Source organism: Pangasianodon hypophthalmus, chromosome 3 (genome assembly GCF_027358585.1).
Source record: "Pangasianodon hypophthalmus isolate fPanHyp1 chromosome 3, fPanHyp1.pri, whole genome shotgun sequence".
In the NCBI taxonomy this organism is placed as follows: domain Eukaryota; kingdom Metazoa; phylum Chordata; class Actinopteri; order Siluriformes; family Pangasiidae; genus Pangasianodon; species Pangasianodon hypophthalmus.
The window spans coordinates 23,536,469-23,680,647 of NC_069712.1; the positions used below are offsets into that span (position 1 = coordinate 23,536,469).

At 39.7% G+C, this 144,179-nt stretch overlaps 1 protein-coding gene and 2 long non-coding RNA genes across 6 annotated transcripts; 2 read left to right on the top strand and 1 right to left on the bottom strand.

Moving 5' to 3' along the window:
- Nucleotides 1–39,369: 39,369 nt before the first annotated feature.
- LOC113539667 (uncharacterized) lies at nucleotides 39,370–42,308 on the bottom strand. Its single transcript, XR_003403951.3, has 2 exons — nucleotides 41,899–42,308; nucleotides 39,370–41,709 (listed from the first exon to the last, which is right to left on the bottom strand). It is a non-coding gene; the product is annotated as an uncharacterized LOC113539667 (long non-coding RNA).
- Nucleotides 42,309–43,690: 1,382 nt separating this feature from the next.
- meis1b (Meis homeobox 1 b) lies at nucleotides 43,691–99,846 on the top strand. 2 transcript variants are annotated; one of them, XM_026935614.3, is made up of 12 exons: nucleotides 43,691–44,429; nucleotides 45,847–46,070; nucleotides 47,062–47,203; nucleotides 47,357–47,407; nucleotides 47,860–47,910; nucleotides 48,591–48,737; nucleotides 55,732–55,843; nucleotides 69,256–69,401; nucleotides 85,145–85,221; nucleotides 93,649–93,707; nucleotides 94,600–94,689; nucleotides 99,050–99,846. In XM_026935614.3, the coding sequence occupies exons 1-12, from the start codon at nucleotides 44,418–44,420 to the stop codon at nucleotides 99,322–99,324; spliced, it is 1,386 nt and encodes a 461-aa protein (XP_026791415.1). In that variant the 5' UTR covers nucleotides 43,691–44,417; the 3' UTR covers nucleotides 99,325–99,846. The 2 variants fall into 2 exon arrangements, with proteins under 2 accessions (XP_026791415.1, XP_026791411.1); XM_026935610.3 differs by lacking the exon at nucleotides 99,050–99,846 and adding an exon at nucleotides 95,228–95,327 and having other exon boundaries at nucleotides 43,696–44,429.
- Nucleotides 99,847–118,335: 18,489 nt separating this feature from the next.
- On the top strand, nucleotides 118,336–123,499 carry LOC128317995 (uncharacterized). 3 transcript variants are annotated; one of them, XR_008301393.1, is made up of 4 exons: nucleotides 118,336–118,572; nucleotides 119,207–119,326; nucleotides 121,921–121,974; nucleotides 122,394–123,499. It is a non-coding gene; the product is annotated as an uncharacterized LOC128317995 (long non-coding RNA). The 3 variants fall into 3 exon arrangements; XR_008301394.1 differs by having other exon boundaries at nucleotides 119,239–119,326; XR_008301392.1 differs by lacking the exon at nucleotides 121,921–121,974.
- The last annotated feature ends 20,680 nt before the right edge of the window (nucleotides 123,500–144,179 follow it).

Consider the following 144,179-nt stretch of genomic DNA (forward strand, 5'->3'; position numbering starts at 1 on the left):
GCCACAGTTGCTGATCATAAAGGCTTGCATAAACTGCTTTTGAGCCATTATTTCTCAATGAACCACCAGTACAGGCCTCTGAAATCTCTGTAGATAGTCTTAAGTTCTACCCCTCCAGTATTATTATCTACTTGGAATGGCTGGAATAAATGACTTGAATGGAATAAGTACAATTTTGTAACCACGGAAGCTTTCTGGAGCTGTTCTAGGGATGTTGGTTATAACAGCAAGGCAGCAGTAGTTCACTGTGATTCTGTGGAGCTATTGGCAGTTTGTGCAGAGGTGTAATCTCCCATCTTCATACTCCACAGAGGAAAAAACAATAGAAGCTGGAAAAATAAATGATCTGATAAACTGCATTTCCTCTGTGATGTACAGTACTCCTAATGTATGCTGCATCAACATATTAAAAAAAACAACCCTAACATAGTATCTTAGGAATGGGCCACCAACAGCTGCAAAGTCTGTACTGGAAGGATGAACACCATTCATCCAAAAGATATTCCCTCATTTTATGTTTTGATGATGGTATTGGAAAGTGCTGTCTAACTTCTGTCAGTCCAAATCTCCCATAGGCCTTGAATTGGGTTGAGATCTGGTGACTGTCAAGGTCATAGCATACGATTTACGGTCAGGTCCACAAGTACTTGAACAGAGACACAATTTTCATAAATTTGCCTACGTACACCACCACAATGGATTTGAAATGAAGCAATCAAGAAACAATTGAAGTATAGACTTTCAGCTTTAATTCAAGGTGTTTAACAAAAATATTGCAATAGCCATTAAGCCATTTTTTTTAGAGTCCCTCCATTTTCACAGGCTCAAAAGTAATTGGACAAACTAGCAATGATAAATATTAGGATTATTGTTTAATTGAAATATTGTTTAATACTTGGATACAAATCCTTTGCAGTCAATTACTGCCTGAAGTCTGGAACCCATGGACATCATCAAATGCTGAGTTTCCTCCCTTGAGGTGCTTTGCCAGGCCTTTACTGCAGCCGCCTTCAGCTGCTGCTTGTTTGTGGGTCTTTCTGCCTTTACATTTACATTTACATTTATGGCATTTGGCAGACGCCCTTATCCAGAGCGACTTACAATAGTGCTTTGAAGTCTATTAAAATATATTCTGATATTGCCTCGCTAGGTCACAAACTAGGAATACCATCAGTCCAAAACTCTGTTGGGGAGGTGCTTTTTTTTTTTTTTTTTTTTTTTTTTTTTTTGTGAAAGTGCTAATTTAAGTATTTTATGAAGAGGTAAGTCTTTAGATGTCGTTTGAAGTTTTGTCTTTAGTTTTGTCTTCAGTAAGTGAAAAGAATGCTCCGTTGGGTTGAGGTCATCAGACATTTAAGAACATTTTATTTCTTTGCCTTAAGAAGCTCATGGGTTGCTTTCAATGGTATGTTTTGGGTCATTATCTATCTGTACCGTGAAGCACTGTCCTATCAGTTTTGCAGCATTTGAATGAATCTGAGCAGAAAGTATAGCTCTGTACACTTCAGAATTCATCCTGCTACTTCTATCAGCAGTCATATCATCAATAAACACCAGTGACCCAGTTCCTTTGGCAGCATACATGCTCATGCCATAACACTGCCTCCATCATGTTTGATAGATGATGTGGTATGCTTTGGATCATGAGCCGTTCCTTTCCTTCTCCATAGTCTTCTCTTCCCATCATTCTGATACAAGTCAATCTTGCATCAGAACTGATCAGGCTTTTTTTAGAGTTTTTTTAGAGGCTTTTTTCTAATCTGGCCTTTCTGTTCTTGACTGATACCCGTAGTTTGCATGTTGAGGGAAACCATCTGTATTTACATTCATCAGGTTGATGCATCAGGTTGATAATTGACTTATGCTAATATAATACCTTGCCAGGGTCAGATGGACAGTCTTGGATTATTGACATTATTTAATTGTACTAAATGGCAAACAGGAGTATAATATTCTGGTGATGCAGCAGGTGCAGAAATGGGCAAGTGACAGATACTGATGGTCTGATGGTTTTTCCATTTTAGTAGATGAAGAGTAACTTTCTCACTTTTTGTCCTCAACCAAAGTGGAACCAAGGAAGTACTACTTCCACTCCTGTACTCATTGATAAAATGTTTCTTCTTCTTCTTTAATAATTTATTGTTTTTTTCATTGGAGAACTCCCAATGGCACGCAGTGAGATTTGCATCGTGATTTATTTGTCATATATCCTTTATATCTCTAAATTCTTTATACATCTCCAGTGGCATCATGCATCTTTCATGACTTCCTCAACCGTATTCTCAGCCGGATCCAAACACATTTTACACATCATGGTGCTGCCCTACCTCACTTATTTCACCTTGAGTGTGTGAGAGAGATGAAAAATGCAAAAGGCAGTGTTAATTTCTTTCCTTACCACTCAGTAACAGTCAGGGTCGATTCCTTTACATGTCGCTGTTCTTTAGCAAGTGCCACAGAAAAGAAGGATGGACAGTGGGGCACAAAAAAAGAAAGAAAAAGAGCTGTAGATAAAATGAGCACCAGCTCAATTCTTTAAATGGCAATTGTGAATTTCCAGACAGGAAAAGGAATAAAAAGCATCAGCACATAAGAATTCACAAAGAGAAGCGACATTTTCACACTTCATACTTTTACTTTTATTTTCAAAGACTTTTCTTCCAGTTAAATTTGGGATACTGTCAGACAATCAAAAGAAATCTTCTCGGATAAAGTTATTGAATGGTGAATGTTACAGTGCTTTGAACTTAGGTCACAGAGAATTAAGCCATAAGCAGGAACTGAGGGATTTAGATAAACATGTTTGTAATGGTATATATTTAATATCCAACCATTGCCAAAGTCTTTTTTCCACTCTTTTTCTATGTTCAAGCTTGCGAGGGTAGGAAGTAGCATTCCTGGGTTACTCTCCAATATTCCTCCTTTTTTGTTGCCATACCGTCAGTCTCTAAAAATGTTCCAGTAATTTTAATTTCACTGACATAGGCACAAGCTAAGGCACTACATATGTGCTGCAATGTGCACAAGATGCAGCTTTTCTTCAGATTTGATCAGGGGCTCGCTGAGACAGATTGCAGTGCCGGAATGTGCCATTGAGCCTTACAAAGCCCATCTGTTTGAGCGACCCAGCGGAGGGGGGAAAGGAGCGGGCGGTGGGCAGGATGATGGAGTGCCTATTAAAAATAAAGCAGGCTGTGGTGGTGCACCTTACTGGGCTGTTATTCGGGTTTGGAGATGGGGCTATACTATCAGCATTCACTCCCTGCTCTTTCACCTTTTTCTTTTTCTTTGTTCATTTAAGCCCTATCCATTTTTCCTCTTTCTTTTTTATCATGGTGTGATTGCACAGATGTTTTTTTTTCTTTTCACTGGAGCCCCTTTAGAATGGATGAAAGAGTCATATCACAGGTTTAAATATGAGCCTGTGTGTGTGTGTGTGTGTGTGTGTCAGTTGCTTTGGAATTTTACCACTCACACATTGTGCTCAGCACATGTGAATTGGTGCTGTGTGATCCTGATGCTAATTCCACCTCTTCTCCAGCAAAGCTTCAGTGCCTTTCAGCTCGGTGACAGCTTGATAACTAGACTCGGCAGAGGTGTCTCTGCTACATTTCCCATTTGCTGTCTAATTCACACATCAGAAACATATACTCACAAAAGTGAGACTTTAACAGAGTAAAGACATCACCAGTGTGGATTCACAAGCAGCACACATTAAGGAGAGAGAGAGAGAGAGTGCTAGGTGAGGTAGGTAGATGTGATTAGTGAGAGAGATAAGAAGTGAGAGAGCTCTGTCGTAGAACTGCATGCCAGGCAGAAGCAGGGCCTGACTGGAAAGTCATGTTGTGTTATTTTTAATTCATGCACTACCACCTGGCAAATGGGATTTTTGGATCTTCCAACTCTTCCAAGCTGAAATCAGAAGCATTAAAATAGTCAGTACTGGTTGCATTAACAGCCATTGATCATATGATGTAGAAATGTAAAAACAGAAAATGTTACTGAATTGTTTGAAGAGAATAAAATTTGCAAGCTGTTGGAAAAAAGTAATCTTAACTGAGTACAAACAGTTATATAAACCATTTCCCTGCAGAGTGCATAGTTCTTGCTGTCCTCATTTCCCATTTGTGCTGTAAAAGTTGGTAAAAAAAAAAAAAAAGGCATTCTAGATAAATGAGTTTTAGTTGCTCTGTGCCTCCTTTACTAATTTGCTCTTTGATGAAGGGCTCAACTAAAGGTTCAGAGTATTAAGCACATCAATGTAAGTTTGAATGATCCTATCAAATTAGACTTTCATGGAAGCATAATAAATAAAATATTAGGCTTTATCTTTTAAAATATCTGTAGTGTAGTCTGCATCAAATTGAAATAAATCAAATGGCACATTAATAGGTGCTGTCTGATATCAATTGGCAGGTTCTGGATGGCTTACTGGGCTGAGATCAGAGATGGCAGAGAATCTAATCATTAGGGAAACCAAATTAAAGATTTTAATATTGATAGAGCACATAGGCACCATCCCTTTACCTCACTACTTCAGTTTGACACAAGTGAATTTCAGTACATTATTCCTGGATGAATGGGGTAACGAATCGATCTATTTAACTAAGATGTAGCGTTATCTTGATCAAGGCATATTAAGCAATATCCGAGCCCTGTGGGATAAAGTTATTAGCCTAAGCAATTAAAAACCAATCTAAGTTTGGTCAATGCGTCTCAGCCCTTAATGAGAATAAAAAATAGGATTAAAGATACCACAGCTTTTCAGGAACAAAAGACACAGCTCTTTTTAACAAGGACATGCTATCAGATTTGTTTTTTGAAGAGTGTAAAAGTGGTTACAGAGATTAAACACATACACAAGAATTTTTCCAGCATTAAACCTCTTTTTTGATGAGCCACTTTTGGATTTGTTTACTCAAATATAAAAAGTGTGTTTTATGTTATCAGTCATATGGAAGACATGTTCAGTTCAAAAACAGCAAGGTTGATATGGGTATTTACCAATAAAAGTCTGAGGTTTAGTGTCAAATAGTTATAAGAGGATTAGAGGACTTTAGTCACTGCTCTGACAGGGTTCAAGGCTCTTGGCTTTGGGTCTAATTGTCATTGTTCCTCGTTCACAAGCTAAAATCCCTCTGTTCCTTGGAGCAGCTCAGCACTCAGCTAAATGTGCTAAAAGGATGCCCTTTTGTAGGATTCACATTGCTTATGCATTATTTGACCTTTGACCTGCGTTTTCAAGTATCATATCCCTGTGATTTTTTGATGGTTCTGGTTTACATTAAAATAATTTATGTAGCTACAGTATAACATTTGTTTTATGTAGCAGTAGTATTATTGTAACCTTGTGAATTTCACGAGAGACTTCTCCATCACATTATCCTCTTGTGTAATACAATTATTATTTTGCTAATAAATCAAGCTACATTTTGTCAGACTCTCCGATTTTTTGTGTAAGTAAACCAAGCCGTATGCAATGGAATCTCCATCGTCAATCTCAATCCAAGCAAATTTTGCATACATTTCAACACAATGCCTGAATATAATGCTGTATTCTGAGTTGAGTTAATTGTAATGTGGAATTAATACTAAAATTGCACGCACTGGTATTTAGACCCCTATAGAATTAAGCACTGTTCATGGGAGTTTTGCAGATGGGGTGGAGTTTGAGTAGGACAGAGGCGTGTCTCAGTTATGCGTGATTCTCACCCTCGACTTATGTCCATATTGGCGTGATATTGGCTCGAGTGAGGAGCAGTATAAAATCCAACGCCACTGTCTGACAGTTTGATGTATCCACAATGTATCATGGTATAAATTTATGTTTTGGGCTGTAAATACAGTCAAAAAACTATGGAATGCAATTTGAGGCCAATATAAATACTTAAATATGACACTATTAATTAAATAAAAGTATTGTCCATTTAAAGCCCACAGAAAGAAGGACAGCATCCTAATCGGAGGTGTTGCTTAGCTCATGGACTGAATTTTGTATGAATAAAAATTATGAACACTTAAAGTGAACTCTAAGCATAGTAGATGAATGCTCTGCCAGCTTGTCCTTCAGACCATCAGCATGTCTGAATGTTTTCTTCACAGGAATGCACATTTAATTAACAAAGCCATTATTCATCATTATTTCAATATTTCAATGTTTCAAATCAAAATAGTGAATTAAAAGTGTGATACAAATAGCCTACATTGTGCACATACATTATGATTTCATAACTTCCATTTACTGTATCTTGGATTCATTAAGCTGTTTGCACAAGTAATGGTTGGAGCATAATGTAAAAAAATAAAATGCTAAATAATAGGCTGTGGTTAATCAAGTCCATCCTGAATAATGAGGATTGAAACCATGTTATTACATTAAACAAATTTACATTGATTAATATAAGTACAACTAGGGCTATTCATGCAGCAGTATACTGGCAATATACTGACTCCTAATAGTTGTTTATTTCAATGCATGCCATCTTCTCATTCATATATAATCTTTTTTATTTTCATTTTTAAATTGCCTCTTGTTTTTAATCATAAATCATATTACATTTAACATCAAGAAAAAATGCTATTTCCTTCTTCAATCTGCATTTTCTATCCCTTATTTTTTTAAGACAAACAGCAAATGTTTGTGGTTTAAGGCTTTGCTCTAGATGCTATTGAAAAACCCTGTCTCGGACACTTTTACTCAAGAAAAATCTGGCAACCTCTGAGGTGTGAGGTACATGCAGGTAATTTGCATAATCTAAGTGAGGTGTCCAGAAAATCAATTTAAGCATGTGCTTAGTCCATCTGTGAACACAAGTAAATGTTGTCTCAAAAATATTGACATAACTTTTGGACTTAAGTCACCAACACTAAATACAGACCAAAATGAATATCACATCTTATGCTTATGTGTTTCAGTTTGGTCTATGTATAAAGAGAAAGTCTGATAAAGGGCAAAGCAAACAGAATAAACAGTGATGGCAGCAGGCCTACTTCAACTTATTGCTCCATTTTCAGAATAATAGTTGATGGAAACACAACAATTTGTATTTTATTTTGGTGACTACATTTTTACTCAAAATTGGCTAAACCTTTGGATGAAACATCATCCTTATGAGCCACATTGTACAGCATATTTGCAACGATGTTAAGATGTTTGTGCTCCTTTTAGCAGGAGTCACACTAGCGGTGAAGGAGGAGGCAAGGTGGCTGGAGATGGCAGATTTTTCACCTGAAGGCAAATGCAGGCAGAGGAAGCTGTGAGTTCAGTAGGGAGCCTCACCAATTCAGGAAGCACATCTCCTCCGTTATTCATTATTCATCCAGCCTCAGAATTAGCTACTATAATTCACACATCTGAAGATTTGTTGTGCTATAAAAGAATATGCAAATTCTTCCATTTATGTATTTATTTCCAAGTTAAATGTGCTCAATTGGTGTTTATTTATTCAATTTGTTAAGTCTGTAGGGAGAGTGAAGGATTCTGCGTATTGTGAGCTCTAATCGTCCTAAATGGGATGTCTGAAGCTACTGGAATTTATGGAATGAAAGCCTGAACATGGTTACAAAGACAGCATAAAAATACTGTCATATTTGACCTACTTGTGTCAATGCTATGCTAAGAAAGCCTTTTTGAAAACATTTGCAAAACATATTGACTTTGTAAGTTAGGGAACACTTTCTTTGTGGTTCTGATGTGATCCACTTTATCAGTGTGCTGATGCATTTAAAAAACATGACACCTCAAAAACAACTAAATTCTTTATTGTTTCCCATCACTGTTGTAATTCTTTTCTCACACAATATCAGACGTAGGCAATCACGTCAAATATGAAAATATCATTTTAAATGTAATTTCCTTTCAATGCAGGCCATTTGGTTTTGGTTTTATAATACTTTGATCATGCAGATCTTAAGCACACTGAGCTGAAACCTGTGCAAGCTCTGTGTGTCAGAAGCACGGAACAAGAAGTGTAAAGCAAAAGGAAGAGCATCTGTTTCAGATGGAGGCTGGCACACAGCCTGCTCTGCATGCGCAATGTGTACGGGGTTATGTACTGGAACCCCAACATATAGCTACACACAACTCTTACTATAATCACACATCCATACACACACATGCACACACACTCTTATCTCTTTAAGAGTCTAGATATTTCAACATACTTCATTTATGACATAATCCTCCATTTTCCTCAGTGCTCATAAAATGTCTCGTAATGATAGTAGCTGATGAAATGGCTCAGGCAACTGACATATTTTGTGAAGAAATTTCTCAGAATGGCACTATACTCTACACTATACTATACTCTAAGAAACATAAATGTATTTGTACAAACAAATTTGTACATTATTTAATTGCCACATGACTACTGTACACACACACCTCCTCCTTCTTCAATGTCACCATCAGTACCGCACCTTTGGACTAAAATTATTCTTTCTTTGAATAGCTTTCTTTGTCTTTGTGCTCCAAAGACAGTTTTCTGCCTGGATGGATACAGAAGATTATAGTTTTGTTCTTATCCAGGCATCATTTATTTTAATGCATTTTAATATAATGAAATAGCAATGTAGTTCCCATATTTATGATCTTCTTTGATATCCAGGATATCTGGCAGCTATCTAGATTTCTTTCTAGATATAATGAGATGCAAATTCTCTGACTTCTTGTAGTCAAAGCTATCTATTTTCAGTAAATCTTATAACTCTTAGGAGTGTGTTCTATTGTACTTTCTGGAGTTTAGTCAGTGAAAGGCATTTTAAATGATGGACTGGAATACGCCCAGTCATCTTTTCATCCTTCATGGACATCCTCTGTCATTCTTACTGCATGAGCAAGTTTTTCATTTAGGCCCATTGTACAAGAACACATTACTGTATTCAACTTGTTTTGACAAATCTGATATAAAGTCTGACTGCTAGGATTTAAACTCTATCTATATCTTTACAAATGTGTAGGATTCTCAAGGTGTGAGGTTGAGAGGCTGCTCTTTAAGATGTATCTTGTTAACTGTTGCCTACAGGCTCGGCTCATGCAGGCTTGCCTTTGATTGGGGTGTGTGTTGGGTTATTAGCCTTAGCAGCCCCCCTTGTGTTGACTTGGATTTGAAAGCAGTTGCTAAAGGGCTAATAGGTCAATTCTCTGTTTTTGTTTTTTTTTTTTGCTTCTGTTTTCCTTCTGTTTCTGATAAACTAATTTTCTTATACTAAATCTCTGCTTGGGGAAGTTTGCCTGAGAACTTTGTTTTTCCGTTAATTAAAAGTTTTGTGTGTGTTGCTAACTTGAAGAAATTATCACCTTTCTGGCACTGTAGTAAAGCTCTTCTCAAGGATTTGTAATCCTGGTCCATTCTCAGACAGGCTGTCTCTCTCTTTATTCTCTCCCCATTGACTTGACATATGTGGTTGTGATTGTTTCAAAAACTCCAAAGACAAAAGAGAAGCTGCCATTGTTCCATCCTGGAAATAAGTGTGAGGGACAAAAAGAAAAAGGCCCATTTCAAGAGAGAAATCTTTATGAAGATGAAACAACAATTGAAACTCAGTCCGTTGTCAGCTGAAACAAAAGAGGCGTTCATTGCCCACTGTCGAGCCGTGCGACTTTGATTGTGCTGAAGGACAGCTGTGTGTGTGTGTTTATAGAGACAGAGGGATCGTCTCGCTATATCTTGACTTATGAATTTGGAGGATAAAGGCCTGTTATCCTCAGTCACCTTCATCTGTGTCAAACACATAAATAGGCGTTTAAAATAGCTTTACATTTACAATAAAAAGAAAAAAGTTGTCACTTTGAACCAGTGTTTTTCAGAGAAAATGCCACACAGCCAGTGCCATGTTGGCAAGAAATGACAGTGTTCCTTCTTTCTACTTCTTTTCCAGATGAAGTTTTCTATTTCTTATGTTTTATTTTAGTTGTTATCTGTCATCACATTTGAACTTTATGGTTATCTTTGCTTTCAATCAGGTGCTTTCATGACTTCCCACTATGTAGAGCCTTCTTTCCAGCATGTATGAAATACAGTCAAAAGTTTGTATTCAAAAGTCTACCCTCTGCAGCGAGTAGTTTTACTTTGTTGGACCAACAGTGCCCTGCGTATATCAGATGGATTCACTAGTTTTTTCTGTTTCATCTTTGCTGCCGACATCACACTGCTGGTGTGTGTATATGTGTGTCCAAGCTAACCCATATGTGCTAACATCTGGGCAGTGTGGTTTATGCATGCTCTTTGCTCTCTCCTATTTCAGCATGACTGTCTGATGGGCAGCAACAAGCAAGAGAACAATCTAGTATTTCTGTTGTATCTCTTGCCCCCTGTGTGGCTGATGAACGTAATCCTATTTTCCCTCTTTACCTTTCCTTGTTTATCTAATTTAACATTCTTAAAATGCTTCTTAGAGAGGTTCAGTTATTTCTTTTGCAAGATTAATGCACCAAATTCCAGTGCAGTTCATACTTATTCCCTTATTGCAAAATATGCCATTAAGAATGATATGATAGATTACTTTTTTCCAAAGGGATATGCAAATTTATCTCAGCCCTGATTGACTTTGCTGTGGTTAAGTGCTCAAGGACATAAAATTTTCTGTGGAGGTTCCAGTAGCAATACCTGCTCCAGCTCTTGGTGAGCTAACATGTAGTTTCTGAGCCCCTCTGGCAGCAGCAGCTGTGCCCATGTCCTTCAGCTCAGGGCTAATGATGGAGCCAACTGAGGTGATTATTATCGGCTCTCTGTCTCCAGCTCTCAGCACGGGCCAAACGGGCCAGACACAGCCAGGCTACATTAATAAAGTGCAAAACTGATAATGACTTTAAGATTGGATAATTAGCCCAAATGTGTCTAATTGGGGATTTCTCTCCAGATTTGCCGTGGTCGTTAGTGTAGTGCTACTTGTCACTGGTGGTACAAGGCTGTTAATGTGCGTGAGTGTATGTGTGTGATCATCACCTTCAGCTTCTGGGTATTTAAATCACCCATAGTAGATCATGCAGACATGTTCCTGAATGGCTTAATGTAGATGTTTGTCCTGATTGTTTTGCATCAATATTCAACATAAGAATTATCAAGAAACACAATCATCTATCTATGTCTATTATATGTAGGTAGATGACTGTTCGAGTAAAGCTAGGAGAAATAAGGGGTTTATGCTACAGGAGGAGATACTGTTTGTGCAGTGCAGTCAGTTCTTTTCAATATTTTATTGTAAATCTCCATACAACTGATAAAAGCTTGAAAATATTTCTTCATTATGTACACAAACTGACAAAACATTGAAAGGACAGGTGTACATTCAAAGCATTCAGTATCAAATTAACAGCACCATTAAAGCATTATTGTGTAACACATCCACACCACACTAACAATTAACTAGCCTGATAATAAATAGCCCGAAAGATAAAAGTTAAATGAATGTAATATTTTCTATCCTGCTGAAAGTGACGTGCTTTAATTTTTTGATTATTTCCCTGAAGAAGTCATTCCAGCTGCCCACCCTGCTGCTTTTAAAATGCTTTTTAATCCTTTTGAAAATTACTCTCAAGCTAACGAGTTCTCCTCAAACCAACTCCAGACATCATTAAGGGTTGGCTCTAGCCCGCGGCTGTACACGAACCTTTTCTTTACACTTTATCCATAATTCAGCTATCTTTCTTGAATTATTCAAGCAAATAGTAGCAGAAAATAATGGACTTCACTGAATCTTACTTACACATAAAACAATTTTAATGGTGATTTCAATGTGCAAGACTAAAAAAAACCAGCACAGGCTCTCTCCTGTTCTGACCGCAGCCTGAAAAGCCTAAAAGTACCCATAAACACGTCATCAAATAACCCAGGCTCGTGTCTGTGTGTTTCTTAGTCTCAGAAAGAGAGGGGTGAGAGTGATGTTAGGTATTTAACTACAGCATTAATTATATCAAAGGTTGATAACAGTTACTTCATTGAATTGAATGAAACTTTATTGTAAAGTGCTTTTGTGTAATTCACTTACAACATACTTTAGTATTCTAAGTGATTAGATTTGGTGTTACTCATTGGTAAGTACCAGCTGACTGCTTGAAATTTGTAGTACACCCAGTAGAAGTAGACTGATATTGCATAGTTTGCTTCCTGTTGGCGTGAAAATAAACCAACAGTGGGTGTGCTGTAATTCCAAATATATTACGCGTGTGCTTCATACCTCTTTAATTGCACAACTGCTATTACATTTTCCTTTCTTCACATATAGTAGGCAATTACCAACTCATTATTTCTTGGTAGCTATGTAAAGGAAAGTATTTGTACAATGCAACAACTGTACCAATTTCCATATACAAACAGGAGAGAAATGAACATAAAAATCGATAGCTCTGTTATGCTGTGGGGGCATTTTGCTGGCATGGTTTAGGTTGACTTGTTCTCTCAGAGGAAAGAGTCAGTGCACATCAATACAAAGTTATTCTGACTGATCACTTTTATTCTATGATGAAACAAATGCTATCCTGATAGGAGTGAAATCCACAGCACACGAGGGCTCACTGAATGGTTGGAGGAGTATTAAATAATGTAAATCATATGCTATGGCCTTCATATTGGCCAGATCTCAAATCACCTGAAGGTCTGTGGGAGATTTTGAACCATGTTAGACAGTGCTCTCTACTACCATCATCAAAACACCAAATGAGAGAGTGTTTTTTGGAAGAATGGTGCTTATCTCACCAGCACATTTCCATAGACTAGTAGAATCTATGCCAAGGCACAGCAGAAACATGGTTAGTGGTAGCTCAGTGGTTAAGCTGTTGGCCACCTGATCAGAAGGTTGAGAGTTCAAATCCCAGCACCACCAAGCTGCCACTGCTGGGCCCTTGAGCAAGGCCCTTAACTGCTTGGTTGCATAAATGAGATAATCATAAGTCCTTCTGGATAAGGTTGTCTGCCAAATGCCATAAATGTAATGTGAATGTAACATTAAAGCTGGTCTGGCAGCTCATGGTGGCCAACCATCTTACTAAGATAGTCTTTTTTTTCCTCTAATTTGTCACCAGTCTGTATGTAGGAATTAAACTGTATTAAGACTCTTAGATAAGTACAATAACACTCAGAGCATCTCCTTTTGGATGGATGATTCTGACTGCTGTTTGGGTCAAATTTGTTAACACAGCACAAAAGTCACTTACTAACCATCAGCACAAGTAGCTACACCTGTGTCTCCTTACCTTAGAGTATCTGTTAAACCTTTATGAAGTCAATCAACTGTTCAAATGTGCAACTCCATACATTATCCATGTTTTTGATGTTCTCTCCATTAACACAAGTATAGAAAATTATCTGACCTTTTGAAGAGTGCAAGAAGCAGTGCCAGAAATGCCATGAGCAAGAGCACTAACGGTGCCACAATTCCACTGGAAATGACTAAACCAATAAAAAGAAGAAATAGTGCTTTTTTTTTTCGTTGTCTCTCTCTAGCATTTCTTCATGAAGGTCACACACATTATTGTGTATAAGTGGTGCATATTTTGTCACTTTAAGATTTCTGAAATTACTTCCTTCATGTGTTTGCCCAAAGTTTTGCATGGTTACATCTCAGGTTTTACGAATTACAACCTCTGTTTATAATTCAGAGGAATGGATGGAGCCATATGGCTTTAATAAAAGGAGTTCCATCTGCATAAAAGTGAGTGCACCCTTCCTGTGCGTTGTGTACACTGTTATCTGACAATAGCTCATGTCATATTAGTGTGGAGGAGCGGCTGTGGTTCTGGCAGGCTGAAAGGCAGCGAGGCGCTGCAGACATTGTGAGTAATATTTCTCAGTAGGACTAAGACAGCCTGTGTCTGAACGAGGCAGCTTCTAACTAATGGCCATCTGTGTGCAGCAATAATGAAAAATCTCGCTCATGTATGGCCATACCAGCTCGTTAAGAAGCCTCAGCGGTGAGCAAAAAATAAAACAGATGATGGGCTCCAGCATGTGAGAGCTTTCCTGCTAATCTCTCCCTGAAGGACCTACTGCAGATCATCCTGAGAGGGAAAAAACAATTGCTCCGAATTATTCTCAGAGATATATATGAAGGCTCCAACTAATATGTGCTTATATCATTCTAAGCCATAAATGATATAAGCACATATTGCTGAGTCCTAAAAATGGCCTATGTAAAGTCACTTTCATCAGGGTCCTCTAGTGTTGCCATTCTTTGTCTATCCAAATCTGTAAAATGCTTTTTTTTTTTTTTTTTGAAATGTTGGGCGGTTTCTCACTCTGTTAGCTGCACTGTGCTGTTTTGCCCTATCATAACATCTCACACATGACTCCAGCTGCAAAGGAACTGTGGGTCGCTCTTTTGGTCCCCATGCATAGGTGAAGGAAGTGAGGAGAACATTCGGAGATAAGTGTAGCCCCTGAACGCCATGACTAATTTGACACATCTCTCTGTGCGTCCTCTCTGACTGTCTGCCACCATCAACACTTTCTGGCTCACCAGCCTGCCACAGACATCATCCCTCCGTGGCCTGACGTTCTGCTGGAGTTGCTGGTTCAGCCTCTGGCCCTAATAGATGAGACCAAAACTAATCTGAAATTCAATTTTATGTGTACTGCGAAAACTGGATCTCCATCCTTCTCCATCTAATACTGTAGTATTCAAACTTTTTAATCCTAATACAAAATATAGGTTCATTTTTATAAAGCACTACACATCATAAAGAGTAAAATCACACAATATAACTAAAACTGTATACTAATATAACTATGTGCTAACTTCTGAAAACTACAGACTTTCCTGAATATATTTGTATAAATTAATATGATATAATGGACCTGAAATATATTTGTCTTTTACATTTATCTAAACCACACATAAAGTTATAGCATTTTACATTCTGGTTGCAACCAAAAGTGAAAAGGGAGAGAAATTCATTTAAAGATTGTATTCTGACTGTGGTGCAGGAGCATCACATTTTGACATTTTGACAGCCCACAACAAACTGAATTGATTAGGCTTCTGTTTGATTCACTGTGTCACATAGCTATACAGCAGCTTGATCAAAGCATGATTTTCACTGTATGAAGAAATCACATTCAGCTAGCAAGGGTTTAGGCATCCTTTGGCATACTGATTATTTTACCATCATATTAAATTGTTAAATTGGCTCATAGTTTAACAGGTGAGAGCCAACTTGCACATCCAATCAAGTCTTGTGGCAGTAGCGCAATGCATAACATCATGTGGAAACAGGTCAAGAGCTTCAGTTAATGTTAACATTAAACATTGGAATGTGATCTTGGTGACTTTGACTGTGGCATAGTTGTTGGTGCTAGATGGGTTGGTTGAGTATTTCAGAAACTGCTGATCTGCTAGGAGCGAAAAAACTACAGACAGAGAGTTTCATGTTGATGAGAGAGGTCATAGGAGAACAAGGCAAGTGAGTTGTGTACAGATACTACTAATAAAATGGACAGTGAGTGTATGTTGTAGGGAAATAAATACAATTTTGGCCAAACTTTATGTTTTTAACTGATGGATTTTCCCAGACCAACACACATATGTCTCATATGAGTAATACTAATTATGTATACGTTGGTTTTAGATAGTTTAAAAATATCAAAATATTTATTCTGCTTCTCCAAATCCCCCAAATGCTTGCAATTAGAAAATTATATGACACATAAACACACATGTACATATTGGGCACTTAAGCACACAGAAAAAAGAGGGTACTGGTGTTTTGGAGGGAACAGTATTTGGTTGAGTATATTGTATGCTTTCAGGATATTTTATTTCAGGATATTTTACATGCATTTACAAAATACATTTCATTTTAAATTTAAGAGGCAACTAGCTTTTTAAAATTGATTTAGTAAATGAGAAATGTCTCTTTACAATAAATTAAAATATTAGATTACTCAGGTTTATTTCAGGGGTAAACAATTTTAGCCATGTAAATATTTGTGACAGTTACCAAAAAGTATGAAAACTCTATACTCGACAAAAATATTCTAGCTTTCAACTGTATCTGCTGCACACACTTTCTTTACAGAGCTGACTGGACTCCTATCTCAAGCCTTCTGTTCAGAGCAGCTCCCACCTTTTGAAATGTCTTTACACAGCTTTGAGTTTTTAGAGTAAAATGGTGAAAAAAAATGGTGGTGCATCCCAAGAGGCAGACTCAGATTTCAGAACATACTCCTGTCATGGTTATTTTCACATGCATAATAAAGCAATGAATCATTGCAAGCTGCCTTTTATGCTTCCATTCTTCAAATCTGACTAGGTATATCTGACTAGGTGGAAACTAAACAAAGACCCTCACAGTCCCACCACAAATACCCAATACGTCGGGAAAAAAACACTTAACGGTTTGCATTATATTTGATAGATGATAGTTATATCATACCCTGTTAAAATTTTAATTTCTTTCACTCTGTCCGGCAATAAAACAGGCCTTGTCTTCTTTAATGAGATGTTCTGTGAAATGTTAATTACACACCAGGCTGAGAGTGTGAGCTGTTTCCTCGAATGATCCCATTTTTATTCTTGTAATAACAATTACTCCAGTTAAAATTGGGTTGGGGGAAAGCGAAGCCACATTGAGACTTCTCTCACTCACACAAAGAAAGCACACAGAACATGCTTATAACACCTGACTTTACTAAGTAGCTGATACTAGATTTCAACAGTTGTGAAGTTTCGCATGCTATCTTGGAATGACACTTTCCTTATTTTCCCTTTTTTCATAAATATTAATGAATGCAATGCAATAATTAGCTTTCTGGAGACAACACGTATGGATTGGTTCTTACACGCCAACGCTCTCTCCATGTGTATTAATAACAGACGTGGATTGACAGGTGATTAAAAGCATTTCTCTAGTTTGGATATGTCTAAATGCAGAGTTCTTGCATGGATCTGTCCCTGCGTGTGCAGAGGCTCTCAAGCACCAGCTCTGTTATGAATGCCTGTAATTGTTCGGTCGCTCTCTTGCTTTGTGCCGCCGCCAGCTGGCACCTGCTCCCCCACGCATCACATGACACTCCAGCTGTGTCCACATGTTCCCTGGGTCAGCACGTCGGCTTGGATAATGCACACTTTTGATCAACCCCCTCTGACTTTTTTTTCCCAGTGAACTCATCATATTACCACAGATTGCTACCTATTACAGAGAGATACTTATTTAGCGATTTAGCTACAAAAAATGCCCAGCTCTGGGGCTAATTTCAGCGGTGACATTTTGCCATACTGCTGCAGAACAGCCAGAGGACGAGCAAGGAGTAATTAATGCTAAATGGAGCCCTCCACTTGGTTTGTGTGGGTGGGTGTGAACGTATGTGCGCATCTGTGTGTGGGTGTCCTTTATTCTGATGCTGTCCTCTGAGAGAAACAGTTATGTTTGTGTCTCATTGACCCAGGTGCTCTTGATCCCTCATTTATACAAAAGAGAACAAAACAGTGAGTTTAGCAAACACAGGAATTGTGGCGCATAGCACTGCTGTTTGGTAGGAAATGAGGTAATTGCTCTGTCTTGTATGTGTCTCTTGCACAGCCTGATACCTCGCATATATACAAAGAGCCTTCATTCCCACAGAAAACTGCAACACATGCATTTATTGTGTATTGTCATTTACAGAAGTTTGTTTTTGCAGGCATACACTGTGCATTGTTGTGTTATAAAAGGCTTTGACACTTAACGACTGTATTAGCACGATTGCACAGGCAAGCAAAAGAAAGAGTAACACACCATTTTCCTTGTATTGCATGACACCACTGCAAGGAGAAGGAGAAAGCAAAAATGGCCCAAGGTAGTATTACTCTTCTCTCAGCAGCATGAAGTAGCACCTTTTCCCTTTGCCAAACTCAATTACACTGTTGAATGAATGATCTAAAAGCATGATTGATGTTATTGTTTCATTTGTACTATTTGTTCCCCTGTTTTCATTTCTTGTTGAAGACCACGTTGCTATGCTGACAAAGTTTGATGTCTAGATTTCGTGGACAATACGGAATAGTATTCAGCCAAGACAAAGAAGGCTTTATTCCTAATACTCCCCCTTCTCTGTAAGAGGTGTTTATACTTCTACAGGGCCCAAAACCAAAGTGCAAACAGCGCACACAGAGTTATGAACTTATCTGCATTATGGACTGACTTCAAGATTTATGGAAAAGGAAGTCTAGGAGAGGTAGTAAAAATGAAATCATGACATTTAAATATGGTGCCTATTAAATATATGAAAACAGAAGCATTCCCTGCCAGAAATAACTCAATGTAGCCTGGTGTCCAAGACAAAAATATGCTCCATCGATTAGGCCAATGGATATTTTGCCATATATCTCTCATGCTGTGGAAAAATTGGAGAATGTCTTATATATTCTGAATATTATCTATTAGAGGAGATGAAAACTATGAAATATCTGTCATGTAAAAAGTCCAGACGGTCAGAAAGAATTGTGTGGTTGCAGTCACAGGCTGTTGCTGGTCTGGGGAAAGAGGCAGGCAGGAATGCCATTATTAGATATAACTCTGCATTAGTGAAAGAAAGGCACGGGAATGATTGCTTAATGATGGCACTCCTACAGGACCCAGCTGTGGTTAGGGCCAGAGGATTGGCCTTTGATGAGCTAAAGCCAGACCACTTATTGGCCTGCACTCTGCAGTGGAAACCAGCCACCAAAACATATATGTATAATGGAAATATAATGGAATTTATAATAATTTGTTTAGCCAGAGAGAGAAACAGAGGAAATTAGAGAAGCTTGGCGCTGCTGCCTGCAGAATACATGCACCTCTGCCATAACAAGATTAGAATTTAAACTATGGGGCGAGTGGGTCTTTTCTCCCCGGCTAGATGAAATATTAAAATAGGCCATGGCTCTGCATTGGATGTCTCCCTCCCTCTCTTGCTCTCTATCTGTGCCACTCTGTCTCTGACATATGCCTGTCACTCAAAGTGACTGACACTGAACATGACTGGATCAAAGCATTCTATTTCAGCAGTTTGTTTTGCATTGTGCTGTGTTAAACATGAGCAGGTAGGATCTTGCCATCAGATTTGGTTCTTTTCTTTGCCACTTTATAAATGTTACACGGTGCAATAGAGCTGCTGTCTTTCCTGCTCATGCAATGTCAGGGTGTGGCGTAAAACACTTTCCACCCACTTCTGCATGCATAATCCCTTGATTGGCTATGGCACTGATGGCTGTGGCATCATTGTAATTTGTACTCACGATCGCCGGATGATAGGGTGAACACTTTTCTGTTGCACCACTCAGGAGCTTGGTGTTTGGTATTTCTTTCTGGATTCTTATTCTCCTGAAGTAAGAAGCCAAAAAAATTGTTAATGGTAGTAGAGCTGGCAGTCATGAAGATTAAAAATATTAAGTGTGTCAAAATCACCTGTTTGCTACATTGTTGACATACCCCTGAAAGTGGCATTTTAAGCCATTGAAACACACAGCTTCACGCTTTCTCCTGAATACCCTTGTAATGCTACGCTATTACTTTTACACTTATCCATTTAGCAGACACTCTAATTACCTGTGGCATACTACACTATTACAAAATGACAAGTGGCTGTATTGGAGAAATATCTTAATCTCAGACTAAAGAAATATTTGCTGAACAAAATCATTTGTTGGTGTATCCAAATGGTAAGTTCACTTATTGACTTGAATTCACTGATGTTGCTCACCGCTTCTGTACTCTAGGTAAAGTTAGCACATACACCATATGGCCAAAGGTTTGTGGACACCTGACCATCACACCCATATATGCTTTTTGAACATCCTATTCCAGAATAAGTCCTCTGTTATAAGAACCTCCACTCTTCTGGGAGGACTTTCCACTAGATTTTGGAGTGTGGCTGTGGGTATTTGCTCTTGCAGCCACAAGAGCATTCGTGAGGTCAGGCACTGATGTCAGGCAAGAAGGCCTGGGGCACAGTTAGCATTCCAGTTCATCCCAAAGGTGTTCAGTGGGGTTGAGGTCAGGGCTCTCTACAGGCCACTTGAGTTCTTCTACTCCAACGTTGGCAAACCATGTCTTTATGGACCTTTTTCACAGGCACTGTCATGCTGGTACAGGTTTGGGCCCCTTAGTTCAGTACAGGGAAACTGTAATTCCACAGCATACAAAGATACATATAATCCAATTGTGTGCTTCCACAAAATTGTTGGAACAGGTTTGGGAAGGCCCACATATGTGTGTGATGGTCAGGTGTCCAAAATCATTTGGCCATATAGTATAGCTAGCCAGTTAGTTAACTGCTAGTGAGCTAGCTTGCATTGGTCACAAGTAGACATCACTGATATTTCAGTGTTTTATATATTCTCTTTTAAATAACAGTAGGCAAGATTTGACAATTCACAATTTGACAATTTCACACTTGACAAATTATCTGTATCTGCACTTCATGTAGTTTTGCATACTATACCACTGTACAGTTATTTGTTGCACCATGGCCCAATGTATACATATTACATAGAGGAATGACAATTAAAAACTATATGAACTAAGTTAAGCTAGCTTAGTCCTCCAGTTCTGTTGCTGAAAGTTTCTACTTACAATGTTGTTATCCTTCAGTTAGCATAATAGGCCATGAGAGGTTCAAGAGAAGGCATCCATAGTTTAAAAAATCACAATGAGTATAGGGCATCTTTACAAACCAGCCTCCATTGTTAAAAGCACTAGACAAATAAAATTGAATTGAATTGGTTAAGCCTCAACAGAAGATCTTCATTACAGTATTTAAAAAGAATGAGCCATATGGACAAATGAACAGTCTCTTCTTCTGTGTTTGTGTTTTAATTCAATTCAAGTCATTTCAATTCAATTTTACTTGTATAGTGCTTTTAACAGTGGACATTGTCACAAAGCAGCTTTACAGGAATATATAAATTCAGGATATAAACTTTAAATTTATAAATGTATCCCTAATGATCATACCAGAAGCAATGGTGGCAAGGAAAAACTCCCTGAGATAATATGAAGAAGAAACCTTGAGAGTAACCAGACTCAAAAGGGAACCCATCCTCATCTGGATGACAAAGGATAGTGCAACTATAAATAATTCCCTTCTATAACTGTGCACTACATAGTTAACAAGTGCAATTGTGTAACCAGGAAATTCATTATAGTTTTCACATGAAGTCTATTTTGTTGTATTTACCTTTCTATATATAATATACACATATTGATGTATAGTATCTTTTATATGCTCTGTGTATATTGCTTACAGATGCCCATAGTCTTTGTATATGAATGTATTTTATCATGAATAATACAGCGCAGACTTGACTGGGCTGGCTGCTCTGTGTGTATATGTGTGTGTGTGTGAGTGTTGCAGGGAAAGGGGTTAAAAGGTTGTCAGAGTCTTCTCCTGGGCTTCATACTGACAGTGAACATGTGTTTCCTCTGTGTGATCTGCTTGCCCCTAGCCCGGGCACTGTGCGGCTTGCTCAGGGGCCAGTCACAAGGCATTTCGATCTGGAGAGTCTGAATGATTCAGGCGGTGTGTGTGTGTGTGAGTGTGTATGTGTGTGTGGCTGGAGGCTGAAACCTGATGGTGCCTTTAGAACTTCCCTGTGTCAGCTCCCTCAGCATCTTTATGCTTCTGCATGAGGAGGGCGAGAGAGTGGTCAGCTATAATGCAGGACCAGACTGTTCACTTTCTGTCAAGTAATGTTAGGTAATGTCTACATGACTCACTCAAGGTCATCCATGTACAGTCTTGAACATACTGACTCTGCAAATTTACAGAACTTGGCCAAGCTTTAGTTATTATGCTAGATATTTGATTTGGTTTAATTGTTATATTAGATAATTGATTCAGTTATTTTACTGCATCACATCAGCAATGAGTTTTTGTCAGGTGGTGTCTTAAAGTGGAGTCCAGGGCTATAAATCCTTCCTGACTGTAGTAGCCACCAGAGGGAGCTAGGATGGAAGCTTTGAGAGAACATTTTCCCTGTTCAGAGCAAAAGAACACTACAGGAGCACAGTAATGTGCCAATGGCCGTGACCTAAGAGATGCAATTTTCAGAAAAAATCCTCAGTAGCTGCTAATCTTCAGTAGCCACTTCATCCTGGTCAAGGTCCAGAGCCTATGCCAGGAACACTGGCTACATGACCAATTCCTTAGGCTGCAAGTAGTAGTTTTGCTTTACTTTGATACATTATGTAAGGAATAAAACATGATGGGGGTGGGCTTTTATAGGATAATAATCAGTGACGGGGTGGTGTGGTGTTGATTATTTGAAGCTGATTATTTTTCAGTAACTGCACATTCCAACATGTTTTATTGTTTTTATACCACAGCAGTTTGCCAACTGTTATCATTTTTATTTATTAACGAACAACACCTCATGCTTTTTATAGTATAGTATATAGAACATCCACGAAAAAGTTATGTTATAACAGCTGTTCCCTCACCAGCCTCTCTTTTTTCTCTCTCTTGAAGTTATTAAGACAAGGAAGCATTTTTGTCCTGAGGACTGTCCCATATCAGAAAGCTTAAAGTTATAGATTTACCTCTATTACAAAGCGCTGACACTAAAGACTCCTTCCAAAAATGCTAATTAATTGTTTCCCCACAGAAAACACACATTTAGCCTGTTTATGTGGATTATCTGCCATAAGTCCCTGTATTAGTTGTTAATATATAAAGAACAGCATATTTCAACAAGTGCATTAATATAAACCTTGCAGCCAGAACTACTGTCAGAGCTGTGCTGTTATAGAGAATTAGTCAACATCTTCTGACTGATCAGAATCAAGCAATTAACAATACTGTGGTAGGAACATAAATAATAAATGATAATAGAAAATGATGATCTGTTTATAATGTTACATGTATAAATGTCATTACAAATTAAGGTTTAAGAAAATTTGCTTTATTGTCAAGCATAGTTAACGTGCTGTTCATGCTATAAAAGAAACAATGATTTACCTTAATTTCTTTTCCCTAATCTCACCTTGTATGTGCCATTACACCAGGAAGGCAAGTCATCAGTGGAGATAGCCAGGCTACTTGCATTTGCAGTATGTTGAATTCCCATCTAGTGCATTCCATGTGCAGGCATGAAGGAAGCAGAGCTTCTCTTTTTCATCTGATTTCAATTTTCCAAAGTGTAGCCTGATGTCATGCCCTAGCTTCTTGTTCATGTGTAATCAAAGAGGAATCTGTGCTGACTTTTCCAGAAAGCTGTATAGCAGGTGCATGACACTGCGGACCAATAAAGATATCACTGTATCTCTGATAAAGATGTGTAGCACACAAACACACACAAACATACCTGAAATTGACACTTTCCAGCTGCCAGCTTTTGCTCTTCTGTTGCACCATGGATTGGGTGTAATCCTCAATTTGGCCATTACATCTGCTGGCCGAGCTGAGGATTTCCACCACTTGGGGTTCATTAAAGCCAAATTTATTTACTCTGATAATCAATAATTTAACCTGCAAGTGTTCCCTCTCATTAGTTAACTTGAGGCTTTTTGATTTGCAATTCCCCTCTCTTCCTCCTTGGTGGGTGAGGTCAGCAGTACTTGGCTTAGGGGAGTGGTACAGATCGGTGGTGGAATCAGAGGGCCGGTAATCCCCCATTCAGCATGCATCGCACTGGGATTTAATGAATAGTCTCTAATGGAACCTCTGTGTATGCATTTCATCCCCGTGGGGAGGAGATTAACACCAGTGTCATATTCCAAAATTAAACCAATGGGCTCCTGCCATTGGGAGAAAAAAGCATTTGGAAATATCTGGACTGATGCATGAATGACTGCTAAAATATGATCTCTTAAAATTGCCATATTTTTATTAAAGAGTATTTAAACAATCAGCAATTCAATCCACTAGGATAATACGGTACATAGACTCAGATTTTCCAAGCTTATGACTTGACCAGAACTTCTATATAAAATGGTTGCTTGTGCTTTATGGCAGCTCTTTTTGAAATATGCTCTGCTCAAAAATTATTTCAGAGGACCTCAGAATAAAGGTTGTGGAAGCTCCTTGTAACTGCACAGGGTTACAATGGAATTTCTTGAGCCTTGGGCTTCTATAAGTCCACAATCAGTCAGATTATCCCAAAACAGTTCCTCAAACAAATGACACAGAATCTTAAGTAGACAGTCAAGTATGTGCCAAAATTGTGTTTGTATTATAAAAAGAACAACAAAGAACAACAAAGAACTTAGAGGTTAATACAAAAAAAGGAGAGCAGTTGTGGATGTATAATGGTTTGGGGGAAAAGCAGTGTGCCATCACTAAGGGGCTAATGAATTTGAAGTCTTCTTGGATCCTACCACATAATATTAGCATGTATGTGTGTCATTTAAAAAATCAGAAAAGACTATATCTTACAAATTGACAAATGATCTAAAGCAAATGAGTAAATCAACTACAGAGCATCTTATACATAAGGAAGTGTATTTTAGAATGCATACAACAGAGGCTTGGCCATAGATAATGTATGCTATGTGTGAATTGAAAGAGATTTCTGTGATTTCTCAGCAGCTATAATACACACTTGTCTGAGAAGCCAGGGTTGTTTGGCTTGCCAGGGTTTAAGTAATAGAATTACTTTAAAGAGTTACACACTTTTTTCCAGGAATGACATGTTTAATAAAAATGTGCCATTTCAAAATAAAGGATATTGTTTATTATACTTTGGACAAAAATCAGATAACAGCACCATTTAGGCAGAAATACAATACAATTCACATACTTTTTCTTGTAGCTGTATATTCATTCCACAACTTGATATAGACAGCATCTTTTTCTACAGTTGTACTGTAGCTCGTCAGTTAGCAGTAATTATTATGTTGATTTGTTTTAATGGGTTTTCTATTATTTTTTGTTCACATCATTTTATGCACAAGTTTACAATAATTCACTGTATTTGCATGTTGAGTTCACTGTGTGTGCATTAATTTGTGTGTGTGTGTGTGTGTGTGTGAAAAAATGAGCAAGAAAGAGACTGAGAGACAGAAAGAGATGGAGCGTACAAGAGCAGGAGAAAGAGAAAGAGCGACATGCAGAGTTAATGAAAGCGGGATGATTCTTTCAGGCACTGCTCTTTTTCTCATACCCCTCCTCTCCCTCCTTCTGTTGCTCCATTCTGTTTGGCGCCAAACAGTCAAGATGTGGTGTATCGTTTCCTGCAGAGAGATGACATCCACTGAGAGAGGAGGAAAAAAGAACAACAGTAAAAGAAAACAGTGGAGAGAAAAAGACTGCTACCAAAGGGAGGCTTAGTGGTGTCAAACCCAGGATACAAGAGTTTTCAGATTTGAGGGGTTAGTCTGAATATGTGATGAAGAAGGACCAGAGCGACCATGAAGGGTGTGTGCGTGTGTGAGGTCGGGATTTGGCAGCTGATGTGGCAGAGCGAGACTAGGCAGGCTCCTCGGCCCCTGGGAAGCGCCATGCTGCCAAAATGCCCTGGCAGAGGCCTATGATCCACAGGAACAGAAGAGCCTTTTTGTGCTCACCTAGCCAAAAAACCCTTGCTCTGCCTCCTCTCATCTACTCTTCTGCTCTCTTTTTGTTCTGTTTCAGCTTATCTCCCATTACACTGCACTAGTTAAAGTCTTCTGCTAGCAACGTGCTAGCCCGCTAACCCTTTAAACACATCAGAGCCAGAATCCTGCTGGGAGAAAGACACTTACTGTTCTCTGGAGACAGTTTCCATTTACCAATATGAGAATGAATGTCTCTAACATATGCATTCCTATGCTTGTCTGCCTAGTGGATTTAGGCTTTGCTGCCTTACCCATGGCTAGGAAAACACATGCTCTTGCCTTGATGCATTCTGCATCTCGCCCCCACACATACATGTATGTGTGTGTAAGTGTGTCTGGGAGGGCCTCTGAGGTAGGGGATGTCTGCTCGCATCTTTCTCAGTGGATGACAGAGGAGTCAGCTGTCTTCCCGTGCTTCTCAGCTCATTAAATGAAATCCCATGGCCCGCATGGAGGAATTTAAATTAGAGCTTGTGTTTGATGTTCTGGGCTTCCCCCTTCCTGGCCCAATGAATGCGGCACTGCCCACAGTGAGGCTGGGTGGCAAACACCCTCTTTAAGGCACTGATGGGTGAAGGTCTCTCAAACTGACCTTGGGGAACTTAGCTGAAACTGTATATGTGTAAATCCACTGCAAATCCCTAGCACTCCCTCTTTTCCTTCTTCCTTTACAGCTCTGCTCCCTGTAGAAAGTGGATCACAGGACTGTTTACAAGACCCCATGATTCTTTTGGGATAAGGGCACTTGACAAGGCAGGCCTTGGGTCACTGTTTGAAAAGTTGGTAACCCGAGCTTAAGAAGAACAAGAAAAAAGAGCCACCTCTGAGTGCTTTAATGAGGATATGAGGTAAACAGTATGAAATAATTGGATTTTAGTCCCTTTATTTACCTCCTTTTTGACTAGGCTATAGAGAGGGAGAGAGGAGACAGAAAGGAGAGGGAGAGGGAGAGGGAGAGAGGCGAAAGAGATGGATAGTTGGCTGAAGTGATTTTTCCGGTGTTTCTTCCAAAGGATGACAGAAGTGAAATAAATAAGGTGAAAATGTCCAAGTCCCAGAACTCTCCAAACCAACCATTAATAATCTGGTAAACATTTTTGAGCAAGACATAAGCAACATTTTTCATAGAATGTTACTGTCCTATTACAGACAGATGTAGCATACAAATTTTGTTATAGACCATTACAGACCTCTGGAGCAAATTTCCTCAACATATTACATCCTTAAGATAGGGTTACACAAATGACACTCTTTAGCATCTTACAATGATCCAAGCATTATGATCCTTTTAGAATATTTACCTTTGGTATTAGCTCTTTCTTAAAAATCAGTTAGATGTTTATATTTATTATTATTATTATTATTAGTAGTAGTAGTAGTAGTAGTAGAAGTAGTAGTAGTAGTAGTAGTTCCAAAAAACTGCATTACTAATGCTCTGAAGACCTAATCAAAAACACTGAATTCTCTAAAACTGATTTGTACTTACCTGTTTGTTTCCAATTATATCTTTGAAAGCTAGATCAATCCAAAATTTAATTTTTATCTGGGGAAATAAAGAAATTATGTCTACTTGGCAGTTGTATATGTTGGTTTATGTCCAAATGAGTGAGCACACCTCAAGTGAGCATCTTAACTCAGCTCAAGTCCAGTTACACGCTTTACTCTCCTTCCAGTGTTTTCAATCTTTGTATCAGGTTTTGTGAGGGATTTGCTTCCTGAATCCCTCAAATCAACAGTGGCTAGATGCCTATTGTGTTTAATCAAAGCACTTCCTCCCCATAATCCCTCAATTTGAACAGGAAGAAAAGGGACATGTTGGGGAAAGCTATGAATGAAGCCCATCAAGGACGATATTATAGAGTCTTTTTCTGAATTTGCCAGCAGCATTGTGAAAGCTGAGGGTTTCAATTCTTCTTGTTTGAGGATGTTTTATTTACCTGTTTTTATGCTGTTGTTAACATATTTGTCATAAGTATGTGTGAGCTCCTCAAGTCTCCTCCATTTACAGTTGGGGAAAATAATTGACTTGTCACCTGAAGAACCCTGCTTATAGGTTTAAGTCTGAGAAACCCTGTTGGCAGAGATGCTTGGCAATGCACATGCATACTGCTGCATTTCTACATCAGTCAGATGAATGCAGTAAACAGTAAAGCAGTCACTCTGTTGTAATCCTGTACAGCTAAGAAATCAGACTAATCCTCATGGACTTGCCCTCTTTACATTTTTCTGTCATAATCCCTTAGGGCAGACAACCCACTCCACCTGCACATTAGCCAGTGTATATGTATTCCTTCAGCACTGATCAGCATTGGTGAAGACTGGGGCAAATAGTAGCAGGATTTCTTCTGGTTTTATAAAGATCATCATGTCCATCCAGTGAACTGCTGTAAATTAAATTTTGATTTATTCTGTTTCCTCATCACCAACTGTTTATACATTAAGCTTTGGTCTGGAATGAATTAAATTATATCTGGTAGACATGAGGGGAAGGAACAAGGAAGAGAGAGGAGTGGATTGTGTGGAAGTGTTAGACCCCACTTCTGCACTCTGGCTCCTGGTGTTACAGCAACTGAGACTCTTCCATGTGCTGGAGGGGAGTAAAAAAAATAACATTGTTGGAGACAGAAGTGCATAAACTAAGCAAAGGTCTAAGGTCTATATCATTCTCCTTTTACATTTTTACTTTTAAGGGTAAAAATTGCTTTCAGTAGAATTATATTCAGTTCAGTTGAATTCAGTTCAGTTCCGTTCAATTCAATTTCATTTATATACAACGTTTATATAACAACAGACATTTACAAAATCCAGACATAGAATTAGATTTAGATCCCTAATCAGCAACTCAGAAACCTTGAGAGGAAGCAGACTCAAACAGGAACCCATGCTCACGGGTGACACCAGATTTTACAATTATGAATCATTAACATTTACTATTCATCTTTGTTGGTAATTTATAGGTGTTGATTTTAATCCACTATAAACAACAATATTTACTACTGCTCACAACAACTGTGAATTAATATTCAACAATATTATTACAAATTATTACAAATAAATGTATTGACCTAGAGATGCTAAACGTTTTCTACAAGACCTCAGATTCCACTGAAGAATGCTATGAAGGTTTGTAAGTTGATCCCATGGTGTGTACATTTATTACATTTATATTGATGATCAAAGGAAACAATTGCCCATTCATGCCAGCTCCTGAAATGAGCATTTAGAGCAGAGAAAGCCAGCACTAATTAATGGAGTTAAGTGTTAAATCCCGAGAGCTTCATTAAGGAGCTATAGAAAATCCAGCAGCTGCTGCTCTGTCTTCCCTTTCCTCTGTTTTCCTCTTAGCCCCTTCAAAATATCTGGCTCTTTTTACACACCAGTTAGTCCACTTAAATATGGCCAATCAAGATTCAAGATTCAAAGCTTTTTTTGTCACATGTGCATTTGTAGCTAGTACAAAGGTGCAGTTTACGAGATGCAGCAACTCTGAAGACTGTGTGTAACAAGAACAATAAATAGAATATACAGACAATATACAATGGGTATAAGGTAAGATTGCAAGAGCATGCATATAATACACATCTGAAAAGCTATATATGTGTGGATTTTATGTAGTATATACGTATGTATATACACTAAAGTGTCCAGTGCGAGTGCAAGTGTGCCATATGTGATATGTGACACTCAACTGTGGCTTTAATGGCATGTTCTCTGAGTTTAACAGTGTGTTATGTTGGATGTTTAGGGGCCAATAACCAATCAAATGACACATATATATACAAATAATTCATCAAATTATGTGTTTATAACTGTGTCAGGAAGAGTCAAGCATCCTTTTTGGAGAAGGCATATTAATATATATATATATATATATATATATATATATATATATATATATATTTAACAGAGGAACAGCTTTTGATGGAGTATCATTAGATATGCTCAGAGTTGGGTATTCTTAGGGATCATGAATTGTGGAAAGGGGGAAATCTTAATCAATTATGTTACATTGTGATCTTATAGAGTCTCAGAAAAGAAGGCACAGATTAAAATGTTCAAAGAAAATAATTTCAAAAAATCAGCTGTGCAAGAAATTGTTACAGGGGATTCGTGTTTAATGACACATCACTGTGTAAGTCTTAGGCGCCCTAGCATTTTTTTAAATTGCTTATTTTAACTTTCTGTATTCTTGTGTCAGTCAAAAAGTGTATATATTAAGTAAAAGACAACTGATTCAGATAGAAAACAAGACTGTACTACAAGTTTGGGATATGTAGTAACTGAAGCAAGTGAGAGTCAAAGTCTGGAGAACTGTGGCAATTTCTCAAGATGCGTGAAGCTTGACAATTTCTCTATAAAACTGTACGACAGTTTTATAAGCAAAGGGTTGTCACACCAAATACTAGTTTTTGACTATTATTTGATTTAATTTTAGTTTACACTTTGTTGAACTCTATAGTAAAGACATCTCAAGTTATTATTTTGAAAGCATCATCACCTTTATGTGTATATATATATATATATATATATATATATATATATATATATATATATATATATATTGCCTAGCACTTTGCGCAGTATTATATCAGTAAAATCGATGGCATAAATATATTAATTAACAATGTACTGTTAAGGATTAATCAGTCATGAGTCAGATGAGTGAAAACACTGTGGTGATGTTTGCTATATTTTACCTATGTGTTATTTAAAAATGCAGTTTACTATGTACAATTTTACATGGAAAAGAAAATTATAAGTTAAATTAGCTTAATTAACTGTCCATGTTTCTGGCATTATTATGTTTGGGCACATTGTTCCTGTGTCTTTTTCTAAAGAGAACAGAATTATCAAATTGTTATTAACATAGCGTGTCTCTCTTCTTCTTGCATGACATTCTGTCAGTTCACCTTTTTTCTCCAGCACTGGTATCAGATGTAAATATAGAGTGCTTCTCTTGGTGGCACGGTGGGAACTCACCATTTTTCTCTCTCTTCTCTGTAGGCCCTGGAAATGGCCCAATCCCTTTCTCAGCCATTGGTTCCTAACCCAGATCAAATGTTAGGGTTTAAAAAGCTAAAGTTTGATGTGGATGAGCAACTGCCTATAAAACACTTTAATCCCTAATGCTCTAATGTATTTAATTTCACACTCTCTGATGGTGTTGCCCCCTCTTAGGATTATGCGTGCGTGTGTGTGTGTGTGTGTGTGTGTGTGTGTGTGTGTGTGTGTGTACGTGTGTTTGTGTTTGTGTTTATGAAGAGGGGGAGGGCACTGGAGTGAGCAGAGAGAGAGCATGCTGTTCTAAAGCTCTCTGCAGAGCTGGAGCCAAACAAAAAGGAAGAATGTGACTTTAGCATTCAGATGCCTATATGTAGATTGGAAGTGGGGACTTTAGAGGCTAGAAGAATGCAATGATATCTGCACTGTCATAACCCCTGCCGGAGAGACCTAGGCAAATCCCATTGAGTGCTTGTGAATATAGAGCTTCATAAAGTTGAGGACCAATATAGTTCTGCCTTTATTAGATGAGGCTGTGCTCAGGCGGATGGGATATTGGATGCAATAATTCCTTGCTAGAAGTGCACACATAGCCCCTTTTATATCTTCCTCTAATATCCAATTTACGGGCACAAGGACTTCAGCCAGCCAAGCTCACTAAAGTTAAAAAGTCTTCAGCGTGAGATGGAATTAAGGCCAACTTCTCTATTGCCAAAAGTTTGTGGATTCAAGAAATATGCATCTATCCACCCCAAAACCAATTCAGCTAATCCATGAAATATGCTCAGTGAAATGCAACAACTAATTTTATTTGAAACTAACAACTTTAAGGTTTTGTTGAGTGTTTGCTGAAGAGTTCTGTCAGTTCCGGAAAAGTCTTGTTTAGAATGAATGGGCGTTAAAAAAGCCTTGTCTGTATGTTAAAGAAATCATAAAAGGATGTTGACTTGATGTAGTTGTAATGATGCATGTTTTACACTGTCAAATCTTATTAGAAACATATAAATACATCTATAAATTACTTAATTAAAGAAATTATTTGTTTTTAAAACAGTATGAATCAGGTCTCCCTGTTTATACAACTGCTTAAGAGGCATTGTATTCAAGTCCTCTTGTTCCCCAGATCTTTCCTCCAAGGGGGTTACGCACACACACATACACACACACACACACACACACACGCAAACAAACAAACGCCATACTTTCCACCGTCCTTAGTCTCCCCTGAAGCCAGATGCAATCACTGCTGCTGCAGTGATTTGATGTATTTACTCATAACAAGGGCTTAGTCATAGTCTCCTAAAATAAGAATATATGGTGATTTATACGCTAAGCACCAGGGATTGTGTTGCCCTAGTGGTTTAAGCATTTTACACTTTGCTAAACTCTACCGAGGCTCACTGCCACTACAACAGCTAAAACCCCCAACTCAGCCCTGCTGCTCCTTATTAAAAAATGAAATACATGCACCATCCACTACTATTGTGGAAAGAGATGGCTAACAATGGCTCACGTTTTTGTCTCTGACTAATATTTGTTTTTACTTTTATTTTTACTTATGCTTAATTTTGTATGACAGATAATTTGCACAGGACTGCTGTTGTATTGGTTGTTTTGAAAGTTTCCCTAGAGTATCATCATCAATACATCTATGTTCGGTCTCAATATGAAGAGGTTGCAATCGTTGTCTTTATTATATATTTTAGTTAGCTGAAAGGTCAATGGGAGAGAGTGGAAGTCATAAATAGTCCCAGCATCTCATTATTTGAGTGTTTGTGCTTTCTTGGTCATCATCATGCAGCCAGGGAAATGGAATGAAATATCAGACCTGCTCAATAGTCGATCTATAATGCCTGTGTTGTCAGGCTTTCACTTTAGAATAATTTATATATGTTCTAATCAATAACTAATCTCGGGTATAGTCAGATGAGATGAAATAAAGTGGTAAATGATGAGAAGGAGAAATGTGGACTGACACAAGTCTAATGTTTCCTGGATAAAACATTAGTATACTAGACTCTTAAATGAGATCCTTCAGGTTCAGCATTCTTTGACTTGCCCCTAATGCTTTTTTGGTGTTAGAAATATCTATTAATGAGCTGAAAGGTTTTTACAGCTGAAGCGTGTAAATGTTTTCTTTTTGCATTTAAATGGCAGACTGTTTTAGAATACGTTATTTTTGGCTGATATGTCAACTGATACCTGCCCAAAGGATAAGAGAAAGGATGAGAGGGAAAGAGAAAGACAGAAAGGCGGAGGAGGCCAGTGGAGGGGGCACTGTTAATTCTTCCATATCTAAGCCTCTTTGCTGAAACTCCCTTTGTCTTCAAAGTCCAAGTCATTGAAGAGTAATCCTATCACTCGGCCTAATCTGAAGTCGGGAAGCCAGAGTCCGGCTTTCTCTAAAATGGCCTTTTTGGTTCCGAATAGGTATGGCTAAGAGAGTCTAAAAGAGCTCTTCTCATCTGTTCTTAGCCCTCCCTTCAGTGCTCATGCTCCTGTCCAGGTCAGTAATAAAGAGCTATTAATAAATATTTATCTTCCTTCCTTATTGGCCCCCAGCTCTTCTTCCTGTTGTCCAATCTCCTGAAACCTGCACAGTATTGTTGCCTGACCATCATTAAATGGACACTCTGGCAAAAACAAACAAAAAAAAATCCATAAACACATTTCTGGCAAACATGCTGCCTTACTTCTCAAAGTGGTGAGTCATCAGTAGCAGTGTCCAGAGCAAGACTCTGAGAGAATGACTACAAACACTTTGGAGGGTGGATATTTGTGCATGGGCTGTTTGAATGCTAATTTTTTGCTAACTGCCTCATTAGCTAATACAGAAGGAAGCCACTGATTAATAACATAATCACTGTTTAATAATTAGTATTCAGTAAGATTGTTTTAGCGGAGGATATTGAAGACGTACTGTGTCACAGAGCATGACTTGGCAAGGAGAGTTCAAATTCAGACTTTACTAGATCTGAAGAATAGCAGGAAAACATCATCATTACAAGCAGTTTTATTGAAATTGAAAGCCAAGTAACTAGATGAATCATGTTTTAGTCAGATACACTATATTTGCAATAACAAAGCTACAGTTAACTAGCTAGATACAGTCACGTTGGCTAGCTACGTTATTTCAGTATTGGCTCCTGTTGAGAGCTGAGACATGTGTCTGGTGTCAATAACTTTTTTCTTTGTGTCAAATCTTTCTCTAGAAAGCAGAGCAGTTTAGCAGTTTAGCTTTTGCCTTTTGTATTTACTACACTGGGTACCCTGAACTCCACAGACATTCCTTATTTGCCTTTTTTTTTCACCCACTTGTATTCTGACAAATCCCACCTGCTGCGCTACGATTGGCTAGTAGTTCTTACTTACATCCACAAGTGCTATATCACTAAAAACTGGTTGCATGTGATGAGGATTCACTGATGGTTGTATAATTTTTTGGGGGTAATTCATGCTCAGTATTTAGCGACCAAACACTGATGAATGCAAATGAGGCTGAGAGATGCAATACCGTCCTACACAACATCACAAATAACATATTAAACACTGTTTTTAAATTTGGTTTGCCCCTGTCAGGTATGTTTAGGGTAATCTATGACCATATTTTTAGATGAAAGTCAATTCAAAATGACATGCCTGAGAAAAGGTTCTCATGTCACAAGGGCCGTGAACGTTGGGGCTAAGTAATGTTGTTCAACAGGCCTTGCTATTTTAATTTGGAGGGTAGTCACAGGCCCTCTCAGATTTCCAGGCTTGTTAGTAGTGTCTGTCCACAGACATAGTAGCCTATGTGTCTCTTTTCTGGTGGATTCTTTTATTCCAGATGTGTATTTCACTATGACACAGTGACTAACCTAGACACAGCTGTAACCATGTAGAAGCAGACAACAAAATTAGGTATAAGATTTCTAATGAGTAAAAGTGGTTTCATATTAATTAAGTCTTAAGTAATGCCAAGATTGCTAAAGCAGACTCTTGTTCTAAACTTAAACATTTGTAACTTTTTGTATGAGTTGAGCTGATTGTGAGACTATGTTGAATCAGAAGATAATTTATACATCCTTTATCTACGGTCAACTAAAGTGCAGGAGGGATAAGTGTAAGCTGACACTGTTACTGTGCAGTGACTGAAAGTACCGCAAGACTTTACTTGAGTTAGATATCTTATGCTGATGAAGTGTCATTACCATTTGCTCAGTAATTCTTTTCCAAATGTCCTAAAGCCTACATTAAGACAGTTCTAAATGCTTATCATACATAATTCTCAAGAGAGGGATTTATTCATAATACTCTGGCATTATGCTCTGTGCTTATTCTCAGTAACCTTGTCTATCTAGGCCAGTTTAATGTTATTGTTATAATAGTTAACTTTGCAAATAGAAAATAAATACAACACTTGGTTGTATCTGTTTAGATAAGAATAGCTTTTTTTTTTCAACCTCCATGGAGCATGTGTCTACATGATTATATGTCATTTTACTGTGGGCTATGTTTTTGTAAGAAAAATCTTTTTGGGGCTTTAGTTGAAATGTACTACAACTATGTAAATTGGAGATAATTTAGTGCAGTTACAATCAGATTTTCTCTTATAAAATGGGCAAAAGTGCAAGTGATGGACAAAGACAGAAACATTGTAAAGTATTTACTTTTCACCACTGCCTTCCCATAAATGTATTTTTTGCTTCCGTGTGATTTCAGAAAAACAAAGAAACAAACATTTCAAATTAATCTTTATTAAGTTTCAATATCAATGCAATGCAATACTGCTATATAATGCTATAATAATCTACTTTTAACACTGACACACACACACACACACACACACACACATTTAATAACATCTCTGACATGTACCCACCTATAGCATCTCCCGACTATAAACACAAGCCTAACATGTCTTTCCTTTCATGTTTGCTGGGTAACCAAATGAAAAGCATGTGCAATTCAAGTGCAATCATGTTGCAGTAAATTGGTAGAACAACAGAAGTGTAGTTAAACATAAATTCAGGTAAGAATCTCAGGTTGCACTGATGTTGACCTACAGACCAAAACAAAGAACTGCACTGAGCCTCTGACTCACCGTCCAATCTAGGCATTATGCCAGTATTCAGAGGTCAAGGGTCAATCGCTAAAATGTTTATGCACCATCCTGTGACATGAACCCCCCAACTATTTGGGACCGAGCCATGGATTTCAAAACGACTCCAAATGTGTATTTTTGTTGTCAAGGCTTCAACTCCAAGGGAGCGCCCGGGTGTGTTTATGAAACACTGTCTCTGACGGTCAAGATCAACTCCTGCTGCAGCTGCAGACAAGCAAGCAGTTATGACTCAATCACTTTACCTAAAATGACTGAGAATATGGGCAGAAATGAGATCATTACAAGATCACAGATGGCATTATTGCTTTTCTCTGGCATGAATAGAATTATTATAGTAATAATTTAGATGTAATACATATGATAGTCTTAGGTTCATGTAGAAATATGTAGTGTATTTGCTCTGGATGGTTACTTTCTGAGGGGTTTAACGAAACTATCTACACAATTGTAAGTATGGCCCATTTTTACTGTAAGTAATATATAATAATTGTTTCCAGTTTCTTGGGATCTTTTCTGTAATGCTACAATACGAAAATGAACTTTCACACTCTATGGAACAATATTGTAGATGTAAACATGGCCTTTTTATTTGTAATTCTTCATGTAGTCTTGACAGGGGTGTAAAACTGTGATAGCCTGTTATCTTTAAAAGACAGGCCTTAAATCAAGCCAGCCTCACTTTCACAATGTAAATCAGTGATGAGAACTAAGCAAGCAGTGAGAGACAGAGGTGCTTTTTGTTGCAGTGTGCAGATTAATATCTTAAGCATGTACCATTGTTCAGAGTTATGTCACCAGTGGCCATAATGATATCTTAAATTAATGAAGTGGTGAAAGCATTGAGGGAGAAGGCCTGTGATTTACAGGATGGCTTTTAGCTGATGCGCATAGCCATCCCTGCCGATAAATCAGCTGCTGGGAGCCAGGGCCAAATGAACAGAGAGGCGCGCATGAGTTTACAGTTCAATTAGCCAAACGCAAGGACACCAGTGCATTGTGCTTCTGGAGACCAGGTGTTAGGATGAAAGCAAGAAATAAGCCAGGAAAAAATGGCTCATTTTAATTATGGCAGCCTGTTTGAATAGTGGGTGTTAAAAACTAAATGCTGTTGATTTGTATGTGGAGGCATTTATGTTATCTTACAGCATATGTATTTTCAGGCAGTGTTGCATTTGCTTTGTGACCAGGTAGTCTGCTGGCAAAGATAGAAATCTGAGCCACAACATATACTCAACACAGAGTCCATTAAGAGAACTGATAATCCAGAGGTTTGTCCTGCACTCTGTTTATTACTGCCAAGAGAGGGATGGGGGATCTGTGTAATGCCAAATGACCTCCAGATGCCCTCAGCCTTTCCTGACTCTGCTGAGGAGATAAGCAGTGCTTGAGTAACCAATGCTACTTCTTGGAGAAACCAATAATTAAATTCAGTCATACATGCCCTTCAAATGAACTGCCGCTGATTTTTCCCTCCACTTTTCTCAAAAGAGATATAGCATGCGCTCTAGATCACTTTATGCAACATCATATAACTTCATGCTTTGAGCAGTGAAAAAACCAAAGGGCTGGTCTTTGTTTGTCATTACAGCTCAGCTATCAAGAGGACCTCAGCCTCTTTGCTGAGTGTGTTTGTGTGTTTTGGGGTGGCATGGCATTACCATATCTTTGTTATCACCTGATCATTGCATTGTTAACTGATTTAACAAGAGTTCAACTGGTGCTTGTGGTGACCTCACTCACATGGCAACTGCTTCAGTGCAAGGTGTTGCTTCTTTGTCATGAACTTTCCCACTTTCACACAGAATGGAGCATGTCTACTAGAGGGTGTAAATTCCATTACTGTTTTTTTTTTTTTTTTAAATGATTTTACCTTATGGTGTAATAGTGTGATCTGCTGTGCTTTAGAACTTTAGTGGCCAGTGCATTTCTATTATATGCTATTTTTATAATAGCAATTTACTATTTAAGGATATAGTTTCTTAATTACATACATGGAATGCTTTACCTTTGAGATGACTGAAAGTTCACACTACAATAGGGATCAAGAAAAGTAGGTCTGACTGTGGATGTAAGATCTAGCAGAGGTGTGTGAGGGGAGTCATGACTGAATGCATCACATTGGCCAACTTCTCTATTAGAAGCCCATCTCTGTTCTTTTTGGGTTTGGTTTCCTTTAGGGACTGAAAGAGACCCTTTGCATCAGATCTCATTCAGACCATTGTTAGTCGAGAGGGTCTGCAATCAAAGCGTGGAGTGGTTGGGTCAGGAGCCTCTGTGAGTGTGGCCTACCCCAGGGCAGGAGTGTGGCCCCCAAGGGACTTTAACACTTGTGGCTGCTTCAACATTACACTCAAAGGAACTTCTGTATTCAAATAATAATAATCTTTATTTATATAGCACTTTTCATTTTGAGTTCAAAATCTTAAAGTCTACCTTACATAAAAGTTTAAAAATTAGACAAAGAATAAAACAATCCACAGTTATATAAAATTTATAGTTATAAAACAACTTGAAGATAAGATATTAAAACAAACAAACAAACAAATAAATGAAGTATTTATGCATATACACATTGAGATAAATTGGTATTATTTGGTAAATAAAACAAAAAAACATGAATGCCAATTATCTTAATCTTTATTAATATTTGATTAATATTGGAACATCTAATGTATACATAGACTACAGCTACGTACACTTTCCCTGTTGTTCTCACAGAGGTGGCAGAACTTCATTTGGCCAATATATCCTCTATTTCTCACCTCCTGGTGAATTGAGCAACACTCTCACGGCTTCATTAGCCCTCCCTCATCGTGTTTGTTTGGGGATGGAGAAAATAGACTCAGCCTTTGGTGATAGAAATGGCGCATTCAGCCCCTGGCATGTCATTTGTTGTGTGAGCAGGTGTCAGTGGGAGCTGTGCATTTGTTCTAGAATCAGCCTCTAATTCTAGAGTGTGTGCTGGTGGAGGGGCAGAGGCCTTGATGGACAGGAGGTGTGATCCGTCAGGAGTAGATGGTGTTATACCAGAAATCTGGGTGTGCAGACTGGGATCATTATAGCGGGCTGCTGCTGTCCTGAGTCCAGGCCTGGCTCCTCTTTGCGTCCTTGCAGGGAAATATGGATCTTCACACGTTCTCTGCAAAGGCACTCTTTGGCTCCTTCATTCTCTCCCTTACTTGTACTCTCTCCTTTTTCCTGCTATCTCCCACTCCACCCCCCTCACCTTCTCTTCTCCTCTCCCACTCTCTGAGGTGCTGATCAATTCACAGCCTCCTTGGGAGGTGTGAGACTTGTCCCTGCACTTTGTGATTGGCCTAGGCTTTGCAGGCCCTCTGTAGTGCTGTCATGCTCTTTCTCTCTCTTTCCCCCCTTTTCTTCTCGCTCTTTCTTATGCAGGGCAAGGGTCTCTTCTTCTCACTTTTTGCCAGCCTGTGCTTCATAAGCCACATATGCACAGACAGGACCTAAGTCATATGATCTCACACTAATCCAACAGTCTCTGCCTCTCTTTTGCTCCTGCTCCCTTGCTTTCTGTCTCTTTTTCCTTCTCCTCTCTTGTGGCTGTGATCCCATTAGCACACCTGAAATAATACCTCAAGTGACAAATGTTTTGGCGCTTATAGCTGAGAGACAGAGGGGGAGAGAGTAATGCAGAAAGGCTACACAATGAAGCCAGAGATTTAACTATTTTTATCTCACTTTTAAATTACAAAACCTGCAAACCTTATTTATATCATTTAGAAAGTAAGAAAGGAAGAACATATTTATTTAATTCTAGTTTTTTTTTTTTTTTTGCGTGTAATGTAATTAGCTACACTTACAACACTATTATGAGGAAGATATTTGTGTAGTTACAGTTTATCTATATAATTACTTCATTCCACACGTTTCTTGTCAAGAGCAGAAAGTCTTTTGTGTCTACAGCTCTTCTGGTGCGAATAATTAAGCCCTGTTTCAGCATAGCCAAAGACAATACTTATAAAACTACACAGAAGCAAACAAAACAACGTTTGAGCAAGCTTTGTTTTTCATCTCATTTTACGCGAATCTCATAGCAGGGTTCAGTATGAAGGTCCATGCTTATGTTTCAGTCTGAGAGAGATTTTCACATGTAAAAACATCATATTTAAAACTAATTTTTCCAGCCCCAGTCGAGCTTATGATTTATTAGATATTAGAACGCAGCGTTTAATTACGCTGTAAAAATAAACACACATAAATGAAAATGTCATTTGCCCGAATAAAATATTATTATTAGGAATTTGTAATTTAATACACGGTGAACAGGTCAAGAGCAGACTCATCTTAATTTCCCATGCTTTACGCAACGTTTGAAAAAGAAATGGATTATAGTGTACATAAAGGGATAATTCGTTGTTGTTTTTTTTTCTTACTTTCATGCCTCAGCTAGACTGCACAGTATTTAATTTCACAATTGTTCGAGTTGTAACTACACACATGCCTGCAAATGATCTTTTCAGAGCTTGTCCGTGTTTTATTGAAAAGGCCATTCCCGGTGCAGCCGGTAGGAGGCGCGCATGATCCAGCTGAAGCTCCACAGCAACAGTTTGTCTTCAGGACCTTGTTTACTTTCTACTGCAAGTCTAACAGCGCTCAGGCTTTTTGGGATATTTTGATTAAGTGATCTCTTAAAATTTAAATTTCAGCTCATTACAGTTTTCGCCACTAATACATTTATAATGTTCTTTTATGAAATTCTTTGCCAAAAAAAAAAAAAAAAAGTAACCAATCAAATAGACTAGTTTTCTTTCTTCCGCGTAGTTATTTCATCATCTATAATCCACCATCATTAAATAATCTGGCCAAACTGCCAGTGGTTGTAATGTCTGTTTTAATGGTTTAATCACTTCATAGCTTTGTGTTCTAGCTTGCGTTTAGTTCTCAAACATAATCCGACTTTCAGCTGCTCTTACTTTCCCTACAGGAGGTTTTGTTTTAAAGTATCTGATATTACTAGGCTGCTAGTTTCATTAGGTACATAACCTACTTTTAGTGTATATATTACGCCGATTTACATATGACAATTTATATAAAATATGAATTCCCAATTTAATGTTCTAGGATGTAATAATTTAATGTTAGTCTTACTCTTTTACCTCAACGCAGCTATTAATTCACAGATTTCAGTGTTTTTGAATGTGAAGTAAAAGTGTGCTGTCTGAATTAGCTGAATATTTGTACAGTTCGGATGCTGATGTACAAACAGATGCAGTGTGTCCCAGTCATTTCCTGGCCAGGCGGAAAACAGCCACCTCACACCTGCTCAGTACCGCGCAGCTCCCCTGCTCTCCAGCACCGACACTTTCCCACGCGCTTATGCGAGGAGCACACGGGGAAGAACACGCTGAATAACGGGGAAGCTTGACGACTGTAATTACTTTCCAAAAATGTCAAAATGTCAGTTGGCAAAAAAATAAATAAATAAATAAATTTTAAAAAGGTTCCATATTAAACTTGTGCAAAATTTCAAGACATTTAAATTTCCCTCAATGAACGCGCCTTACAGATTATATTAATGTTTCAGCACATTTGAAAGAAATTTCCCCGTGACTATTTTAAACTATTTTAATTTTTATTAGCATTTTATTTATCAGTGTAACAAAGGTTTGCCTGTATAGCAATAACAAAAGTGTATCCGAGTTTGGAATCTACACGTGCAAATTTAGTATGTCATAAAAAAAACAAAAAAAAAACAACAACAACAACAAAAAAAAACACAACAACAAAAACACCCTTAGCCTACTTGTATAGCACTCAGTTTACCTATGAATGGCTTCCAAGCCCGTATTCCCAAAGTTTCTGCACCTTCAGTGTAAAAGCTCCTCGTAAACAAATGGACTTAAATGACGGTATTTACTCACTGATGCGCGTCACACAGCGCTGAGCCTCAGTTAAAGAAAAGTTAAAGCGAAAGTCCTTGCCCACGTTGTGCTCCTTTTATAGCCGCTAATTGAGGCAACCTAATGACTTTATAATGCTGTTGGCGTGGTGTGACGGCAGTTAAGCGTTTGGCTAAGATGTCATCTTTAAGCCGGGATACACGTCCGAGCTGAGCGCAGATAGCCCACCATGTGAAAACACACGCAGCCGCCTGCAAATAATGGTTCAGATCTGAGCAAATACCGTGACATTTGGGAAGAAATCAGCTAATAGCCGCACTCTCGGATCCAATTCGAAACTTCAACATCTCAGTTTTAAAGCCTCATAAACGGTAATACTTTGACATACTAAATCATCTCACTCAACACATTAAACAGTTCGTAAAAGAAAATTTACTCACGTCCCGAACTGATGTAATCTATTGAGTGTCGTTCAGTTTAGCGGTCACAGGAATCCTCATTTCTTACCCGAATGCCGTGTACACACACACACACACACACACACACAGAGAGAGAGAGAGAGAGAGAGAGAGAGAGAGAGAGAGAGAGAGAGAACGTCGCGCACTCTGCGGCTGCGTCCAAAACCTTCCCTGGATTACTCTTTTCACTTACTATTTAGTGTGCGGTTTGGGACGCACTCTGTCACTTTGTCGAGAGGTTTGGAGATGAATCATAATTTGGTGTCTGTAAAACTGAAGCGACTGGCCCTTATTTTGCTCTTGCTAGAGTTCGCCTCTCTCCGGTGTGCAAACTCTCAGTGCTGCTTTGTGAAATGTTTCTAGGCACAGCCCGATGACAGCTGCTCTTTGGATCATCTTTATCCACACCTCGTCACCGGCCATCGCTTTCACGCACACCTATGCGCTCTCACACTGCAAGCTGTAAGCACTGACTTCTGCTTTTACACGTTTGCTTTTCTCCCATATTTCTCCCATACACGTATATTACCATCCACGTGGGAGTGTGGGAGCCCAAACACAAACATTCAGAGCCATGTGCTCGCACATGTTATATTGACAGATTAAATCTGCTTACTATTGATAATATATTTGAAGTATGCTATCTAAAACACAGAGCACTCTTACTCTTTACAGAATCTCTACTTAACGCCTAATTCATGCTGCTGCTTAATGAAAATTATTAGGCTAACAGACAATGGAGTGTTGTCAGATATTGTAGTATTAATTCTTTTATTGTTTAGGTGCAGATTTCAAATAACAATCCAGGATATTATCACACATACTGTGCATGTGTGTGTGTGTGTGTGTGTGTGTGTTTGGAGTATGTGTTACTCCAACATTTGGAGTATGTGTTAGCTTGAGTTTGTATTATATTTCTATTACCTTTTCCTTATTTAGCCTCGAGTAGACAGATCAATTAATAACAGGTCAGCATTGCTAGATGACTTGTATCGCTGTCCTCACTGCCACTGGTCACTGTACCCAACTCTAATATCCTGCAGGGCTGGAGCAGCCCATTTCCAATCCCCCGGGGGGGTGGGGTGGTGGGGGGTGTAGTTAGATCTTGGTAGTTAGATTAGAGCGCGAAGGACAGGCTGGATGAGGAGATAGTTTCCACATATACATGTGTAAATTCAAGATTTACTTGACTCACATTTTACCTCTTAGGACGTTCTGTGAGCTGCAGTTAAGTAGTACTACTGCGAATCAGTGAATCAGAGACGTGGTACAAACCCGCATAAGTTCATGTGGTGTATTGAGCTATAAACATGTCAGTACGCATTCAGATTAAAGCTCTTCTCTCACTGTAGCCAACATAAACTACAGGCAGGACATATTGCCATTCTGATGTTTACTGGAATATTACGGTAGCCTATGCAAAATAACAATGCCAAATCGTAGACTTATTGCGCTGCACATCCGCTGATCCCGCTTCTGGGCATTACTGCGTGTCCTGTTGGCAGTGTTGGTTTACATGCATGTACACTAGTTATATGACTAGTTTTGAGTTATATTATAGCGTGCTATCATATGTTACATTAGAATGAATCAGAAGGGCGTTGGCAGTTTTGAATAGATGTGAATGAGATCGTGGTGTCCAAATAAACCCACTCTTACATAGCTTAGTACTTCTCCCAGTTAATCGTACACACACACACACACACACACACACACACACACACACACACACTACCCCCTTCTCCGCGAGCCACTTGCTGTAGCCCACTGCGTTGTGGAAGGCGCGACCTGTTATGGCCACCACTACTTCCGGGTTTCGGCAGTCTGGTCCAGATTCAGCGCGCTGCCGCGTTTCACACACACACACGCACACACACACACACATTAGCTGTGCACGAGCGGCAAAGGCGGCTCGCAGGATCGATCGTGGCTCCTTTAAGAAGAACTAAGCCAGAATCCTCACCCCACCTCCTCTCCAGCTTATTTAGAAGCTTTTGCATAAAAAATCAACTCGGGAGAAGCGAGCGACCAAAAGAGACACACAAGAGCTTGATTTTTTGCGCGCGTTTTTACGAGCAGCGTTGTCGCGAGGTGTGCTAACCGGTGGAAGCGCGGCGGAGGATCATCATTTATTCCACACTTTGACAAGCTTGCCTCTGATTGACAGGCCGAGTGGCAAAAAGCCATGGGACTCGCTAGCTGGCTCTGAGGGGTGTATTTTCATAGAAGGTCTGGGAAAGAAGATTCTTTCGCTTTTTCGTCGCTGTCCGGCGGGGAAAGGAGGAGGACCTGGTCGTGTTGGTCGTGTTTGGCTGAAGTTGATGTGAAGGACTGCTTGAAAGAGGCGTTTGGATTTTTGTTTTTGAAAAAGCAAAGCAAAACAAAACAAACAAACAAACAAAAACCCTGCTTCCCTCGGAAACTGCGTTCTCATTGCTTCTTCAACCTGGCCTCTTAGGGAATATATTTTGCGTTGAACGAAGCTGAGGGAGTGGAGGGCGATGGCGCAGCGGGTACGTACAGCTGATCCGCAAAACTTTCTCCAACTTGGTAAACGCGGTCCGATGCGAGCGTTGAGACGTGGCCGATGACAGTGGCGCTCTGCTCTGCTCTGCTCTGCTCTGCTCTCTCTCTCTCTCCTTTCTCACAGGCAACTTACAGGTTTAGGTTTACTGTCGCTGATGCACTAGTTTTCTTCACGCATGGATCTCGCTTTATCTACTCTTTTAAAACACAGAGTCTAGCTTCACAGTGTCCTTCAGCTGTTGGTGAAAATAATCACGACCTGTAGACAATCTCAGTGAAAGTGAGGCAGGGAGCGATGAGACCAGCTCAGTCTTCCCTGTGTGGATCTTTAGAAATTCACCACTCCAATCTGCCAGCTTTAGTTAGTAAGTCGAGCCATCTTACATACTTTAGTAAAATTTAATCAAAGTAATCAAAGAGATAATGATAACCAATAACAATTATATAAAATATGGAAAAATATGGCCCAATTATTTCAGCATTTGAATATTAATGGACTTTTGTGAACATTAGCTATAAAATGTTAGTTTAAAGTGTTATCAAATTATGTCAAGCCCCACTTACGTTTGAAAAATCAGCCTGTAAACAGTTTGAAAGCAGAACTCACACACTATTGAAAGCCGCTGACCTTTTGCTTGCAATGTGAATTTTAAGCGTGTTTACACCTTTCCAGATTTGTGCATGTGTTAATTCCCATTGTGAACACTTTCGCTGCTATCGTCCTGTCACTCTCTGCTATCACGATGAATAATTAACGTTTGGCTTTCATATAAATTCGTTAAAAGGAACAGGCCAAATTTTAGGTTATTAGTTTTTCCCCAAAACATTTTACGCGTTCTATATATTTTTTAATTTAAGTTAAAACAATCTGAACTCATTCACTGTGTTTGTGGCATAACACATGTAAACGCTTTAAAGCGTAATTGCATACAAAACAAAAATGATCCTTATTAGATGAACTGTACCATAGTCTTACACTTTTATTTGCATTTGTCATAATAAAAACACACATGGGAGATTAAACACAATCTGACAAATGTTACTTTGGTTGTTTTTAAATAATCTAAACAGCACTATTACCCCGGTTGTAATGTGGACTAAATGTAGGTATAAATCTGCTGCTATTTATTACTTAGGACAACAAATTCACACTTTGCGCCTCACAAACCACCAGTATATTAATTTTAACAAATGCTATTTCACATCAGTTAGAGGCAGCGCGCGCTGACAGGACATTCCTGACTGCATTCTCTACTTTCTCTTCAAAAATGCGTTTGTAAAAAAGCATGTTTTTTTCATGAGTGATATTTTCGGCCTATTTTCGAGTATGTTTATTATGATGTTTAAGAGGGAGGAATACTGAGCGCACATGGCCCACTCGCTAAATGTGTGTGTCGTGTGCAGTACGAAGACTTGCCCCACTACGGCATGGACGGCGTCGGGATCCCGAGCACCATGTACGGGGACCCGCACGGCGGCGCGCGGCCCATGCAGGCGGTGCACCTGAACCACGCGCCGCCACTGCACGCACACCAGTACCCGCACGCTGCGCACGCCAACGCCATGGCACCCGCAATGGGAGCGTCCGTCAACGACGCGCTCAAGAGAGACAAGGACGCCATTTACGGGTACGACTATACGGCCCCCAAAACACACACTCAGAATACACACACGCACACAAACACGCATTTCATTATCCGACCTGCCTATAGCACAAAAAGCACTTGCCACTCCATCATTATATTGCGCCCGGAGGTTAAAAGGAGTTTGTGCAGTTTACTAATGCAATGTGAATATCTCTTTTCACGTCTTTTCCCTCACGCTTTCTTCATTCGACTGGTTATTTGTTTGTCTTGTGTGTGGGACCCCGTTATATTGTACAGGCCTATAGTCCTTTATCTAGAGGAGAATAGAATAGAACAGAATAGAACAGAATAGAATAGAATAGAATAGAATAGAATAGAATAGAATAGAGTAATCTAGTGTTATTTGTTGAATTACGCTTCTCCAAATGTAGTTTATTCGGTCGACCAGTTAAGCTGCAACAATAATTAATTTTGTACATGATATCAGTTGAACCCTCTGTCTTGAAGTTTAAGTTTACTTATGCGCAGCTAACTAATTATTTTACACACCCATAAACAACATCAACAATTATACAGCAATTAATAATAATAATAATAATAATAATAATAGTAATAATAATATACAATATACAAACTGCAAAATATTATGAACTTTCATTTTTGTTTTTGAGTGATATTCATTGTCAAAAAACAAACTATAATATATACCTTCATTTATAATGAATGAAACACTAGCACGGCCAGAATAGCCTTGTGTAATTATAAGCGTGTTAGGTCTAAACTCGGCTCAGCACTCCTTTTAACCTCTTTTAATAATTGCACGTCTACAATACATTTGTTGTATTACAGGCTATTTATGATTTGAGCCTATGGGATTTTTCATATAACATATATACTACATAATAGCAAGGCTGGGCTTTGCGCACAATTAAAGCAGTGGAGTATTTAAACTTGCACTTGTTAATTGTAACTTTGTGTGTGTTGATTGCAAGTTTTTCCCCCTGAGGTGACAGTGTGATTTGGATTTCTTTAGGCACCCCCTTTTCCCGCTGCTAGCGCTGATTTTTGAGAAGTGTGAGTTAGCGACGTGCACGCCTCGGGAGCCCGGCGTGGCCGGAGGAGACGTGTGTTCCTCCGAGTCCTTCAACGAGGACATCGCCGTGTTCGCCAAACAGGTTCACAAAAACAAGTTCACTCTGAGTAATAAGCACAGATTGCATAGTTGATAATTCTGTGATTTTGCCCAGTATGAACATTTAAAATAATGAAGTGCTCATGGATTTATTTTAGATGTATTGTATAACATATGCGTTAACATTTCCTTCCAGATCAGAGCAGAAAAGCCATTATTCTCATCAAATCCCGAGCTCGATAATTTGGTAAGTGCCAGCAGTTTGCTTTTATAGTGTTGAGTATGTTCTGTGAGTAGGGTCACATTAATGCATTAGGCTAATAATAGCAGGAAATATTCAGTTCCTCGTGTTGGACTGGTCGATTTCACCTTTTTTAAAATAAAGTTTTTTATGCAAATGAATTTCTCTGCACCATTGCGTCCTGCAATTTAGAAAAAACAATTATTTAAATCGGTAGGGGTTTTTTGTTTTTCATAGTCGCTATGCATTTAAACACACTTGGCATATTTACTGTGTCGGACTCAAGTCTTCACTCGCTTACACATAGTATTTTAAATTGCACAGCCTATTCATTTTCCTGGCGGTAAATTGCACATAAGCTAGCATTCATTTTCAATAATTTTCTGCCCTTGTAATATTTTGCACATATGTCATCGTTCATTTGGGAGAAAGTCTTTATCTCTTTCTTTTTTTTTTAGATGATACAAGCCATACAAGTTTTACGGTTTCATCTCTTGGAGCTGGAGAAGGTAATGCAAAGCAGAACTTCCCAATTCTATATTTTATTCAATTCTCAGACATTTATTTATATTCTTCTAGCACTTTACAATTATAGGGTCAAAATAAATACTGATGTTTATTTCCTCATATGACGTTAAGTGCAGTGCAGGACAGCTAAAAGTGGATTTTCATTAAGACGCAGATATAATGATGTTGTAAGTTTCAGAAACTGGTCTAAGACATGGCCGCTGAGTTCTGATGGACCTTGTCTCACTGCGTCCCGGAGAAGGGTCAAATTATCTGACAAACATTTTGAATGCAAGGCCACTTATAATAACGTGTGGTTTATGCTGTGCGATGCTTCATTCCCATGGTCATGTATTTAGGAATATGCAGATTTCCTTTTGATTGCATGGCTCAGTGGGCAGAGAGGCGGTTTACTAATGAAAGGAGGCAGTAATGAAATAACTAGACGCAATTAAAGTCTTCACCTTAAACGCCACTCCAGTAGGTTATGTCCGTAATGACCAGAGACCAGGGAGCAGATGAATTTAATACGGGTGTTGAGTATGGTGTGTAGCTCTTGTCATTGTCAATTGTGATGTGATATCTCTATTTTGTCGGTTAAAATAAAGTTGGAACTGTGGATTTGCTGGCTTTAGCTCAGCTGACTGATTTGTCTTTTTTTTTTTTTTCCATTTTCCTCTAGGTGCACGAGCTGTGTGACAACTTTTGCCACCGGTATATCAGCTGTCTGAAGGGCAAGATGCCCATAGACCTGGTAATAGACGAGAGAGAAGGAGGATCTAAGTCGGATAGCGAGGAAATCACGAGATCGTCGGGGCCGCTGGATCAGGTACAGTGGCGCCTCTCTGCGTTTCAGGGGTCACTCTGCTCGCTCGCGCTTATTTGCATGCGATTAAGGCTTTTCGGATTGCGTCGGAATGAAGAGAGAACATTTGAATAATGTAGCCATTATCGCTTCATTAGGGTTTGATCCCGGATCCGACCTGAGGGGATTAACTTGTGAAAGCATTGCCACAAACTTGACCTGCTTCGTGTCGATTTTAATTTAGCCCTCTCCCGTCGCGTTTCTTTTCTTTTTTTTTTTTTAAATCTTTTCTCTTTTTTAACGAGCCCAAATAATATTCAGAGGTGCTGAATATGATCGCAAAAGCAACCAGAGGGCGAGTAGTGTGTGAAGGTAGAACTCTCGTGAGAGCACTGGTGCGAGGCGCTGGAGACTAGCTGCTGAGGTGCTGTGTCGGGGCTCATGCCAGTGATTTCTGGGTGATTTCTGCACTGCGTTGCTCTTCGTGTGCAGCTCTGCTGCAGGATCCGCAGGTCATTTCAGAAAGTTTAGGCTATGGACCGGAACTATAGGCTACTAAATGTTATCCTGAGCTACTGATATTCTATTTAGTACTAACTGATATACTGACATAGCAGTATGAATACCGGTTTGGACGTTGGCACGAAATGTATTGACGTTTCCCAAACTTTGACGATGGGGCATTATCTCTTTAAAATCTAACATACGGTGCGAGCAATTTTAATAAGATGTACGGGTCCAGCGAGGGCTAGTGGATAAGGAAAGATAAGTGCTCATATTAAGGGGAAGAGACAGATTCGCCTACATAAAAAGTAACGAGGCGGTTAGGCTAAATCATTTAGATCCATATGGTCGAGTGATCGGGTAAGGCCCTGACCAGTTGTAGCTGTGCGATGAGTGAAAACTCTGGCGTGCTGCTCTATTCATTACCAAATGAAACGGCCTCTGGCCGCCATCTCACTTCTATTAATGTTAATGAACAGATTCACACACAGCCTTCACCAAACTCCAAGTCCAGATTAAATATTGTGCCTTCCATTGTTTTTTTTTTTTTGTTACCCAGAGGAGAGGTAGCTAACATTCGCAAGGATTTCCGAGCAGACAGATTTCTTTGGAGCAGATGACTTTTAGTGATAGAAATAGCTGAGGCCCATAAGAACACCCAGGGGTATCTAGGTATATCACTTGACAAGAGCAATTTATGCTGTGCTTGGGGGCACGAATTCAGATCTTTAATTGACTTTAGAATTATAGATGTGGCCTATATTTTCCTTGATGGTGGTTTTGAACTAAATATCTAGGCGAGAATTGTGTTTACACCGCTTTGTGAAAATGTCAAAGCTGAAGTGATCAAGTTTTCATGCGCCAAACGTTAATTGACGCTTGACATGTTTTTTTTTTTTTTTTTTAATTCCGAGATAAGGAGAGCGCTAATTCTGTGTATGGCTATATCCACCGCATAGGCCTAGAATAGCGTGCATTATCCCATATTGACATAGGCTGGTCCTATTAGCTATTAATATGGGGTTTGAGATGGACGTATTATTGCTATTAAAGTCTCTTAAAAGTTCTGTGAATTTTTAAACTTAAAGTAATTGCATGTGACAATGCAAGTTTTAACGCATCTATTGAGTTGAATCTATTTTTTTCTTCTCTGTATTTTATATCTATGTGTATATGTTACGCAGTGACACCCCTCACACACTGGCCTTGCGTGTGCATTCTCTCCTCCATATGTATGTTTAATATGTGCCCTCGGGCATGTAGTTGAGTTGGACTAGAGAAAATGTTCTTCGTGCAAATTCTGCAAAAGAAGGAGCAAGGGTGCTCGTTTATTCATAAACCAATTTATTCCGGCAAGAAGACTCATGCAGAAGGCGGAGTGTACACAGAATTGATGAGACTCTGGCTTTTCGCTCTCTGTGCGCCCAGGCATCGTGGCAGTAATGTCTGAGCTGCAGGCCGCCGTTGTTTTGCACGGACTGTGAGCAGTGAAAGAAGAACGGCGCCTCCCAACAACACAAAAGGAGCAAGAGGTTAAAAAGTCGGCAGATCTCGACTGGCGTGTGAATGCAGCCAAGCCAGTTTGGAAAGTTTGGACGGTTTGACGTTCAGAGCTCGCTGATAAACGCGAGGCTCTTTTTCCCCCTCAGGTGCCTAGCAGAGACTCCTTAACCCTTTCCTCACCAAGCAGCAGTGCTGACTTCATTACAGCTCACACTGTACACTGCGCACTGCATGGGTCACTATTCTTACAAGCTGTACAAAACTCGTGTGAAAAGTTACCACAGCTAAGGTTACAGCTGTTTATGGTCGTATATTACAGCTTTATTTGTATGAAATGCAACCGAACTTGCTGTCTATAATTTCTGAATTTTGAACATTTTGAAAATTCCTTCAACTCTATAAGTGAACACTTGGGAACTTGCCAAAACAATATACAGTGTGTGAGCCTAATGTAAACCATGACCATATAAAGACTCTTATCCGTATTGTCTTGTGTTATATCATGAACCGTTTTAGTGGTGGAGACTTCTGGTGACTCGTTTACATCATGCCTTTTGCTTTATGCCTCATGCTCAGTCTGGAAAGTTGAGCAAAGGGTGTCAGGATATTTGCATGAGCAGCATTTGTTGATCATTACACACATACAGGACGTCTTTGGCAGGACACTTGTTGCATAGAATTCTGAGGTAGTTTCCATTGTATGTTGCTAAAACCTCGCAAGCGTATGAGTCTTATCTTGCATTAATTGCATGAATGTCCATGCGTCCATATTTAGAGAGTTCCTTTGAGTTCTTCTAACTCTTGCGGTTGGACTGATATGTTTTAGCACTGGACTGAGTGAAATCTGTTCAGAACAGCATTTGTCCTCTTCACCAGTGACTCTTTCCTTGGTCAATATCTGCTGTTTGATTTGTGTTATGATATTCTGAACTTCGATAAATTCTCTTCTTTGCCTCCATTTGCTGAGTTCCTTTTTTGGACTTTGCACAATGTTTGATGTTTCAGTGATTGTGAATAACCATAGGCAGAAATTATAGGATAGAATTTCTCTCTCTTTCTCTGGGCAAATATAGTTTGTTGTTGACAATTCAGCAAGTGATAGAAAGAGATGACTGTTTTTTTTGGGGTTTTTTTTTGCACTTACAATGGAATGTTGCATGGTATTATCAAATGCTACGAATAGTAAAAAAAAAACAGACATGAATTTAGGAACTGGATAATATGGACATTACTGCATAGCTTCAATAAAGTTCAAATGCAGATTTATTGAATATTCGTGTATGTCTATCACAAGGTCAGTGCTGTGCCACCTCTCCATGTAATTTTTTTTATTTGATTTTCTAAATATATATTTTAAAATAGAATTTGCCCCAGGCAAGAAGCTATTTTTATATAATGGTGCACAGCGTCCATTGCTCTTTGATAAATTGTTCTCAGTGCAACCATATCAGTCTTATGCTAATAATGTACCTTCTTCCTTATCTATAGAGTTTCTTTGACATCTTCTTCTAACTCTTGTGGTTGAGCTGATATACTTAATCACAGGACTCAGTGAACAGGCTCCTTCTACTTCAGCATTTGTCCTTTTCACCAGTGTTGTTTGCTCCTTATTTAATATCTGTTGTTTGATTTGTGTTGTGATACTCTGAACTTTAATAGATTCCCATCTTTGCCTACATCTGCTGAGCTCTTTTTATAGACCTTGTTCCAAACAGTACAGTGATTGTGAATAACCATAGGAAGAAATTATAGGCTTGTTTGTCTCTCTCTCCCTTTCTCTGGGTAAAAGACTTCAACATGTGATCCAAACAGATTGTTTGTAGGTTTACTTTACTTTCTGACTTTCTGTATAACTCATCATAGGAACATCATATTAACCCATAAACATATTTTAGCATTTTAAACTGTTTGTAACCATTTCATATATATATATATATATATAAGCAACGCTACTGTAATTAAGTAAGATGTGTGCTTATCCTCTGGTGCCATTAAGAGTGGCTCTACTTGTTCTAAAAGTAGATATTACCCAAAGGCCATGCAGATATATTTTTCTCTCTCCAGAGACCGAAACCAACCAGATTTCTTCAGCAATTATCAACATTTCCCCCTTTTTCCATTGCTCCTTTTTTCTCTCTTTTGCATTGTGAGATTTGGGGTTGGAGTAGGTGTAACGGGGGAGGGGATTGTTCTAGCTTTCTCTCTTTTTTTCTCCCCATGCATACCATTATCAAAATCCTTTCATTTTCAAAATCCTTTAATATTTCAGTTTGGAGTGAGCTAGTACTGGGTCTGAGCTAAAAGCCCCATTCTTACTCGCGCTCAGGATCTCACTCTTATCAACACATAACAGTAAACATGTAAACAAATAAGCGAGCATCGAGAACAGATTTGCTTTTTGGCGTCTGCGTCCATTCAGCTAAACTCATGTGTGAATCCCGAGCAGCAGCAGCGACTCTCAGGGGAGTAGGAGTTAGTCAGTTTGCTCAAGTACCCTTGCAAATCTCGTTTGGTGCTATTTTGAAGGGGAAAAAAAGCAAACTTCATTTGTTGCATCTGTTGTGTTGTCTGGATAAAGACTGGGGCAAACAAAACAAAACAGTGTGCAGTGACACTAGTGCTCTGAGGAAGCCCTATCAAGAATGCATGAAAATGTAAACACATATGTGTGAAGTTTTTTCTCTGTAACTCTGTAAAACCAAGTATATAAAACCAAGTAAATAAGTATTTAATGAAGGTAGTTTTCAGCATGAAAACATTTTTTTTAATGATAAAAAATGGTTTGGGATTTAGCATTCTTTGCATGAGTGGTGGTGTAATGTGGGGGTGCTCTGTGAGAAAGACCCAAACACAATGCAAATGCAATAGATTGGAATGCCTCACCGATCATAGCAGAATCAGAATTTCCAGCAAGGAAAATCTGTTCATGGCGAATTAAGTGGCGAAGGAAGAAAATGGTAATGAAAAAGAGAGAGGGGTAGGCACAGATGACAAACGCTGCTCCCTGGGCTGCACGCTACATGTTTAAGAACTTTAGCTAAAGCTATGCAGAATAGAATGTGGAAAATTGAATTTACTAAACAATTAAGCATTGAATTAATCCGTCCTGCACGGGAGAGGACTGAGGGAAAAAGGGAGAGAGAAAGCGAGAGAAGAATGTAGGGGGAGGGGAAGGAAGAGAAAAAGACTGAAGAAATTCCAGCCAACTCATTAGAAGGACAGTGAACTATATCAAATGTGTTGTTGTGTGCAGTGGGAGTGTATCCGCTGCATCCAGGTCTCCTATAATCGGCCATCTACACACACACACACACACACACACCAGCTCGTCTCTCTGTGATGTTTTAATAGACTCCACCCTTTACCTCCAGCTCCTGTGTGTTCGTTCTGGTTGGCTAGTTGGAAGGATGGAGTGCTACTGTGCATTTGGCTGGTCTGTGATCCGGCCATTTTCTATTAATTAGCTGTCAGATCTGCAGTAGCCAGGAGTGGCCGGCTGGTTATAAATAGGCGTGTACCCCGGAGATGTCACTTACTCTCAGCTACGACCCTCCCCCGTTCCCATGGGCCTCTGCAGCAAACCTCCCACAAGCCTGCTCTTTTGTTCAATTACAGTTAATGCCATAGTTTGCCATTTTTATCTTAATTATATTTTAATTTGGAATTTGTTATACGTAAAACATGTTAGGGCAGTGGAGTTTGTGAGCCTGGTGTTCTCCATTGACAGGGTGCTGCACAATTCTTTTCCATAAATATACAAGTTCCATCCAATTTTACTCTCCCTCTTGTTCCCTTTCTATTTTGAATAACTGGAGTTGAAGCTGATTTAACAGATTTCTCTCTGAGCATATGTTCTAAATTACCTCTTACAGCATACACTTGGTATGCTGCTGAATACATTTTTTTTTTAAACTTTGATCGTAATAGCATTTGCTTTTCACGCTAATACATTGTAAGCGACGTTTTTTTTTTTTTTAGATGGAGGAGAAGTATTTTTACAGGAAGTATTGCAGGAAGTCAGATCATTGGAGAAAATGTGAAATGAGCTAGAGCTAGTCTTGTTGATTGTTCAGCAGTTCTGTTGCTGTGTTATATATAACAGTATATCATATAGAGCTTTGTTATGTTCAGAGGAAGATGAGCTGTCTTGCTCTGTCCTAGGTTTTATTCTTGCACAGACTTTTTGCTGAGACACCCACTGATAAGAGGCAACATCTGTTGTGTGTTGTATGGAGTGAGCAGACCCTGCATGGGGCTGAGGGCTCCCAGGCTGTAGTTCTCCATTGTTCAGGCCTTTTCTCTTTATCCTCATGTCTTTTCCATTTGCCACATGCGTCCGCCCAACAGCTGACACTCCTAAGCCATTATATACCTAAGCGGAATTGTCAATAAGATTTCTCTGTCTTCTTTTTTTTTTTTTTGCTACTCTACAAGGAGAGTCGGGCTCTTATTTGATTTTCTAAGAAGCTTGTACAGAGACACACACTTACACGCCTTCTGCTTGAGATATAAGTGAAGAGGCAGAGCAGCCCTGTCTCCCACTGCTGTGCTCTTAGCCTTTATGTGTGGAGGTACAAGCTTTAGGCCAATGATTCTCATAGGTCTAGCCACATCACGACTTCAGAACTATGGATCTCCTAGCTCTGGTAACATCAGACCATTATTTGTCTGGTTCATACTATCTGCATGGTCTTGTTAAAAATTGTTCAAAACGAATGGCTATTCGCTTTAATATAGGCTTAGTGTTTTGCTGTTTTGTGAATTGAGTGTAAACTGTTTAGGGCCAAATAGTGTGTTGCATGTCAGGCTTATGGTTGCAGAGAGTGAGCATCACAGTGAAGAGTGCATGGCATGGGAAGAATTTGCTCCCTTGAAAAACAGCTATATGAGGAATATCTGATAGCATTGGCTGTTTTTGTGATGTGGGAGTGTAGTGAGCTGTTATCTTTGCACTGTGTCCCTGTGGCCTGATGCCTGACTGTGTGTTCTTTTTGCCTTTCTCTCGGTGCAGACCTCATGGAACAGAGACCATGATGACACAGCTTCAACACGCTCCGGGGGCACGCCAGGACCCTCCAGTGGTGGACACACATCACACAGCGGCGACAACAGCAGTGAACAAGGTAAGCTCTCCCAAAATCCATCATGCCTGTATTTATGCTTGTATGTATGAACATACAGTACTGTGCAAAAGTCTTAGGCATCCTATTTTTTTAGTACAAACTTTGTTATAGATTTTTATTTTATGACTTCTACATTATTGATTCAGTACAAAAACATTTTAGATTTCCGAACATTAGTTTTCCAGCACAAAATTAATGTTACAGAAAAATTTTTGTATGTCAGTAAAGAAAGCAGCATATTACATATAGAGACACTTTTCAGACAAAAAACATAATGAAGGCTGCATGAAGGGTTTTCCTGCAAAAATAAGAAGCAAGTGCAACAGTCTCCTGAAGAACTGAGGCTGGTTCTGCAAGATGCTCAGTAAAACTTTCCTTGTAAAACTGCACAAATTGTACGTGAGACTAGTATTTTTTTTTTGTGAAGTGAAGGCTCGTCAAATATTGATTTTGTTTAATTTATTACTGTTTACTGTTCTTTATAGTATTTTTTTAATGTAGAAATATTTAATTTCATTATTTTTGAAGGCATCTTTGCTCTACAGCATTTTTTTGCATGTGCCTAAGACTTTTGCACAGTACTGTATGTACACACATACTTATTTATGTATGTCTTTTCTGTAGTCATCTTACTGGCATTAGACCAGATCATGAGCTTATCAGTGGGAGCTGAGAAGAGTTAAGAGAGTTGAAGCCAAAGCACATGGTACAGTGTTCTTTTTGCAGGACACAATGTTTAAGCCCATCAGCTGGTTGTGATAAGTGTGTGCACACTAATGAGGCTTCCTTTGGCTGGACACAGCATTTGTGGAGCCGCTGGCGATGACAATCCAGGGGAAGAGCGTCTCAATTTTATTTGCTATTTTATTCCATCCAGGGGCTATGGAATGTCCCTGTCTGAGCAGCTCCGGTAAATCCTGCAAATCTTTCTCCTACAGTGACACACCAGTGGAAATCTGAAGCTGAACATTAAGTTTCCCTTTTGTGAGTCTATATAATACATCTAAGTCTGTAATAAGCAATGAGCACCCTGTTGTCCTGAGAGGGGGATCAGAGTGAGGAGCAGACAGGCTGGTTACAAATAAACAGTAGGCAAAAAGCAACTTCATTTATAATTGAAGCCGATGTGAGGATGGCGATCCAAGGGCCTGGGAAGGCAGCAAGCATAAAAGAGCCGTGTTACATTCCAGATGACTGAGAGGTGATTCCAATGTCCTGGGCTTTTCTTTTTCTCTTTTCCCCCCTGTCTCCTGGATAGAGAAGGACAGCGATAAGCCGAGGCGGTCAGATGACTGATGACTAATGGTCCAGACGGGCTGCCCTACTCTGATTGGACTGCTTAATGAGCACATATTGTGAGGGTTTGGAGCTACCACTTGCTGCTGACCTTTGCTCTTTATTGACCAAACCGGCACTTCATTTTTCACATACGTCCAATTATAAGCAGGTTTTTAATGTCGCCCACCCCTCCAGTCCCCCCTGCCTAGCTTCATTTTGTGGCTGCGTGTTTGTTATTATCTTTCTAATGTTGAAAAACATGTCCATACCTCAGTTCCAAGCTGTTGTATGTGTGAGTGTTTGTGTGACATAAAAGAGGGTGTCTAACCACCACAATAATACATGTACCACTACATAAGTTGCTTAAAGCACTGTATGTGATGTGGGAGGGCATTATGCTAATGTGGGTTAATTACTGAATGTGGAAACTAGCAGTATTAACCATATTAGCATGTTTTGTAAGGAGTCACTTCATAATCCCAATAAGCGCATTATTATCCTTTTGGCTGAGACACTCATGACCACTTTCCCCTGTCCCAAGTGGCTTCCTCCCCCTCGCTCGCTCTCTCTCTCTCTCTCTCTCTCTCTCTCTCTCATAGATTGTTTTCTTACTGACCTTTTCCATCTTTCCATGCTCTACCACTTCCTTTCACTGCACACATGTTGACGGGTTCCTCTCCTCTCGTCTTTCTGCTGGCACTGAAACCTAATAAATATCTGTTTGAAAGCCAATACACATGCTCTCCTGTCAGGTACATATTTAGCATTAGCAAAGACCTTATTCAAAAACATAGAATAATCATGAAATAACCAAGAGAATGTTGATTCATGATAGCCAGTGTTGTGACTTTAAACATGTTCTAAGACCTGATGGTAGATATGATAATATATTTAACCATGTTGTGTTTTGCAACATGTACCTTGTGCATATGAAAGAGAGAGCTGGATTTTCTGCTTGCATGTCTTCCCTAGTGAGGGTTTCAACTCCTTAAAGAAGTCCAGCTGAGAACCAGTCCAGCCCTTCTTTAATTAGAGCAAGTCTATTAGCGAGGTTGGCTCAGTGTCACACATACATACCGGCCTTTGTTTGACTGTTACCCTCTCAGAGGACATGTTGTGGTATTGTATGTGAGATCACACTTATTTTAGTGAATGTGTTTAGCTTAAGAGGGCAAAACAAGTCATTATTATGAGCCTCTTCAGTTCCCTACCATAGAGCAGCAAGGGTTCTAGGCAAGTGCACATTAAAAAGAACACCCTTGGGCCATACAGAGGAGAGGAGGGATGAGAATTTTTAACCCTACCACAAATGGGCAGGTCATAAAGAGCGAACACAGAAAGCATGTTGAGAGTTTTGAGAAGCTTAGGGTTTCATTCGTGTGTACAAAGAGTCCACTGCCAATGTGATGACTAGTTTGATACGTGTCAGCAATTACCAGGACCCATTTGCAGAAGAACCCCCCTTCAAAAAGTGTGCCAAATCAAATAGTTCCTGGGAGGCTCTTGTTATTGTCTGCATGAATTTACATGTATATGGGCTGAGGATAGAAAAAAGGCCTGCATAGTCTGTTCTCAACAAACCACCAAGTTCATAAACGCACAGACACACAAAAAAAATACACTACCAGGATTATCGACAAATGCAGCTAGTGCAAACAAATTAACATACTGTCCATTTTTCTAAGGAGACGCAAAAAATTGCTTCTTATCCAGTGCTGAGTTGCATTAAAAGTCTCCCTGTTCCAGAAAGGAAAATGTTACATTTTATTTAAGCATGATAAAGGTGTTTTGAGCAGAATAAAGATCCTGATCATTATTTTGCCACATAGATCTGAGTGAATGAGTGCTGTTCTCAACATCATATCGACTCATTTTGCCACAGGCCTCTATGAAGGTCAGCTTGAGCAAGAGTCCCCATTGGCTCATTGGCCCCAAGTTACCGCCTCTGTGCAGGGATTGGTCAGATTTCAGAGCAGGTCAGCAGACGGTGCCTGAGATTTCATGTCAGTCAGCAGCAGTGTGCTTTTAGTTTTGCCCACACAGCCCTTGCCGCTCACGCTCGTCAAACTCACTTGTTAATTGAAACAATTGTCCAACAGACTGGAAGAGCTCGCTTCCTTCGTTGTCTCTCACTCTTTCCCCCTTCTCTCTGAAGGCGCGTGTGCTAGCTTTCTTTAATCACTAAATATGTAGCACTACTGTGTAATGCTGTGCACACTTTCTTTTTGAATGTACACAGTGGTTTGGGCTTTTAGCTCAGTTTCTGAGCTATTAAAAATTTGCATTTTTGTCTCAGTCTTTGTCTCTCTCTCTCTCTCTCTCTCTCCCCACTGTGTTTCTCACTTTAACTGAGCCTCAAGTGTGCATGCATACTGTTTCAAAGTGCTGCTCCAAAAGCTTGCCGTTGTCATTGAGATGAAGGTGGCTATGCTCTCTGTTGTGCATGTAGATGTGCACTATGCTGGGAGTAGAGGTTGGATGTAATCTGGTTAAATTAGAGACCTAATGGCTGATAAAAGTTGTGTGACTTTTAAAATTGAAGAGATCTGAAGGCAGGCACCAGGTGAGGAAAGTAAGTGGATATCAAACACACACACACACACAATCGCAGAACAGAAAAGCTGGGAGAGAAAGATCAGGGAAGAGTGTGTTGAGGCAGCGATGGTTAAGGCTTTATTGTTTGAATTGTTTGGCTTTATTGTTTGTGGGAATAAACGCATAAACAGGAATGACATAAATAGGAACATCAAAGAGCAGTGTGTGTTTCTCCCAGCATGTAGAGGGGAGCTCATTCTCCTCTAGGCTACAGGTCTTCTGATGATTTTATGAATCTTCCCTGCAAAAGGGCTAAATGTAACTTCAATAGCTCAGTGATGGATGATGCAAGGTGATATCAGGCACCAACAGAGAAGTTACTGTTTATTTAGTGGTTTTCATAGCGATGCCTTGAACCAAGACTCCTCCAGCATGCTTGTTTGGTTACCTGGAGAGGAAATGCCACATCCACTATCAACCTCATAATCGCATGTTAAACCATCAACCCTGGCAAATTGCAGTAGCAATGCATAAACTGCCAAGCTCTGCTGAGAGTTACTGCTGTTGATGGCTTTATGGCCATGTCACTGATAAGGCCAGTAGCAGCATCAGCGTTCTCATGCTAGAAAAGGGGAAACAGTGTGGGTTCCCACAGTGCTGCGCAGTATGACTTTGGGATTAGGCCTAGGTTCTCTGCTGTGTGGGAACAAAAAAAGAGAAAGGGAAAAAGCGCAAAGAAGACAAGCAAACAAACCCCTCCTTCTTTTACTCTCTATAAATCAAACCTCTCTCATGCTTTTTTGCTCTGTTTAACTGGCAATTATAGGGCTGCTTAAGCACCTTGTCTCACAGTAGATAATGATCATAAAGCTGCAATGATACACTGTCAGTGTGGCGTTTGCTCTGGGATTCAGCAGTCACTGGGGCACTTCCTTCTGCTCTGTTTGGCCTGAGTTTGACATGTGAACCCTGGCCATGGAGCTTAGAGAGCTCCCTTCATTCTCTTTCCTCTGCTACTCTAACTTTGCTTCCCACAGGTCACAGATTTTGGGTATTTTTTTCTTTTGGCGTGCTGATGCTGCATCTCTATTTGAGAGCCTTTGCTCCCCTTAATGTATTAAGGATATTTTGGCTATAAGAAAAAAAAAATTCTGCATGGAAGAAATTTGCTATGGGATATTCAGCTCGAGAGGGGAAATAGCAAATGCTATATATAGTCTACACTCTGTAACTATGGTGTGTTAATGATGTAGACACTTTGCTCATCTCTCTCAGGGTTTAAAGAAGTCCTTTTCTAAGCAATTTTTCATTGGCCAAGACCAAATTGCTGGTGTTTGTAAAACACTGTGTAGGCAGTGGGCCCACTTGATCAACTGGTGGTCATTTAGGCCTCAGAAACAAGTTCTTGATAGAAATATCTATAAGCAAAATGAATATTACATGAATCACGTCAAAATATTTTCAGGACCGTTTCAACACAGTTTATCTGGTTTAAGTTTAAGTCCCTAAAACTTTGTATGTAGGAGTTTTGATGACGAATAAGGCATTATTTCTGGACCTAGTGGACATTAGATACACACTGCCCAGCTCTCCAGGAAAAACACAGATAACACCCAAGAGATAAACTATCAGTATTACACTGGTGGATGGAGAGAACAGTTACAGAGGAAAAGAGAAAGGGAAGAAAAGACAGCAGGCTAAGAGAGAACCTACAGTCGACAAACAAGCATTAACACTGTTCTTTAGGAAGGCATTTTAATTTGACAATGTGGCATATAGTTTATTTTAAGTCTTTCGTAAAGAGATTAGCAAAGACTTTGTCTGTCAAAGAGAGATGCCTCTCCACTAATCTGGTCCTTTTTAAAACATTGCATATACACCGACCTGCATGCGTGGATGAGCATTTGAGAAGATGTTTCCAAATAAAACAAATTAAAAATGTATTAGTCTCTCAGCAGACATGCAGGGAAAAAAGACATTAACCTAACAGGATAATCCTGCCATGATCAGTGCATGAACAGTATCTCACTCTCTCACAGTATCTTTCTCTCTTTCCTTCTCTCTCTCTTTCTGAGGCAGAGGTCATCTCGCTTTTTATATTAGCAGTATCACAGTGGTTGAAATCCAGCTGAAAGCCACAAACAGCACTGTGCTAATTTTAGCTTCCAAAGAGGATGAGGATGAATGGCCTGCTGCTAGTTTGCCATATGCTGCCCTGCCGATAGTGCTGCGTGAGGAATATTTTCCTGTAGATAGTGGCTGAGGCGTGAGTTGTGTGCAAGGTCCTGGGCCTGTTTGAAATGACATTAGCATTTTGTGACAGATAGCAGGAGGACTGTGATGTTTATAGTATGTCCAAATTACTCCACATCAGTTTCGTTATTCTTTATTTATTTTCTCCATTGTGAATTGTATTGTTCTGTGGCTTAATTTTGGTTATTCTCCTTTCTATTTAACCCCAATACATGTAGCAAATAAATTCATCTAGCATAGCAAATAGGTGCAGATTTTGCTCTGCTTATTTAGAAAGACAATAACCCAGAAATCCCTTTTCAAATGATTTTGAGAATCAAACCTCACATTAAAAGTATTCAATGTGTGTACATACCGCTGAAAGCCATTTGCGATAATGGAATTATTTGCTGTGTGTTGTTGGGGCATGGAGGCAGAAGATGGTGGCCTGAGCAGAAGAAAAGCTGAAGGCTGGCAGAATAGGGCTTTCTTTGAGGAGTAGGGCTGCGTTAACAATTGGGCAAAAGCTTGACCTGGGACTGACCCTTCCTTAATAATTGCCCCCTCCAGAGCTGAGGGCCGGCCTTTTGACATGGATACCTGTTGAAGGATTTAGTGGGAAGAGAGAAAAAGGGCTCTTCAGGGCTTTTTCTAAAGATTTAGGGAATGAATGAAAAATAATAAACAAACAAAAAAGTGTGTGGTTGTGGGTGTGTGATTGGAGGGGGTGTGTTTACTTTAATGCATGTTTGAGAAAGAGAGAGTCAGAGCTTTTAGTTGGCTGTGTTTACGAAACACACACTCTGAATAGTAACCTGATCGCTGGCTGGTGCTCGGAGTGTGAATGAGTCAAAGAAAGGCAGGAGTGGGACAGATTCCCAAGTCGATAACCTAAATGTAAAGGTTGTGACCAATAGAGGCACACTGGCCCCTGGAGCTCTCTTTGCTCTTTGTGCCGTGTGTGTGTGTGTGTGTGTGTTGCACGTGGGATGTGTGAGGAGGTATGTGCTGTAATGGTATCGCTAATGTCCAGCCGTCCTGTGCTGCTGTAATCAGGAAGTAGACTCTCAGGCCGGCTCTTTCTTTTCCAGCACAGAGCTTTATCTCCTCAGCTCACCCCCAGCTGATAGGACTACAATTCCCCCACATCCCCTCTACACCACTTCCTGTAACCTCAGAAACCATGCTGAGACCCTATGGGTAGGATTGGGGGGCTTTTTACTGAAGTTAATATGGCTTTCACAGGGCTAACAAACAGGCTCTTTGACATGCAGTTTAGCAAGGCAGAGAATACACTCAGTGATGTTACTTGTTAAAAATCTTTTAATGTCATCTAATTTTTCTCTCTGTCCTTGTTTTTCCCCTCAGTTTATCCATGCTCCCTACTTACTTATAAACAGCAGCTAATCATATGTAATTTTGCCTTCTACTGGCCCCTCCATGTTAACTCCATTGGATAATTTCAGTGATAGCCGAGGGGCTATTATTGGCAGTGAAATGTTCCCTTATTATCAACTGTACTCCGCAAAGGGGGAAATCCCTGCCTATTAAAGCACTTATCTTTGCCTGCATTATTTAGATAGCCACCAGGTGGAAAATTATCTGCTAGAAGCCAATAATAAAGGCTTCTTAACTCCACCACAGGGCATTCAGTTCTGTGCAGTGACTTGCCACAGCATGCCCAAAAAGCATTGTGTACTAGTGGTTGCAGTCAAAAGCCTTTATTCATATGATAGTCCTTGGTCTGGTTCTGATATTGCAGAATTACAGGACTGCACTGAAGACTAAAAGATTAGCTGCAGACATTTCATTTATCATTCACTGAACTAGAGAAAGGCTTTCTTGGTTTTATTGTACCATGTGTGTATTTCTGAACATGCAACACTTGATAATGTGTTTCAGAACTTGCTTTCAGGAGATTAGCTTGATTTGGGCCAGATTGTTACAGTATTGTTGTTGTGCGAGGAAGCAGTTAAGGGCTTTTTTTGTTGTGAGCCATGTTCTCTTAAAGCACTCTGTTCCTGGTCAGTTGGCCTGGATTGTTATCGAACAAAGCTGGCCTGAAGAAGGTGTCAAAAGCTGTCTGAGACAGAAGGCGAGAAAAAAGAATGTATAAGGTGTGTGTGAGTGTATGAGAGTCTCAGTGGAATCGAAGGACTCTGAATGTGTTCCTATTTGAACCTCCGTGCCCTGCCTTTTCTCCTGTCTTATATCTTCAGATAAAAAAAAATTACAAAGGAGGAAAAATCAATAGTTGCACAGTAAAAGTGCTTGACATGAAAGGGTAAACTCACTGGCCTGCACTGCCATTCGACAGTTTCTTCCCCCTCAACACAAGGACTGGAGGAGGAAAGAAAGGAAAGAGAGGAGGACCAGGAGGTGGGCAAGAGAAGCAGGAAGAGAAAGGGTGAGAGAGGATAAAGTGAGAGAGGGAGAAAGAGGGTGGCTTACTGAGTTAATACTGTGTTTTCTGCCCTTGGGCCCTGGTGCGTTTTTCCAACGTGTCGAGGGCTTCAGTGGAAGTGACCCTTACACAGACACAGTCGAGAGAGAGCCGTAACATTTGCAATGACATTTTTGCCATTACCTATGGGTATGTCAAGCGCCTGATCCCAGAGACCTGGGAAAATGCATGAAGGGCTCACAGCAAGGCCTTGGCATGGGCACCAGCGTGTAATGAGAGATGGAACAATGCTAAATATGGAATACATTAAACACACATTACAGCCTGGGTTCCAGCACTGTAAAGGTGGGCAAAGAGACACGAGCGATGATAAAAGGGTTTGTAATTACATTTGTTTTCATGTATCAAATTATGGTTTTACCAAGCCGGCGTCTGTCAGCATTATTCAAGGCTCTTCGGTTCTTTAAACTGTCATCATTTACCTCGTTATTTGAAATGAATCACCTTTAATTGCAGATCCTAATCACGAAGCTCTGCAGATTAGTGTTTACACTGCCATTCTTTCCTTGTCATTATAAAAGGAAAAAAGAAAAAGATGTATGTTTACCTATTTTCAGCAACTGTATGTTTTGCACGCATACACAAATATACACACACCCAGACAGGGCAATATCACAGCACGCATTCTCAAGTGTTCTTGATTAAACACAATATTATAAGCTCAAATTACATATATAGTCATTCATATGTTAATTCTTTAATGTATAAACATTGAAACATTAGCACTGCTATTTATCAAAAGTATTTACTTTAGCCTCTTTTTTTCCAGTATGCGCATGACATAACAGGTAGTGAGCAATAAACTGTGGCTCTGGAGAGTGTCCTGTAGCTCTAATGAAATGATCTAAGAGTTAACTGTAGTACTTTAGCACATTATCAGGCATGATTACTGTTTATAAAAATACTTGAAAATCATTGTTTCTAAATTACAAAGAGGTATAAACAAAGTTATAAATAATGAATATAATATAATAATCATGAATCATTTTATCTATCTTAATCTTGGCTGTTCATTTTGTGTTAGGAACGAGGAGTAAATAATAGGTTAAGGGAGAGGAGTCAATAAATGATGGTGAGATAGGAAGTTTGGTGAAGAGGAATAGAGGAATTGGTAGCTGGCTGCTGAAAAATGCATGCTGAGGCCCTGAGAGTGCAGCAGCCACTTTGAGACTCTGAGCGTCTCTTGTTGAGAATTCTGCACGAGGAATTCCTGCATGTTCTGAATATTTTAGGCGGGAGGTGCTTGTGACCCATGCAAAAGGCCCCGACCCCCCTCCTCCCCCCCCCCCCCCCCCCCCCCCCAAAAAAAAAAACTATCTGCCCCCCCACTGCCTAGCCCATTCTGACCATATGAATGGGCCGAATAAAATAAATGCTGCTTTGTCTTCTCTGACACCACCCCTACCCTTCTGTCTGTCTGTCTCTCTGTCTCTCTCTCTCTCTTTGTGGGCATGTGTATGTGAGTTTGAGAGAAAGGCAGGGGTGTGTGAATGTGTCTGAAAGGATGTGGAAAGTGACCCATAGGATTGAGTTTTGCAGCTCTGGGGAATCCTGAGTCACATTACTGTGTGTGTGTGTGTGTGTGTGTGTGGCACATGTCACTCCTGTTGCTTCATGGGCCAGAGGTGATCCAGGAATCATCCTTTGGACTAAATGTAGGGTAATGTAAGAAGTAAAAACTCAAAATCTTTCTCCATGACTTGGCGCAGCAGACCATGGAATATAAAATTTTGTTAAAACACTTCTTTAAGAGATTGAACAGGGCAAACAGCTGTGCTCTGTACTTTGACACATTGACTTATAACCCTTGGCTTGAAAAGAGCTTGCAAATCTCGATCATTTTTTCCTCAATGAAACACTCCTTTGTGAAAAAGCATGCATGTGCATTGCATCCGCTTAAGTGGATGTCTTATATGATGTTAATGTGCTTGACAGTCTGGAGACGCCACACTGCTAATTTGTAAATCATGAGAAAAATGTCTGACACCTTAGGGTTGTGTGCGAGCCAACAAAGGAACAGGTAGTGCCAATTAAAGTGTCCTTTTGAGTAATCAGATCATAACAGATTACCCTAGATTCCTCTGATAATGTCAGGAAATGCCTTGAGTGGGTAAGAGGGTAGCAGTGAGAGAGAGAGAGAAAGAGAGAGTGGGGGGGTCATCAACACTGAGAGAGAGAAAGAGGTTGAGGGAGAGAGGAAAGAGGCGAGCAAAAACAGGGAGTAAGCCATCCAGGAGAGCTGGCTGACAAAAGCATGGAGAGGGGGAAGTGTTAACCTGATTTGTGTGGCAGGCAAGCAGGCAGGGAGAGCGATGTCAGTCGTGTGAGTGTGTATGTGTGTGAGAGAGCAAATCATAAAAAATTCTCTCCCTGGTTTGCCGTGGGGCATCCTCCTCAGCCTCTGGCCTGCTCCAGTCACCGGCCTGCTCCCTAATTGCCACACAGACTCCAGCTCACATGGGCAGATGAGATGACATTTTTCCCCTCACTGTCAGTGGCAGGCCGGCCTGCACACTGCCCCCACACACCCCTCCGCTAGCTGCTAAGACGCTGTCATAACCCATTAGCAGTTGGCCAAAGTTAGCCCATGGCATTTCCTCACAGCATCAGCGAAAAGGCGAATAAATCTGCCACTGGGGCCTGCTGCTGGTCTAATGAGGCTGTGAGCTTGTTTATGGACCGGCATCATTTTTATGATTATTTCCACCTTTTCGGACTTGCCACCACTCGCACGCCTTTCTTTGGCCGGGGAGGAAGAAGCTTAGGCTCAGTGCAGCCAATGATGACATTTTGTGAAAATGTGGCTTACAGCCACCGCCATATGGCTGGCTTCTGTTGATGTTGAAGAGAAAGGATTCAAAATTAGCCCCAGACCTCGCCAAGGTGCATCAGTATCAAATTGCAGTGAAAATGGAAATGCCAATAAAATCGACAGCTTCAGCTACTTTCTTTTCCTCCTTTCTGCCTCGAAGGCACTGGTCCTTGGAGGTCAGGGTTAAGTAAAAATACTGGGGGGAAAGAGGTTAAACAATTCATAATACTGGGAATAGGAGGAGAAAGAGCAGCTCAAGAGAGCAGACACAACAGAGTTACTTCAGAGATCACACAATCTGTTTCCCTCTCACGCCATCCCCCCTTCTTCTTTCTCTTTTTTTCTCTTTACTATTACTTTCATTCCCGCCCCCCTATTTACTTTCCATCTTCTATCCTGATATCTAGCCTTTGCTTCTGTTTTGCTTAGTCGCATGGGACAAGCCCTGGGTTTATTATTTTAAGCTTTGCTGAACATGAACTGGTCTTTACACCGATTTGAGAGCATTTGCTTCCAATGAAAATCTGGTCTTAGATTACAAACCAGCGGTGCCGCTTCCCCTCCCAGGCGGGAGCGAGGAAGTCTTATTTGCCTAAAAACAGTGGGGAGGACAAACTGCTGTTTAAGCCCAACTGTTTTTTGGCATCAGTTAATGATGTAATCAAAGCTCACATTCTGTGTGTGTGATGTGACAGAGTGTATGTCTGATAGAGTGTTTTTTTCTCTGTGGGGGTGGCCTGGGAGCTCTGGTGTCTAAAGGGGGGAAATCTGCCCTTATGTAAAGCAGCACCATTGTATCTACATAAGTCTTCACTTAAGAAATCGCAGCCTTTTCTGGAGCTGCTCTCATGCAGCAGGGCCAGGCGGTTTTATATGGAACACAGAAAGCCTCCACTCTCCTAATGGTGTATATAATTCAGATGCCTGCAAGGCATGCTTTCAGGAATTCTTTTGCCTGAGGTAATGGGGAGCAAAGGCCATTTTAGGCCCTTCATTATTTCACTGAAGCTGGAAAGAAAACTATCTCCAGCCAGATTACCACAGACATTTTCATTAATTATCAATGAGTAAGCCTCATGCAAGTACTTAAAGATACTGGTAGGGAAAGAGTTAAGCCATGGTGTCTCAAAGGGCTATGGAACAGTGTGCTGGGAGCACTTCTTGAGTAATTAATAAATAACTAATTCTAACTCTGTGCTCACTTTAGTCTGTCCTGTAGAGGACAGTGCACAAAAGAGAGCTCAGCTGTTGAAATTCACAGCTCTCTGAGGTAGTTTACCTCACTCATGTTTCTTTTATGATTTATTATTTAAAACATCTGAATCGACTGCTTTTCCTCTTGAATAATGTTCATAACAATTATAAAATGACAGAGATGGAGGAGTATCTCTCTCTAATTCAGAAATCACACAATAATTGGGTTTGTGAATAGAACTGGGCACTCACACAAGCTCCATATTCATCATATGCAGAGCATTGCCATGCTCCAGCCTAAGTCTTCTGCTGTGTTTCCACCTGGGTCTGGCGGCTGTGTAACTCTCCTTAATGGAGCCTTATCGAGAACCCACAGGTTGCTGTTGGCACTCATGGGGCATTGTTATTAAAATTGGGTGCTTTGAAAAGCCACTGTCTGTGCAGGAGATTCATATTTCTGTGCCCTTCTTTTGTGCTGCAGTGTAACTCCTCCACCTAAGGTAAAAAAGAAAGCTCTGGGTAAATATTTCCCCACTTCCCCTGATAAAAACTAAATCTCTTTGTCAATGCAGATCCTTCTCAGACTCTGATGGCAGTAAACAAATGCGACAGTACAAGTCCTTTGAGTGGTTGTGTTTACTCTCTCTCCTTCTCACTGTTTGTGCTCTGAGCTTGAAGTTTCTCTTTTGTGGGAGAAAGGAGGTTATTTCTAAAAGTATTAAAACTCAATGCATTTAGAGCTGCTGCCTGTAAGCCCTACTAGTGCAAATTGTTGCCCTATTTTGTTGAGAGGAAAATCACCACTGTGTGTATGTGAGCATTTGTGTTTGTGACTGTCAGCTGACGTAAACAGGTTCTACTGACAATGCACATATATCTGTGTGTCTGTTTTCACAGGTGACGGACTGGACAACAGTGTGGCATCCCCTAGTACGGGCGATGATGATGACCCTGACAAGGAGAAGAAGAGGAATAAAAAGCGTGGCATCTTCCCTAAAGTAGCAACCAACATCATGCGGGCATGGCTCTTCCAGCACTTGACAGTGAGTATAAAGTAGTGATCTGTCTATCATTCTTTTTTAGGCTTTTTCTGTCTGCCAAATCCAAACTCTAGCCATCAAACCACATCATGCCTGGATATGTTTTAAAAGCTAAGGAGAAAAACAGCCTTGAGCTAGAGATGGTAGAGATGATCATTATTAAGAGAGTACTCTGTTTTTTTCTCCCCAATTTGCTCTTATTGGCGGAGCATGAGCGAGTTAATAAAAGGAGTTGCTCTTCATGATGGATCTATGGAATGAGTGTGTTTTGGTGAATGTGAGTGGCTATTATTTAGCATGGAGGTGGCTATGACAGTTCAGTATGGAGCAACAGGCAACTAGTTAGTTAGTTAGTGTGTGTGTGTGTGTGTGTGTGTGTGTGTGTGTGAGGGTGGGTGGGTGTGGGTGGGTGTGGGTGGCTGAGACACACAGTGGTTATCTGTCTGTGGGTGTCCCCACCTGCAATAGAAAAGCATTAGGGAAGCACACTGTGTTGATGTGGTCAGCTTTTCCTCTCACTCTTGATGAACTTTAGTTCCTCTATTTTGTTCACCACAAGCTAATCTGAGCATGACAAAGACACTGCTTATCTCCATATATCAACACCACAGACTTAACACACTGTTAAGTCACACACGGCACTCACAGGCCTGGTGGCGACTTTTACACAACCCCAGGTCTCAATTAAACACAGTGAAGTGGTTCCCTGTATGAATATAAATGCTGAACAGATGACTTTATGATTTGTAGACTACACACCTATTATGGCCACCAGTCATTGTTTTGAGGTGTTGAAAGGCAATGTGTTTCCAACCAGAGCGGAGTCAAAAGCGAACCCATTTGATCATTTCCAAAGCCTGCCCATGTGGTCACCCTCCATTCTCACATCTGTGCCACAGAAAACTACCTCAGGGGCCCCTGAAACCTTCATCTGCCCCCGGCCCCCCTTTACCCTGACACACACACATACACACATGAAAACACATAGAGTCACTCCTGCTAACCATCACCTTTAGGGGCCCCAGGAGAAAGGTGTGTAAAAAGAAAGCCATTTGCTAGTTCACACACAGTGCACTCACTTGCACTAGAGCTAGGAGTTATTGGTGAGAGCACACACTGTCTGCTTTGACCTGGTTTACTGGCCGTGTGGAAAGCGCTGGGTTATTGCTTTGTGTGTGTGTGTGTGTGTGTTGTGTGCGTGTGTGAGTGCGCTCTTTGGCGGACAGGCAGTGCAGCTAAATGTGGAGCCACTGGTGGGGAGGCTGAGCTTCTGCCAACAGCGGCCCCCTCAACCACAGGAGGCCTCCAGAGCACCCAGAACTGAAAGAGTGAAAGAGAAAAAAGAAAGGGAAAGAGTGGGAGCAGTGGAGAAAAAGAAAAAGAACACAATAAGTTGGAACATCATGCCTGCCAAAATGGTGACTATGCAGAGAGAGCGAGGGTTGGTGTTGGGGCATGCAGGCAGAAGAACCAACAGCATTCTGCTGTACACTCTACATAGCACACCATGCACTACACACAGCTGCAAGAAGAAAGCTCAGCATTTCTGTAGCAAGCTAAATGTGTACAATGGTTGACTGACCAGGGGATATAGCAGTCCACTTGCCTTCTGTCCCTGCCTGCTTCCTGGACGGAGACATTGACAGTCTCACCATGAGCGGAGAAGAGGAGAGGCGAAGCAACAGAGGGAGAACAAATACACAAAATGCATGGGAGGAGCCTCAGTAGTGCATTGGATGTCCACTCTTCTAACAGTTCAGTGTGCAAATGGGTCTGGTTCTTAGAGATAGTGGTCAGTGGCAATTAGCAGGCCTCAGAAACAATGCAGCCTTATGAAAGCCCTAATTTAATGTCTTAGATTTGGCTGTTGTAAAGTAAGAGGAGAGATCCTCAAGCTGGCACTGTAGATACCCGCAAGTCAAGAGAAATAAGGAGGCATCTGTCTATGTCACATGAGCCTACCAGTGAAACCAATGTACAGAACCGGAAACGTGAGGTGGGTGGTTAGACAAGATTACTCTGCTGTGGAGACAGGGAAAAGAGGAGGTGAAAGAGAAAGTGCATAAATAATGGGGAGGGATACAGACAGCAGACAAAAGTGTTTGCATATGTTCTTGTTGAGAATTTGGTTCAGTTTGAAAATGATCTGTAGATCTATATACTATTATCAGCTAATAAGACTGTACTTATTACTAGCCACTTCTGAGTGTTTAACTCTGTTGTAAAGCCCCAGTGTAAACATATTCCAGTAAACTTTGCAGCTCAGAAAGAAACAAAAATTCAAACTTCTTTGCTGTTGCAGTTGTTCCTTCTACAAACTTTGTTTGTTCGGTTTATCGATTGTTCCAGACATCCTGGGGAGAAATGCAAGACACTGCATACTGCCTTCCTTTCCTTAACTCTTTCTTCTCCACCTCCTCCTCATTAAACTTGTTACGTACCTCCTTTTGAAGACTGTATGTTCTTCTTTAATTGGCCCAAAAATGTCCAGCAAATGGAAGCCTCTGGCTCAGCATGCCTGTGGTTTTGTACTCAGCTCTCCAATGAAAAGGCAATTTGCAAAATTATGTGATAGAGTAATTAGACAAAATTCAGGCTTCAGATGGTTGCAACCCAGCCACTGCAAAGCCCTGGCGTTGAACAGCAGTGTTCAGCCGGCACTCGTAGCTCACTACTTCCTCTTATTTGTACACAGAGCTGGAGAACAGGGTGCTCTATCACAGCTCGTAAAAATCCAAACCGCAGCACAACATGATGTCCCTCTTCCAGTTTTTTTAATCACTTGTTCATGTTAGAAGAAAAACTGCAAAGCAACATTTGATACCTGCTACTTCAGTTAGGCCCTAAATTATCGCTCTTTGAACATGCACAATTCTAGTAACAGTTGTGATATCATTTTTTTTTTCAATCTGGGCTAAAGCATACTGTCACCACTGTCAACAGTGCTGCATTTTTTTTATACCAGAACCAGGTGTGAAAAGGAGGGGGAAGTGGGGGATAGGGGCTATGCCCTCTTCAGGAAGTTTGAGGGTGAATTTGTTCCCCCACAGTTAGAGGTTGAGAATGGGGGTGCAAAGCAGTGGGGTTTTTGTGTCCTGCCCTTGTGATGATTTCCAACATTCACTGGGCAGAATTACAGATGTTCAGCATATGACCTGCCTGAAAATAATGCCTTGGAAGGCACAGGGAGGTTTTTGAAAGGCTGGACTCCATTGTGGCTTAGAACAACACAGGTTGAGAGTCATTCTGGCACAGGGCAGTGGAGCTTCAAAAGTTCAGTAAATTTTGATTTGCACTACATGATCATGATCACATTATTCAAATCATATCAAACTTAAAATTTATGTAAAAAATTACAGTGCTGTGTTTTTTGTAGTGTTTTTTGTAGTAGTGATCTGTCTATTGTTCTTTTTCAGGCTTTTTCTGTCTGCTACAACACTGAAATCCAAACTATATCCATCAAACTGCATCATGCCTGGATATGTTATTAATCAAATTAATTAATCAAATCATCAATTAATCAAATCATATGTATGAATCAGAATTTATGTTTAGGTGCTATTTTTTTTATTAACTGCCTGTAACAAACTGGATATGCCCAATTGACAGGCTACATTATGTTAGTCAGTGAATGTTTCACTGTTTAGAACAAGTCATGACTGATAAGATCTCAGAAGCAATTCATACTGTGTCCCTTGCCACTTGGAGTATTGCATGCTTGGTGGTAAGAATCTACTCTATGCCTAAGTTATACTTCTTTTACTTTCATTTGGTTTGCTTACATCAAGGCTACTGATAATGACCAAAAATATGTGTGGGACCTGCCTTGTCAAAAAGAGAATAAGCACTCAGAGTTCATTCATATGAGCGGTGTATTTGGGGACTACTCCCAGTGGCTTCACCCAAAAAAAAAACGCAAAACAAAACAAAAAACTATCCTGGCCATTAAAGTTCAGGGTTCAGCCAGGCCTCAGATGCCATTAGTCATCGATTGTTTATTGCTGGAGCCTGAGGATGTCAGCGTGCTGGTCACCCATGGCAACCCTAGGCATGCTGTGTGGCCTTTAACCTGGCAGGGAGGCCTTGCAGGAAGCCCTCTTCTCCTTGCAGCTTCATCACTATGTCTGCACTGGACAGCCCTTGTGAGACTTAAATAAATACAACTCAAAAAACCATAACCACTGCAAAAATCTATGCCTCAGAATTGTCGTAGTGAGTGTGTGCTGTTTTATCATGCATTTATTTGTACAAAGAGCAAAAAGTCCATTCAGATTAATATTTGTAAATTCAATTTAATGTCCTAAGACTCTGGTTATTTCTTAATTTCATCTAAACACCTGGTCAGTACTAACAGTGGAGCTTAAATTAAAAGCTTCAACAATAATATGAGACTGTCAATATGAGATCTTAGCAAATGGCATTTTTAAAATGTTGCTTCATTAAATACTGTAGAATAAAATATTGGGTTTGAATATTACAACACATTTTGCAGTGGTTGTGTTGATATTGGTTGAGGTTGCGTGGCATGTGTGATCACACAGACAAATGACTCATGACAGCTTAGTATAAACACTTCCTTAGAATTATTGGCTTATATTTTTGGTGATGGTTCTGAAGTGACATCAGGTTGCTTTTGTCTTATCTGGCAACCTTGCTACTGAGGAAAAGCAACTCCAAGTGGTCTAATAGCAAGTCTGAACAGGCCCTACCTGTCAAAATATTTTTATCTCAATCTCTACTGCACTTTTGCCCTAAAGTCCTTTATAGCTTGTGTTTTAACTGTTTGTTGCAGTCAACTAAGCATCTGTCCACACTGCTTTCACCACTTTTTATTCTTCACTCTTGGATTTTTCATTGGTACTAAAGAAGCTTAAGTGAGTGTATGTGAAGCAATGACTTGAGGCTTGTTACTTGAAGTTAATGGCAAAGAAGAAGCCCCCAAGTCAATCTGGGCAAGGGCTATCTATTGAGCAAGGGTGCACCCCCACCCGTCACCCTCCTCCCACACCTTGTAATGAAAACATCATCAATTACTCTAGTGACAGGCCCCTGGGATGTGGGGCAGGCAAGCCGTTGGACCTTCTCTTTGTGGGATGGACACTCTAGCCACCCCCCATGTCCCCCGGAGAGGGAGAGAGCGAGAAAACCACATGTATCCATCATTTGCAAGCCTTCCAGGCTGACAAGGTAAAGACACTGGTGTGTCATTTGAAGAATGGGTTGAATTGGCAGACCCGCATGGGCCGCCAGTGGCCGATGGACGCCTCCCTGTCACTGATGATGGTGGCTTTTCTCTGGCCATCTGTGCCATGATTGATGAGTGGGACATTGCCGAGGCTTTCTCTTCTCCAACTGCAGTGGCCCAAACATTGGCTGTGCCTAAACATTAAACATCATTATGGTGTTAATGAGAAACCATCTCACAATGACCTCTTCCCTCATCTATTGCTCTTTTCTGGCTTTCCCCTCTTTCTCCAGCATACTAGATTTGGACCACTATCTCTGTGTGTAACATCCCTCAAGGGCAGTTTTAATTTATATAGCCTCTGAACTGTTGAGGATTGGCATCCACAGTCATTCCAGACCGACATTAGCACTTTCCCAAGTCCAACAACTATATAATGTTAAATCACTTTTCGTCCATTTGTCATGCACCTGCTTCCAGGTGGATCTCATTTGATCCTACACTCTCAGCTTGTTAACAGCTTCTGTTGGTGTCTGCACTTTTACTGTGTTGTCTGCCGTGTCTGACTTGGGTTTCATTATCAGAAGTGTGTGAAGTGTTAGCTTGCCAAGGAGGGCAGCCGATGGCTTTTGTATGTGATTTCAACCTCAATTGGCTTCTTCTTAGCATAGCAAGTGGTCCAGGTTGGGTGTTGCAGACCATACTGGCTTGCTTAATCCTGGTAAGTTCTGGTTTCACTGCAGCACTCAATGAAAGGCCTAGTCATCGCAGCCTCTCAAAGGGTGGCTCTGGTGTGGAGTTCCCCACCGCAGCTTTGCTTCTCACTGGGGCCAGCACAGTACATCCTGCTGAGACAGCAAGTAGAAGTCTTGAGGCCTGCCATGTTCTATCTGTCTGTGTGCTGTGATTTTAAAACAAGATATATGCAGGCACTGCATAGAAACATGTTGTTATTGAGTCTTATGAGGCATTGGTAATCAGGGATTATGGGAGGTGATTGAGTCCACCAGGGCAGATGAGTACACCTGGAGGCAAAACATATAAAAAGGATTTTTTAAAAAAGGGGTTTAGTATCTGAAGTTCAGTCAAAGAAAAAGCTGTTGACTCTGTCCTGCATAAACCTTTGGAGTGAGGTGTCACTACTTTGGCATATAATGCATCCGAATCTGGTCATGATGAAGGGTGTGGATTGAGGCTAGTGCAAGCCTGGATGATCTACTTCTGTGTGTGCCTTTGTCCAGTCTATGTAGCAATCTGCAGGGCTTGGGGATATTTCTGCCTGTAGTCAGCAGCTCAATATCTTTTACTTACAGTGACTCCAGCTCCCAATCCCACCCCTAGAGCAGAACTCCACCAGATACACTCCTTCCAGTGTTTGGGTCTCTGTGTGTGTGTGTGTGTGTGTGTGTGTGTATTATGTGGCAGCGGAGGTGCACTGTTTGCTGAATTAATTTAGCAATTCAGTTCCTCCTCCTTATAATATCAGCCTTGCGTGTTGCTGTGAACCTTTTAATGCGTCTCTCTGAGGAATTCTTTATTAAGAGCCACAGGAGCCATTGCCATCCTGAGCTCTGTTTCACATACATTTTCTTCTCTCTTAAAGATAAGCAATGGCAAAATTGATAAAATAAGCATACACTCCTAAGGGTATCAGGCACACATAGAGGGGTGCCATCCACTATCTATTTGAAAGAAAAAGAATAGAAAAGCATTTGTCATTTTTAACAGTTTGGTCATTGGCCACATTGTCTTGACTGGAAAATAATTTAAATGAATTTCTGCCATTGGCTGTACTTGCAGAAATAGATTAATGGACCATGTATGACCATAGACTCAAATTTGAGACTCTTTTCAAGCCCAGTGAAGGAGAGAATCATGTGAGTGTGTCTACGACACTTTTAACTGTAAGATTTATCCCATTTATTCTAGATTTATCCAAGAGCTGGCAGATGATGAGGCTTGACTTTTCATGCCAGTGCAATAAGAGATGCATGACTGTATGGTTGCTGCATTCAGAGTACCTGCTGATCCTTGTCATCCCCGTGGAGATTCAGCAGCAGCACAGCAATCCATCCATGCTTTGTCTCTGAGATGGAGTGTGTTGTACATGCTTCGAGCCAGATGCGATTCCATTTCATCTGATTAAATCCCTACACCAGCTAACAGTACGCATTAAAAAACTAGCAGGTTGTGTGTGTGTGTGTGTTAGAAAGAAGAGAAACAATCTTTCCTCTCCCTGCTCCTCTCTGTTAAAAGTGGAGCATTTTTGTGGTCATGGATGAGGTGATGCACTGAGTCAAGGCACTGCTCACTTGTTTGTTACGATAGATTAATTCATCGATTTGTAAATGCTGTGCATTGATGGGGAAGGTCTTTCTGTAGCATAGAGAAATAATTAGAGGGGGGGGAGTACTGGATTGGAGTTGGGAAATGTTCACCATATCCCCACCATGTCCTTGTTTTTTCCATTTCTACTTGCTTGGAATGGGCATACGGGAGCAATTGTAAAATGCCCTTACCTAGTTCTAAATCTTCTTCAACTGTGACCAGGTTTCCCCTCCTCAGCTGCCTCTCCCATGAACATTAATTAAAACAGTGAGGGCAAAAGGGTAATTATGATAATAACATAATAATATAGCATGGGTTATTAGAATTTAGTTTCCCACCTCCTCATTCAAAAATGCTTCCTTTTAGTATCAAATTTCAGTGCCATTAGCTAAAAGATAATTTCCTTGAAAGTACAGGCACGGGAATGGTCAAGGAGCAATATAGTAACCCGATTCTGTTCCCATTAAATGCACCATGAGTTTCCATACCATGGGGGCCTCCCCTGATCTCTGCACTGAGCTTGATTTTGGCTGAGAGAGCAAAGGAGGAGAGCAGCTGCTGTGTAACCAACTGTGCCTTTATAGACGTTGGTAGCTGTTTGCATTTCACTCTCGGTCCTCTTGACAATTTCCAGCACAACAATTTGTTTTCTTTGGAATAAGAGGAGACAAACCTAGCTGGTGCAGCTTTTTATACTTAAGCAAAATGCTTAGTGGCTTATTCTCTCTCAGGAGAGAGTTTGGGTGGTAATGTGTGGCACTGGACTGCTGCTGGTTATACCTACCTGGTTTGCCTTCTCCTCCTAAGTGCCTTCCAGCTGTGGTTTGGCATGCCACGTGGCCTGCCTCGTTTGCTTTTCAATGTTCCCCCTACTCAAATAGGCTGTAATTACAAGCTCAAAGAGGTTTAGTGGTCCAGTAAACTACGTAATCACCCCACCCCCACTCGCCTGAATTAACCCCGAGTCATCAGCGGCAGTCCAGCAAACTCACAGTAAGCCTAAAGCATGTGCGACCCTCTCTTATTACCCTGTGACTGTGAAGCAGCAGGTGTGTGGCAACATGCATCACCTTTAAACATGTTAAATGTGGCTTTCTAGCCTCATTGCTGGAGACTGTAATGACAATGAAGAACTGGTTCAGCACCCCCTATTGTTTAAACTTCTCCCAGGTCAGTGATAGCCTTTAGCCACCACCACCACCTGTCTTTATCCACCAAATGTACCAGCTACACAAGAATGTGACTGGGCAAATTTGATCAAAAATCATTCAACATACAACATAAGACCCATGCACATGCCCATACATAAGACCCAGTGAAAGAAATACCATCATAGTGTAACTGTATGAGCTGTAAAAAAATGCAAAGTAAAAATAAGCATTTTGTAAACAAAAAGTATTTCATATAGCACCGAATATGTATTGTATAGTTATATATAATATAGTTGTATATAATGCACACCTTGTGTGTGTGTGTGTGTGTGTGTGTGTGTGTGTGTGAATGCCAGTGGTAGAATTCCCACATCTACTGACCGTGCAAAATATACATCTGTGCTGCAATATGTAAAGCCATTCAAATGCTTCCACCTACTCCTCCAAATGAAGTGGTCCTCAGCTCTTCTCATGCCCTAAACTTTTGCTAATCTCTGCCCATCAAATTTTGCATGTTATACTATGGATCATTACTGCAGGTCTGGATTTAATGATGTAGCATCTCATCCAGCTACAGAAAGCTTAGTGGTTTACTTTGAATATGATCTGTAATCCAGACCATTTCCCTGCTTTAATTGTAGACACATTTTTCCCAAGTGCAACCAAATCAAGTGGATTTGTTCCCTACCCGTAGGCGCTGCAGCACACCCTCGCCCCTAAACCAACAAAAGATGTTTTTAACATGGAGCGACTAATTAGTGTGCTAAAGACGAGTTTTGACATATTTCCTTTCCTTTTTTTTATCTCCAGGACAGATTAAAGAAATCTATTGGGTGAAATTTCTCCAGCTTTTCCTGGTTGTAGAATATGTCTTTCTAAAAACAGAGGCTGTGAATTATTCATGTGCTGGCTTTGTGTTCGTTTAGTTGGTTGTGAATTTCAAAAATCGCTGCCCTATGAAAGAGGGTCTTCGGCATTCCCAACCACTATAAGCCAGTCAGGCAGTGGGCATCTTAAACCCTGGCCTCTAGTTGTTTTCCAAATGTGAGATATTCTTCTACTCCTCCCCCACAAAATTCGACCACATATACACACACACGCATATATTTTTGTTATTTTGTAATTCATACTAGGATCTTTGGATGAGATGGGGTTGCAAAAGCTTTGTGCTGTTATTTTTTTCCCCTTACTTTCTCTCTCTATTGCGCTCTCATTCTCCCCCTTCAAAGCCTGTTTTGTTGCTCCCTAACGAGGGCCAGTGCTGCAAATTTATGCCACCTACACAAAAAGGAATTTGCTGTGGCTTTTGTCTCTGAGGGATATATCGGAACATTTGAGAGTAACATCTTCAGAAATTACATCTCTCATTTGATATCGAAAGAGAAGGTTCATGGTGCCATTCAATGCTGTGTCCATGACTAAGGCAACAATAACCACTCGATTCTCCCCTGGAAACAATGAGTGTGTATGCAGATGTTGAAGGTAATCTGGGAGCTTGTGGGCCTGGCAAGCTCAACGTTAACACGAACTAAGCTGCTGGCAGAGGAACAGTAAACTTCAGCCCAAATCTGTTTATTCAGAAGCCCATGGAGAGAGGTGGAAGCCTATGCCTTCCTAGAGAGGGAGCGCCTCTGAGATGGGCCGTTGATGTGATACTCTGAGGACACCTCAGCCAAAAAGGCCCCCGGATGCAGCCCCAGGCATTCCTGAGGGGCAGCTCAGTTTCCATGGGGATTAGGTCCATCGAATACATAGGTGATACAGCAGAAAAGATCCAACTGAAAAAGACCCATACACCTCAAAATAGTTCCCAAGTGGTTTTGGCTGTGTAGAAACTGCCTGACAGGAAAACAATTCTGTAGTGCCTGCTATGCAGTTTTCTTGGCAGAGCGGACAGTTAATGGAGGTTATGACTAGACGCTGACTCTGGGAACACTCATTCATATCTAGCTTAGTGTTCTTTAGCATGGAGATATTAGCTTATTTTCCTCCATATGTGATTTAAGAATTGCACCTCTTGTCCTGTGTTCTGCACTCTTTGGGAATCATAAGACACGATTTCACCACAGGCTCAATATTATTAAGTTAATCTTGTGCAGAAAGCCTCTTTAATCTGAATCACACAAGAAGAGGAGAAATGTTGCTTTAAATAGAAAAATGATAATAACACTAATGTGGATAATGAAGACCAATCAGGGTTGGGGGATGAGCTAGATGGTTTGTTTCTAATTGTAATTAACTGGATAGATAGGTCACAAAAAGAGATGTCCACCATCAGCTCTAGGGAGGATGTGTTCATTCCACCCGGCCCAGCCAGTGCCAAATGTTGACTAATGAAGAAATATGTCCAAGACTCAGGCTTGAGTTGGAGGAGAACATGAGTTGAAGGAGAATCACAAAGATAAAAGCAACTTCTGAAACGAATCTCTGCACTGAGTGAACTGAAGGATTGCATTTGGTGGTGTGATACAATGCACTGTTGGAGCTGGTCCAGACATCCCTTCTCATCAAAGCACCCACAACTGTGCTGACTTTGCCCACAAAAACATGAAGCAATATCTTATAGTACATCACTTTCAAGTAGCACCAGCTCTCTCCAGCTCAGCTTATTAGTATTATTTTACTGCCTCTAAAAACTGTCCAATGGGCAAATAAATGATACCCCCCTGCAGTGCTACCCCCTATTTTCAGCCGCCTACTCTGGAGCCATTTTGGGTAAGGGGACATCACTGTGGGTAAGGGGGTTCAGGGGCAGGCTGAGGTGAGAAGGGAGTGGGGTTTATGTCAGTACTGTGTGTGGAGCTTCAGTCTGCTTTTCACAGAGAGAGGAGGGGTTAGTCCCAGTCTCTTATCTCTCTGATAGCACTTGGACTCTACACTCAGCCCTTCCATGCTTGGGCCGAGGAGGCCACAGAGGAAACAGGCTTTGAGAGTACTGGTGCTCTAATACTCTCTTTCTCTCTCTCTGATAAGATTCATGGCAGTACAAAAAATGCACAGGGAGGACACAGCTCTCCTGGCATGCATGGCTGCAGACAGGCTGGAAATTCTGATGAAAGGAGTAGTATATTTGGACAAGGCATATCATTAAGATAGGCGGAGGAAGGCAGGGAGGATGCGTCGATATTTTCCATCTGTTCTTCGAATGCTGTTTTTGCATTTTTGCAAAAAAAAAAAAAAAAAAAAAAAAAAAGAGAGACACAGCAGCCAAGCCTGAGAAAACTTACCCAGGCCAGCTTGCCTAGTGGATTAAAAATATCCAACCTTCCTTGGGCTACAATAAAGAGTACACTCATACAAATAATGTCTCCATGCATGATGCTGATATAATTTAAATCATATTTACATATTCTTTAACATATATGTTAATGGTATGCTATAATTGACACTATGACATAAATTTTAATGTTTTATATATGACAAGACATAATGTCTTTATATATGACAAGACATTTAATATATGACAAGACATATTGTACAGATATTTCAGGTATCTCAGGTATATTTACAGATATTTCTTTCCATAACAGTGACTTATGAACTTCATCTCCTTAAACTAAGCTGAGCTTAACCTGGTCAGCTTATCCATTAAATTGTGGGTATGTTGCCATTGTCACCTTACAGCTCAAGGGTTCCCAGTTCGATCATGAGGATGGGTTACTAAGTGTGCAGAGTTTAGTATGATGTATCCACATGTTTGTGTTGGATTTCTCCAGGTTCTCTGGTTTCCTCCCACCTCCCAGATACATACCAGTAGGTGAACTGTCTATGCTAAATTGACTCTAGGTGTGAAGGAGTATGTGAAAGTATGTGTATATGGCCTCCTATGATGGATTGGCCCCCCATTCAGGGTGCCTCAAGTGCAATGTTCGCAGGATTGGCTCCAGATCCACCACAACTATAAAGTGGTTCCTTAAGATGAATGTTTAAAAAGTGCAAAATAATGTGTGCACACATTATGATTTCCTGAGCTTGATTTTTTAATCTTTTGACCAAATAAAAATCCAGATACAAATAAAAAATATTTTTGTGGCTTTTTCTTAGGCTTACTCAACCATACTCCAGGAATGCTTTGGTATAATGGAATATGTCGGTGGACAGTGGTCATGTCGAATGTGTGGGCAGTAGGAGGTAGTGACTGTGAATGGAGAGGGAAATCTAATAGAGGAATGAATGGTGAGGAGAGACTGTCAAAACAGGCGTTAAGCACCATGGGAAGCATGGGTAATCAGGCCCTAATGAGCACTGTTATTGAGCTGTGTAATACGTACCTCCCCTCCCTTCAACCTCACTCTCTGTAAACCTATTTCTGTTGGAAGCAGTAGTTTTCTAGGATTCACTGTAACAACAAAAGTGAAGCACTGTCTATTCTGTAGGAGAAAAATAAATAGTGTACTGGAGGTACTGTGGTTAGTTTATCTGTATATGAATATGTTCTGAATGTTTCTATTGGCAATCAGATTAAATGACATAATATTACCACAGAGGTGGCAACTATACTGGAGGCATAAGCTCAAACTAGGCAAGTATAATAAAGCCGAAAAGCAGATAACCTACATTAAATTCACCAACTAAAGCTCCTTTGCACCCTACACATTTGGCTGACATGACATGGCAGAATTTCAGTCCAGCAATTGTTGCCTAGGGTTACTGGTATTAACAGTCTGATGACAGTGAGATATAGAAATGAAACGAAGGCTCCCCAGAAGGCAGCATGTCGTCTCTCAGTCTACAATCTGGGCCATCCAGAGCCATCTCTGGAGTGGGAGTGCGTGTGGGCCAGCCAGCTATAGAACAGGCCACGTTTGTGTTGTCTTGTAGCCTCTGGCGTGGCTTTTCCTGAGCTCAGTCACAAGGCCTATGTTCCCATGGCTGTCCCACAGCCTACAATATGGTTCATGCAAATCCTCACCCACATAGTGATGCTCTCAACTTTTACTCGCTACAAATCCCAGTTTAAAATTATAATGCTACCTAAAATGAAATCAAGACATTATTGGGATATGGTGGTGTTAGATTGTTGTCAGAAAGTCAGAACATTAAGGTTCAGGTGACTGTAAGAATAGTGTCTGTGCATCACAGAGCTTGCTGTTATGGCCACATAGAATTAGCCAGGATATAAACAAAACTCTTGACAAAAGTGGCAACTAAGAGGGGAAAGAAAAGCAAGGAAGAAAAAAAAAAGTAAAAAAGGGCCTGGAGGCAACGTGGCAATTATAAATTTCTGCATGAAATTAGCCACAGTTTGTTCCAATTACCTACAATCAGATCACATGGAGATGACTGAGCAATATGAAAACAGCCCCCTTTCTCTGGGAATCACAGTAAACAAACATGCATGAAGTGACATAAAAAACATTCCAATTTATTATGCTTACAAAAAATGTTGACAAGTTGTACTATGTCTTTTAACAAAAGGACTTTATTTGATACTGTTGTTTACCACCTAATCCTAATTAAATTCCTTTGCTTTATGATGTACAAACCTTTTTTGCAGTTTAACCTATTATCATATCTTTACTATTATGCTATTCATATACAGTTGGTTCAGTTTGTATGTTTGTATATGTCCATATTAAAACAGCTTTTTTTGTCTTCTAAAACAGCTTTTTTGTCTTTGCCTAACTAAAAGCTTTCACCAATCACTAACATGACATATATAAAGGGCTCAGGTGTGTTGTACAGTACAGGCAAGTATTGTTTCACAGGGCACTCTGGAGTATTAATTTTTGTACTAGAGACTTCAAGTTGTGTTGATGAGTCCACACCTTCTAGTCCAGTTTAAGCACTTGATATGGTTTAATCCATGGCAAGCTCAGGCACTAGTAATGGGTTTAGAGATGCTGATCTACCAGTGAAGCATGGGGCTACCCAGTGACCCACATGTTCTCATGATAGCAAAGTGTGAGAATATGCTAGCTAACTCATATATAAAGTTCCAAATAGTTAATATTACAGTCTATGAACATTCTACAAGACATTATTCTGAGACCAGGGGTATTGTGTTGAATACTGAGGAGTAAGGGACACATGAATGCAGGAGAGGTCATTTTTAAGTGATGCTATACAAAGCAGGTCCTCTCCCTGTCTCTGTAGCATAACTTTACTGGGGACACTCTTGTCTACTCTTACCATTTTAAAAGCCCCACAGAGACTGTCGTCTTCTAAGCCAAATGTGGATTAGTCTTCTAGTCACCAGGTTCCACTCAGGTCCACCACAACAAAGATTAAAGTTTTTTGTTTTTTTTTAGGGGGAGGAGGTTCCCCCATTTTCTTTGGTCATGCTAGTGCCCACCCACTAGTTAACTCTCCCCATTCACATGACATCTACCAAACTGCCAAACATGCAGCGTCACAGTGCAGCGTAACACACTTGGAAGAAAACTCTATCTGCCATATTCTACAAGCATGAGCTCCCAGACTGCCATGCATGAGCGACCCATGATTGCCATGACAGGGGTGAGAGAATATGGCTGTGCCATTGTTGGGACTCAATTTGTGATCTCCGGATGATAGGAGATAAGATAACACTTTTTCATTGTACTACTTGGGAACCCAAAGATTAAAGACTGCCGTCAACTGCTATTAAAGGACAAGACTGATTACAAAAGGACAGTTGGCACATCATATCCGGCAGAGATTTACATACAGGTGTTATTGGTGGTACTCAAACAGTGAGAAATGGATACCCTCTATTCCATGGAGAAGATGTGTTTAGAAATCTCTATTTCATATTCCGTATTCATGGCAGCACAGCTAAGGGGCACTGCACTGAAATAAATTGGAGTGGGGTTGTACAACATGGCACTCCTAATTAATGTTTCTGTTTCTACACTTCACTAAACTTTATAATTGGCTTGCCTTTTTCACTGCCATTAATTACATTATTTCATATTCCATTAATGGCTCTAAGAAAGAGACACACCTTGCTTTTTCTCACTAATTAACAACTGCTTTGCCACTTTTTGCTCTCGATGTGTGAGCTGCGTCTCCCTCCTGCATTGCAGCAGCCCAATTGCACTAGCAAACACATTCATTAATTGATTTATTTACACACTCTGCTTTTGTGTGCGTTTTTGCAGCACCCCTACCCCTCAGAAGAACAGAAAAAACAGCTGGCCCAAGACACTGGCCTTACCATACTACAAGTGAACAACTGGTAAGTCAATTGTACTTTTTGTGTTTACATGCAAACAATAGCCTTGCCTCTGGCAAGCAGTGTCTAATTATTTGAATTAATAGTCCTCCCAGTCCCAAAGCCTGACCTCCCTTCCCCTTACTACCTCATCTGCCTGCACATCAATCCACCCAATAAGATAGCTCTAGGATTTCTCAAGAGACAATGCGTCAATGTTCTGAGTGTGAACCTAATAGCAATTCCCTTGAGAAGTGAACCTCGCATGTCTCTCTAAATCCTATTCCAAAACCTAGCCTGTATTGCACACTTGCATGGGACACACAGTTAACTACCTCCTGTGATTCCTCGGTTCCCATTGCTGGAGTCCCAATAAATTTGGAGTGAGATTTCATCCCAGGTCACATTTCATTGGAGATAGCCATCAGCACGTACTTACCATTATTAGCTGTGTCTAACGAATGGCCCAAGAGAGGTGGGGGAGGCCACTGAAACCAGGTTCAGACTGGCACTTTTGATAGCAGTCTTGTAAAAACCAATGCCACACATTTATTTTCCACAAGGTTGCCAGGTCACAACATGAAAGTCTCACCCAGCCTGTGTGATAGCTTTTATTACATATTCTATAAAGCTAAGAGATTAATATGCTCTAATCTGTTTTGTTGAATCAATTGGCCTTGATGTAGGCAGAGCCTGTGTTTAACAGGCCATCGCTGGATGTGGACATCAGCCTAGACTGGAAATATGGGAGACATATTAAAGCCCATTAGGGCAAATGTAATTTCTGACAACATAATCCGTGCCATTGTTCAATTTGGTACCTTGGAGACAACAGCCTACTCGCAATATACGCCTTCAGCGGATTAATTTTCGCAAATCCAGTATTGGTGATGCACAGTCTGAATAACACCAGGGAATATTGTTGAGGTTATCAATTTCTGTGACCTCACAGTAACCCATGGGAAATTCTTTTGGCCACATTATGCCCTGGAGAACAGGTTGTCACATGACTATGTTCCTCATTTAACCAGTTCTTGTGTGGCAGGGCTGATAGTGGAATTGTAGCAGTGCAAACTGAGCATGTATGTGCGTTATTGTGTCACATTTGTGTTATTAATGATGAGTCAGGGGTGGTTAAAGGCTAGGGTTTAATGCTAAACCCTGCATGCTAAGATGTTTGTGCCCTACACACATTGTTTTCTACAGTGAGTGTGTGTGTTTTAATGTGCTTATATGTGTCTAAGGGAACTGGGGAAATGTGGAAAGTATCTTAGGAGAAAAAGAGGGAGGGAGAGAGAAGGAAGGAGAGATAGATATACACACACTCCATGGGGTAGTATGCGGGATCTGCAGCTCCATAGGCCTGTAGTGCATGGTAGGAATCTCACCATTGGGCGTCTCCATGGCAACCCCTGGTGATGTTACCTCCTGACCCACTGATTTTAAAGGCAACATCCTGAGCTGGGATTCTATTTATCAGGCAAGTCAAAACACAGGGCCAACACAGCGCTGAGCACTCCAAAACCAGAGTGATGAAATTCATCAAACGGAGCAAGCAACAGCAGCCACTCTAGATTAAACCAACATTATCTCCTTTCACAAACATGCACATTTTATTCACTTATTTTTCAGCCTGTCTCATTAGAAACTAGTTAGGTGATTTATGGTCACAATCAGTGCATTCAGTGCTGTCCTCATATTCAAACCAATTAACTATGTGGGGGTAAAGAAGAGATCAGCTATGCTGCTGTAGACTTGTTAACACACATGTAATGCTTCATTATTGATGAGGGCCCTGTGGATCGGCAAGCTGGGGATTAAATAAAAATGCTAAAGCAGGGGAGGGTGTGCACTCAGGAATTATTGTTTCAAGCATGGCTTTCGGGGCGATTTCAAACTGGATATTTAAATTTGAAAAACAGTTGCTCCCACAATGGCACTCAAATCTGCATGGGAAAATCTGAATAAAAAAGCACATAGATGAAAACACATGGCAAAGATGTACTTTTATTCACACCCATGCACACAGTGTTATGCTCATATGAGCACTGAAACAGAAACACATGCGTGAGCACACATTGTTAAGCTGAAACAGGCAAGCAGTGGGTGGAGATTGTGGATTGACTACAACATCTATTTTTGGCAACTGTGCTCAGGTTGATATACTGAGATATTGTGTTATGTTACAGAAAGTACAGTGAAAAAGACCTGTAGATCCATTACAGTAACAAGAGAGAGAGAGGAAGAAAGAGAAAAGAAGGGAGAGACAGAGAGAAAAGGAAAAGGAGTTTTAGTCTCTGATGATAACAGAGCAAGTGTGTGTTCTCAGAATGCTCCATAAAGAGCGCTGATGTGAAATCAATGGGCGGGTCATCGGGTTTCGCATGTCCAGTCCTCCCTTCCTGGCGGAATTTAATAATGCCCTTAAAGATGGTGTTTAAACCTCAGGGATGGATTGTTTTGTCAATAAGACGGCTTTTATGAAAGTCTTAAAAGCATGGCGAGAAGTGTGGCGGCGCTACTTTAGAGAAATAGCGTCCTGGGATCCGGTTTCTCTGCCTGAGAGAATGACAGAGAGAGAGAGAGAGAGAGAGAGAAAGAGAGAGAGAGACAGAGAGAGATGATTGGCATGCTTCACCTTGCTAACAGCCAGGCCTGCTTATGATAAAAGCAGTTGAAACTTGTTCAGAGTAAGCTATTGCTGATTGCTCCATGCTCAGAATGTGTATTCATTGGCAGTGCTCTTTAGCCTTGGTGGAAAAACGTGACCTCTGATCTAGCGTGTATCTCTAATGATTGTTACACTGTTGTAGTGGTTGTTTATGTGGGTTTAGAGTTTTCGGGTGATTCTAGATTAGGTGTTTTCACACGTTAGACACTGATTGTGTGCTCATTGCCTGTGTGTGTGACCCACAGGAGATTTTACAGGGCTGTAAATGAGGTGTGTGTGTGTAGTATGTGTATGCCCTAAAGCAGCTTTCATAGCGCCATGCTGTAAATGTGCTTTTCCATGAATCTCTGTGGCTTTTCACTGAAACACCAGCTCTACCTGGGGTCACCCTGCTGAACAAAAGCCATATTTACCCCTTCTCACCACATAAACACACTGCCACACACTCGCCTCGCCCCATGAACTTCAGGAACGTCAGCCAGTGCAGATTGATGAGGCTCTGTATTTTTATTGTTTGTCCTTCTCCTCATTTGGGCTCAATCAGTTCTTGAGTGTTTGCTAACAATTGTGCCATACTGGAATTTCTGCACTTGCTCAGACCTGATCTCTATCTGCGTTATGTCAACAACAGACAAGTTGGAGTGGTTCTGTGTGTATGAGATTGTGTTTGTGTGTTTGGGTGGATGTGTATGAAAGCATCTGAGAGTGTGCATGTGTGTATATGTTACTTGTGAGAAAGTGTTTCCTCCTCATGAAGCCATATTTTGGGGGGGTGGTTGTTGTGTGTGCATTGTTGCTGTTCCTTTGTTTCTGAGCTTGGGGATGTACTGTATGTGGCAGCTCTGTGGCTGTGTGTGTGTGTGCATTTGAACAGAGTCTGTGAACCATACAATGGTTCAACTCTTCCTCCCCCCATCTTACATCACAGTGAGCCCAAGACACAGCCTATATTTTCCATCATTTCTCTCTTTCTCTGTTTATCTCTTTCTTCGACATATGAACGTTTGAGAGTGGATATGCAGTGCCATGTATGAAAACATTGGCTTGGTTTTTACTTCTGTTTTTGTGTCCAGATCAAGAATTGTCAAAAGAATGCAATTTCAAGAATTGAAAAGAATACAATTTCATTTTCATTAAGGTTTTGTATCTTAATAAAAGCATATTTGTCAGAAACCTGACTTTGTCAGACAATCTCATGCAGTCCTTATTTTTTTATTATTTTCAGAGAAGTGTCATTGACTTCTTTCAATTTTTTTATACTGAAAAACCTGAAAAAACTACATATATGTCCATAAGTAAGTTCAAGTTTACATTTTTTATCTGGCTGCTTGCTTACAGATTGGTCGATTGAGTGTATTGCTGGGGTGACAGCTAGAGATGGCAGTGCCAGTGCTAAAGGACCTGATGGAAATCATAGTAATAAGAGGCGTAAAACACGTTGCCGTGCAGTCATATCTTCTTCCTCATACGCTGATGTAATGAGCTTTGTGCTACCACACACACTGCTGCCAGCCTACATTGCCGCTCTCTGTGTGTTTTGTCCGGACAGAGAGGACATGCTCCTTGGCCCAATTGACTTAGGGGCACCAGAGACAAGGCCTCAAAAGCCAGAGATGAACAGACGCAGCACACATTCTGAAGTTAAATATGTGAAGTGAGATGAGATGCTCTCTCTCTCACTCTCTCTAGGCTGGGGTGCGAGAGCAAGCTGACCACAAGCTGCCAAAAATGACCTCATATTCCCCAGCTCCAAGGGAGTGCAAGACCTTCTCTCTCTCTCTCTCTCTCTCTCTCTCTCTCTGATCTATATAACTATCTATCTATCTACCTACCTATCTAAATAGCAATCATTCAACAGCTTTTTTAATAGCTCAGAGCACTAATAACAAGCTTCATATAGGCCAATAAGTGAGCCTTCTACTGAAATGAAAGCTAAGCATTCCTCACTACACTCCTCAGCCACACTATCAGTTTGCCTATGTGTCTCTGTCTCCATCTCTCACCTTCTCCTTCTCTCTTTCTCTTCTCCCTGACCAGTCATGTGTTTATAAAGTGAGTCCCAGGGGCCCTAGGCAGCAGCCCCTGTGCCATAAAAGCCAACTTCACAGCTCTGTTAATGGAAAGGTTTTAACTCTGTTTGGTGAGAGGAGTTGGGCCAGTGCAGCATGTACTGGAGGATGGAGGGAAGAGAGGGGGTAGCTGATGGAGTAATAGCAACCTAGCCACTTGGGCGCTGGAGGATTAGGCCAACCCCTTCTCTGAAAGCCCCTTCTACATCAACACTGTTTTCTTTGGGCAGGGGAGACCTGCCACAGAGCAGAGCCAGGTAATCCCTGTATTGTTTGTAGGAATTAGGGCCGAGTTAGATGGTGTTCCCTAAGGGGCAGTGGAGCCAGGCTCTCCAGTCAGAAACTTGCTTCCATGGGCAAGTAATGAGCAAGAGCTTGTGAAATCCATGGTGGGGAGTGAAGTCAAAAATGGACATGATATATGAAGTGTCACAGGTCTTCAGTGTAACTGCAGGTATTTGATAGAGCCAATGAAACTTAGTTCAGGTCATTTTTATGCATCAGGAGAATGGCAAGCAGATACCTTGGGATAAAGTGAGAAGGGATAAAGTTATTTTCATGGCACAATGGAGAACAAAGAAATGACTCCTGTACAATTAGCTTTAGTGTTGGAAGGTGTGTGCATGCTGTAGCATGGTTGTTGTGAAGGGCTATGTATGATGCTGCTCTGGTTTCATGGCCTTCTTTTCAAGGTACGTTTGTTAACATTCTAGCCTGTTTAAAGTCTTTGTGACTTAAAACATGCCTGTGTTTGAATGTACATAGTTGTATACATGTGCTGAGAAGGCAAGAATAGGTGAGAGTGAGCAAGAGAGGGAGAGAAAGAGGGAGAATGGAGTGTCAGGAGTGTAAATGAAATCTGTTCAGCAAACAGCTGGATGGGTTTATTTAAACACAGGCCAGGCTGAGTGACTGACCCCTGTTTGACACAGAGGGGGGAGGAGCAGACGCAGAATTATATGACTTTGAGCTGCAGATGAGAATGAAAGGAGTGATGCTCTTATGTACCTCTGGGCATGCCAACATGTGACTGAAGACTAATGTAACTAATTACGTAAGTAAATGGATTTCTGGTTGAGACTTGGATAATAAAGTTGGCTTCATCAGAGAGGTGTAATGTGGGGGAGGTGTGTGTGTGGGTGTGAATAGCAGATGAATGGGTAGAATACATTGTTCGATGTGTATGAGATCGACTGCCAATGATCTCATGGCATGGTCTCATTAGAACATCTCCATCCTTGGGTCAATAAAAGATCAACCTGATGATAATTACATTCCATATGCAAACTGTACCCACTCTCATTTGTTTCAGTGTGCAGGTTTTTGCTGTGATAACAGATGTATGGAAGAGTCACCATTCCTCTTCTCCGGCATAACCAATGTGCCCTTGTGTGGAATTTTAATATACATGTAAATGTAGCTGAGTGGGTTGAAATGTGATTTCATGAGTGAATTTGGTTGTCTGTGGCCGTGCACACACTGTCACCGTGCTCAGGTCAGATTTAGAGAGAAGAGAGAGTAGCAGCCTGAATAAAGAAGCCTTGCTGAGGAAAATGGCCTACTTCATATGCATTTAGATAGACACGCTGTGATATAACCTTTTGTATCTCCAATCTGGATCTTTCCCCTAATTGGTCACGCAACAAAGACAGCTGATGAAAAAGACAATTTCTTGCTTTTAATTGGCCATTTCACGTGCCGATTGGGCTACACCTGGGCGTTTGTAATGAGAATGGGATATTATAAGGGCCCCTGCAGACGAGACAGCAATCAGTTCCACTCTCTCTGTGGAAGAGGCTGCAAAAAAGTATGAACAAACACACACTTTTGGAGAAGTGGGACCAGAGGTGATGGGGGAGAAAAAGGCCGGCCTTCTTTTTGCCTCATTTGACTCATAAGTGGCTTTTATTCGGTCATTTTTCTAAGCTCTGTGTTTTCCCTTTGCCCTCTACTCGCTTCACCCGACTTCAGAGGTACCACCAGTGGCGTTTTGCTCCAAAATAGGCCCCCATTGTGCATGGCTGGGTTGAATAGCTGCTTTCATTGTGTGGCGATGGGAAGTTGAAACTGAACAGGCCGTAAATGCGGCCCTATAGTGTTGCTGGTTTGCGCAGAGGTGAACTTTTTACTCATAATCAAGGCGAAGCTGGCTTTAGCCGAGGCTCACTGCACTGGCTTTCTCTCTCTCACTCTTAGCCCCCTTTTCACCAACTTCTTTAACTGTCTGCCTGGCGCACAGGGCAAAGCATGACCATTCATTCCTTTTCCTCACAACTCCTACAGCTCCCCCGTTCCTCCCTACTCATTCCCGCCCTCAATATCTTGCTCTGTCTATCTCTTTCTCTCTCCCTCCCTCCCACCCTCCCTCCTTCCCCTGCCTGGTATTGTGTAGCACTTGTCCTTTGTTCCAGTCTTCTGGTGCATCTGGCCCTAGATATGGTGAGGTCTGGGAGAGGAAGCTTAAGATACCTTTAGAAAAAGACGACCAGAAAAATGAACAACAGAAGTCAAGTTGTTTCCTCAGTTTGAGGACAAAAAATAAAGAGTGATGGAGAAAATAGAGTGAGAGTGGGAGAGACAGGAAAAGCATGTAGGGCAGAGCTCAGCAGATAGCCAAGAGTGACCTGCATCTGACCCTGGAGCCAGAGATCGAGGCAGAGAGGAGAAGGCAATAAATGGAATGCCTAGGCTAAGACTCCCCTTGCTCCCCACACTGTTGGTGATAAAACTCCAGACGTTCCCTCATTTGATGGTGTATTGCCATGTCGCTACATTCCTTTCCTGCTCTCTCTTCACAGGCTGAAAGGTGATGTTTGATCTGGGAGAGTGATACTGGTAATAACTGTAAAAATATGACAACTCATAAGTCATGCACACTAGAGCGGGATTTTAAAAACCAAAAGTTTTCTAATTATGGGATATTAGCAGATGAGCACATGAATTGCTCTTTGTCTGTAAATTCTTTTTGCTCTTTCTTTTTCCCTGTACTCTTCACCCTCCTGAAAAGAGTGGATTGGCTATTGTTTCCTTTAAAGTCTACTAATTCCCACCTCAAAGGATGAAATGGAAGTGTCCAACCGAGGCAACAGCAGGGGGACATAAATCAAGTCAGAACCCCTGAGCTTGCTCTCCCAGAGGTCACCGAGGTCACAGGGTCAGCAGAGAAGGTTTAGGCAGAGCTGGGTACAGAGTGACAAGAGCATTATTAGTTGAAAATTTTTCACACTGGCAGAAACACTCCAAATACCCTTCCACTATAAGGTGGAACATAGTAACAGAAACGGGGACTTAAAACACCATGACATGTCTCTCAAGCATCCAGAGAGAAAGAGCAAAGTGCCATTTGTTGGCTTAGCTGTATTTGCTTGAGGTGGTGTATGTTGAAGCCGAGCAAGTTTGTACAAGCTTTTAAGCTTTGTGAATTCAGTATACATTTCTATGTTGGTGGTGATTTCACTGTGGCACTCCCTTCCCTCCCACATGAGGTCTTAAGGGAAAAGGAAAATAATCCCTCCTTCTTTACCTCCCCGATTAGCTGCCTGGGCAGGTCTGGTCTGTTTTAGGCTGGGCCTCTGACAGTGTGTTTGTGGGTGCCATGAGCGCAAACTAAATTTGCTGGTCCCACTGCAAACCTTGCACTGTAACTGTGATGCTATTCTATCTGCAAGAAAATCTAACCTTGAGCTGTGTTATTCTTTTGGTCTTTTCCAGGTTCATTAATGCCCGAAGGAGAATAGTCCAGCCAATGATCGACCAGTCCAACCGAGCAGGCAAGTCTCCTCTAGTAACTGTGTTCAAGTCATGCAGGTGAAAGTCCTCCTCCAGCCATGCACCAAGAGGCTTGCCCCTCGGTAACTACACCACCCGGCCTGGATGTCAGGAGTGATTGACCACTAAAAGCCATTCAATTAACCCTAAGCACTAATCACACATGTATTCAGGGCCACTATACTACCCTTAAAAAAAGAAGCAAAGTAAATAGACATTATCGATTAACGTATTGAAACTGTAACAGTGGCTGGTGTCAGATTCTAAAATACCATGGCTCTGTCCAAAAACTGGTTTGAGTCAAAGTGATATTACATAAATGTTTTTTTTCTGAATGCGTATGGCCTCCCAGCTTTTCCTCATTCTTCTTTCCAATGAGCAGTCTCCCTGGTGCATGGCTTGTTGTGGACTGCTTTAAAGTTTATGAGCTCTAATGGAGTTCAGAGGGCAGAGTTGCATTAGGGGACTCAAGAAAGTTCAAAGGCATTCAGTGAGGTTGAGCTGTTGTTTTTGATGAAAAGACTGCCCTCTCCCATTCCCCTCCAAACAGCACCATCACTGGAGCCTAGAAGGAGCCTTCTAGTTTTCTTTAGCATTTTAAGGAATAGTTGAAAAGAATGATCATTAGTCTATAAGCATCATTGAGCTGAACTGAGTTTTATTTGGTTCAAAATGCTAATGAACTACTAAATGTCATCTGTCCTAATTTTACTATTTATGTCTGATTTGATATGTGTGTATGATGCATAATCATATAAGATAGTGAAGAAGTAACACTGGGCTAAGAACCATTAACCTGTGTGTCCGTTAGCAGATGATGTATTCTCAGCAATGGAAACTTAATTAAAAGCACTAATTGACCACTGTCCTGTGCCCTCCCCTGTTCTCCCACAGTAAGTCAGGGAGCCCCCTACAACCCAGATGGTCAGCCCATGGGAGGCTTCGTGATGGACGGCCAGCAGCACATGGGAATCAGACCACCTGGTAAGACCTTGGCATGTCTTGCTCTCGCCTGCCATTTCCCACCTTCCCACTGATTCTGATTCTCTTGCTTTAGTACAGCCACTTTTCCAGACTCTCAGAGTAGCACAGGTGTAGCCCTTTGTTATGCCCCTTTCTTTCATTATCTCAATCTTATCCTACAATGTTTTTTTTTTTTTATTGCTAAGCCCTGTTGATCAGATGGTACATTCTTGTTGTCTTATTCTCTCTTTCCAAAATTTCATCCACTTTGAATTCCCCATGTTCAAGATAACCATTTCAGGCTCTTCAACCATGTCCTTCTTTTCACTCTTCCGACTACATTTGAGCTATTGGATTTGCCCCAAGCCAGACTACTTCCCAACTTGGCAATTAATCTTGCAGTTTACCTTTGTTTGCTTATCTTGTTTGTGGATTGTTTCCTCATCCACCTTTCCACAAATGTGGCATTATCTTGATTCTTATCCTGCTAGTTCTCCCAAGATTATTCTTATTTTCTTATACTCTGGCATTCTTCTACTATTGTTTTCTCTCCTTCTAGGGCCTATGACTGGGATGGGAATGAATATGGGCATGGAGGGACAGTGGCACTACATGTAACCTTCTAGTTAACCAATCGCAAAGCAGTGGGGGAAGTAAGTACAAAAACAGGGCCTTAATCTCTTTCCAGAGGTCTAACTATTCTTCATTTAATCATTTTTATTGGTGGTTCATGTATGATTTTATCAAAAGGGAGAAAAAGCACCACTAACTATCTTCATTACTAATGATACAAATGTTTCTTGTGGTGATTATAAGACCAGGTGTGGTATAACTGTGGGCTCTCTTGTCTAACACTCCTGCATATTTTCTTGGTCACATGAACAAATGGTGCATAGAATCATATTGGAGGGAAAGAGAGTGTCTAAGGGCAAAGGGTAGGAGCGAGAGAGTGTTGGAGAGGGAGGGAAACTCGTTTAGGGAATGGTGAGTTGAGGATTGGAGGATTGAGGTTGAGGTTTTGGATGAAGGGGGGGTACTGGGTGCTAGTGGGACGTTACCATAGCAACAGACTGATTGGCGAAATGTAGGCAGGCAGCAACAGTGCAGCAAGAAAAACATGCACACCCCAATGTGCCATAAATCTGTCTCTGTGTGGCTGACGTATGAGTTCCATTAATACGCTAACCGGTACACCTTCAGTTACTCTTGTGCCCCTTGGTCAAAACACATAGCCAGGCTTTTCAAAATTAAGAATCTGTTCTTAGTGTGAGACTTTTTTAAGGTAGAGGTGTTTCCATCAATCCTGACCTGGTCTACCATTTTCCTGTCTGGCTGCCCTAATAGGATTACTTATGGCAAAGGGAGAGGAAGTGAAGGAGTGCAAAATGGAGGTGTGCTCAGCAGGGTATGCAGCTTATCCCGGCCTAATTGACTATATCCAAATTAAATATGCCATCACAAGCACTGTGACAAATGGATTTGACTTATTCAGTATGCAAAAATAGAGACCATTAATGCAGCCATGCACAGAATGCTTCTGTTGTCAAAAAAATTCCTACTTCTTAGACTGTACTGTTCCAAACCAAGAGAAACATTATGATAATGCAACCCTTGCTATTTAAAGCCTCCCATCCATCTTGGCTTGTTATCAGTGTGTGTGTGTGTGTGTGTGTGTGTGTGTGTGTGACAGAGAGTGAGAGAGAGAGAGAGAGAGAGAGAGAGAGAGTATGTGTGTCTAAACAGGGAGAGTGTATCCTCATATCCAAATTCTGGCATTTCAGCAGCTGCCATAGTTCCCAGAAGACTGGCGAGCAACCTGCTTTAAACAGCCTCAATTTGCTTGCTGAATTCTGTAATTGGGCCATGTGTGGAATCTCAGATGAGATAGGTTAAAGGGAGAGAAGGTGAGTGAGTGAGTGAGTGAGAGAGAGAGACAGAGAGAGAGAGAGAGAGAGAGAGAGAGAGAAACCAGAGCGTGACAGAAATATGTCGCTGTGGTTGAGAATGGCTGTTCTTTATGGTTTCATCACTGAAATTTCCTAGCTTATCTAATTTAAATATTGTTACTTTAGTTTCTAGGTCAATTAAATGTAAGTGATGTGTTTTATACTTCATGACCAATTAAATTAATAGGTTATTACAGAAAAAAACGTTATCTTATTTGATTAAGAGACGAAGGGTTCATTATATTTTATAAGCAATTTTCATTAGTTGGGGATTTTTCCTTAAGGCAAGATTAAGCAGTTATTTGCCAGGGAGTCCCAAGACCTGAAATTAAGGTGTTCCTAGCAGTCACATTGCAACATTACTTAAAACCAAAGCCAATTAACCCATCTTAGCGAGAGCATTATTCTTTCTACCCATGTCGATTATAGAGCTTATGGGTCTTGGAAACAATGCACCTGTCAGTTTCGATACTGTGTACTCAAGCAGAAGGGGTTGGGGGGGGGGATGTCCTTTGATTGCAAAGCACATGGCTGTTTTACATCCATTCCCCCACAAATCTACTTTTGTTATCCTTTAACATATTTACTTCTGGTTTTCCCAAATTTAGAAATTCTATTTTCAAGACTCTGTGTCTCCCAAATTTGAATATTATATTTTCAAATGATCAGTGAGTGAAAGCATTATTTATGGCTGCATAGACAAAAGTGTTGAGCGCCCCTTCCCGTTTTCAAGCCCAAATGCTGCTGGTATGCGTTGGTGAGCTGCTCCAGAAACTTTGTCTCTGCAGGAAATCCTTTTGTCTGCAATTGCTAACCTTCCAATTATTAAGAAGACGTTTGTTAACCTTCTACAAGGTCAAGATCCTCTGACCCCTTTCACTAGTCTGAACTTTCATTTCACAAAAACATGGTCTTTGGGGATTTGTTTCTTAAACGGTCACAAAATCCTCTGTTGATTCAGCCCTGTTGTAGTCCAGAAAATGCAACAGCAAGCCACTTAATGTACTGACTGGCTTTTTAAGAGGTAATATATATATATATATATATATATATATATATATATATATATATGTGTGTGTGTGTGTTTGTGTGTGTGTGTGTGTGTGTGTATATATAATTTGTGACCCTTTGTAGAGCTTGAACCTGGAAGGGTTCCAGCCACAATGTATTTTCTCAAAGCTACGTGTTTGAAGATTGGAATCAAATATGACTGATGACCCCAAAAGAGCTCAGGTCATTCTTATAAGCAGAAATAGCACTGCCTAACATACACATTTAGAAATCAGGGCAAACACGTGGTCATCCAAAAGCTGTTAAGTGAGCAGTGCTGGTTAATGAAATGATCAGCAAGCTCCTTCGGGTTTTTGCAGAGCTGCTAAGGGGCCAGTGGCCTTTTATGCTAGTGACACACTTGCGCACATCCAGGTAAATCCTCTCAAGTGACTCTCATTGTCAATTTTCACTTTTCCTCTTTAATTTGAGCACAATGGCGCTATTTCTCAAAGGGAGCTTCAGACTGAACCACAGACCTTTGCTTATTATGTTTAAAGAGAGATAAGTGGAGGTGGTGCAGAGCATTAATGCATGCCATATTTTAGATTGTCATATTTGTCAGTGCTATGAATGCTTTCACTGAAAAGAAAACGTGTATGATTCAGTGAAGCTAAGTGTACCATGAAACCTGAGGAACCTGTTTGTTTTTTTTTTTCTTTGCTCACATGCTCAATAGTCTCAGGAATTCTTTACACTACTTCTAAGTAATAACACAGTAATGTGCCAGACTGTAAAATGCTCTCACTGATACATATTCCTGCAGAAATATGATACCTTGTGCCTTTCAATCAGATATTCAATAAAATACATGTAACATGTAGGCACTTGATATGCAGGTCTATCCCACAGGGAGTGTAATTATGTGAATTTAGCCCATGTATTCTTCTTTACCATGAACACAAGATGATACATGTCATCCTTTTGGCTGAACGTCATGCAGGGCAGCCTTCTAGTTCACTAGACCTGTATTAATGTGATTGTGGCCAGGCTGGATGAATATTGTGCTTGGGACAGCTCCGTGAGTGATGTGCTATGTCCAGTGAGCTAGTCCCTAGAGACAGATGCACACCAACTGCATGAACTCTCTCATTCTATTGTCCTCATTTGTGTCTGAAGATAACATTTTCCACAACCCTATTCTTATGATATAATAATGAGTCCATTACTGAGATACCAAAATATATAGAGTAATTTTATTGTTTGCGCTACTTATTATAGCTTTTATTGTTAGACAGCTACTTAGCTAAAATGATATAATGACTTTGCCATTATTTTGAAGACTATATGTTTGCTGTAAATGTGTAAATATGATGGTGGGCTAGAGTGCTGGTAAGTTTGAAACTGAGTTTTACTAAGCAGTTCTTATGTGCTTCCTCCCACAGGATTGCAGGGCATGCCAGGGGACTACTTGCCTCGTAGCAGTCCGATGACCATGGGCATGTGCCAGCCTGCCTACGGCGGCCCACAGCTCCCCCACCAGCTGCGGCCTGGGCCTCTGATGTGTTCCTACATTCCTGGACATCCCCAGCACTCAGTGATGTTGATGCATGGAGGACCAGCCCACCCTGCCATGCCCATGTCAGCCTCCAGCCCCTCTATGTTTCCCCCAGGAGACCCCACCATGGGCGGACAAGTCTTGGACATCCACGCCCAGTAGCTACAAAAAGTTGCTACAAAAAATGGATCCTCGAAAACAGCTGTGATCAAGACAGGGATCTGCGATTGGTTTGCTTATGGGGTTCACCCAGCAAATATTACTTGCTGGCTTGCTGCATAAACTGAAGAGTTCCTTCTTAGGTGCAGACTGGATGTGAGAAAGACGCCAGCATCTGCACACCATGGGACACGTTCCCTTTTGCAAAGAATCAAACTGAGACAAAGAGAAAGTTTGAAATTATTGCTATATCTGCTCCTAAGGGAGAGGGAGGAGAAGATTCTGTATACTGTTGTAAAATTACATTTGGACTCATGCAAGAACTGGGAATTAAGTATTGTAAATTCAATGGTAATGTTCTGCATATTATGTTGTTTCTAATAGATTTTTTTAAAAAAAGGATGTGAACTTTTTTCTTTCCACACTATGTGTGTGCCATCTCCATAGACTTTTGACCTCCTCCTTAAATCACCTGCGTTTGAAAAGAAATAAGTATGTGAATAAATCAATAATTGGTTGCATTGATTATTTACCAGGCCATTTTTCTGCTGAGAGAGGGTGGCTTTAGTTAGACAGAGCTAGACTCTGAAAAAAGCTCTAGCAAGTCCCCTTACTTTGAAGCATAATCATAAATCCTGACAATGCACACAAACAAACTCAATTAACTTGAAGGAATACTCCAGTGTTTTCAAACCTAATCTATATCTACCACATCTGTAACATATGCACGATTGCCACAGTCAATAATTTTGACACATTTTCCTGTGCTAAAAAAGCTTTAAACATGGAAATTCACTTATAGTGGAAGTAATGATCTTACAGATATGGATATGGATAGGACATGATAAAAATTACAGAAAGACTTAGCAATACAGTAAAAAGCAATTCTGATTACTTATACGTCTGTAATATCCATGTGCAATCAAGTCAACTGATTGTTGCACTTCTGTACTTTGAGCAACATTGACTACAATGGTAAACTCTAACATCTGGAGAAAAAAAACAGCTCCTTTTCAGAGAAGGCAAATTATTAAATGTTTTAAGCTAAATTTAAAACTACTTTTGACTAAAGAATTCATGTATTGATATTCATGTATAAATGTTTGACTGCCCTTAGCCTTCCATTATAATTGTATTTAGAGATTAGGTTGAACAACACTGGAAAATTCCTTTAAATAGTTGAATTTACTGTGTGTGTGTGTGTGTGCGCGCGCGTGAGTGAATCACCATTAGTTACAGAATGATACTTTTGATTGGGACAGCAGTTTAATTTTCCTGTCCCGTGTTTGGAGTATTGCATTGTGTAAATTGTAAATTAATAAATTTTTCTGTACAAAGATTTGGGGAAAGTAGGTAACATGGTATACATGTGTGGTTATTGGGCATATATCATTATACAGTACAATTTCAGGAAGGACAAAATTACGATTGTGAAAACAACAATTCCTATTTTGCTTATAATAGACAGAGCTAACGTTTATTCATCGGTTTTACTGCTGCAAGCTATAAACTAGGATTTGGACTTCAGCTGGTACAGTCACTCTATCAATCGCCAGCAGACAGATATGTGACCATATGGGCTATTATTAGCACGTATGCATTAAGCATATTAGCTAGGTGTTGGTGTTTTTTCTTCCTTTAATATCTAACTAGATAGCCTTATTGTTTTTGTTTCTGCAATAGTCGACAGTTGGCCAATTTTACGTCCTTTCTTACCTGGCATTTTGTGACTGCTATTTTTTGTGTCTCTGACCAAATTACAAGGTTAGTTAGAGTAGGAATTTTTGTCTATTTTGAAGTGATATACAACATAATTCCTACCAGCACCTTTCAAAACGACCCCATGAGAAGCTGATCTTAAATGGCGGCTCTGTGCCTCATCGTCCACTGGATAATAGACAACAAATGCGTAGCGTAAAGTCATATGCTGGAATTCGCTTGTGAAGATGCGAGGGGGTCAGTGGATGAGTGGATAACCCTAGGGTGAAGGTATAAAGGCGGAATTATCCCCCGTTTAGCATTAAAATTCATTTAGGTAAATTTGCCACAAACACTTATATAGGAAGATTAGTTCCCCCCTCACGCCTTACTGCACACGTTCAATGCCTCTGTAACAGCGGCTCAAACTCGGCATTAGCAGGCAGCTGTTTTTCCCCCGGATATATTAGCCTACATTTCAGTTCCCCAAAATAAAGTTTGTCAGAATAATCGCGTGTTTAACATTAAACCAAAACAAAGTTAAACCCAGCGTATAATGTTACAGAAACAAAATGCCCTGCGTAGGCTGCAACCGGTGAAGGGCTTGTTTTCAACTAAACCCTCATACTAAATCAATACATTACTTTTGTCTCTCTGCTAACACCTAACAGTGGCTGCTGAGTTTTCACTGCTTTTGCCGAGTTTTATTATTTTGCGTTTTACTCGTTAGAAGCTCTTTGTGAAGAATCCATTGGGCGTTTTTAATTACAGCAGCTCAGGGCTGCTGCTCGGCTCCGAATTCCTGAGCTGTTCGCCATTGGCGAAGAGAGAGAGAGAGAGAGAGAGAGAGAGAGAGAGAGAGAGAGAGAGAGAAATCCCATGTTTGACTGCCCTCTTTAGGGGAGCTGGAAAACTGTCCTTCAGGGGGACACGCTTAGCCCATTTAATGCATCGAAAGCGCTTGCTAGACTAAATCATTAATGTCTCTTTCACACACACACACACACACACACACACACACACAGAGAGAGAGAGAGGTCAGTGAAGTTTGATCATTTAAAACGGCAAATATTTGCCAACAAAATTCCTTAATATTAAAACGATGCAGTGTATCATATTTAACCAAAATATTCGCTTTTACATATTCCAGCAATGAAAAGAGAGGAAGCTCAGTCATGTCTGCAGACACTATGAACCCGTCAGTAAATGACCTGCAGTAAACGAAGCCCCAGACAGACTTTCTAAATGCCCCGGGTTGCTGCTCACTGTCCAGTATTACTGAGCTATTACTGCTACCACTAATAGGTTATTGAACAATATTCCACAATTTAGCAATAATAATAATAATAATAATAATAATAATAATAATAATAATAGCAACAACAACAATAATAATAACAACAACAATAATAATAATAGTAATAATAATAATAATAATAATTATTATTATTATTATTATTATATAACTCAGTGTAACTTTATGATTAAACAAATACACACTTTACATTTTTAATAAAATTAGCATCCATGGGCTCTATCATTTAACTGTGATCTAACCTATAATAAGTGCAGAGACATGGTTAGGAAGCCTTAACTGTGGACAAAGTAGTTGCAGATGTTTATAAGGGCAAGTGTTTAGGGCTACATCTATATTACTGCGTTCTGTGGCACAGAGACCAACTGAGCAGTGAAACCGAAGTGAGCAGTTCAGCTGAGTTAACTCCTGATACATGCAGTTCAGTTTGGTTGGCCAGTGCAGTGATGGGGAAAAGGACCATGTTTGTACAATGTCCACATTGTTTTACTGGCACTCGGGTTTAACACACACCCGTTAGAACTAACTCAATTAAATTAATCCTAAAACTGACATTTATCCCAACACTGACATTTATCCCAACATTTTCTGCTCTTTTTTCTGTATTAAATAATTGTGTACATAGCAAAATATATAAGTAATTTATTAGCACTTAAGTTGCAAAATATTTAAGTGATTAAATCATGTCACAAAAGGTCGAGGCCTACTCTACAAGCTTAATATTTGTATTAATCGTTTTAATAGAGTACCAAACGTACGTATACAAATATTAGCTTGTTGAATGACATTTATCTGTAGTGGTGCATTCAAAACTGACCACGTCCAAAACCATACAGTACCGTATTTAATATTAATATTATTATTACTATAAATGTACGCCACCTCTGACACAAGACAACTTCCGGTAGGTTATTATGAAACATCGGACAGAAGACATTTTTAAGATCTTGTTTCTTTTCATTTTTAGTTGGCACGGGGTGTCTTTATACATGAGCTAAAGGAAATGGTCTAATAACTCACATTATAATTTTAAAAATAAAAAAATTTAGTGGGAAAATACTTTGTTATTTATGACACGTATATCCCATATTACTTTGACACACTTGTTCCATATAGGCTACCTAGGCATTAACACTAATGTAATATACTCTATATTACTTAAATATATTACCCTTAATACGAGTATTGTTTAAGATAGTTTGTGATTTGGGAAAAATTTCACCTGGGAATATAACCTCTAGTGTGCGGACCTCCTATCCTCGGCAGTTTGAAGTTTTCCCTACGCCCTGCACACCTGATCCAGCCGATCAGCTCATACTCAAGTCCTTCAGGAACTGGATCAGGTGTGTCGGGCGCAGGGAAAACTCAGAAAGTCCGGGACAGTGGGGTTCCTTCAACTGGGGTTGAGAGCCTCTGAATTGCTGCCACATTCGGGGTATTGTGGATGTCATCTTTGGTGACCGTGCGCCCTGCTCACCGAGCCCCCAGAGGAGACTAGCGCGCAATTTTCTGTGCTGCCATTTATCACTGTCACCACTTAATGATTCTCCTCGCAGCTCCTTATTGATGTTTGTAATTGCATTTCTCATAAGGCCGGTAATCAATGACACCATGGCGCTGCATCCGGGGGTCACGAGTCGCCCCATTACTGTTTGTCCATTTAATACAATTTTATTCGGCCACCATCGTTCGCTAAACTTCGACTTTCGACTTCGTCTAGGCCTGCAAACAGTGAACAGAAACTGTAACTTATCTTGGGTGAATATTTCCCTAAGCATTTGAGCACAAAAAGACCTTTAAATTGTAAAGTTGGCATCACATTCTTTACCAGTTAAAAGATTCCTAACTTTACAGTGCTTTGGGGAAATTGGTCCTTGACCAGTTATTCTTTTTTATTTGGTCGTGCTTTCCTTGCTTTGTTTAATCTTTCTCGAGTTAGGCTATGTAAAAAGGCTGTGTAAAATTACGCGCATTTCTTTGATATCCGAGGTGTAATCTGCACAGACGGAGCTTTGGCAATGTAACGCTAAGCCTAAAAACTGCCAGCACACAGCTGTGGTGTGCACCCTCAAGCGACACACACACACACACACACACACACACACACACACACACACACACACAGAGAGAGAGAGAGAGAGAGAGAGAGAGAGAGAGAGAGAATAGGTCGGTGAAGGAACACACACGTTGTCCTATCACACATGGAAAAAACACAGATTGAGGTGAAATAACCCTGTTTATGTGCAGACATGCTGTAATAAGTAACCCTGGTGAGGTTAAATATGGGCTTTTTGGCCTCTGATAAAGTCGTCTATCCTGCGTTTCTCTTTGTGGTCGCTGAGCGCACCTGTATGCTATTCTAAATCAGAAAATCAAATCACTAAACTGCTCGCACTGGGCTGAAGTTGAACAGTTTGGGCGTTGTACATACAGGTGATAAATTAAAGGAAAAACCCTGTAGCTGTGACCTGTTATGCTGTTGGGACTGAAGTCATTGCAGATCAATGCAATAAGTTATTCCAACGTGTTAGACTTTCCACCAATGTCATCAAAACACCAGCTGAGGGAATATCTACTGAAAGAATGGTGTTCATCGCTCCAGTATACAGTTCCAGAGACCTGCAGAATATATGCCATTGAAGCTGTTATGGTGGGTCATGGTGGCCAAACACCACATGGGTAGAAATTCACATGGTCCTGTCAGAGCCGGAATTTCTTTGGAGTTTTTCTTGTTTTTAAAAAATAATCATCAATTTGCTAATTACATAATAGCTAATTATAATAATCATACATTTACAAGCCTAAATGAAATATTAGAGAAATAATAACAATTGTCTTTATTTAATTGAGAGCCAAATTATATCGATGTAGTGTATACAAAAATACATGAAACGCTAACCTCAGGACCGCTATGAGTGGATAGATGTAATAGATGGAATAAAGCACATTCTGGAGGATACCTGTTGTCATGTGTTTCCTTATTCAGTAGCCAGAATAAGTTTTTTTTCTATTACGTGGGTCTCGGTTACAGCGCGAGCCCGTGAGGGTAAATAAGAGACGAGCGGTCACGTGGTTGTGGGTCATAGGTTTATCACGGCGCTGCTATGCGCGCGGAATTCGGGCTGTCTGTCTTGTCTCAGCTTGCAACTCACATATTTACCTTAAAGAGTCACGACCTTTTTACCCACTGTTCTAACTGCACAGCGGCATGTAATGTAGCCAAGCGAGTTCAGTTTGCAAGAACTCCAATAGCCTTTCATTTCAACGCGCCTTGACTTGCTAATTTATTTAGCTGATAATTTATAATGAATAAAATTAAATACGCCATGATGTCGACCTGGAACTCAGAGACTTTAAATTAATCAGATTGAGAGATGGTTTAAACATCTCCTGTGGCGATTTATTTTCACTTTAGATAATTCTGGGTCTATTTATTTCTCTTTTAAATTGTGGAATATTATCATTTTAAGATGTTTATAATTCATTAAATCTAACATGAGTTCCACTTCATACTTTTATTTAGAATAAATAATAAATAAATAAAGTTCATGGGTTTACTTTGAAGCGAATTTCAAATGATTAATTTAATTTTTTTTTTTTTGATGATGAGTCTAATGATGATTCTGCATTTTAGGTAGTGTGTGTGTGTGTGTGTGTGTGTGTGTGCGCGCGCGCGCGCACGCGCTTATTTGCTGGGCAGGGTGACAGGGTGAGTAACAGACGCACGCCCTGTACACTGGCTGCGTTGGACGTCCTGTTATGCGTTGAGCTTTTCTTTGCCCCCAGATAACAGTCGTGCATCCGATTCTTTCTCCGATCAAAGCGAGGCGAGAACATGAGGGGTTATTGTCTCACCGAAACATAATACTTCATACCGTACGAAATGATGGGAGGGAGATGGTGAGTGCGTTTTTGGCTGGTATTATCATGGAGAGCAGGTGCTCATTAAAGGCTACGAGTGGATCGGATCTCAGCACGGTGACATCTGAAGCTGCTTTACCCGCCGCGAGAGAGCGAGATGACCTTCAGAGAGAGAGAGAGAGAGAGAGAGAGAGAGAGAGAGAGAGAGAGAAGTGATATAGAGTAGAAGTGCCCCAGTTTTTTTCTTAGGCGACTGAATATACCTGTAGTATAATAGATTCATTTTCCACTGAAAACATTGGCTTATCTGCAAATTCGCTGATAGATGCAGGATACTCCCGTCCATTCTGGCTGTTCAAAACAGAGCAACACATTTCTAATGAAATCATTAACTAATTGAGTTAGTAATAGTTACAATACAATACAATACGTTCATAGACCATTTCGTACCTGGAAAAAATGGTAAGTCTTCTGCGTGTGCATAGTATGAATAAAGAATGGTAGAGTAGCTCATCTCCTAGCCTCAGTAACAGTGGCTAGCGCGCAGGTCTCCACTGTCTCACTGCATGACAATATCAACATTCCTAACTGCTGACAGGGTCACTTCTGTCGGTCCATTGATTCAGAACACACAGACGGGTGACAACTTTATACCGCACATTGATGCATGTGTGTGTGTGTGTGTGTGTGCGTGTGTGTGTGTGTGTGTGTGTGTGTGCGCGTGTGTGTGTCGGGGCGACGCGCTCTCGCCTTGTCAGGTTCCCGAGTCGCGTTTTCGGTTTCACACCCCAAGTGGAAGCTTGTTAATCAAGTGACTTTATTTCTGTGTCTTTGTTGTTGTTTACTGTTGCTTATTAGCGTTACCAACGTAAACGCACCAAAATAGTCGCAGAAATCATACTTTTTTTTTATAGCTTATTGTTTAAACGTAGAAAGTTTGTTTCGAACTTTCAATCAGCGGACGCAATTAACACGTGGAGTCTTTTCATGAAGTCTGTGAGCTGTTTGTGCTGTTTTTCTAAAGAGATATCTGCTTCAGATGCTGCACATCTGCCTTCTTATTGCAATATGTGATATTAGGTCATATTATCATGATGTATTGAAATAAAAGAACCACATGTGGCATTATATAACGGCTAACATATCTTTTTCATTCAGGCATCCAGTTAGACATTTAATTAATTAGAAATAATTACCCACCAATCTTGAACCACTCACGGTTCAGAAGAAGCAGTGGAATCTACCAGCAGCCCAAAATGGCAAATATTACGCTTTTAATGGTCTTAACAACAAATCATTGGTCAGAAAATGAGCAAGAATTAAGCAAATGCACTCCTGAGAGCTCCTGTGCCACCATTTGCTCGTTTACATTTGCTGCAGTGAACTGTTTGGGGAAAAGCTAGAAACAGGGAAATTCACTTATATAGTTCTCTCGTAAGCAAAGGTAAAATCATGATAATGATTAAAATGTTTGACGTAAAATTCAAACTAACACATGTATGGGTGTACAAAATTTTCCAAAAACATCTCCTGGGATATTCTAGGATGTATGTAAAAGATTAGTCATTATTTGGTTATCTGGCACACCTGATGCAACAAGGGCCACAAGGCTTAAACACTGAAAGAAATCAAAGGGAAAAGCCTCTCATACTAAGTTCCTTTACATGTTTTTTTTTAATTCTTGCTAATTTCCTGACCAATGATGTGTTGTTAAGACCATTAAAAGCTTAATATTTTGTGATTTTGGGCTTGGCCCTTTTTTTTTTTACCCACTAGTGTAAAAGAGAGCTCAGCTGCGATATTTTCCCATTAAACTAAATTAGTGAAGAGCTCACCAAGCACTTATCATTCAAATGCTACAAGCTGAGAAAATGTTTGTGTTCTTTATCCAGCTCTAGCACATTGGTTTCTAGGAAGACATATAAACACTGCTGTGCTAGACAAAGCTTCTGCCCAACATGTTCCCCAAGGTTGTTAATATTGATTTTACCTTCGAATATTAAATCAGTTTATACTCACCGTTATCATTTGTCCTTTTCTCCATTCAAGTTAATACTGATGAAATGGTAGAAATGAAATAAAATTATACCAATTATTTCACACTACAAAACAGCATCACCAGCATCTGATAAAAAACACAAACCAAACTCCCAAATTGTCTGATCTAAATTCTCTTACCCTTTAACATCTCAAACTCACCATTTCTGTGCACTGCTGTGCTGAACACAAAATTTGGGATTTATTTTACCAGAAAGGCCCCACTGGTGTCTTGCATGAACCTCAAGAGAGGTCTTGAATTAATTAAAGTCTTTAATACCCACATTTGTACATGAACCCATTTTTATCACAGTCAGTCTTTATTTATCTGCCTACAGGTGAAGACTATAGTAATAACCTTTTCCCTACACAAAATCCTGGACTACAAAAAAAAATTTTTAAAAATTAAAAAATCATCACAATTCTTGATGTTGATGTTGAAAGAGTTGAAATAGGGTGGTCAAATATTTGTGCCATCTCTCTTCCTGCACCCTTTTACTATTACTGTCCACTAAAGTATAAAGAAAACAAATCTATCTGATAAGCCAGTCAAATGCCCCTTTTCCACTTTACTTGAAACACCATTAGCTTGCAGGGGTCCAGATTTGGAGGGGCAGTGTTAGTTCCACATGATGGATTAAGCTCAAGAATGTTAGTTTTAACTATTATAACATGTTTTAACACTACTCACAATTTATTAGGGTTTGTGTAAGCAGGGTCACTGCTGCTAAATGGAATGTCAATGACCGAAACACAGTTTTAAGGTAAATAATATAGACTTAAATGAGTGAGAAACCTGAGTGGACCTCAGAGGGAAGGGCAGAGGGGGAGCATGATCTACTCTGTTTCTATATCCTTGTAAAACTTGGATTTTATGTCCACATCTGATTTATGCCAAGTCACATATATATATGTATATATATATATATATATATATGTATATATATATATATATATATATATATATATATATATATAACTTCTGTTGATACGCTGCTCAATATGTGCAATATATGTGAATCATGTGCTCTATGTATACACATTATATAATATATAATATGTGATTCAATTATTTTCCCCTATAAATAATCTGCAGTAACATGAAGATAAAAACCACAAACAGTCCACTTTCTTTGTGGTCTGATTTCCCTTAGCCTTTACCTAAAAACTTACCTCCAACTCCAAAATTCTCACAAAACCATTTATCTCTGACAGTTTATGTTTTTTTCACTGGTTTTGATACAACATAATTAAGTGGATAGTCTTCAGAAATAAAATGATACTGTTAATTAGAATAGCATTTACTTCTAATAATGATGTTTCTTATCTCTTCTATATGTTTACTAACTCATTTGGTATTTATTTTTTATTACTGAAGTTAATAAATTTGAGGTGACAGGCTATGCACCAAAGCAGAGACCATGTCTGTCTGTGTTGGGCAGTTGTATTGACATACTGCTCAAGGCTGTGCTGCTCCTGGAACGCCAGGCCTTCATTTTTTTTTTCTTGTACAGCAGCAGTTCAGTTTACAGATGAATTGTAGCTCGGTGCTAAACTGCATCTGAGCCACCATCAATATTTAGGTCTACCAATCAACTACAATGTGCTTATGTTATATGGTATTATGGACATGGCAACCTTACGACACACCAGGCCTGTTCAGAGGTCCAGATTTATGGCATGTTAAAAAACACTGGAGATGTATGTGCAAGCTAGTGTTTGTATTTCTGTAAATAATACATGTACTGTTTATTGTTTATTTGCCCAATTTTTGGCCAAGTTGCAGATCAATAACACCTGTTCTCTCATCATTCATGGATCAGTTAACTTATATTTATCTTGTGAAAACCTTCTCAACAATAATTATAAAGAATTTTCTTACTACTTGTTCAAAGGTTCAGTAGTACTGAATTTGCAAACAATTATAACATGTCCTGTCAACTAAATTTACTACAATGATTTCTGAATACTAAATATTTTTGAATAATCACTTTCTTGTAATTTTCCCTGCTTATTTAATTTGAGACACCAGCATCGTAGGAGTGATCATGGCCGTGTAACCACAATATCATAATCAAAGCTTGCAATATGTAGGGCCGCACTAACACCACAATCTGAGGTCAATTTGGAGCAAGGGAGAGGAAAGGAAGGAAGGATTGTATTAGAGGGAAAGCAAACCCTCAGCCAGGAAAACAAAGCTGCTGGAACTGGTCCTTTGATAGTGTCCTTGTAAAGATGACCAGCAAAGCCCTAATTCAGCCATGTCTTCAATAGCCAAGGAGAGTGTGCTCAGATGAGGCACCCAGATTAAAGTGTGCTTCCATCCATTTTTTTACATGGGCAAGATGCGTTGTCAAGGAAGTGAGGTGACCCCAACTGTTTTGTGCTCTAGCCACATGTGAACAGAAAGCAAATAGACACTTAATCTTGACAGACAGCACAACTTGACATCAATTTGTCCCTGGGGGAGAGGACATGGCGTATTCTTGGATTGGCTCATATCTTGAGTCCCCTCCTCTCCCTGCATGCATCCACACATACATAAACAGACACATACACATGCACAAGGCCCACTTCCCTGATTCATTCAAAACTCCATTCCAGAGTGATAAATTCAGAGTCAGGCAGGTAAGCGGTTTGTCGTAACTTATTGGTCTGCCAAGAGAAAACTTAAAACATCAATCCAAGGCAGACTGAATGCATATAAATTGCATCAGGCCATTTTATTTTGGCTGTCAGAACATATTAACAGAGCATTTGCTCTATACATGAAATACTGATAGACATCTTCATCATGAAGATGAAGGTTTTTGGACTCTTAGGTCAGCATGCCAACAGGGACACACAGGGTAACTCCCTGTTCCTGGACCCCAACTCACTGAGCTGTTGTTCCTCAAAAAGGGAGGCCATGAGGTTATAGGATGTGGAGGAGTGCGTCTGAAAGGGGCCCATGAATCCCCCCTTCCCCAAGTTAGAAAAAACCCTGCAAACCGTTTTTTTGGGGGGAGGGGGATGGGGGAATGGGTGGGGGGTGACTCAGAGGACACAATGTCTTGTAAAACACATGCACTTAATATAAGAGCCATAAAACTTGTAAAATTAAAAGCTATTTTGGAAAATAGGGAGGGAAATATTTATGTGTCTGGCTCATAATAGAGTTCGTTTTATTCCTGCACCAGAGGGCTGCACAGGTAACTGTCAGCAAGTCAGGAACCCTGTGGCAGTCTCTCATGTGTGGCAAGGTTCTTTTAGCATGACTGTATAATTTAGTACCCTAAACAAAGTCACATAGTGACAAAAAAACCAAAACACAATTAAGACATTGTCAAGGATCACAGAGAAAACCACACCCAGCACCTCTATATGTGCTTCAGCTCTTAGAACAACACAACACCCACTCTTAGTGACTGAAAAGCTTATGCTGCTAAAAATATACAGACCTCTGGTTTAGCTGGGACAAGCATTATAAATTGAGTATTTGGCTCTGTTTACACAGTGCTGTACCCAGTCTGAGTCTTCTACAGCCACATTCCAGAATCATATAAACTTAATTCTACCACATGTTCATGATTCAGCTATCTCAGTCAAACATTAAATGAGCTTTTATCACAATATTGTCATTAACATGAGTTAAAATGTGATTGTTTGGGACCAGAACATTTTTGAATTATGAATAATTTGTGTTGACATTTGTCAAATTAAAAATATAACGCAAAAATGTTTGTGAATAATAGTAATTTTTTAATGTTTATATTACATGGCTGACACACATCAGTAATTCCACTTCATTCATGTGCATACATACATGTTTTAGCATCTTTTTTTGCATTAGTCACAATATTTAACATCAGTTTTATTTGTAGATGCTATTACCTGTTTTGTTGGAAATAAGTGGTACACCCTCTGCCACATCTTTTCGAACTTCACATGGTTTGCCCTGTAACATGCTCTAATCTAAACCAGCTAGTATGTAAAAAAGCTGCATAAGCTCAGAATATTTATCGTGCGTTTGATCTTAGGCTGGAAAGGTGCATTAAAATCCACACAGGTTTTGGTATACATGTGCGTCTGCTCCAAAATGAAGGAAAAAATATCCATTATTACAAAATAAAAACACAGACCTGGACACACATGTGAACATGCATGCAGACACCAAGACACATGCACAGACATGCATTTACCCAAAACACAGATCCAAAATGTACTTAAAATTTATGACTTGAGCATTCCTTCATGGTCAAGCTATTTATCAAATCCTCCACATTCTGGTTTCAATTACCCAGCCTATTGTGGAAAGCAGCTATTTTAGCAGGTTCATTTGGCTCGGTAGGGGACGAAAAGGCTTTCGGTCTCTGACAGCAGCTTGTTGTTAGGTTGGTAGTGGAGTTGGGTGAGTGTAATGGACAGTGGCCTCTCTCTATCAGAAAAGGAACATTTTATCAGAGCAGGGTCTAGAGAGGCAATAAATCCCAGTTTTATTGCTGAAGAATTCCACTCTCTCCACAGGCCTGACAGCTCCCTGCGTTCTCCGAGCCTTTTGGACAATTTCAACACCGTGTCCATCTGGTGCTGATTAAGATCCTGACTGGTGAGAGAGAGAGAGAGAGAGAGAGAGAGAGAAGCTCAAGGTGCAGGTCAGGAGCAGAAAAAAGACAGCAGGGTGAGAGGGAAGGAAAGCAGGATTATGAAAGACAGAAAAGAAATGAATAAGAGAGAGGAGAGGAGAGCAGAAAATTAGAAGGCAAAGAAAAGAAATGCTCATTAAGTTGATGTGGAATTTTGAGACCAATGACCTGACCACGGCCAAAAGACATTAGTTGGAGTGAGTAGCCATCTTGTTGTGTGTATCGTGTTTATTATCCTCTCTGCTGGCACCTGCTCCCACACAGGGCTTGCCAACATTGTCACTGCCCCCGCCTTCCCTTTCAGCTTCTATTCCTCTCCCACTAAACCTATTGTCGCTAGTGATTTTCTGTGCAGGGGTCAATGAAAGGCACGAGTTGTTCATTTGGATATCTATTGCAGCTTTATGATATCATGAAACAAGTGTTTCTGAGTGCAACGGCTCATCTGGAGCACCTGGGGATCTCTCTCTGGGCAAGCCTTCCCCCTCCTTTCACACTGACAACACAGAGAAAACGACCATACGGTTAGAGATCGCCCGAAACCTGTCTCACCACACTGCTCACATTTATTAAAAGGGAAAGCCTTAATGGTGAGTCCAAAAAGTCATTTTAGGATGTATTATCTAATATATTGGAACAAGGCAGTGGAAGCACTTTCATATATAAAGGCCTTGTTTCACAGGTTAATGCCTGTAGCTGTGGGTGTACAGTGTGCATGTGTGTGTTTGTGTGTGTGTGTAAAGAGAGAGAAAGAGAGGGAGAGGGGGCAGTGAGAGGGCAGTAAACACACAAGGAGTTTGAGCAAAAAGGTGAATATGGGGAGCGTGTACATACTGTATGTGCATAAACTGTATGTGTATATGTGTTTTTGTGCTTGACAGTGTGAAGCTGAGTAGCCTCATCAGAAGATCAGCTCCTGCCTCATAGGGTATAGCTTCCCTTTTAAGTGATTTCATCAATAAGAAGCACACGCACAATATCCTCACTGAACAAAAGAAAAGAAAATTAAAGATCTTTTTAAAAAATCATCTTAAAAGCTTTAATCACATGCTGAAACAAGAACAGTGCTTAATGACCCAATGTTTGATTTGTATGACAATCACTACAGGTTTTTTTTTTTTTTTTTTTACAGAAATTTAAATTAGACCACTATCTTCATCAACATATAGCATTCTCTACTTAAAGCAGTTAAATAACTGTTTCCCCCTTCATATTTTATTATATTTTATTTAACGGTTCCACTTACAGTACCTTTAAAGGTTAATGCCCCACAGGTAAAATCAATTACTTTTAATATCTGAAATCTAGAAGTGCATGGCATATAAAGTGGACGACGCAATAATAATTTTACAAATCATTTCACCACCTGGAGATCAAAAAGCCTAATGTGCATGAGCGTTTATTTTTGCCGTACGGGGCTCATGAGGATGCACATAACTCCATGGAATAACAATATCATTAAAGCGAGGCCAGAAAAATAAATCATCTTTGCCATTAATGTCTGTTAACCTATTCAAATGAGCCTCTCCTTCCTAATGTCCACCCATCTGTGTAGTTTTGTTTTATATTCAAATCACCATAATCAACTTTGCTGCATGCTGGAAACGATAATTAATGGCATCTACTTTTTCATCCATGATAAATGAATATACAGCTAATGGTATTATTTGAATAAAACTGAAAGCAGAAATTGATTGATATGATTAAAGGGAGGGGATGCTGTTTTTCTTTGTACTGCTCTGGGTACGATATCCTCCGCTGGCTGCTGTGCAAATAAGACCATAATAACACATAAAGGTTAAACCGAAAGATTAAAAATGGAGTATGATCATAATTATACAACTCACAGAAATGCTATCAGGCAACTATAATTATTCGTTCTTCTCTAACTGCATGCCAATCAGCACTCTGCTAGAATTATGACTCAGACTCTGGTAATTGCATTTAAATTCAGTTTAGTCTGATTTTCTTTTTCTACTCTACCATACAGGCTACTGTGTCTTACGCCTACCTGTAATTCAATGCCTACAAGCCTTTAATATCACCAGATTTGCAATGAGCTGTAAAATCTGATATTAGCTCTGAATCACAGTATCTTTTTACGCTCAGCTTATAGAGTAAATTTATTTAACAAACTTACAAATCAATAGGAATCATTTAGGTATGCTGTGCTCAAATCGATTAGATATTAAATACACGCTTCTTTTGCTTCTGCATAAAGACGAGTAGAATAATTCAGTTGCCCACCAAATCAACAAATGCTGTTCGCTTGGATCGGGCGGATTCCTCACGCTGGCAGCCGTGTTAGTCCTTTACACTCCGACACTGGCATGCTGAGATTGTGAAAGGATTCATACCGCCCTGAATCTTAATATCTACAGTTACTGTACATGATGTGATTTTTTTTTAACACGTCATCTTTTCTGGACAGACGCTACTCACGCAAAACACACGCGATCTCTACCGAGTGTAGTTCCACTCATTCACCCCAAACAATCGGAACTTGCAGAAGAGCGAAAGCGTCTGAAATTAGTGTGGAACCAGTGTGTTCTAATAGTTTTTGTAAATCTGAAAACACTAAAAAAATCTTTTTCACAGCAGCCTGAAATCTGTGAACGAGTGTCTTTACTGGACGCCGAGGTCAATGCCACACACACACACACACACACACACACACACACTCAGCGCAAATTACGAATCAGATAAAGCTCGGCATGGAGAGCACACGCTGGAATGAATGCCTTTATTTTGGTCACCTCTCTCTCTCTCTCTCTCTCCCCTCATCTCACCTGGTCGCAACTCATCTCTTCTCAGCTCATCTCAGTGTTTTCTGGTCATCATCAGTGAGCTGAGAGTGGCTCTGCATGCGGCATTGACAGGCGCATTATGGGGCGGCGGCGCTGCTCATTACCCGGCGGAGGAGGCCGATCAGAGGGAAAAGCGCGCCAGAATCTCCGCTGTCACTCTCCTGACAGGCAATTTCAACAATAACAATTACTCCCATTAGCCATGTCATAAACAATTCGCCCGAGGCAGCGCAATAACAAAGCTTTATATTCCAAGCCCTATATAAATAAATGCCAGTAGGTAACAAGTAATTTGCAAAAAGACAAGTCCAATCCGATGCATGTGAGTACTCTTTAAAAAAGAAGCAAGTTCTGAACAGAAGAATCCAGCTTTTAAACAGATTGCACTGCACAGTCTGTGTGTGTGTGGATACACCTGATCAGACAGACAAAATGAATAAACAGACTCACAAAATACTCGCATAAGTCGCATTTACAAAGAAAACAATATGGGATTTTAAAAAAAAAAATAATAAAACGTATATTTTCTGAAGAATGTGGTTGATATATGAACATGAAGTATTTATAACACGCAATAGTAGGAACTTATTACGAAATTAAGTGTGGATATCGCCAGCCATTTCTGATAGCCATTGCAGTAGAAATAATGTAGCTAATTATAAAATAGATCGAAAAAAAATTGGGGAAAAAACTGACTTCAGAAAGAAAATTGACATAAATACAGCAATAAACCAAAGAAGATGGGAAATATATTTAAATGCGTGTTCATAAAATACAGTTAATAGAAATACCGACAAAGTTAGCACGCTTAAGGTAAATTAGACCAACTAAATTAATTAGATCATAAATTAATAGAACTATATTTTAAAACTTTCTATAGACTGTTTCATATTTAAATTTATGCTGAAAGGGGCATAAATATAGGATACATTAATAAAACCTTGCCCTAAGAATTGCACAGAATTAACTGAATAATAAATGAATAAATATTATTTTGTACATATAATTTGTAGATGCTTAACATATCAATATCGGCTTTTACAAACTAATGGACTCGTGCAGCGCCAGTGTGTTTCAGGGCAGTAACCCAAACAGCGCTCTATCTGCCCCGCAGCCGCACCGCACTCTGAAAATCCCTAATTAGGAGAGCTGCGGAGCAATTAACACGTGTCACAGTCGACATCATCAGGTGCCACTCTAATTTCATCACTAAAAGAGGATTTTTCTTCCTCTCTTTCTTTCTCTGTTGCTCTGAACCCCGCAGGCTGGGACTGACTCCCGGCTTTCAGCGCGAGCTGCACCAGCTCCCAATCCGCCTATCCGCCGCGCGCGCTTTGTTACCGACAGCCGAATCAACAAAAACCAGTGAACAGAGCAGGATAAAAATCGAGGCGACATCACCGTCACACACACACACACACACACACACAGAGGGAGAGAGGGAGAGAGAGAGAGAGAGAGAGAGAGAGAGAGAGAAGATCAGCGATAAAGACTGTTGATCCACAGTACAGAGGAAAATTCTCGTTCGATGATAATCTACTGCGCATTTGTAAAAATAAGTTCAGAGAATATTTTTTATTATTTTTGTTTTGTTGCTTTTTGTTGAAATACTGACAGTGAACATTTCGAAAGATTAATCAAAATTCAAAATGTGCAAGTTTGCCACCCCACAGACGAAATTATTGTAATAGGAAAAACAGCAACCACCACCACCACCACCCAACAACAAGAACAACAGCAACAACAACAACAATAATAATAATAATAATAATAATAATAATAATAAGCCTCACTTTGTAAAAAAAATAAAAATACACAGCTCAATACAAATATAAAATATATATTTTCAATGAGCTGCATTAGATATGAACAGTTGCGACTGAATGACTATTTTTAGGGTCAGACCCTAACAACGAGTTTATATTTTAAATGTGTTTTTTTCGTCATTAGTTTATATGCCCAACCAATAACAAAATGTATTTCTTAAACCCTTATTTTGTAATTGCTATAAAGTAATAAAGTAATTGCTCCGATTAATACTATTCATTCACCGTAATTTACCAAGAAAACAAAAATAGACATTGACTTAAATAATTTTAATTTTATTATAACTTTGTTAAATATATAAAATAAACTATAATTTCATTTTCTTTGCTTGACTTTTAGCTTACTCAAGTTTACTGGTGTTTAAATGATGTGGCCTCCGACACCACTACGATTAAAAGCAGGCAGTACTCTTACCAGGGTATTGTAAATGTTATATTACATAGTCTTATGTCATCAAAGCTCGGTAAATTCTGAGGGAATTATGAGGCTAATGCATGTAAAAATATCTTTTATTTTTATATCATCATAACAATAACAAAGCAGCATTGACGTTTCTGTTATTTTAAGTCAACCGTCTTCCCATTTTGGAAATCATTAAAAAATAACACATTAGTAGACTTAACTCCAGGTAGACGTGCCTAGTTAAGTACAATTCCCAGTGGGTAGAAGAGAACAATAGCCGCTTAGCGCATTTTGCCGGTGGAGCCGGCAGCAGGATGAGAGACTCAGTTTTGTTACCGTCGTTAGGAGAAAGAGAGAGAGAGAGAGAGAGAGAGAGAGGGGGGGGGGGGGCTCATGGCAGTGGGCGGGGCTTCTCTCTGTCAATCAGCCGCTGCGACCCGCATTCCTTGTTTTTGGCTTGTGCATCATATTTGCATCTCATTAGTCCCCGGCTGAGAAGGCCTTCAGTTCATTAACGACATCCTCCGACGAGCTCCCATAATTCCACGCTTCTCTCGCGCTACCTGCCGCGCACAATCGGCGAGGGGGAAAAAGCGAAGAAGAAAAGAGGCGCAGGCATGAGAAGGGCAACATTTTATGCAATGCCAAAACAAAAGCGTCAGGAGGGAGAGAGAGAATGGTGAGGTGGTATGAAGAAGTCCTCTTCTCTGTGTGTTTTGTGTCTTGTTTTTCTTTTTCTCCCGTCGTTCTCCTGGAATCAGGCACCATTTTGTTGTTAATCAGCCTCCTGTCATGACGGATACCTCAGCAGGTCAAGGGTCAAAGTTGAACTGGAGGTCAGAAGTAACATTGCATGAGAGTCGAGCTCCAAAACTGGACGCTTAGTTGGCAGTGGGCAGTGTTTTTGTGCTAAGAGCCAGGGCTAGGTTATTTTTAAATTTATCCAGGTTAAGTGTCAAACACAAGGAGAAGGCGAATAGCCCAGAGGTATTAAAAAAAAAGAAAGAAAGGCAAATCCAGCCAAAAGTAAAAAATAAATCTAGACAATAAACAGTCCATTAAAATCCAAAGAAAGAATAATGCTGATTTTGGTTGGAGTGTTGCATCTGGGGGTTGGAGTGGGGTGAAGGGGTAGGTGTGTGTGTGTGTGTGTGTGTGTGTGTGTGTGGGGGGGGGGGGGGGGGGGCTTTACTTAAAGCGTGACGACCCCTGACCAAAACCTGGTTCAGTGGATAGATGAATAAAAATTTTAATAGCTCATAAAACACAGTGATTCCTCTCAGTGAAGTTTTTTGTGACTGCATTATTCCTAGAGACTCCTTTTTTTTTTGTGATGAATGAAAAGCCATTCACAGAGGCCTCTGCTGGAACTCCATCAGGACCAGAGAGAAGAGTAGAAAATGGGGAGAGCCATGAATGCAGCCACATGATTGGTGAGCAGAGAGAGGCTCTCTATTTTTTACACACCCATAGATACTCACACACACACTGTAAAGTAAAAAAAAAAAATCTCACTCCAGTCCTTTCACATGCAAAGCGCATAGTCATAAGCCCCACGTGAAAGGAAAGTGGGTTCGGATAAAAGGTCCAGCATTGTCTCTTGATTAAAACCCTCTCAGCCATATTCTTGTTTGCTCCACCCATGACATGTGCCATTTGCTCCGGTGAAAATGGCCCTGATGTTGATTCACTCACCAGTCGAGCTTGGCCTCAGGGCTAGATAAATAAACAGGCATCTGTTGTTTTATTTAATGCTTACTTCATCTCATCGTTCTCTTTCTTGCATGGTGGGCTGGGGTCGCAGGGCTTCACAAGAGAAGTCTATTTAGTAGAACATCCACACACTCTATCATTCAGAAAGAGAGGTGTAACATGGCATTTAACTGGATCCCTTAACAAATTTCTTTGTTAGAGTAGGGGAGCCATATTGTCACAGTGAACTTCATCTTAGACCCTCTTGGCATTGTTCATGACTGTTTAAAAAGCTTTCCTTGAGGCACGGAGTTATCTTTTCTTCTATTTTGGTTGCATAAACCAATTTATTTAATTCATACTAAAAATAGATCCTAAATATCTAAAAAGTTAAGAAGTAATCAGTATTTGACATCATTATGATATTCTGAAACATTTTGATTTGAACTGTAAGTTGTAACTAGAGAATATATGTCATGTGCAAGTGTGTGTGTGGAATACCGAAACCCTTCTCTTTAACCATGGGTGCTGTACTCAGGTTATGAGACTGTAAATATACAAGCAAAGACCTGAAGCGATAAATCTCCCTGAGCAGATCCTGCTGTCCCAACACACTGCCATTACTGCACACACAACACACTCTCTCTCAGACCACAGATCATGGTCTACTCTTCATTCAAACACTGTTTTACTTGTCCTCTTTTAACAGAGAAATCAGTCATGCCTGGAATGACATGTGAGTTTGCAAACAACACCAGTCTCTGGTTTCTCTGGATTTCAGATAAACCAGAAGCGATTGAGTTACACTGTTTTTCTATATAGATCATACTACCTAGTATATCTCTGTTTTTGTAGGGTGAGAAATTTATTGTGCTGTAGTCACAAGCTATTTTTCCATCCACAATGAATTTCCAGAGGATTTTCAGCCAGCCCTTTGTACTTTGTTTCTTTTTTTTTCTTCCTTTCTTTCTTTCTTTTTATTTTTTTAACCCAAAACCACCCAAAACACTGAGTTTTCTCAAGGGCGCATGTGCTGGTTTGAATAGATGGAAAATCATTTTGTTATAATTAATAATGTATTCACAGAGGTTTCAGCAGCTTGCAAAACCTAAGACATTTTTTTTCAATTCCAGTCTGATTGTAGGCTTTACTTTGTGCCATTGCCAAATGTATCCTTAGAAAAAAACAAGTAATTCTGAAAATAAATATAATCTGCTAGAACATTGTCAGCTGATATTATTGGATTGGATTATTGACAATGATATGATTTAATTTATTAAAACTATAGCTTTTGTGCCATTATGAAGTCCACATATCGCTACTCTAATTGGCTTCCATTATATTTCTAACTAAATGTTTTTTTAACTAAATGTTTAGATGAATGTTTAAAATAAGATCTACTGTGAGAGCTGCTGCTGTTAGGAATGAGACCGGACTCCTGCTGCCCCCTACAGAATCATAACCGGCAGCTCTCTAGATGATATGTTGTTGTGTGCTCATTTGCAAACATCTTTGCAGAAGACTATACCTATTAGGTTTGATTAGCAGCACAAATAAATTAAATAAATATATATTAGAAACTGAAATATATCATATAGCAGTATAAAAGCACACTGAACTGTTTTCACTGCATTTTTTATTGTGCAGCATCTTGGTTATTCAGAAATTTAAAAAGATCCATAAACACACATCTTTTTAAAAGCCTAGGTACCTTTAATGATTTGTATTCAGATAGTTAGTGAAATCACTGATCTGTATGGAGGGTTGGGAAGGGAGCGTGGAAAAGAGAATGACATTCGAAATGTAATTGCTTAGATTGTGTCAAGCATAGGCCAAGAATTTGTACCTTTAAACTGTTAAATCTTATTGGCTTTGTGAAGTCTATTTTTGAGGTGGATAAATTTATACAATTAAAAGCAAAAGAAGGCTGTCTTATGAGCATGGTCTGTTTTATTCAGATCTTCTGTGTTTCTTAAATCTACTTTTTACTATTTTTAAATAAAAATAAATACATTCTCTAGCTACAGGAGACCATAAATAGGTCTTATTTTCAGAAGGTTAAATCTTCATTTAAATCTTATTTTCAGAAAGGTAAATTTTACAAATATAGTTTACAAATATACTGTATGCATTAACATATTTTAAAATGATCCATAAGAACTTGGATAATGTACAATACTGCAATAACTAAACTATACAAATAAGACACTTACAACTATGTTAAGTAGGACAAAAAGTGGTATTAGTAGATCTTAATGTTTTCAGTGCCCCTGAACCCAAAGCAGAGTTCAAAGGATTTGCATGTAATTGTAGATTTAAATTTCCCTTTTTCCAGAGGGCCTGGTGTCACATTCAGAGTTCAAGTCTGCTCCTGTCTGGGAGACAGAAGGTATGCGCATCCAAGCTGCAGCCATTGTCTGCTCAGTGAAATAAAACAGCAGTGAGTGGATCACTTTCCCCTGTGCTCCTCTGTGCCTGATCTGAACCCAATTCCACAAAATGCTTCTTATCTTTCCATGCAGGAACCTTCTATAATTTACTGACACTGCACAGTCAGTATACGTAGAATGACACATTTTAGTTACTTCTATTGTCTGACTCTTTCTAGCAATTCCACAATCACATTGTGGCTAAGGTGACATGATGGCACATTCTGGCACATGGTAGCATGTGATATATTGTTAGTGGGAAATTAATTATTTGTTGCTGTTGAATAGTATTTTGTTTTACTCAAAAAAAAAAAATAAAATAAAATAAATGATATACACCTACAGTTCTGAGGTGAAAACTGCTACCACTTTTTTTCAGCAGGACTTCCCGTGGAATAAATTTTGCTGGATGTGTGTGACAGAGCCGGGAGGCCATTTCTCAGGCTGGGCCATGAGCTTGTTGTCTGCTCTGAGAGTTGGAGGAGTCGCTGTTTCCGCAGAGGAAAGACCCAGCAACGGTCACAACACACCACAGCCCCACACCATGACAGCCCATACATCCGCATGTGGCAATACACACACATGACACACTCTGACAATTGCCTGCACACCACCACCTACCAAGTCACAAGAAACCATGAGAGATTTAGTAGTGTAAGTCATGCATTGATTGATTAATTACAAGAAGCTCTGCATCTGTTCTGTTGTGTACACCAGATACTAAACCAAAAGAGCTACATTACTTTAGCTGTGTAAGTCTAGATTATAAATTGAGACTCAAAAACTAACTAACTAACTAAATAAATAAATGACTAAATATTATGTGTGTGTATAAACTTTATACCATAGCACTGTTGAGATCTCCAGCCCGATTTGTCAGAAGGTGTTTATTAATATATTCTCTACTAACATCTTGTTCACAGGGACATACATGGTAGATGCTTCAAATAATCTAAGCCTAATAATAATTGGATTTAAAAAACATTAATGAAATGTTTATTTAACATTTATGGAAGGACTCTAGGTGTCAGCTCTTTCTAATGTTCAGTAAGTTTTCTGCAACAAGAGAATTTTCAGGATGAAAGACTGTTTTTTCTCTTTTCTGGTTTCTCTGTAATATTACAAGATGCATTTTTTGTTTTATTATTTCAAGAGAGAGAAAACAGAGGCTGGTGTGGGAAGAAATGAGGGAGTAAGTGATAACAGGAATTAACTCAAGGATGTTCCATAACATTAAATGTAACTATAAACATATAAAAAAGTATGTCATTATTTAATTAATAAAATTGTAGTACTTGTTGACAAATTGCTATGGTATAAAACACTTTGGGATGTGCCATTATTGGATATTAATCAACTTTAGGATGGTAATTTTAACTTTGCCTTGCATAGGACCACACCACACCACCTGTCATTGATTATTTTTCTCTAACAGCATGCCCAGTCATGTTTTGTTCCTGACATGATAGCTTTCCTGTATTTGCTTTGGTCAGAAGATGTTTGTGAACAAAAATAAATTATAATAATCAAGTATAAAGTATTATAATGTATAGAGTGACGCATACAAGTACCACATATTTCTGAGAATTGTACACATAGTAAATTGATAAAAATGTACAGTAAACACACACACACACACACACACACACACACACACACACACACCACATGAATACTTATTACACTCACATGCAGGCCTGCCTGAGTTATTTTTATGCATTGGGCTGAGCAACTGAGAATGTAGTGGAGTGGGTCGGCACCCAGTGTGCCTTTGCACTTCTGCAGGTTCACAGCAAAGCTATTACAAGTGACCTTCGACCCTGCTGCCACCCTGGGGTAAAATGGCCAGCCTGGTCTCATTCCCCTCTTTCAGACGTAAAAGAAAAGAAGGGGGAAGAAGAGGAGAAAGGAGGCGTTATCTAGTGACCCATCCTTTATCAGCGACACAAACTTGCAGCCCCTCATGGCTCCAGGGTTCTCCTGTGGCTATGCAGATGAGAGAGGAGGCTTAAAAATGAATTTTAATCACTTCGGGAATCTCCAATTACCAAGCTGCTACCCGCCGTGAATCTGTCTGCTTAGGACTCATTCCAGAAATGACAAAGTGGCTTCAGTGAAGCCAAACTCTCTCATGCACGCACACACGCACACACGCGCACACACAATTTTATGTTTTGCAATTTTTGCTAAACAAATTTTTCAATTAGTGCAATTTTGAATTAGTTAAAAATATAGCAATGCTTATACTTCTTGTACTATAAGGGATTTCAGATCATTTTTCATTTTAAGTACTGATTAATGTGCTGGCATTTCACATTAGTAAATTGTCCTGACTACCACCAATTCTTAAAATGAATAAACAGTGTAACAGAATGAAAACTGGGAGCACAAATTCTCCTTCAACACCCTATCAACAGGTGCAAAATAAAAAATGCCTTTCTTACCTATAGCCTTGGTATCAAAATATTGGACCTGGGCTAATATTCAAATGTATATATTAAACAAGGTGAATCAGAGCCTCATGCCAGGGCCTTTTGTTCAGAAGCACTGAGAAAGCAGTCACCCTGAAACAATGGGCAAAATTAGCATGCAGAAGCCCTGGAGCGCTGTGTCACCTCGCAGTGACAAATGCTCCCCTCCTGCTGTGAGGGTCAGTGCAGAAGATCCTTCTCACACACTGGCAGCATGGCACACTACTCTGAAAACAGAATATCTTGTAGAACCTGCACCTTTACTCTTCTCTTACTGGCTGAGTGAAGTCTAGGGAGAGGGAGATGAGTTAAAAGCGGAATGCATTAGTTTATGATATTATTTATTATTAAAATATTTGTGAAATGTAGTGAATGAACAGCTTTGGGAGAGTATATGTTTATATGTTTAATTATAGATGTATATGGTCTGAAAATAAGTCAAGACCTTGGAAAAGAAATGCTAGATAGAACTTTAAAATTAGTGTTAATATATAATGCTGTTATTATATATGTAATTATATAATATAATTCAATTCACTTTTATTTGTATAGCACTTTTAACAATGGGCATTTTCACAAAGCAGCTTTACAGAAATATATAAATTCCGGATATAAATTTAAAATTTATAAATTTATCTCTAATGAGCAAGCGACATGAGGAAGAAACCTTGAGAGGAACCAGACTCAAAATATTTTTAATTACTGTTAAAAAATATACTGATATACTGATGTGTATAATTTTTTTAAAAAGTTTTTAAATTTTTATTTTAGTGTATTTTTGAGTATTTATTTTACATTTTTTAAGGATCCACAGGCAATTTAGAAATTATAGACAAGGATACAGACTCATGGTGATGAATGCTGGCTTGCTGCTGTGAGGGTCACCACAGAAGATCCTTCTCACACACCAGCAGCATGTAAAACTTCCAGAGTCAGAGCCACTCGTCTGTGTGTCCTCTGGGTACAAGAAACCCCCATTAGCATGAAAAGCAGCCATCTTGGAAGAGCAAGGAAACATATAGCAGGGCAGGATGGAGGGCGTGATTAATTTGAGGACTATCTGGCATGTGAATGAAAGAGGAATTTGCTGGACAGCTGATGTATGGCAATGCTGTATGGCAGTGTAACTACCAGCCAGCCTCTGGGAGTTGGCAACAGAATGTAGTCACTTCTTATACAGATATTGTTTTCTAATCTCCCAGCCTCAGGATAGCAGATCTGCTTCAACACTAAACCTTTAAATTTAAGTGTGGGCTCAAGTGTGACCTCTGATATAAGATGAAAATAGTGTTATGATTTTTAAAAATAAAGGATAATTGGGAAATAATTAATGTATGTTCAGCATCATTTGCCGGTAAAGGGGAACTCCCAATGAGCCTAAAAGCCATAAAGCTTTTTAAAGTATGAATTAAAATTTAGTCTTTTTTAAATAGTAATAATTATACTGTATTTCTTTGTATTTGATCCATTAATGTGTTTTGTTATGATACTGTTTAAAGCAATTCCCAAAACATTCTCTTAAACTTTCAACTCTCTCTCTCTCTCTGTCTCTCTCTCTCACACACACATACACACACACACACACACACACACACACACACACCCTCAACCCTCCACCCAACAAGATAACCTGCATAAGCAAAGATGACAAGTTGAGACTAATGAATGTCCCATGGATAAAGCAATTTAACAATTTAATTGTCAGGCAGCAAGACAGCTAAACTTCACCAGCATGCTCATACAATCCTCCCTGGATCTTACTGCTTTTAACTGATTATGACTCTAAATAATAATAATAATAATAATAATAATAATAATAATAATATTGTGCCCTGCGATGGGTTGGCACCCCATCCAGGGTGTCCCCCGCCTTGTGCCCCGAGTCCCCTGGGATAGGCTCCAGGGTCCCCTGCGGTCCTGTGTAGGATAAACAGTACAGAAAATGGTTGAATAATAATAATAATAATAATAAGAAGAAGAAGAAGAAGAAGAAGAAGAAGACGAAGCACCACCACACGTTGCCTCGCACCTCTGGGTTTGGGAGTTCGAATCCCGCCTCCACCCTGTGTGTGCGGTGTTTGTATGTTCTCCCTGTCCTCTGGGGGTTTCCTCCCCTAGTCCAAAGACATGATTTGTAGGCTGATTGGCATTTTGAACATAGTGTGTGTGCAATTGTGCTCTACAATGGGCTGGCACCCCATCCAGGGTGTCGCCTGCCTTGTGCCCTGAGTCCCCTGGGATAGGCTCCAGGCTACCCCACGACCCTGTGTAAGATAAGTGGTATAGAGAATGGATGGATGATAATGACAATAATAATAATTACAGAAAACTCACTTTATGTCACATCATTCAGTGGTGTGTGGTTTGTGTGTGTGTGTGTGTGTGTGTGTGTTACAGTGAAGGGGGAGGGGGGTTTGGGGGGCTTAATGATCTCCACATGAAAAATGAAATAGATTCTGCAGCACAAATATCTAACCCTTTATGTCCTTGTGAAAAAAAAGAGCACAAGCACAGTACTGTATAACAGAGATGTGAGAGAAAATATGAGGTTTTGGCAGAGAGATGAGTGAAAAACTCCAGAGCATTAAATGAGCCTGCTACCATGACCTCTCTCTTCACACACACACATGCACGCACAGGCAGGCAGGTCTACACAAACATGCCCATACTTTGAAGAAGGCTTTGCTTTTCTTTTCACATCTTCCACACATCTGTAGAGTCTCATATTTTTGGGCCGTAGTATGTATAGCAACTTAGGCAAACATATAGCAAAAGTGAAATACGATGCAGAGGGAAAAGGTCACTGAAATTGCCCTCATCATATGGATTGTAGTAATCATGATTTGTTATTGTGGTGAGGGCTGCTCTGACGGTGAAAATTTGTCCATGGTTGTCTTTATGTGCTTAGACAAACACCAAACTCCCTAATCATCTCTCAACTGTTATCAACATTTCACTGAATTAAATTCACAAGGGCATGAAAAGTTAGAGCCTTGTACTTTTCTGTCATTTTCTGGCTAGTTCAGCCATGTATCCTACCAGGAATAGAGCTACATACTTCTTGCCAGCTCTACAGGTTCCTAATTGAAGTCCAAAGGAAGCCTAACTGACAGGATCCTTGCACTCTTGGCTTTGAGAAGGAGCCCTTTTGGCTTCGGGTCACCCTGCTCACATTGGCTCAATGGAAAAGAATGTGCAAGGCACACTATAAATAAACACACGCACACACACACATACACACAAACACACACACCTAAACAAGAATTGATCGAAGAACCAATCTTGCAGTCTAAATATGTTTTATCTAAATAGCACAGCAAAATGCTGGCAGTGTTTATAACTGAACTGCTCTAATAAGCCTGCCACAAGACACTCAGTGGCTGTGTGGCTGTGGAACCATTGTCACCATTTTCATGTGGAGGTTAAAGATGGAGTAGCACAAATTAAATGGATGCAGGTAACTCCATCTGCAGATCAGAAGTACACAGAAGCACTAGGAAAGGCTGCCGAGCTATTAGCAGAGAGTGGCTAACACTGACCTATTCAGTGCTTTTATGAAAAGAATGTGACTGTATTGCTTATTCCTCTTGACTTTAATCTGCTTTGTTTTATAAAAAATAACAGCAGATTCATTCAAGTAGAAGGAAAGGTAAAGGAGCATAATGGATGTCAGAGAAAAATTTTAGAAAGTGTAAAAAAACTAAAAGTTTAGCTATAAAAGGTTTTGCTCCGAGCTAAACTTCTGAACAAAAGCAAACAAAAAAAGGGGATTTACTTACTTATAAAATAATTAGTGGTAGTGTTGCCATTGTAGTACTGACACATTGAGAAGTGTGCTATAGGTTGAGCAGGTGAAGACAGTCATGACAGGCAAAGGCAATGTCACTGTACTGACATTTTCCCGCTTCCATAGACCTGCTGTGGCATGCCAAACAACACAATTACCTATTCATTTATTCCGGCAGCAAGTGTGCAAGGTACCTTAAACATGCACAGCTAAAACGCAGATTTAAGGTGTTTTGTGCACTTTCCTTCTGCTGTGAAGCTTTCTCAGCCTAGGCTGTATTAAAAACGTGGCTGCTAATGATTTATGGTTGTGGGGTGTGTGAAGAAAGGGTGCTGGATGAAGGGTGTGTGCACTTTCTCCTTCTGTGCTGTGAAGCAGGTTGCTAAAACAGGAAGATGGTGTGTCCTCACCGCTGACACAACAAGCGGCAGGTCTGTTTGCAGTTAACGCATGGCAGATTCACTCACCCGCACCAGCCTACACACACACAGACACAGACACACACACAGTATATAAAATAGCCCAGGCTTACTATTTATAAAACTTCTCCCTAGAGGAGCCAACTGGGTTTTGCATGTTTTCAGGCAATCTCAGAGCAGCCTTTTAAGGCTGTCAGAATTTCTCCACATATATCTGTGGTTCTCAAAGTGGGGTCCAGCAGTCCGCAATTTTATTATAATTTTTTTAAATTTATGTATTTATTTATTTTTTTGTGGTGGACATCGCTATCAACTTATATTGATATTTGTTATTATAATTAGCCTAACTGACTGGTCACTTGAATAGATTTAATTTAATTGGTTTGGGTTCTGTGGATGAAACATCCCCCCCAAAATAAATATGATGGTATGCATGTGCTTAACATATGAAAAGATGAATTATGCTCATAAAATAAATCTGCAACCCTAAGGGCTAAGATGCTTTTAAAATAACATAAACATTTTCTATATATCAAATATATTATAGATATTTAATAGTTACTACATATCAAATAAAACGTAAACAATAAACACTGATTATTGACACAATGAAATTTGTTGTGGCCACTCTTTTATTTTAAAACTGTATCAATTCTCAATATCAGTTCATCATCTAGTCATCTAGTTTTTTTAAGAAAATTAGCTGATGAGTTATTTCAAGCATCTTGAACAATATGCCATAGTTCTTTGTCTCATTTGTTTCTGTTTCTGCAAGTCCCAGACAGCATCAACAATGTATTTATCCAGAAAGAAGTATTATTAATAAACTACTAATCTTTTTTTTTTTAACTATAGCATTATTATTGTTATGTAATATCCTCCCTTCTTTATGGTAACATTTCCTTTTTTAGCACTTTGGACAACAAAAAATTTGGTCTTTCATCTGACTTATGAATATGAAGGATATATGCATTTAAAAAAAATGCCTAAATGAATTTAATACTTTATGAATTTAGTCCTTTGCAAAGTACTATATATCTTACAGCATATACACCTGATTATTGTGTTGGTGGTGTATATGAAATGAACATTAATTATTGGAGACAGAACAATTAGGCAGTGTGTGGTGATAGAGTTGGGCAGTAGACTCCCTGCTGCTCCACACGAGCCCTCAGACTGACAGATCATCCTCAATGAGTTTGATGGATGATTCTCAATTCCATAATATTGGTACTGATATGCAAAAAGACACTCATTAATTAGTGCACATGTGAACAATAAATGCTATTTCACCCAGAAATGTAGCAAGGAATAACATTTCTATATTTTGACTGAAGTTTTTTTTTTTGTTCGTTTTTTTTTTTTTAATAAATGTGGTCCTTATAATGGCAAAGCTCTTTCATATGCTGAAATATAACCTGCCTATATAACCAAAGCCAGAAAGTACTTAACACAGCTTTTAGGTAATTTACACAACTATAAAACAGAGAGTGATTTAGCATCCCTTAGATAAAGTTGTAGCCGAAACCACCATGGGCTATAAAGTCAGGATCTCAAAAAGTTAATTAGAGATAAATAAAACATGGCAGCACTATCAGATACTGTGTGCTGAGGATCAGGTGGCCGTCATGGTGATCCAGAGGTTGGGAGATTTTCAGTACAAGGTTAGTCTGAAGCACTCAGGTTACTATGTACTAGACAGGGATATGGCCCACATTAAGCCACCAGTCATTAATAAGAAAACAATGAGAAAAGAGTTTACACAAATGAAAACAGGAAGTTCACTAATAAGAAGTGTCTGTAATTTGGAGGTACACCAACAAACTAAATGACACAGCAAATCAAAATACAGAAAATTACAGCAAGCAACACATCTAGCAACAGTACTAGTTTTCTAGTTTACCAGCCAGTGGTATTGCATTTGCAAGCTGCAAGAATGGGGTCAGATTTTTTAATTATTCACATGTAAACAAGGGTAAGTTCAGAAATCACTCAGAATTTATGAAATATTATTCATAAAAAATACAAATATTTTACATGTGAATTTAATTTTCCTTGGAGACAAAAATTCAAATTTTGAGAAATTGGAGTGCTCATTATCTTCAGCAGAGGACTTTTCTTTTTTGGCATAATATGTGGTTTGGACTAACATTGCCTTTCTTAAAGGCAGTGCTATTTGTATTATAGTTGTAATTAATCCATTATAGGTATGTGTATTGTTTAATTCATTTTAAGAAGGAAACCAAGACATGACTGCTGATTTTAGACTTATTTGCTGTGCTTGATTGGGATCATAATAGAAAAAAAAAAAAAAACAATTATAACACTTTGGGTTAAGTGGACAAATATGCATAATAAGTTTTGAGACATGAAAATATTAGATGTAAAAATACTTAACTTAAAAAAGCATGTTCACTTTTTTTGTAAAACATGTCTCACCAAAACACATAGTTGCTCTTGTAGATGGAGGTACATATGGGAGCTCATGACAAGGAGGTAACTTGATAAATTGTTTTTCTTTCTCACATTGCATTTGTTTCATCACCTGACAGAGCATTGCTTCATCTGTGCTATGAAAATACAGCTATTGTAATTAAAAAGGTGCCATGGCTGAGCTCTCTCTGGGCTGTGACACTAAATTGATTGGGGGTGGTTTCATACCCTCCACCTTCTCAGGTCCTTGCCTCTGAGAAATATGAACACACACCCCAAGCACAGCTCCAACCATATGTCACATGCAAAGTGAAAAGTTTATCACCTTGGAAACACATCCATAAGCACCAAGTCTAGCACATTAAGTATCCAGAACATGTTAAAAATATGTATAAAATAGTAAATAAACATGTCTCCTTTTCATGTATCACTGCAAAGACTTGAACTGACCTGTTTTAATTATATTTATGTTGGTTGTTAGAGAGAAAAGCAATCAAATAATGGTCAAGTAATAACAAACATCACTGACACAATGTGAAAATTTCTGTCTTTTTACAGAGTTCTGCTTCTTGTTATTTATATTAATTGAGCACTGAAAGTCCACCTTTTGCCTTCTAGGTTTTTATAGTCCAAAAAACAACAAAATGGCTTACAAAATTGTGAACATGAGCTTGTACATGTCACAGTACAAATGTAGATTTGTTGCTTTTGCAGACTTTAGAAGTATCTGAAAATAAAACATGGCAGAAAAACACTGGTCAATATGGATGAGGCCATAAAACAACTCTTAGCACAGGCAGCTCGGAGCCAGGACCAGAGACCATGGAACGGGTGAAACCTAAACCTCAGCTTTGCCTTTGATGTTCATGTGGTTCCAGAGGTTCCCACTGTTGTACATCTGTGTCTACCTCAATGAGTGTTGGCTTACTCCCCTGGCATGCTCCCCAGTCTGCGTGGCAATAGCCCAAAGTTTGGCACAGAGACACTCCTCTTTTCCTCCAAAGGTTTTGCAGGCAACCCAAGCACTCCCAGATAGGGGAGTCACCCAGTAGCGCCTTGCTTGAACGCCATTTGCCCTTTGTAATTTATTACATTAGATTAAATCTGGTGAAACTCAATATTTTAATTGAATGTTTAGAGCCAACCCCCTCCAAATAATACATTTCCTCTGGCACTCTGCATCTCACTTTCATCTTTCTTCTTTAATTACATTTACAAAGATGATCCTACATGGAATTAATGCAGCTTGAATGGAGTCCAATGTAAAAACAGAACACATATGGGCAGATTCTGTGACAACCAAGCCTACTGCTGTGAAAGAGTGTTGATCTGCAATGTGATTTTGAAGACCCTGCTGCTTTTCCTGTTTTAAATGCCTATCATGATTAATTATGCCTGCAGAGATGCTCAAGTTTATTTTAGTCATTTTGTATAAATGTAACCAGAGATCGGATCAATATCCCAGCTTTGGTAAATTAGATCTCAGCAGTTTGGGTTTGGTCAAAAAATGTTTGTCAGTAAAGAATTATATCAATATAATATCCATTATTCTGAATCATAAAGAAATACTGCAAGCTCTGCATTTCTAACACTGTTGGAGAAAGGCAGTAGAAATATGGCTACCTTCACAGTTTTGTAGTTTTGCCCTTCAGAGTGGTCATGGCTGTCCATCAATCTACAGCACAGCACCAGAGAGATTCCTTTTTCTACTTGATCTACCTGCTGCAGGTGAACTCTCCATAGGTAGTGACTTACAGCACTCTAAATATAGTTCTCATTAATGCCAATGTGATTGAATCAGCGTGGGTTTTTGCAGCTTCGACTCTTGCGTGTCAAGGGTCAGAGAGCCAGTTATAATAAGGACAATGAAATTAGTGCTATGTTAATTTTCTCCAGAAATCAATCCCACATTTAAATATCAGCCTAATCTCCTGTCTCTGTGGCATGTATAATTACCGAACTATTTCTGTAGTCATCTAAATACAATAAGCCCCATGCAGGGGCTGCCGTCAACATGCCACTCAAGCTCTGGCAAAGGCTGCATGTTGACATAATGTTGCTCTGTCAAACTTATAAGTAATGGGTATTGGTGTAAGATGAGCAACATTAATACCACTTGTGCTGCATGTACACACTACTTCAAAGATCTCAAGTGGATGTCAGCCATTGATGTGTGCTGGGTTAGAGAACACTATGTGTTTCAGGAAGAGTGAACCTGAAGGATTGCTGTCCAAGTCCTCGGGGAAGCTGAACCTTTGAAGGCTTTCCCTGAGCTAATTTTCAATCTCGATCCACTAGAGAGTATCAAAGTGACATCAAGACATATCATCTGAAGAGAACTGAGGAGAATACACACTTTGAATGTTTTACCGTCTTCTCTTTCATCAGTAAAGGAATATTTATTGGAAAAGTAGGAACATATTGATAAGCAGGGAAAAAAACATTACAGTAATGTTTTATAAATTACTAAGATCAGAGCCCAGAACCATATGGTTCATTGTCAGTTCATTATCAAATAAAGAATGTAGAAATTACTGGTTAGAAATACTTTCTCCTCTTGACACCCTGGCTGCATTTTAGTCCTTGAAAATGTTTAGAGATGAGTAGTCTGCTTAAGATCTCTGTGCTCTGAGATTCTATTAAGAGCTGCCATGTAAGAGCTTTCCTCCCACTGCTCTCAGGAAATGTCTGCTGTAATGTCTTTCCCTCACTGTTTTGGAATGCTACTACACTCCCATGCTGGGAATATAAGTGCAAAAGAGAAAAATGATTAAATCAATTTGAGGAAGGGGGGGTTGTAGGGGGGGGGGGGCTCTAAAAACAACATTGGTTACATTGTCAAAGGGCAATTCAGCACTAGAATTACACTGGCTCACTTACTTCCAGGCACCCTAGCAAAAGGCAGCACATGTGAAAGGCAGCTAAATTATGATAGTGCTGGAATGCTGTCTTATGGTGATTGAGCACTACTCCCTACTGCAAGTGGCAAACACAGGTAATGCAGAGGGGAGAATTTGCAATGCACAGCTCCACTGTGGACAATAAGCTTCTCTTCTTGACTCTCAGCCCAGGATGGAATCTCCTCTTCCTCCAAAGAGAACTTTTCTAGCCCTAGCTTAAGAACACTAATGTTAAATTAGCAATCCAAAGGAAAAATTAATCTCCTGCTATTATTATAATTAAGGGAACAATGTGCTGCCCTAGGGCACATCTGTCTCCTGTGAATGAGACAGATCATGTTAAGGGGTCCCATTCTGTACAGAGAGACTGGGCAGGTAGCCCATCAACAAACTGATTTATGATGTCCAGACAGAGGAAGTGCTGCCACTGTCAGTGCAGGCAACTCATGCTCCAGACTGCAAGTGTTGTGTTAAAAGACCTATTTTCCCCCTCTTTTCATGATCTTTGAAATGCCATCTGCAAGGCCCAAATGAATGATGGACCATTTCTCAAAAAGTCCAAAGATAAAAAGCAGAAATAACACACTTTGATTATCTGCCACATCTGATCCATTTACCAGAATGTTTATACTCCTTTTTTCAGCAAACTCTTCCAGTCTTGTGCAGGTTGTTCAGAAAACAAGGTCAGTGTCAATGCCTACAATTACAGAAAATGTGTGTAAGTACTTTAAAATCACTGCTAAATGCCCAAATTCTGACTGGTCAGAAGGCATTGATTATTTTTTTTATAACAGCATGGTGAGGACAGAGGTTTATGGCTGCAGGTATTACAATGGCTGCACTCATTGTAATAAGTTATATACAGTTTATATACAGTAATAGCAACTTCGCAATGAAGGTGAATCGCTTCGACCCATAACATGATGCCTTCCAGTTGGCAAGTAGGCAGTGATGGCCAATTCACTGCCCATCAGTTCCTGGCTTCCAGCTCAACTCCTCCCTCCCATTCCAGAGCCACGAAGAGGCCTGTTCTGTCACTTCTCCCAACCTACATGCTGCATTCTTCCTCTCCTTCTTCCCGCTATTCCCATGGCTGTGAACAGCTTCCACACAGACTGTGCCAAGAATCATCTGATCCCACTTCGACTGGAAACATAACTAGAAACAAATAAAAAGTAAAATTAAAATAAAAAATTGTAATCATTGCCAAATTGCCATGGTAAAGAAGGATGTGCTGTTATTTTAAAAATAATCAACTAATCAACACCAATTCATTAATACAACATTATACTAAAAATAGTGCAGGATATGCTTTAGAATTCCTCAGAATCTAACTGTATGTGAGAGACTGTGTGAGAAGTGTAGTCCAGAGTGAAGTGTGTTTGAGCAAAAGCGGCATGTGGTAAAGTGGGCTGCCAAGTCCATGAGTCACCCGTGGAGAGAGAGTAGCTTTGCAGAGGGCCAAACACAAACACACATAAACATGCATGTGGTCAGGTCTCATCCCTCACTCTGCCCAGCCCAAACCAGTGCTGTCATGGTCTATTAAAAGCAGTTTACATGTGCATGTCCAATTTGATGAATATGTATGTGACCTCCTTCTTTGGCGGCTGCCCATTCTGCACGTGGCCCTGAGGCACCAACCAGCACCTCTCAATGATCACAGCGTGCCTAAGGGCACCACTTTAATACTGCTGAAAAGCTGCTTCCTCCACACATTGCCTGACCTTTAACTATGTTGATTTAACTCCAGAAAGTAGGGAACCTGAAATGGAAGAGCTGATTAGGAATTTTGTTTCTGATGGGCTTTAATTAAATAATCACTGACACGCTGCATAAATATATCAGAAGGCCAGTGAACCTGGCAGGCCAGTGGCATGTGACAGCCATGGGGCATATAATGAAGTATTATGGCTTCTAATATTGGTAGTTGGCAGTGGTGGACACTTGATTAAGGTTCTCTTAATGATCAAAAGAGAGTGAGTTCAAATCCTAGAACTGGCAGAAATGCACTGTTGTGCCATTGAGAAAGATGGTTAATGCTCAATGGCTAAGATTCATAACTGTAAGCCCATTTTTGGATAAAAGGATTTGCCGAATTAACAAACGCAAAGTAAGTGTATAAAGTGCTTTGTTTTTTTTAAGTAATTAGAATATAACTCTAAGGTTTGGTCAACAACCTCCTTTCTTCACGAAACATTATACCAAACTGCATTAAGACAGCAAACTGTATTAATGTTAAGCAATGCTCCAAATATAACATACACTGGTTACAGTAAATACATAGCCAACAGATATCAGCACTTCCTGCAGATACATGAGCAGAATAGATGAAATGATATTCATCATGGGTAGTGTGTGTTAGCAGCAACTATACCCTTAAAGCAAAAAATCCTGTTGTCTCAAAAAAAAAATAAAAATAAATTGCTTGTTATCTGTGTTGGCCTTGAGGCTCTGAATAATATGATAAGAAATGATAGGTTAATAGACTGAAGTGATTTTTCAACTGGACATCATTTTCTTTTTATTGTATTTTTGGATTGTTATTTGATTTTTAGATACAGTGGGGTCCAAAAGTGTGAAACCACATTGAAAATCTGGGATTTTTTTTTTTTTTTTTTTTTATTTAAACTGAGATGTTCGCAAGTCTTTCATTTGAAGTCTGAGTCAAGTCTGAAGTCTTTAAGCTCGAGTCTGCATCAAATCTAATATCTTAAAGTCTAAAGTCAGCAACTGTTACATCTTTCATGTTTTATTGAAAAAAATACTCATGCTCAAAAATCATATTTACAAAGTTATATAGACAAAATATATGATCTTTAGAAAATCAGGATACTACTAGGATTCTAGCTGAACTTGCCTACCTCTACCTGTCTATGTAGGTAGAGTCAATCAATAATGATACAAAAATATGTGTAAAATTATTAATTTGAGGAGGCCTATTCATATTCAAAGTTCACACTTTATTTGAAAATAAAAACTGAATTTTCACTAAACATAAAAACCATAACAATGCAAACTTTTAACAAGATTTATGCAAACAAAATCTTAGAACTTTTCTCACACGGATTTAGACAATAGGAGAATGAATAAATGGGCGTTTAGGCTTGTGGTTGTCTCCTGAATATTGACTACTCAAAAACAGTAAAGAAAGAGAGAAGCCACATATGTATATTTTACAAAAAGATTAATAAAATGACACATTAGGTTTAAAGGCTAGGTTCTTTCATGTTTTTAACAGTTAACGTAACCTCTGGTTGGCAATCAGTGTAGTGCAACTACACTACTCAATGTCTGCAACAGTACATAACTAGCTATGTGTGTTAATGTGACTAACCTTTGTGGATGTATTCTTAGATGTCTAATAAAATTTGATGTCGTCATTCCAGTATCTTGACTTGTTTTCGCACATTCTTTACATCTAGTCGATCTTTCTGAAGTTCTTGCTTTTGAGGACACTACATTAATAAAACCAAATGTGAGCACATATGTGAGTATGCCATGTTTCATGGGACTCTTATCACATTTCAGAGTTTACGCGGAAATATGTCATCAAATTCTATTATAAGAGTCCGCTCTACCATGACACACAGGGAAATATGTGAAGCAGATATAATAAAACCATACAAATAAAACACAAATTCTTCCTTTATGATATATATTCAGGTTGAGTCTGAAATCAAGTCTGAAGTCTATTAAAATGTGACTGGAGTGCAACCTGAGTCAGAGTCACTAACTTAAGTGCCCATCTCTGAATTTAAAATTGAAAATAAACAGACTGTTTACCTGTATTCTGATTCTGCACTATTTCTAGGTCCCTATTAAAATGTAAGCAAATTTATGATATTGATCAGGTTAATTGCTTTGTACAAAAGGTCAGATTTTCCTCATGCCTAATCTCTACTACTGAAGCATGTGTTCAGACGACACTCCGATGGATTTGATCTAAAATAGATCATAAGGTTTTGCACAAACTTGTGGAGTCCATGACAGCTCGAGAGGACACTGTCATTAAAACAAAAAGGGGACGTACCAAATATTAAGAAACTCTGAAATTCATGCAAGCTTTTCACTCAAGTTGTTGTTAGTAATATAATTTGTAATGAAAACTGTTTTATTAAATTAGAAAAGAATGCAAAATAGAAGCATTTCAAAAGTGGACTCAGACTTTTGGACCCCACTGTATATAGTGAGATAATGCATGCAGTGTTAATTGGAATCCTTAATAACGAGCTCTTTAAAAGCTAATTGAAACAATAGCCAAGGTTAGCATGGCTGTGGTAATTAACAAGGGGAGAGAACTTGAAGTTAATGATTTTTCAGTGCTACACCGGCACGTTTCATGGCAGGGTGCATGTGCATATATGTGTGTGTGTGTCTGTGTGTTGAGATTGGGGGTGGGGTGTGGGGTGAATAGTCTGTCCAATAGCCACTGTTACCATGTGACTGCATGTTAGTGTATATGTGTATCTCGGAAGCCTCAGCTCTGGCGACACCCATCCATGTGAAAGAGAAACAAGCAGACTCATTTACACCCCCACCTACTTGTGCAGATTGTGGAAGGACATCAACCCCACCATCTGTCTCCCTGAGTGTGTATGTGTGTGTATATGACAGAGCGAGTAAGAGAGAGAAAAATTGTGTGCTGCTCCTTGTGATCTGATAAACTAATTTTGCAGATACCAAAACAGCCTCTTAGGTTACTGGCACAGCTTCGTTTATATATAACATACCCTTACATTACCATTCATGTATTACTCCATCATATATGTCATAGTCTGTTCCAGAGCACCTTGATTGTAAAAATAGCTGATTTATACTATGCACTACTAACATACTGCACAAAGACCTTGCGATTACACTTGGCTATATTAAGGATCAACCAGTAATGTAATTGAAATAAAATTTCAACAAATAGCTGCATTAGCACGTGTTCGTTAAGACAAAAATCTATCAGAGTGCTGCAATGACAGAGATTATCAGAGATAATAAAGGATTTGCTGTCAGTGTCATTTATAAGAAAAATTTTAATGCAACAAAATGTGCACCACCACATTTTTTTTTTTTTTACAAAATATTCACTGGAAAAGTTATTTATAAAGAGTTACTTAAAAAGACCTCAGCTCATGCCAGAATACATTTGAGTGACTGCATAGTCATTGTATGTTGTAGCTCAATGGATTTCATGATATTGTCCTTTTCAGTGAGGGATATTGATCTGTGATTCACTAGATCCCTGTTTGCTTCTTGGCAGTTCCGTTCTCGATATTTTCCCAAAGTTTGAATAGGAAATGGGAAAGAAGGAAATTGTACTTGTTGCTATAAATGTCCCCAAGCAGACCTTTCCCAAGCCATGACAGACAATAAGCTGTCTGTGCCTATCCAAGACACTGAGAGAGAACACTTTGTTTGCAGTGGCACCGACAGAGAAAAGATGACCACCAGATTGCACTACAGAGGGTGAGTCACCAGCCAAGCATGCCAGACTTATCTCTGACCATATACTGTATACACAAATAAATTGGGAGCATTTAGACACAGGATGTGGAGGGTTCAAACAGACAAGGCCAAACTGGTCAGTGTGAGTGCTGTTACTGTGCCATTGTCTGTCCAGCTGGGATACACACATTACTTTACAACACTATGTCATATGATTAGCAGAGGGGCACACTAAAGGCTAAAGTCTAAATTCTTCTTGACTAGATTTGTTTTCTTTCCCAGTGATCAGCGACAGCCGCTGACTGATTCACAGCAAAAGCAAAATACTCCACATATTTTCTTAACAGTTTGCCTATGACGCCTAAGTGTCAGAGACAGAGCAGAAAATGTGAGGCTTGGAGTCAAGGATAAGTCCAAACAGACAAATCAAACATTTATGGAAGCATGGTGGGTATAGCTGTGTGGTGTGGGTTGGGGAAAATGGAGTGTGTATCTCCAAAGCGGAGCTCAGGACAAAGGACAACAGGGGTGCCTATCCTTCTGAGGACACTGACTGTGGAGACAGTAGTCTTGCTGATTGGCCCACAGCTGTATATCCATGCAAAAATAGCTGCTATCCATACTACTTTAATAAAGCAGCTCTGGTGGTAAATGCCCAGCCTGCCTGCACTCCATTATTCATGCAAATATCTAATAATGGTGGAAGAAGGGGACCTAGGCACAGATGGAACCTGCACATGTTGATCCATATGATTGATCCCCCCTCAACTCAATTTTTCATATTCAGTGACTGACTTGTAGATTGCATCAATCGATACAGATATGTCTCAATTAAGCTCTGAATTTAAGAAGAGGGATGAATAAGCATCTGCCTATGGATTAAAAAAACACTCCAAAGAAAATAAACAAGGGATGAAAAAAGGACATAAAGCCATTTAAACAAGGTCTGTCTTCTTCAGCAGACCTTCCTCATAGTGTTATAAAATACTTCAGCCAAAATATGTACATGACTAACAATGAATAAAGTAAGTTAGTTGAGTAAGGCCCTGTATGCATGTATTCTGAAGGACCCAATCCCAAAGAAAACAGTGAGGAAATAAGTTGCCAAATGAAAGTGGTGACAAATATAAATATGAAGAGATAAGTGATTAGTATTCTAATCAACAACATTCTGTGGCTGTTTCTAAAAGGTTTTGCTTAACTCTTACGTCTTTCTGGTCAAAATGAAGTAGTTAATTTTCCTAAACGTGGAACATTCCTAAAATTAGTGCTGTGTAGTCAAAGTGCCGTGCAGACTGCCATGTTACTTATGTTTTCTCAAAAATTAATACCCAATACCACACAGATGCAGTATAATTAAGTTAGGCTGTCTTGGTGCTTATTAGCATAGCCACTAATTTCTGTGTTTGTACTACACACTTAACTGTTTAGTAATGACTAGAAGTTAGGAAACTAAAATAAAGCATTAATAGATTATGTTCATGGTATTTTGACCCGAGTGTAACAATCATTATAAATACATAAAACAAGCACTGCCATCCTAAATGCACTCAGGTAGCTGCACACATATTTGCACTCAAGATAATGTCCAAGCACATGTCTATTTCAGTAAATATTGCCTCTATGTCTTAGAATGTAAATTAAATATTGGATAAAAATAAATGTCAGTTATATCACTATAAAATTATGCTATAAAAGAGTTGACCTGTGTCATTGAAATCTGACAAAAAGCATGTCCAAGAGGATGTATTTTATCCCTGCCACATTTTGAAAGTTTATTGAAAAACCTGTCCAAAAACTTTTTTTACTCCATTTTTCTACCCACCCAAACTGGGAAGGGTGAGGCCTAGCACATGCTTCCTCTGAAACACATGAAGCCAATCACCGCATTTTTTTGAACTGCTCATGATATTTCTGAACACACTCAGGGTAGCTGTATATACTCAGAAAGTGCTAACAGATAATGTGAGTTGCTAGCTAGACTGCATACACACACACACACACACACACACACATGCACACACACAAATGGCCACTATGCCCTTTTTTGTCTTAACTGTGATGCATTGTAATAACAGTTACAACAATAGCCATGACAATGAACACTTTGTATTTATTCTGATAGAGCCCTCTTTTCTGGGATTTTGAGTTCTGACGTAGAAAAGAAAACATAAAATCTGGTATAAAATATATTATATATTACCTGCTATAAAATATTTTTCTTTTTCTTTAACCATTACATGACAAGAGCATACCCAATAAACGGTGTACTCCTGAGTTACCAGTGATCCTGACTCCTTCTGTTCTCCAGGCCTGCCTGATCCATCTTGATGCCCTGATGGAGTTTACATCACTGGAAAAATCACTCTCTGCTACTAAGGATGGCCTGATATGGACAGCCTAAAGATCACCATGAGATTACTGTGGATGGTATCACATAAAAAAAAAAAACATAAAGATGGCTGTGGATGTTCTTCTTTGGATAGTGTTTGTTATAATTGTTCTTCAATTGCTAAGAACAATTTACAATCAAGTCTCCATCATTGAACAGTTAATAACTTCAGTTCGATACAATAGACTTTAAGTTAAAACTATAATGAATTTAGAAATGACTCTGATGCTCATATTCATAAGCTTCTCATAAGCTTGTAAGTTCCTGTTTACACAGTTTAACTTTTTGACTATATAGTACACAGTTATAGAAGAGAAATTATTTATAATCACACTATCCGGTGTCACCCAGATGAGGATGGGTTCCTTTTTGAGTCTGGTTCCAGTAAGTGTTTCTTCATCATGTTGTCTCAGGGAGTTTTTCCTTGCCACCATTGTCTCTGGCTTGCTCATTAGGGATAAAGTTATAAATTTAAATTTATATCCGGAATTTATAATTCTTTAAAGCTGCTTTCTGACATTGTTAAAAGCGCTATACAAATAAAATTTAATTGAATTGAAAAAAATGGACAGAAGGTGGTGCTGATAAGCTAAAACTGACATGTCACTCTTCAGCTATTTCTTGCTATGCTTATACATAACAGTGTCTAAATGAGATTATAAATTTACTCCTCCTAATTGAACTAGAGTTAATTTCACAAAGAAATAGATGAAATAAACAATCAATCAACTTGCTTTTAAACTGCATACATATAAAGCTTACATTGCATACATATAAAGCTTTTCACCTACCACTCGGGCTGTAGTCAGATATCCAGACAATACAACCTACAATGGAAAATATTACACTGCACATTTTAATTCTGAAATAATGCAATTTAAACCATATACAGTCTCTGGATATTAAGCAAATCTCAGTAGTACATGTCTTAGCACAGAACAAACCTACTAGCCTTTAGGTCCTCCCAACAAGGCTTGTTTCTATCTAATCTTCTATCTAATATTGTTTCATCTCATTTCCTTTCATCAGAATATAACCCTAGTGGCATGATTTGCGTTAATAGAGGTCCAGCAACAGAAAGAGTGGAGTATCACTCTATATTTTCTATATTTTCTGGTCAACTTTTTTGCACAGATTACAATATATATGTTTTTTTTTTTTTTTTTGGAACAATTGTACACAATCATGGTAGGTAGCTAATGTGTGCATTTAGAACTAGCACCATTGTGTTAAAACTGATAGAGTGGCAGAGTTGGACCTAGCCAAAAGATAATGTGCAAATGATCCACTCTTACATCCAGCTAGACTCAAGAATGCCATCGCTCAGCCTCTTTTCTAATCAGGAGCAAGAGAGAGAAAGCTGGCAGCTTTTAATCTACGCAAATTTGGTACTCAGAATGTCCTTGACTCCAGTCCACAAGTGAAGTTTAGAGATGAAGAAAGACCACATTCATGTGCAGATGCTCAGTCTGACCCTGCAGTGGCTTGATGAGGCCAAACATTTCAATGAAAAACCAAATCTTCAAGAGGTGAGTTAGTTTCAAACTTCAAATCTCAAAGTGTGTATTAAAAATGTAATATATAACACTTAACTGCACCACCTGTCTCTCTGAAGATGGTTCTGGCTACTACCCCAGAGGTCTGAACAAGACCACAGCAAAGATGTAGAAGAAAAGCTGTAAAAGAAGCAACAGTTGTATAAAAAGGAATGGGACTTCTTTAACAAGAGGGGTGAAAGGAGTATAGTGATATTGCTGCATAAAACCTGTACATTGTAGCATTTGGCTTCTTGTATATTGTATATTGGAATTCAACCATGCACTGACACCACTATTTAGAGTCTTTGGAAAAAGATTTCTGTTAGAAACTAGCATTGGATAGTGTAGAGTATGACTTGATGCAAAGATCTACTTGTGTTGATCTGTTATCAGGCAACATCATCTGTCCAACTTGTATGAGTCTTTGAACTAAGAGAAGGAGCAAGAGAAACATATATCTTTTAGGAGAAGAGCAGTGCATCTCTGATGTACTCCCTGAATGTGGAGCTAAATAAGCCCCTACCAGGTGGTGCATATTTCACCAGCCACTATTCACTGGTTTTATCTTTCTCTCCTGCAGCCTCTTACACTGCCTGTAACATTCAGCCCCCAAACCCTTCCATCCCTTCCCAATTTTACACCACCTCTTCTCTCCTCCCATTCACCCATCTCATTCCTGCCCGGTCCTTCTTTTTTTTTTTTTTTTTACTTGTAGGAGGAATGCTGGGTCTCCTTAGTGATTTATAAACATACACATAATAAATGTGAGGCTGTAGTTTAAGTAGT

What these genes read in the sequence shown, in the direction of transcription:
- meis1b (XM_026935614.3), top strand. An exon ending in GACAAGGACGCCATTTACGG is followed by an intron (nt 46,071 to 47,061) that starts GTACGACTATAC and finishes GGATTTCTTTAG; the next exon opens with GCACCCCCTTTTCCCGCTGC. An exon ending in CATGGGAATCAGACCACCTG is followed by an intron (nt 94,690 to 99,049) that starts GTAAGACCTTGG and finishes TTCCTCCCACAG; the next exon opens with GATTGCAGGGCATGCCAGGG.